Source organism: Pygocentrus nattereri, chromosome 19 (assembly GCF_015220715.1).
Source record: "Pygocentrus nattereri isolate fPygNat1 chromosome 19, fPygNat1.pri, whole genome shotgun sequence".
Lineage (NCBI taxonomy): Eukaryota > Metazoa > Chordata > Actinopteri > Characiformes > Serrasalmidae > Pygocentrus > Pygocentrus nattereri.
In genome coordinates, this window is record NC_051229.1 from 26,499,523 (window position 1) to 26,643,701 (window position 144,179).

At 40.4% G+C, this 144,179-nt stretch overlaps 5 protein-coding genes and 1 non-coding gene across 9 annotated transcripts; 3 read left to right on the forward strand and 3 right to left on the reverse strand.

The window, feature by feature from the left end:
- Positions 1-21,448: 21,448 nt before the first annotated feature.
- Positions 21,449-53,199, reverse strand: zufsp (zinc finger containing ubiquitin peptidase 1). 4 transcript variants are annotated; one of them, XR_001856721.2, is made up of 13 exons: positions 53,090-53,199; positions 48,294-48,895; positions 47,391-47,492; positions 46,771-46,830; positions 46,485-46,592; positions 42,230-42,339; positions 40,326-40,494; positions 39,135-39,329; positions 37,152-37,314; positions 36,090-36,253; positions 35,310-35,530; positions 23,004-23,165; positions 21,449-21,915 (listed from the first exon to the last, which is right to left on the reverse strand). XR_001856721.2 is itself a non-coding variant. In XM_017685340.2 (12 exons), the coding sequence occupies exons 2-12, from the start codon at positions 48,880-48,882 to the stop codon at positions 30,785-30,787; spliced, it is 1,833 nt and encodes a 610-aa protein (XP_017540829.1). In that variant the 5' UTR covers positions 48,883-48,895; positions 53,090-53,199; the 3' UTR covers positions 30,588-30,784. The 4 variants fall into 4 exon arrangements, 3 of the variants coding, with proteins under 3 accessions (XP_017540829.1, XP_017540825.1, XP_017540827.1); XM_017685340.2 differs by lacking the exons at positions 21,449-21,915; positions 23,004-23,165 and adding an exon at positions 30,588-30,832 and having other exon boundaries at positions 39,135-39,233; XM_017685336.2 differs by lacking the exons at positions 21,449-21,915; positions 23,004-23,165 and adding an exon at positions 30,588-30,832.
- Positions 39,908-39,980, forward strand: trnar-ccu. Its single transcript has one exon. It is a non-coding gene; the product is annotated as a tRNA-Arg (tRNA).
- Positions 53,199-73,831, forward strand: kpna5 (karyopherin alpha 5 (importin alpha 6)). Its single transcript, XM_017685341.2, has 14 exons — positions 53,199-53,333; positions 56,985-57,121; positions 57,795-57,896; positions 58,325-58,424; positions 58,518-58,612; positions 58,854-58,985; positions 59,390-59,478; positions 63,264-63,363; positions 64,589-64,752; positions 66,785-66,863; positions 67,425-67,550; positions 70,057-70,184; positions 71,282-71,460; positions 71,730-73,831. Exons 2-14 carry the CDS (start codon positions 56,993-56,995, stop codon positions 71,915-71,917), a joined length of 1,611 nt encoding a protein of 536 aa, XP_017540830.1. The 5' UTR covers positions 53,199-53,333; positions 56,985-56,992; the 3' UTR covers positions 71,918-73,831.
- Positions 73,832-96,393: 22,562 nt separating this feature from the next.
- On the reverse strand, positions 96,394-109,477 carry gprc6a (G protein-coupled receptor, class C, group 6, member A). The gene is made up of 8 exons (XM_037531216.1): positions 109,281-109,477; positions 108,405-108,705; positions 106,742-107,127; positions 104,208-104,488; positions 103,012-103,118; positions 102,143-102,334; positions 100,733-100,856; positions 96,394-98,431 (listed from the first exon to the last, which is right to left on the reverse strand). Exons 1-8 carry the CDS (start codon positions 109,475-109,477, stop codon positions 97,350-97,352), a joined length of 2,670 nt encoding a protein of 889 aa, XP_037387113.1. The 3' UTR covers positions 96,394-97,349.
- An 8,675-nt stretch (positions 109,478-118,152) lies between these two features.
- Positions 118,153-121,687, reverse strand: LOC119261634. The gene is made up of 4 exons (XM_037531253.1): positions 121,157-121,687; positions 120,605-120,706; positions 119,069-120,259; positions 118,153-118,164 (listed from the first exon to the last, which is right to left on the reverse strand). The coding sequence occupies exons 1-4, from the start codon at positions 121,685-121,687 to the stop codon at positions 118,153-118,155; spliced, it is 1,836 nt and encodes a 611-aa protein (XP_037387150.1).
- LOC119261585 lies at positions 121,484-126,869 on the forward strand. Its single transcript, XM_037530902.1, has 8 exons — positions 121,484-122,325; positions 122,821-122,945; positions 123,557-123,976; positions 124,414-124,642; positions 124,717-124,976; positions 125,075-125,222; positions 125,541-125,650; positions 126,016-126,869. The coding sequence occupies exons 1-8, from the start codon at positions 122,277-122,279 to the stop codon at positions 126,325-126,327; spliced, it is 1,653 nt and encodes a 550-aa protein (XP_037386799.1). The 5' UTR covers positions 121,484-122,276; the 3' UTR covers positions 126,328-126,869.
- Positions 126,870-144,179: the final 17,310 nt, after the last annotated feature.

Sequence of the window (144,179 nt, forward strand, 5' to 3'; positions counted from 1 at the left end):
GGTTATTTACCACAGTATCAGTTTAATCTCTTTTCACGACTGGGTTTGGGAGTCAGAGGCAGCTACTTACATTTAAAGATATCACCCTACTTTCTCTTAAATGGTTTTTGCCTTTCTGCATATTCACCACTAGGGGGAAGACTACAAAAAGGGCAGGTTTCCTCATCACTTTAGAGGAGAGAGGGTGATGAATAATTTTTTTATTTAATGGCTGTTACATCTGGAAATGAAATAAACAAATGGTGGTCTCTGAATGGTGTTATTGGTGAATGATCTAGGGCTGTTTTCCTTGCAAATGCCCTGGGAACCTTTTAGGATACATGGCATCATGGACACCATAAAGTCCCAGGAGACTTTGAATGAAAATCTGGGGGAAAACAGTTAAAACTTGGTTGGAGATGGATCTTTCAACAGGACAGTGGTCCAAAATATTATGTAAAGCCATACAAAGTCTCTCTCAATGCCAAGAAGACCATAAGGGGCTCATAGTGGACTTCAGGAAGCAAGAGAGAGTGCACACCCCCATCAACGGAGCCACGGTAGAGAGGGTCAGCAGCTTCAAGTTCCTCGGTGTTCACGTCGCAGAGGAACTGACATGGAGCGAAAACACCAGGTAGGTGGTTGAATCCCTGAATCCTCAGAACATTCTACACATGTACTGTGGCGAGCGTTCTAACAGCACCATCACCACCTGGTATGGGAACTGTGCTGCCATTGAACGGAAAGCTCTGCAGAGGGTGGTGCGGACAGCCCAGCACATCAACGGGGTCCAGCTCCCAAACCTTTTGGACTTATACACCAGCCGCTGCCTGAGGAAGACCAGGAGGATTCTGAAGGATTCCATCCACTCAAGCCACTGTCTGTTCTCACAGCTGCCAAGCAGGAGGAGGTACAGAAGCACAAAGTCCAGAAACAGCTGGTTCTGAGACAGTTTCTTCCCCTGGGCTGTCAGGCTGCTGAACAGCCAGTAGTGCTGGTGTGTTGGTCTGTAGGCCTGGCACTGCACCTCTTGAGTCATCATCTCCATGGACAATCTAAACCTCATCCACATCTGATCAGACTCATGATCCTCTGCACCTTCAATCTAGTATCTTGTACATCTTGTACGCCTTCTATCCATATCCTGTACAATGTGAAAGATTCTACATCGGTGTTCTGTCCCTGAGAACCTGCATCTTATTTATTATCTCCATCAGACTGACTGCATAAACGGAATGTGAACAGCAGCACATTTCATAGTTTTATTCCATAACTTATGACTACAACTGTACATTGGAATAGTGCAATATTAGCGTATATTGTGTATATGTGTATATTCAGAGTCAGTGTATATACACTCACCAGCCACTTTATTAGGTATTTATTTGCTAGTAAAATGTTGGACCCCCTTTTGCCTTCAGAACTGCCTTAATTCTTTGAGAATTAATTCATTGAACTTCTTTCAGGAAGTTGTTGGAAACATTCCTCAGACATTTTGGTTGGTTATTTGAGTTACTGTTGCCTTTCTATCATCTCAAACCACTCTACCCAATCTCCTCTGACCACTTACATCAACAAGGCATTGTTGTCCACACAACTGCCGCTCACTGGATATTTTCTCTTTTGCGGACCATTCTCTGTAAACCCTAGAGATGGTTATGCGTGAAAATCCCAGTAGATCAGCAGTTTCTGAAAAACTCAGACCAGCCTGCCTGGTGCCAACACCAATGCCACGTTTAAAGTCAGTTAAATCACCTTTCTTCCCCATTCTGATGCTCAGTTTGCACTTCAGCAAGCTGTGTTGACCACCTCTACATGCCTAAATGCATGGAGTTGTGGCCATGTGATTGGCTGATTTGCTATTTGTTTTAACAAGCAACTGAACACCTAATAAAGTGTCCAATGTGTGTATTTATTGCTTTTTCTTTATATATATATATGTATATATATATATATATATATATTGTATCTAAATTCTGTTAGGGGGCTACGCATCTAAGAATTTCACTCACTTTCCACCAGAGGAAATGTGATGTGACAATAAATGTGATTTGATTTGATTTGAAGGTCGTCAGTTCGATTCTCTGAGCCAACAGTCTACGAGCAAGGACTCACCCAGCTGCTCTCCGGGTGCTGTGGATAGAGCTGTCCACTGCTCTGGACAAGTGTGCTCACTCACCCCCTAGTGTGTGTGTGTTTGTGTGTGTGTGTGTGTGTGTGTGTGTGTGTGTGTGTGTGTGTGTGTGTGTGTGTGTGTGTGTGTGTGTGGTATTTCGCTGCACGAATGGATTAGATTGCGGAGGTGATATTTCCCTTTTGTGGGACTAATAAGGGTCTCTTAATCTAAACCTAGCTAAACCCAAAACCTGTGAGGAGTGCTAAGAGAAGACCCAGGACTCTAGAGGATCTGGAAAGATTCTGCATTGAGGAGAAGTCACAGGTTCTTTGCTTTGTAATCTCCAAATTCATTGTGCATCACTGGAGAAGACTTAATACTGTTGTGTTGGCATAGAACATCTGCACAAAGCACTGAAGGCAAGGGCAGTTGTAGAAAAGATCCAATGCTGTACATTCATGTTGGATCTAAGGAGTTTTCAAAAAGATAACAGCTGACATGTAATGGAAATATTTGTATTTCTCTAATAAATGTGGAATTAATTATGAAGTAGCATTGATATTTGTTGTATGTGTATATGTTATTCTCCTTTTGGAGTGGGAAAGCATGTCACCAAGGTTGTAGGGCTTACAAAGATGCTTAAAATATTAGCCACAGCTCCAAAAGTCAATACACTATTGACCTCAGAATAAATAATACTTTTCCCTTATGATTTCTCTTCTTTTTTGTTATTGTTTCATAGTCACTCTGCATATGTAAAACAGCTTATCACAAACCAATTTTCTATCCTAATATAAAATAATAATTTGAAGAGGTTTAACTTAGCTATTTGTATAAAACAGATTTATGTTTACTTTTTATATCCTTGATGTTATGCTACATTTAAACATTATGCATATATTTTAAAAATACACCATTTTAGATTTTGGTCAATGGTATTATCAGGACTCTTATATTACATTTTAACTTTAGTATTTTTAACTCTACCTGCTTCCTTGGGTCAAGGTGCATCAGAGGAGCAGCATTTCAGGTTATGAGAAGGTGAGTCCACACTTGCTCACTAAATTTAATTAATTTATTAATGATTTTGCTCATCAGACTGCACATACCTTCAATCTGTCACTGGTGTTATGTGCTTTAATGGCTGGCAATTAAAAGTTTGTCAAAATAATGCCATATATTACTTTTACTACAGTTTTAAACAGTTGCACAAGGTCACCAGACCACCAGTCAATTTACATGCTCACTTTTAACCAGAATGTCACCTGTGTTACACCATATTCATACAACACCAGTGACTGTAAAATATATTAACTTCTCCTTTTTACATATTTGATAATAGGAGATTTAATGGACATATTGAGATTATGGGATGGGATGAAAGAAATCAATTTTTATAAAGAATGTATCCATCTGAATTCCCACTCCAAATGGAGAGCGACCCATAGCAAAAAAATAAAAGTCTTTGTCTCTGGAACATTTAGATGGCCTGTGGAACAGGGATGGGCTTGTTACATTTCCTTCATATGAATTTCAATGGGTGCCAATAACTGTGACATGTAGTTTTATTAAAAATATCTTCTTCTTCTTCTTTCGGCTGCTCCCTTTAGGGGTCGCCACAGCAGATCATCTGCCTCCATCTTGCCCTATCCATTGCCTCCTCTACTTTCACACCAACCATCTCCATGTCCACCTTCACTACGTCCATAAACCTTCTCTGAGGTCTACCTCTTCTTCTGCCCGGCAGCTCCATCTTCAACATTCTTTGCCCAATATATCCACTATTCTTCCTCAACACATGTCCAAACCATCTCAACCTGGCCACTCTGGCTTTATCTCCAAACTGCTCCACCTTCACTGTCCCTCTGATTTGCTCATTTCTAATGTTGTCCAGCCTTGTCAATCTGCACAATCTGTTATGTGCCACTGGTGAAGAGTCAGCCTGTGACCACGCGGACAGTGAGTAGATGGTCTGAGGAGACTTATGAGGCACTGCATGATTGCTTTGAGGCTACTGATTGGCCGGCACTCTGTGAGCCACACAGAGAGGACATCGACGGGCTCACAGAGTGTATCACAGACTACGTTAACTTTTGTGTGGACTCCACTGTCCCAACCAGGACTGTTAAATGTTACCCAAACAACAAGCCATGGACATTAAGGCTCTCCTCAACAAGAAGATGAGGGCCTTCAGAGCTGAAGACAGAGGGGAGGTGAGAACGATCCAGAGGGAACTGAAGACAGCTTTCAAGGAGGCGAAGAACAAATATAGGAGGAAGCTGGAGTGGAAACTCCGGCAGAACAACATAAGGGAGGTCTGGAATGGAATGAGGACCATCACCAGCTTCAGGTCCAGTAGCAACAGAGGAGTAGAGGGCAGCGTGGATGGGGCCTTTAACAGATTTGACACTGCAGGCTCTGTCCCCACCCATCCTAACTCCTCTGCTGCCGGTCCTCAGCACCCCCTCCTCCTGATAGCCTGCCCCCCTCCTGTGACAGCCCATCTCACACCTCCACCCACTGCTGACCAGGTGAGAAGACAACTGAAGAGACTCCACACAAACAAGGCTGCAGGCCCTGATGGGGCTCCCCCGAGGGTGCTTAAAGCCTATGCCGCCCAGCTTTGTGGAGTACTTCAACATGTCTTCAACCTGAGCCTGAGTCTCCAGAGGGTCACTATGATGTGGAAGACATCCTGCATTGTTCCTGTTCCAAAGATGCCACGACCCAGTGACGCCAAGGACTACAGGCCAGTGGCACTGACATCTCATGTCATGAAGACTATGAAGAGGCTCATCTTGGATCAGCTCTGACCCTTAGTCCAGCTTTTTCTAGACCCCCTCCAGTTTGCCTATCAGCCCCACCTGGGAGTTGAAGATGCCATCATCTACCTGCTCAACTGAGTATATGCTCACCTGGATAAGCCAGCCAGCTCTGTGAGGGTCATGTTTTTTTACTTCTCCAGCGCATTTAATACCATCTGGCCTGCTCTTCTGGGTGATAAGCTCACAGTGATGCAAGTAGATGCCCCCCTTGTGTCCTGGATTGTTGACTACTTGACAGGCAGACCACAGTATGTACACCTGCAACACTGTGTGTCGGACAGAGTGGTCAGCAACACTGTTCCACAAGGAACTGTCCTCTCTCCCTTCCTCTTCACCCTCTACACTGCAGACTTCAGCTACTGCACAGAGACTTGCCACCTTCAGAAGTTTTCTGATGACTCTGCAATAGTTGGATGTATCAGCAAGGGTGATGAGGATGAGTACAGGGTGAGGATGAAGGACTTTGTTGCATGGTGCGAGTGGAACCACTTGCAGCTCAATGTGACAAAGACAAAGGAACTGGTGGTGGCCGTGAGGAGGGACAAGGCACCGGTGACCCCTGTGTCCATTAAGGGGGTCAGTGTGGACACTGTGGAGGGTTACAAATGTCTGGGTGTGTATATTAACAATAAACTTGACTGGGCTAAGAACACTGACGTCCTCTACAGGAAGGGACAAGGTCATCTCTATTTTCTGAGGTACCTGAGGTCGTTCTACATCTGCCGGACTATGCTTAGGATCTTCTATGAGTCTGTGGTGGCGAGTGCTATCCTCTATGCTGTTGCATGCTGGGGAAGCAGGCTGAGGGTGGCAGATGTCAACAGACTCAACAAACTGATCCGCAGGGCCGGTGATGTTGTGCATGTGGAGCTGGACTCGCTGACGGCAGTGTCAGAGAGGCGGACGCTGTCTAAGCTGCAGGCCATTATGGACAAAGAGAGAATGCAACAGAACAAACAGAACATCCAACACAGGTGAGAATAATCAGGGGAGGAGTCACCAAAACAAGGGGCCAGATTAGGAAACCAAAACAAGTCACCAAAACAAGGGGCCGGACTAGGAAACCAAAGCAAATGCACATGGAAGACAAAACACAACACGAACACATGGACAGGACTGGGAGGGGTCAATCGTGACAAAAAGCAAATCCTGGTTTGACCAATCAGTGCTTCAGTAAATTGTGCTCATGATGTAATTGATGATATTAACAAGTCTCTGTGAAGGCTGTGAAGGTGTCAAGGGAAAATATGGACCCAAGAAATTCTTGTTACTTTTAAAATTGTTTTTATGTTAATTTGAATTATGAATATGACTTTATTCTAATGTATACTGTGATAAATTCACTGCTGAGGTCAATTGTTTAAATATTTACTTAGATGCCTAAAACTTTTGCAACTGTTTGAAGTCTTTTTCCTCCCTTCTGACCTCTTCTTCCTTTCTCTTCTTCCTCCTGGAGCTGTTGGGCCAGCCTTATGTCTTCAGACAAATCCCCTGGAAAACAACCAACCAAACAAACAAACAAAAGCAGTAACTCTCATGTTGCATGAGAAGCTTTTATAAACATACAGGTTTAAGGCCTAAGCACAGACAAATGTTTGGTCATCCATAATATATTCATACTAAAGCCTCCCCCCCATATTTTATAGCGTATCCTAATAGAGAGGAGTATATTATGGTTGGATGTCACATTATCTATTATCTGGAACACTAGGAGGATGTACTTAGAATTATTTATACTGAAATGTCATGCTTTGAGGACAAATATCTCCTTACCTACTCTTTAACTATGAGAGATTTAATCTGAGATGAGATTTAGTTTTTCATACTGTGACCTCTGCTGTCAGGCATTTGTTTCTCGAAGAAAACAGGAGTGGAGACGCGAGGAGAAAAAAGTTTGATGAATGTGCATCTTCCCAACCAAGCAGGTCTAACTCAACTTACACAACCATGAACCTATATAGTAACCCACACCCTCTAGTTGTCTCTTTGTCTAAACGACCCCGAAGCCCCCCTACTTGATGGATGGCTGCCTCTACCTTTATAATTAACATAGAGGTGTTGAGGCCCACCTAGGAATTTACAGTCTCCCTCATGTAGAAGACAGGATGTCTCTAAAACATCCCTTCTACAAATGGCATTGCTGGATCTATTTGTTTGTGTAGTTTGTGTTTATTTGCTGTGAAAAGGGTTAATATTTGAGTAAACATGTATAAAATATTAATTAATGATATATATATATAATAACTAGTGAATTTCTGGACATTAGTGTGTTTGTTTAACCATTTGTAACGTGTGGACAGAACAGCAGATGCTCGCGGGTAAAAGTTTGAGGTTTAACGTCAGAGGTAATCAGGAAAATCCAAAAAGGGAGAAAACATAAATCGAAGTCAAAGTTCAGTCCAAAATCATAACACAAAACAGTCCAGGCAGGCAAAAGTACACTAGGGCAAAACAGTATTCGAAACCGATTCAGACTTGGCAAAAGGTCAAAACACAGGAAGCACAACGTAGAGAAAACACTCAGTAATTGCATCAAAACAATACCTCACAAAGAGTGAAACTAAAGTCCCAGCTTATATAAGTTGGAACTGGAGTTCATCAGGTGCAAGTGATCAGTACTCAGGCGACTGGGATCGCTGACAGGTGCGGGGGAAGATCACGTGATCCCCCTGAGCACTCTGGGAAGTGAAGTGCCATTCCCCTGTTGACTGTGTGACACCATTTCCAAACCTCTCCTCGAGGAAGCCCAGTGTAGTTATATGTAGTTAAAAAGCAACTCCTGGTTTGACCAATCAGTGCTTCAGTAAATTCTGTTCATGATGTAATTGATGATATTAACAAGTCTCTGTGGCGGCTGTGAAGGTGTCAAGGAAAAAATATGGACCCAAGAAATTCTTGTTACTTTTTAAATTGTTTTTATATTAATTTGAATTATGAATATGACTTTATTCTAATGTATACTGTGATAAATTGCCTTCTTATGTTGTGCACACCACATAGGTCATCATATAGGCTTCTACGCATAGACGCATGTCTAAATGTCTAAATGAAAGCCATTTGTATGCAGTCAAACCTGCACAACATTCTATCTAACAGTTAATGCACTATCTGAGTGTAGAAGACATAATTTAACGGCCTGTGGCGGGAACCATATGGGGAGAAATTGAGCTACTGACATGCTCTCATGCAAAACCAGAATAATAGTAACGTTGAACAGGTCTGTCCATAACCCTTTTATGTCACTATACTCTAATCGGAATGCTTTCACTCAAAGAAAAAAACATAATACTAAGTAGTTTTAAACTAGGAAATGAGACATGAAACTGCTTGGTTTCAGCTTTAAACCCAAGCTTATCTGCAAAAAAAGTTGTAGGAAGATGCATGCGGAGTGCGGATTGGGGAGCGTTGTGACTGTGATTCACATGCGTGGTGCAAACCAGTGAAAGGAATTCAGGTAGCAACACTCCTTCCTTTGTATTCTCAGGAATGACATTTAAACACAGCCATACTGTGCAGCTCTTTAACTCCACATACCAGAAAGAAACACCACCATCTTGTGGATTAAGAAGGAAGTGCTTTATGAAATCCTCTTAAAAAGGGTCACCAACCTTCTCCACTAAGATCCAGTGTGGCTGCAGGTTCTCATTCCAGCCAAACAGGAGCACACGTCATATGTGATGCATGCCAACAAATTCAGCCCTGTAAATACACAACACAATTCTAGGATCTTGAGAAAACAACAATGTTGAAAAACAAATTTGTGACAATTAAAGTGAAGAAGAAGTAAGTTCTGCACTAATTTTAGGTCACTGTTCAAACGGAATCTAGTTTGTGAAATTGACCGTGTTAAGGCCATTGTCTGAAAAGGTCTTATTCCTTCTGTTGGAACACATGTTCAGATCTGCTTATCAGAGGCTTTTGCACAAACTGAATATACTTGTAACAAGAGATGTGAATGTCCTTAATAACACATCTTGTATACTTGTTCGTATGAGAGTAGCTGTATTCATGCTCTTATCCTATGACTGTATATGTTTGACTATGTTTGCATTTGTATTTAAAAAGAAGCAGGTCATCTCTATCATTTTTGATTCTTGATATTTGTCAAAAATGAATAAGAAATTGTTTAAAAAAGTAATAAAACACTACTAACACTGTTGATGCTATTATTGTATTATCTTCCATCTATTTTTTCTCCCATGTCTATTACATAGTGCAGCAATTGTGATTCTGCTGTCTTGATTTGAGATGCTTTGTCAATACCACCCATTTCAAGTCCGTGTCAAGTCCACCTGCTTCTATTTATTCCCTTCTCTTTGACAGGAGATGTCCTACCATGCCTGTCTGTGACATCTGCTGTGAAGAGCTTGTGTCCGAATCGGACCTGAAAACTCATCTTCTCCTGAGCCACCTGGAAAATATGATGAGCTGTCCATTTTGTTCACTGTCAGGTGTCTCCTACGATGAGCTGAACTTCCACATAGGCACAGCACACCAAGAGAAAGAGCTGGACCTCCAGGACACACTTGCTGCAGATGACAGTGCTGCAGAAAGTGGGCAAAGAAGCTCAGCGGACTCTGTTCGAAATCAGACATATCCAAGCCCCTTTATAACCGATGCCCTTACGGTAAAATTGGAGAATTCATCAGCTATTCGTAACTCAGGGCTGAATCCAGCTTCCCCTCTGCCTGCTAGTCACATGTTCTGTCAGGATAACAGGATGGCTGCTCCCATTGCAGGAATTGCTCTTCTCTTACTCAGGATCAAGGAGGCACATCCAGCATCAAATCTTCACTCCCTGCTGTAGCCTTACCAATATATATATATATATATATCCATCCATCCATCCATCCATTTTCTAAGCCGCTTCTCCCTTGGGGTCGTGGGAAGGTGCTGTCATCGGGCGGAAGGCAAGATACTGAACAGGCGGTAACTGAACTGAGTGTGTGTGAGTGTGTGTGTGTGTGTGTGTGTGTGAGTGTGTATATATATATATATATATATATATATAGCTAATAGGGATGTGCACAGGTACTTAAGTACTTGGCTTGCTGTTTCAGGTGCCAGTTTTCATTCATTTCATATTTTTTACACAACAGGTCAGTGAAGCACTAACTTTTAATCAGTCAGGCACCTCTCCAAGACCCCCACTGAGACTGTTATATTAATGTTGCATTTAAATATGAACTGTGTACGTCAGAGTGGTTCAATATAAAAGGCTCTATTCTGGAGAACCTTACCAAGTGACAGTTGTTCACATCTGTGATTATGGGAACCAGACATCTGTTTGGTTACATTCAAGAATTCTTTTCAACAAGTTCAAAAAATAAATCTTGTGCATTAAAGGCAAAGCCAAAAATCAAAACTGAGTGATCGCGATTTTCAGCCCTTCAGACAGCACTGCATTAACCCTAATGTTGTGGGTCCTGTAGTGCATTCCTATGCATGCATTTTTTACATTCCTTCTGAGTATATTTATTGTGTATTTGTGTTGTTTTATTTATTTATTTATATTTAAGCAACTATTCCTGAAGCAGGGACATCGACACAAGTGTGTTCTTCAGCAAGAAATGAATCAGGTGAGTAAAAAAAAAATAAAAAATTATATATACAAAAAAAAAAAAAAAACTCGGACACATGGAGGATGATAATGCAGAAGTGCATCATATGGCTTGAGTCTAATTCTACCTGTCAGGTGTGAACTATGTGCAGGTGAACTTGAGTCCTTGATGTGAAATTGATAGGTTTACAGCTGTATGAATGTGTTCTGCGGCCTGTGTGTATAACAGCTCACTGCAGGAGCATGTGGAGCTGCATCTGGACTATGGTACAGCTGCTGCTGCAGGTATACACAAACACATGCAAACAAGCATATGCTAAAACTTTACTGGACACAGTTCTTACTTGTTTAAGCTATTTGCATGGTATTGCATATAGTTTGAGTGCTGTATGGGTGGCAGCAACAAAGCTGTACAAATCACATGCATAGAGGAAGAAGCTCAGTTGTCACATTTTCCAATCTGATTCTCTCCCAAACCAGCGAGTTAGAAGTAATGCAAACTCAGGGAATTCTGGCCAAAATGAGAAGAATATTATATAGTTATTTCATTAGTACGATGATGTATTATAATAGAATTAATAACCATTTCTCACTGTGTTTGCACACTTCCACATTTAACCCATCCATGCAGTGAAACACCCACATATATGCACACTAGTGAACACAAACACTAGGGGGCAGTGAGCACACTTGCCCAGAGTGGTGGGCAGCCCTAACCACGGTGCCCAGGGAGCAACTGCTGGTTAGTTGCTTGCTCAAGGGCACTTCAGTCATGTACTGTCAGCTGAGAGGATTGAACTGGCAACCTTCCGGTCAAAGGGCTGGTTCCCTAACCTCCAGCCCACAGCTTTCCCATATTATGTTTTGAATGTTATGCATTTATGGCAAACACCCCACATTTTGCAATTATTATATGTTAAACCTATAATAAATGGCTATCTGTGTTTATTCCTCATTTAAGAGCAACAACAATTAAAGAACATTTGATTTAAATGCATTCAAGATGAAATGCTCAATTTGAAAAAAATTGCTAAAATGCACATTTTCACTACTAGGCCAAAAGGTATGCTAATGACGTCATACTCAAGGAAAAGGCACAAATCAAGCATTAATAGTGCGCTTCTCTCTTTTTAATGATTGTTGATTATAGGGTGCATTTCCATCAGAGTGTGTGAGAGGTGTAGAGTCAGGGTGGAATTCTCAGTCACTCTGAAATCACTGTGATAGCACCTCATCCCATTTAATTCTGGCTTGTGATTGGACCGTCGTTTCAAGTAGAGCTCTGCGCAGGAACAGTTTTTTTAGTCCATAATTACACTAATGTGTTGTCCTGCTCCCGCCCGCACTGGGTTGGTCGATTGCTGCTCCCACTCGTGACACTGATTTGACCCCTGTCGCAAGATATTGCGGACCTACTACAAGTCTATGCCTACTAAAAAGGTCTGTGTTAATTAAGTAACGGCCATAAATAATATAATTGATGAATTGAAGAGTGTAATGCCTTGTCCACCCAGTCAAGATGTAGACTAAATATCATAAGAATGATTCCACTAACATGCTCTGATTTACATCTGCCTCATTAATAAGATAAAACATGAATGCAGAATTTTACTTTGTGGGATTGTTAAATATTATTATTTTTTAAATATTTTTTTTAATTAATGTTTTATTTTAATTTATATTGCTTTTATTAACTTTGTAATGTATTTTTCTCTTGCCTTTTGTGTTAATCTCATTTGCATGTTGTTGGTCTCTCTTGGGGGCTGTGGAGAGCAGTCCCTTTTCGTCGTGTAACGAGCCCCAATGTTTAGCCTATTTAACATCTGTTTATCTAAAGCTCCCCAATCTAGCAATGTCATTTGTTGAAGAGATGTTTTAGAGACATCCTGTCTTCTACATGAGGGAGACTGTAAATTCCAAGGTGGGCCTCAACACCACTATTTTATTTACAAAGATCAAATCAAATCAAATTTATTTGTATAGCGCTTTTTACAACGGATGTTGTCACAAAGCAGCTTTACAGAATTTCAGAAAAGAAAAAGTTTCAAGAGAACTGTAAGAATGTACAGAAACCCCCCCAGTGGGCAAGCCAGGGGCAAAAGTGGCAAGAAAAAACTCCCTCAGAACTGAGGAAGAAACCTTGGGAGGAACCAGGCTCACCAGGGGGGACCCATCCTCCTCTGGTCAAACTACCTACAAGTGATTATATTACTATTAACAGCAGTAATATTGGTATTAGGAATAACTAGGAGTCTATGAGAACATCAGCGTAGGGTGGGCAGCTCATCCAAGGTAGGTGGTTGGGGCGTGGGCAGCTGGTCTGAAGTGGGTAGCAGGAGGGCTCGGCAGTCAGTCGTCCTTCAGTGTCCAGCCGGACATATGGGTGATTGTATACTCGGAAAGAAAGCAGGGAGATGGAATTAGTTTTGTTCTATCCGTTTGTACATAAACAGGGAATGTAAACATTTACAGAGTGTGGCTAACGACTCCGGCAGATCTGACTATGACAGCTTAACTAAAAGGAGAGAACCAGAAGGACACACAGACACGGCAGCACTCTGAAACAGTTTGGCATCCCTCCGCTCCACCGTCCACAAACTTGAGTGACCGCGTGCGAGCAGCAGGATGACAGGACCAGCATCTCAGTTTACTATAATTCTCTGTGCCCATGGACCCCTGGATCTGCTGCCTTTATCTAAGGGGGAACATTAGCTACCAAAAGCTAAACTGAACAAGTGAGTTTTCAGCCTAGTCTTAAAGATTGAGACTGTGTCTGAGACTGTGTCCCGAACAGTTTCTGGAAGATCATTCCAGAGTTTGGGGCTTTATAAGAAAAAGCTCTTCCCCCAGCTGCAGCCTTATGAATTCTGGGGACTATTAATAAGCCAGCGCTCTGGGATCTGAGTAGTCGCGATGGCTCATAATGAGAAATAAGGTCTTGCAGGTATTCAGGAGCAAGACCATGTAGGGCTTTATAAGTCAATAAAAGGATTTTATAATTAATACGGAATTTAATAGGTAGCCAATGAAGTGATGATAGCACTGGACTAATATGCTCAAATTTTCTAGTTTTACTGAGGACCCTGGCTGCGGCGTTTTGGACTAGTTGGAGTTTGTTTAAATTCCTGCTCGTGCATCCCGACAATAGCGCATTACAGTAGTCTAGTCTAGAAGTAATAAAGGCATGTACTAGTGTTTCCGCATCACGCAGGGATAGGGCATTTCTGATCTTGGCAATGTTGTGAAGATGTAAAAAAGCTGTTCTAGTGATGCTGCCTATGTGTTGATCGAATGATAAATCTGAATCTATTATAACGCCAAGATTTTTTGCTGCTGATCCAGGTGTGGCTGGAAAGTCGGCGAGATTTCTTGCTAATTTTGGACCCAGAAGGAGAACCTCTGTTTTGTTACTGTTTAATAGGAGGAAGTTGTGTGACATCCAGCCTTTCACGTCTTTTACACAGTCCTCCATTTTCTTTAACCTGTATTGGTCATCAGGTTTGGCTGATATGTACAGTTGAGTATCGTCTGCATAACAATGAAAGTTTACGCCATGGTTACTTATAACTGTGCCTAACGGTAACATGTATAGTGTAAATAGTAATGGTCCTAATATAGACCCCTGCGGAATTCCAAATCTCACTTTTGAATAATTGGAAGATAAATTGTTTACCCTAACAAACTGATAACGTTCTGATAGGTAAGATCTGAACCATGATAGGGCCGTCCCTGTGACTCCAACCATGTTTTCTAACCTTTCTATGAGAATATTGTGGTCTATTGTATCAAAAGCCGTGCTAAGGTCAAGTAGCACTAAGAGAGATATGTAGCCTTGATCAGAGGCAAGAAGAAGATCATTAGCTATCTTAACTAGAGCCGTCTCAGTGCTGTGGTGTGGCCTGAATCCAGACTGGAATTTTTCATATATATGGTTCTTGTGTAGATATGAACTAAGTTGTTGGGCCACAGCTTTTTCTAAGATCTTTGATATAAACAGTAATTTAGAAACAGGCCTGTAATTAGACAAAAACGGCAACATCAAGATTTGGTTTCTTGATCAGGGGTTTGATAATTGCTAGTTTAATAGCTTTGGGTACATGGCCCAGACTAAGGGACGAGTTTACAATAGTTGAAATAGGGTTTATAATAACTGGCAGTACTTCTTTGAGTAATTTTGATGGAATTGCATTGAGTGTGCAGGTTGTGCAATTTGCAGAAGAGATAATCTTCTCTAGCTCTAGCTGTGGGAGGGGGTAAAAGGTTTCCAGATTCTTTTCTACAGCTGTGTTTTGTTCAGCCAAGTCAGATGACCGCCAAGCTGGATTTGAATTTGATACTGTGGGTTGAATTTGTTGTCTAATATTATCAATTTTATTATTAAAGAAGTCCATAAAAACTTCACTGGTGAGAGTTGCTGGGATTTCTGGTTCATTACCTGCCTGATTTTGTGTGATTTGGGAAATCACATTAAACAGAACTCTAGGATTATACTTATTATTCTCGATCAGCGAGGCCAGATATGCTGAGCGAGCTTCAGTGAGAGCATTTCTATACTCTATAAGGCTGTCCTTCCAGGCAGTGTGGAACACTTCTAGTTTGGTATGACGCCATTTCCGCTCTAATTTCCAAGCTGTTTGTTTTAAGGTCCGGGTTTTATCGTTGTACCACGGGGTGAGCTTTTTCTGTCTTATTCTTTTTATTTTAAGTGGGGCCACATTTTCTAAAGTGGATCATAAGGTATTTTCTAAATAATCGGTTAGTAAATCTAGTTCCATTGGATCTGATGGAGTGGAGACTAGGGTTGATAACTCTGGGAGATTTTCTATAAATTGTAGGGCAGTAGAAGGTTTTATTGTGCACTTTTTTGAATAACAAGGGAATGTATATATATTATGGCTAAATCGTAGCTCATATGAAATTAAGTAATGGTCGGAGATCGCTGTGGTTTGCGGTAGTATTCACTCAAAGTGAATATTAAAAACACCTACAATTATTACTTTATCGTTGCACACAGCCAGGTTTGCAGCGAATTATGGCCCTGGTAGTCTGTAAATGTTAAATAATGAGAATGCCTTCTTTTTTGTGACCGGATTTGTGACGTGAATAGAGAGGGCCTCAAAGGAAGTAAAAGTGTTGCATTGTTTCTGACTAATATCGAGAGTATTTTGGTATATTACACAGACTCCACCTCCCTTGCCTGTTAGTCTTGGCCTATGTGCATAATTATAGCCTACAGGCGTGGCTTCATTTAAAGCTAAATATTCATCTGGTCTAACCCACGTTTCAGTAAGACAAAAAAAGTCAAATTTATGATCGCTTATAATTTCATTTACGACGACTGCTTTAGAGTTTAATGATCTTATATTAAGTAGTCCAAGTTTTAGATCTAAGGTGTTAGTGCTATCATCAGAACATGGATATATGTTGATAAGGTTATTTAAGCGGACTGATTGAGTTTTTCTGTGATTAAATTTAGTTTGAATTCAGGGCAAAGACACAGTCTCAATAAGGTTAATCTTGGGTGACGCCTCAAGGCGGATCGCAGATGGTCGGTTTAGCCTGTCTGTCTGCGGCCTGGTCCCGGCTCTGGATTGTCAGCAGCGGTTTACACTACTCTGCCGACTAACTGAAAGACTATGAGCTATGCTGCACGAAAGTAAGGCAGCACCCTCCCGCGTGGGGTGGACACCATCCCTACCTATAAGACCAGGCTTGCCCTCAAATCGTAACCAATTATCTATAAAGCCCACTTGATTTTCGGAACACCACTTGGACATCCAGCAGTTTAATGCCGTAAGCCTGCTGTAGGCCTCAGCGCCGCGCCGCATTGGGATGGGACCAGAGCAGATTACGCCATCGGACATCGTCTGGGCCTGTTTAATCACCTCTCTAATATTAGCCTTAGTTATCTCTGACTGCCGCAGACGGATATCATTGGCCCCTACATGAATAACTATCCTCGAATATCTCTTATCAGCTAATCTAAGGTTGCCACTAATGTCCAGCACTCTGGCACCCGATAAACATCTAACTGTAACCGCTGGCGCACCTAACGGAGTAGCTAACTTCACGTGTCGAACAATCGAGTCTCCTATGACCAGAGTGCTTTTAACAGGCTTCACAGTGGGTGCTTCACTGAGCGGGGCAAACCTGTTTGACACGCGAATGGGAGGAGCGTGGTGTTCCGGTGGGCTAGCTTTGGCCTCAGCGTTAGCATTAGCCTTAGCTTTCCGGCTAGACCGCCGAGTCGTCACCCCACACGCCGAAGAAGCAACCAGCAGAAGCCATGATATTTAGCCACTTACCGCTTCTTGTTGATTTATATGCTGATAGCACAAAAAAACTTTACCGCAGTGACGCGCTCTCAGTCGCTCGCAGTGACGCGCTCTCAGTCGGCACAAGCTTGTTCAATTTAATAAACCAAAGATAACACAACACCATAGCTCACACCCAAGCAATAGAGTTTCAAAGAGGTAGTCTCACAAAACTGCCAAAAAGATGGGAAGTTATAATTACTCAAAGCTAATGTTAAAGAAATGACTGTCACCAAAACACAATAGCTCATGTCCAAATCGAAAATTTAAGTGAGGTAACCTAGTTACCCAAAGTCAGAGGAGGAAGGTGGTGCTATGGTTACTCGAAGCTAATATTAAGATGAAAAAAAAGGGGCCTCGGCTGCACTAGCAGCAGGCGAAGCTAACAAGGGCCTTCAGTTTAGCTAACCCGGGCTTCGGCTGTGTTAGCGGCAGGCAAAACTAACAAAGGGCCTTTGGCTAAGCTAACAACAGTATTAGATGTAATCAAGCAGCTGCAAAGCCGAAGCTAACGTTGCGTTACTATTGTAGGAACAATGTCGGTGCAGCTTACAATGGAACAATGGAGCTAGTCACAATAGTGAAAACACACCAGGAGCCGCTTGCCTAAGGCTAATGCTGTGTGGCTAACACGATAACACAAGGTCCCAGCTGGAGAATTTGAATGCAGAGCAAGGAGGAATTAGACTTCTCACTTATAATGTCCTGTAAAATAATCAAAAATCACCAGGGCCCGCATTGGGCGCCATTAAATGTAGCAGTTTTTGCAATATTAATCAGAATCAGAATACTTTATTGATCCCAGAGGGGAATTGCAGCTATTACAGTTGCAACTATTTATTTAAAAGAATAAACACTTTAATAATCCTCTCCATGGATCACCACCTTATCGTAGTGGGGAGGTTTGTGTGCTTGAAGGACCCTAGGAGCTATGTTGTCTGGAGCAAAAGCTCCTGGTAGGGTCTCCCACGGCAAACTGGTCCTAGGTGACAGGCCAGACAAAGTGTGATCCATAACCACCCCTATGAGGACAAGAACAAGAAAGCAGGACTTGTGTACCCTGCCCGGATCAGGGTTACCGGGGTCCTACCCTGGAGCCAGGCCTGGGGGAGGGGCTCGCCAGCGAGCGTCTGGTGGTCGGGCATTCACTCATGGTGCCCGGCCGGGCCCAGCCCGAAGGAGCTACATGAGTCCCCCCTCCCATCGACCCACCACCGATGGGAGGGGCAGTAGTAGGGGTGCGGTGCATTGTGGATCGGGTAGTGTCCGAAGGCGTGGGCCTTGGCGTTCTGATCCTTCGTTGCTGAAAGTGGCTTTTGGAACTTGGAACGTTACCTCACTGGTGGGAAAGGAGCCTGAGTTGGTGCGTGAGGTTGAGAGATACCGGCTAGATATAGTCGGGCTCACCTCAACACACAGCTTGGGCTCTGGGTCCAATCTCCTTGAGAGGGGCTGGACTTTTTTCTTTTTTGGAGTTGCCCATGGTGAGAGGCGGCGGGCAGGTGTGGGCTTTCTCATAGCCCCTCGACTCGGCGCCTGTATGTTGGGGTTTTTCCCCGGTGGACGAGAGGGTAGCTTCCCTACGCCTTCGGGTTGGGGAACGGGTCCTGACTGTTGTCTGTGCTTATGCACCGAACAGCAGTTCAGAGTACCCAGCCTTCCTAGAGTCCTTGGGAGGGGTACTTGAAAGTGCTCCTCCTGGAGACTTGATTATCCTACTGGGGGACTTCAACACTCACGTGGGCAACGACAGTAAGACCTGGAGGGGTGTGACTGGGAGGAATGGCCTCTCTGATCTGAACCCGAGTGGTGTTCAGTTTTTGGACTTTTGTGCAAACCACAGTTTGTCCATAACGGACACCATGTTTGAACACAAGGATGTCCATAAGTGCACATGGCACCAGGACACCCTAGGCCGCAGTTCAATGATTGACTTTGTAGTCGTGTCATCGGACTTGCGGCCATGTGTATTGGACACTCGGGTAAAGAGAGGAGCTGAGCTGTCAACTGATCACCACCTGGTGATGAGTTGGATCCTGTGGTGGGGGAAGATGCCGGTCAGACCAGGCAAACCCAAACGTATAGGGAGGGTTTGCTGGGAACGTCTGGCAGAAGAACCTATCAGATTGATCTTCAACTCACACCTCCGTCAGAACTTTGACCAGATATCAGGGGAGGTGAGGGACATTGACTCAGAATGGGCCATGTTCCGCTCCTCCATTGTTGAAGCGGCTGACTGTAGCTGTGGTCGCAAGGTAGTTGGTGCCTGCCGGGGCGGTAATCCTCGAACCGGGTGTTGGACACCTCAGGTGAGAGATGCCGTCAAGCTGAAGAAGGAGTCCTACCGGGCATGGTTGGCCTGTAGGACATCAGAGGCAGCTGGCAGGTATCGACAGGCCAAGTGATCTGCGGCTTCAGTTGTTGCCAAGGCAAAAAACCCGGGTGTGGGAAGAGTTCGGTGAGGCCTTAGAAAGTGACTTTAAGTCAGCTCCGTAAAGATTCTGGCAAACCGTCAGGCATCTCAGAAGGGGAAAGCAGTGTGCCACTAGTACTGTATATAGTGGAGATGGTGTGCTACCGACTTCGACTGAAGACGTCATTGGGCGGTGGAAGGAATACTTTGAGAATATAAGGACCTTCTCAATCCCAACGACACGTTCTCCAGTGAGGAGGCAGAGTCTGGAGATACGGGAATAGACTCGTCCATTACTGAGGCCGAAGTCATTAAGGTAGTTAAAAAGCTCCTTGGCGGCAGGGCTCCAGGGGTGGATGAGATCCGTCCCGAGTTCCTCAAGGCTCTGGATGTTGTGGGGCTGTCTTGGCTGACACGCCTTTTCAGCATTGCGTGGACATCGGGGGTGGTGCCACTGGATTGGCAGACTGGGGTGGTGGTGCCTCTATTTAAAAAAGGGGACTGGAGGGTGTGTTCCAACTACAGGGGAATCACACTCCTCAGCCTCCCTGGTAAGGTCTATGCAGGGGTACTGGAGAAGAGAGTCCGGCTTATAGTCAAACCTCGGATTCAGGAAGAGCAGTGCGGGTTCTGCCCTGGTCGTGGAACACTGGACCAACTCTTTACCCTCTCCAGGATTCTGGAGGGTTCATGGGAGTTTGCCCAACCAGTCCACATGTGCTTTGTGGATTTGGAGAAGGCATTCGACTGATTCCCCGGGGTATTCTGTGGGAGGTGCTTCGGGAGTACGGGGTACATGGCTCTTTGCTACGAGCCATTCAGGCCCTGTACAAACAAAGCAAGAGTTTGGTTCGCATGGCCGGCAGTAAGTCAGACTTTTTCCCAGTGAGAGTTGGACTCTGTCAGGGCTGCCCTTTGTCACCGATTCTATTCATTATTTTTATGGATAGAATTTCTAGGTGCAGTCAGGGGATGGAGGGTGTCCAGTTTGGTCACCTCAAGGTCACATTGCTGTTTGCAGATGATGTGGTCCTATTGGGGACATCAGGCCGTGAACTTCAGCTTTCGCTGGATCGGTTTGCAGCCAAGTGTGAAGCGGCCGGGATGAGGATCAGTACCTCCAAATCCGAGGCCCTGGTTGAGGGTGGAGAGCGCTCTCTGGGTCGGGGATAAGCTCTTGCCTCAAGTGGAGGGTTTAAGTATCTTGGGGTCTTGTTCACAATTGATGGTAAAAGGGAGCGGGAGATTGACAGGCGGATTGGTGCATGGTCAGCAGTGATGCGGGCTCTTTACCTGTCTGTTGTGGTAAAGAGCTGAGCCATAAGGCAAGGGCGATCTCTGTTCCCACCCTCACCTATGTTTATGAGCTTTGGGTAATGACTGAAAGAATGAGATTGCGAATACAAGCGGCCGAAATGAGTTTCCTCTGCAGGGTGTCTGGACTCTCCCTTAGAGATAGGGTGAGAAGTTCGGTCATCCGGGAGGGACTCGGAGTAGAGCCGCTGCTTCTTCACGTCGAGAGGAGCCAGTTGAGGTGGTTCGGGCATCTTGTTAGGATGCCTCCTGGACGCCTCCCTTGGGAGGTGTCACAGGCAAGTCCACCGGGGAGGAGACCCCGGGGAAGACCCAGGACACGCTGGCGCGACTATATCGCCCAGCTGGCCTGGGAGCGCCTCAAAATCCCTCCCAGGGAGCTAGTGGAAGTGGCTGGGGAAAGGGAGGTCTGGGCCTCATTGCTCAGGATGCTGCCCCCGCGACCCGAACCCTGGAGAAGCGGAAAATGATGGATGGATGGATGGATGGATGGATGAAAGGGTTTTACAATGTTCCTAGGGTTAAACTGCTTCTGTCCCAGATTTTGGAGCATGGTACAGCCATCAATTTCAGAATGAGCGTATATTTATAAAAAACAAAGAAGTTTAGACAAAACATTAAACATCTTTTCTTTGTACTGTTTACACTTAAACACAAAGTAGATTTACAAAATCACCATTTTCTTTATTTTCAATTTTTATTTCACACACTGTTACACCTTCTTTTATAACTTTAGCCTATATTTTAGAAACTTTTAAAAATATCATTGCTTTCTTTTAAAACTGTTGCCACTTGCATTAAACATCTTATGTATTTATCTTAAGTTACATTAAATGATACATTTAATGCTGCAAAGTGATTAAAAATGAAGGATTTTTCACACTTTCTATTTAAGGATAAGAGTTTTATGCAGCTCTTTTAAGGTATGTGTAATAGAAGACTTGAAGACTTGCCAGTTGTGCAAGAAAACTATATATACAAGCATAAATGTAAAAACAATCACAAAAAAATCTACACCTTGCAATTTCAGCAGCTGTACGTAACATTCCATAAGTAAAAGAATGATGTACTTATTTGCACAACATCACTATTCATCACAAGTCATAAATAGAGCAGGCTGCTGAAGCAGTGTTGAGCTGTTCTGCACTATTATGGCTTGAAGAAGATGAGTGGAGTCTTCCTTACCTTGCCTGTCCCCTGTCTGAGGCTGATGGGGAGGAATCTGTGCTGCAGGGGTGTGACACGGATTCTGGGTGGAGTGGCTGAAATAAACTTCTCCTCATTCCCGATTAGCTTGATCCATGGTAGATGCTCAGAGGTTAGCTGATCTTTAGTGGCCTCAATGTCTCTTCTGGCCTCAATCAGACTGAGGATTTGCTGGAGTCAGATAGTTCCTGCAGGTCAGAGGTAAGGGGTCGGCAGCTGGTTTAACAGATAGCCCAAAGCCATTTACAATGGTAGATGAATGTTATGCTAGGCCAAAGGACTTCTACCCCCAGATGGGGAAAAAAACAAACAAACAAAAAAAAAAAAAAACAGTACAGACAAGCCATAGTTGGTCTAAGATGGTTTATGCTGGTTTGGTGCCGGTTTAGTGCTGGTTTAGCTTGTCACCCAATATAATCATGTTGGTTGACCAGCATACCAGCATCCAAAACAACATATCGCTGCTGTCAGAAGAAAACCTCGTATCTTCATATCTTCATCTGTCGTTTTCCAGTTTTTTACATAATTTGAAAATGGCTGTTGGCATTTACATTGTGCGTAAATTTCATGAAGAATGGACCAAAATAAACAACCCAAACGACTTGGAAAAAATTCTGGTTCCATTGACTTAAATTAAAAGTAAAGTATGTTTTTTCCTTCTCCTCTAAAGTTACAATTTTGGAGATACAAGGTTTTCGTCCGACAACAGCGATATGCTGGTTTTGTTGGTGACTAGCGTAGCTAACAGTTTTCTTTTCTATCAGGGCCTGTATAACAGTGTTCCTAACTAATCAAAAATCTTTAAATATTTTTGGATTCCCTGTGTCTACTTTGCTATACAACAGCATTAGCTTTAGACGCTGTAGGTATGCTCCACAAGTACTGTCTTGCTCCAAGACTGACAGGTTGCTGCAAGGATGTTGTTATGCATATAAAGATCAGCCTATAGATCAGTGGCTAGCAGTCAGGATATGTAGAGCAAAATAAGGAGTTCCACTTAGGAATTCTCAAGCTGGATAAGCTGGTTCAGCTTGTAGACCAGCATAGGGTATCTTTTGTTTGAGTTTGATGGTTTAGCTGGTCAGCCAGTATGAAGAACTTGACCAAGCTGATCAACTAACAAACTGCCAAACAAATGTACACTATGTTGGACAAGCTGATCCATTAGCTTAACCACCTGTTTCACATGCACAAGGAATGTTTTCTCCAGTGTATTAACCACCTTGACCAGCTACATGGTGTATTTTAAATGTCAGAATACTTTTTTCCCTGATACCTGATTTGGGGTAAGTGACAACAAAAACATCAGAGTCCTGAATCTCCCAGTTTTGGATTTGGTCAACCTCTTCTGGAGAAAGGATGCCAGAGATGAGGTGAAAGCCACGGTGGGTTATCAGTCTATACTTAAAATCTTCAACAGTGTCATTTCCCGGACAATCTGTTAAAAAATATACATGTAGTTTTAAGCTATAGAATACTTGTTGTGGTGTATTCTGGTGAACAACATCATTGCTGTTGGGTCAGCATATATCACAACTGGAATTATATTCAATATAGCATGCCTTGGCTTTTATGTAACCATTTACCAAGTACAGAAAGAAGAGAAGCCTTAAACTTCAAAAATATTTTTTTAAATGTTGGGAATATTTTCTGCTAAAAAAGTTTTAAAGCGACTATTGTTTACTTGACAGTAGATCGTACTGGATGCACGATCCCAAATCTATTCAGGTACATAGTCCATTACAACAATATTAAAATTAACACATTACTGTCAAAAACAAAACAAAAACAAACAACCCCCCAAAAACAAACAAACAAACAAACAAATCTCCAGATGATAATGTTGTAGGAGAAGGCAAAAGGTGATTTTACTGCATTTTTTATTGGTCCGTTCTTCATAAAGCTTTTGCAGAATGTAAAGGATAGCTGCCACGTTTATGTGTTGTAAAAAAAAAGGACAAAAATAAACAAGGACAGAAACAATATTCATATTAAGATATATATTTAGAATATATTTAGAAGACGGATTAGGCCTGGGGGAGGGGCACGCCAGTGAGCGTCTGGTGGCCAGGCATTTACTCATGGTGCCCGGTCGCATCCAGACTGAAGGAGCTACATGAGTCCCCCCTCCCATCGAGCCCACCACCGATGGGAGGGGTAGTAGTAGGGGTTCGGAACTTTGTGGATCAGGCAGTGGCTGAAGGCATGGGCCTTGGCGTTCTGATCCTCGGTTGCAGAAACTGGCTTTTGGAACTTAGAATGTTACCTCACTGGCGGGAAGGAGCCTGAGTTGGTACGCAACGTTGAGAGATACCGGCTAGATATAGTTGGGCTCCCCTCAACACACAGCTTGGGCTCTGGGTCCAATCTCCTTGAGAGGGGCTGGACTTTATTCTTTTCTGGAGTTGCCCATGGTGAGAGGCGGCGGGCAGGTGTGGGCTTTCTCATAGCCCCTTGACTCGGTGCCTGTATGTTGGGGTTTTCTCCGGTGGACGAGAGGGTAGCTTCCCTACGCCTTCGGGTTGGGGAACGGGTCCTGACTGCTGTCTGTGCTTATGTACCCAGTCTTCTTAGAGTCCTTGGGAAGGGTGCTTGAAAGTGCTCCTCCTGGAGACTCTATTGTCCTACTGGGGGACTTCAACGCTCACGTGGGCAATGACAGTGAGACCTGGAGGGGTGTGATTGGGAGGAATGGCCTCTCTGATCTGAACCCGAGTGGTGTTCAGTTTTTGGAGTTCTGTGCAAACCACAGTTTGTCCATCACGAACACCATGTTTGAACACAAGGATGTCCATAAGTGCACATGGCACCAGGACACCCTAGGCCGCAGTTCAATGATTGACTTTGTAGTCATGTCATTGGACTTGCGGCCATGTGTTTTGGACACTCGGGTAAAGAGAGGAGCTGAGCTGTCAACTGATCACCACCTGGTAGTGAGTTGGATCAGGTGGTGGGGGAAGATGCCGGTCAGACCAGGGAAGCCCAAACGTATAGGGAGGGTTTGCTGGGAACGTCTGGCAGAAGAACGTATCAGATTGATCTTGAACTCACACCTCCGTCAGAACTTTGACCAGATATCAGGGGAGGTGAGGGACATTGACTCAGAATTGGCCATGTTCCGCTCCTCCATTGTTGAAGCGGCCGACTGTAGCTGTGGTCGCAAGGTAGTTGGTGCCTGTCGGGGCGGTAATCCCCGAACTCTTTGGTGGACACCCCAGGTGAGCGATGCCGTCAAGCTGAAGAACGAGTCCTACCAGGCATGGTTGGTCTGTGGGACACCAGAGGCAGCTGGCAGGTATCGACAGACCAAGCAATCTGTGGCTTCAGTCGTCGCCAAGACAAAAACCCGGGTGTGGGAAGAGTTTGGTGAGACCTTGGAAAGTGATTTTAAGTTGGCTCTGAAAAGATTCTGGCAAAACATCAGGCGACTCAGAAGGGGAAAGCAGTGTGCCACTAGCACTGTATATAGTGGAGATGATGTGCTGTTGAATTTGACTGGAGATGTCATTGGGCGGTGGAAGGAATACTTTGAAGACCTTCTCAATCCCACCAACATGTTCTCCAGTGAGGAGGCAAAGTCTGGGGACACGGGAATAGGCTTGTCCATTACTGAGGCCGAAGTCGCTAAGGTAGTTAAAAAGCTCTTTGGTGGCAAGGTGCCAGTAAAATTTCCCCATTGTGGGACTAATAAGGATCACTTAATCTTAACCTTAACTACCATATAGTAGAGTCAGTACCTAGTATTTAATTGGTAAATGCAATGCTAGATAGGGTAACTAGAAAAGTCAGAATTATTCCTGTTGGTCTGTTGAGGTTTTGGAATGATTACTGTGCGCTAAGCTACACTAATTAGAACCCCTTAAGGTTCCTTGAGTGTTCAACTAATACTAGCTGAACGCTATACAGTGGGGAGAACAAGTATTTGATACACTGCTGATTTTTCAGGTTTTCCCACTTGCAAAGCATTTAGAAGACTGTAATTTTTATCATAGGTACTCTTCAACTGTGAGTGATGGAATCTAAAACAAAAATCCAGAAAAATACATTGTATGATTTTTAAATAATTAATTTCCATTTTATTGTGTGAAATAAGTATTTGATCATCTATCAACCAGTAAGAATTTTGGCTCTCACAGACATGTTACTTCTTCTTTAAGAAGCCCTCCTGTTCTCCACTCATTACCTGTATTAACTGCACCTGTTTGAACTCGTTACCTGTATAAAAGACACCTGTCCACACACTCAATCAGTCAGACTCCAGCATCTCCACAATGCCCAAGACCAGAGAGCTGTGTAAGGACATCAGGGATAAAATTGTAGACCTGCACAAGGCTGGGATGGGCTACAGGACAATAGGCAAGCAGCTTGGTGAGAAGGCAACAACTGTTGGTGCAATTATTAGAAAATGGAAGAAATGCAAAATAACAGAAAATCTCCCTCGGTCTGGGGCGCCATGCAAGATCTCACCTCGTGGAGCATCAATGATCTTGAGGAAGGTGAGGAATGAGCCCAGAACTACACGGCAGGACCTGGTCAATGACCTGAATAGAGCTGGGACCACAGTCTCAAAGAAAACAATCAGTAACACTCTACGCCGTCAAGGATTAAAATCCTGCAGTGCACGCAAGGTGGCCTTCCTCAAGCCAACACATGTCAAAGCCCGTCTGAAGTTTGCAAATGACCATCTGAATGATCCAGAGGAGGAATGGGAGAAGGTCATGTGGTCTGATGAGACAAAAATAGAACTTTTTCGTTTAAACTCCACTCGTCATATTTGGAGGAAGAAGAATGATGAGTACAACCCCAAGAACACCATCCCAACCCTGAAGCATGGCGGTGGAAACATCATTCTTTGGGGATGCTTTTCTGCAAAGGGGACAGGACGACTGCACCGTATTGTGGGAAGGATGGATGGGGCCATGTATCGTGAGATTTTGGCCAACAACCTCCTTCCCTCAGTAAGAGCACTGAAGATGGGTCGTGGCTGAGTCTTCCAGCATGATAACGACCCAAAACACACAGCCAGGGCAACTAAAGAGTGGCTCCGTAGGAAACATCTTAAGGTCCTGGAGTGGCCTAGCCAGTCTCCAGACCTGAATCCAATAGAAAATCTTTGGAGGGAGCTTAAAGTCCGTGTGGCCCAGCGACAGCCACGAAACCTGAAGGCTCTGGAGGAGATCTGTATGGAGGAGTGGGCCAAAATCCCTGCTGCAGTGTGTGCAAACCTTGTCAAGAACTACAGGAAACGTCTCATCTCTGTAATTGCAAACAAAGGTTTCTGTACCAAATATTAAGTTTCTTTATCTGGTGTATCAAATACTTATTTCACACAATAAAATGGAAATTAATTATTTAAAAATCATACAATGTATTTTTCTGGATTTTTGTTTTAGATTCCATCACTCACAGTTGAAGAGTACCTATGATAAAATTACAGTCTTCTACATGCTTTGCAAGTGGGAAAACCTGAAAAATCAGCAGTGTATCAAATACTTGTTCTCCCCACTGTATATGGTTCTATATAGAACCATGTTCTTGCCTAAAGAGCCCTTGAAGAATAATCTTTTTTAAAATATTGTATAAACTCACCACATATAGGCATAAGAGCAATCAGACTGACTATAAACGTCACATTTAAGTGTATATCAGTGGGTTATATATAAAAGGGTCCTAGTCAGTAGATTATTTCAATTTACTAAAATACCCAAAATATTACAGACAAGCAATACACTGTAATGCTGAGATTTTGTTTATAATTGAACTACAGCAAGTCTAATGCACTATGTAATAGAAATAAAATTGCTAATGTCACTTCAGTAGACAACAGCGGAAAGAGAGTGCAGGAGAATTATGGATTAATCAACTAACATCAAAATCTTTTTGAAACAAGAAGTAATCTACTGGTATGAGAGCGAGAGGATACAGCGAGAGGACACAATCACAGAAGAATTGGAACCATTTACTTTATCTGACAAATAGTCACATGCAAAAGTCAACGACTCCAGCTGAATTGAATGCTTTGCAGTTTTGTAAGTGAAAATAAGTTTACGCACATATACGGGCAGTCATGGGCGGGAGGTTAGGGACCCAGCCTTGTGACTGGAAGGGTGTCGGTCTGATCCCCTGAGCTGACGGAACCCCCTACTGCTCCCTTCACTCTGGATAGGGCTGCCCACCACTTAGGGAAAGTGTACTCACTGTCCCCTAGTGTGCGTGTGTGTTCGCTAGTGTGTATGTGATGCTTCACAAGGATAAGGTAGAATGCGTAACCAATATGTTGAATGCAGCAAATAAACAGTAACTGTTTGCTACCTGACTGATGCCTTATATTATGTGTGTGCATACAGAATAATTATGTGATAAGGTCATGGTCATGATGCTTGGCCACCTACTCTCCAGGAGCCAGGAGAACAACCTCTCTCTCAATGCCAACAAGACCAAGGAGCTAGTGGACTTCAGGAAGCAAGAGAAAGTACACACCACCATCACCATCAACAGAGCAACGGTAGAGAGGGTCAGCAGCTTCAAGTTCCTCTGTGTTCACATCTCAGAGGAACTGACATGGAGTGAATACACCACATGGGAGTAAAGAAGGCACAACAGCACCTCTTCCATCTCAGGCAGCTGAAGAGGTTTAGCATGAACACCCGCATCCTCAGGCCGTTCTACACATGTACTGTGGACAGCGTTCTAACAGCTCCATCACCACCTGGTATGGGAACTGTACCAATGCAATACTATGTGCTATACTAGTGTATATTGTGTGTATGTGTATATTCAGAGTCAGTGTGTGTGTGTGTGTAATATATACATATATACATTATATATATATATATATATAAATACAATTTAAGGGGGCTATACACCTAAGATTTTCACTCACTTTCCACCTATGTAAATGTGACGTGACAATAAACGTGATTTGATTTGAAGGTCGCCGGTTCGATTTTCTGAGCCATGTCTGAGTCTATGAGCAAGGACTCACCCAACTGCTCTCCAGGCACTGCAGACAGGGCTGTCCACTGCTCTGGAAAAGTGTGCTCAGTCACCTCCTAGTGTGTGGTGTTTCACTGCACTAATGGGTTAGTTTGCGGAGGTGATATTTCCATGGTGTGGGTCTAATAAGTGTCTCTTAATCTAAACCTAATTAAACCCAAAACTTGTGAGGAGTGCTAAGAAAAGACCCAATTCCAAGTTGGCACATTGTATAACACAAATAAAAACAGAATACGATGATTTGCAAATCCTTTTCAACCTATATTCAATTGAATACACTACAAAGACAAGATATTTAATGTTCAAACGGATAAACTTTTGTTTTTTGCAAATATTAAATTATTTTGAATTTGATGCCTGCAAAACATTCCAAAGAAGTTGGGACAGGGGCAACAAAAGACTTGGAAAGTTGAGCTCAAAAGCTCAAAAAACAGCTGTTTGGAACATTTCACAGATGAACAGGTTAATTGGAAACAAGTGAGTGTCATGACTGGGTATAAAGGGAGCATCCCTGTAAGGCTCAGTCGTTCACAAGCAAGATTGGGGCAAGGTTCACCACTTTGTGAACAACTGCGTGAGTAAAACAACATTTTAAGAACAACATTTCTCAACTTGCAATTGCAAGGAATTTAGGGATTTCATCATCTATGGTCCATAAGATCATCAAAAGATTAAAAGAATTTGGAGAAATCTCTGCAAGTAAGCAGCAAGGCAGAAAACCAACATTGAATGCCTATGACTTTCGAACCCTCAGGCGGCACTGCATTAAAAACCCACATCATTCTGCAACGGATATTACCACATGGGCTCAGGAACACTTCAGAAAACCATTGTCAGTGAACACAGTTCTACGCTCCATCTACAAGTGCAAGTTAAAACTCTGCCATGCAAAGCGAAAGCCATATATCAACAACACCCAGAAACGCCACCATTAATGCTGAAAGGTACATACAGGTTTTAGAGCAACATATGCTGCCATCCAAGCAGCGTCTTTTTCAGGGATGTCCCTGCCTATCTCAGCAAGACAATGCCAAGCCACATTCTGCACGTTACAACAGCATGGCTTTGTAGTAAAAGAGTGCAGGTACTAGACTGGCCTGCCTGCAGTCCAGTCTTACATTGAACATTATGAAGCGCAAAATATGACAACGGAGAGCCTGGACTGCTAAGCAACTGAAGTTGTATATCAAGCAAGAATGGGAAAGAATTCCACCTACAAAGCTTCAATGCCTCAGTTCCCAAACACGTATTGAATGTTCTTAAAAGGAAAGGTGATATAACACAGTGGTAAACATGCCCCTGTCCCAACTTCTTTGGAATGTGTTGCAGGCATCAAATTCAAAATGAGTGACTATTTACAAAAAAACAATAAAAGTTTATCCGTTTGAACATTAAATATCTTGTCTTTGTAGTGTATTCAATTGAATATCGGTTGAAAAGGATTTGCAAATCATCATATTCTGTTTTTATTTGTTTTACATGTCCCAACTTCTTTGGAAGTGGGGTTGTAGATTCTTTGCTTTGCAATCTCCAAATTCATTGTGCATCACTGGAGAAGACTTAATGCTGTTGTGTTGATATAGAACGTCTGCACAAAGCACTGAAGGTAGTGGAAGTTATAGAAAAGATCCATTCTAAGATCCATTCACTTTCGTCAAACGACAACATACACACTGTATTCTTTAATCGCTCTGCAAAATAATAATATACGCTGCAAATTCAGAATACACTTTAATTAAAATGACCACACTAGTGCTTTTTGAATTTGCAGTGCGTTTAAGTCTTCTATTGTACTGTGCACGGGGTCTTTTCAGTCACTGCAGAACTGCATATAACTGTTTTAAAAAAACATATGGGACAATAATTTAAAAATTGTATTTATTATCTTTGCAAAAAAAAAACAAAAAAAAAACAAATTGAAAATACACATAAAATCACATCATAACTCTGTCCAAAGCAGGAGAAATCACAGTTCATATACAACGTGCTGATGTAGTAAACCAACTCTCCAAACCAACAGCCTTCTAATTCTAATAAAGAATTTGCTAATAGAGCAAAACATCAGGGAATTCTCTCAGCACGCAACATCCTGGAGTGAAGAACACGGTCCTGGAAAAGACAAACAAAGGCACCAAAGTTCACTACTGTGGTAAACAAGTCAGTCCATCCATCCATCCATCCATCCATCCATCCATCCATCCATCCATCCATCCATCCATCCATCATCTTCCGCTTCTCCGGGGTTTGGGTCCAGCATCCTAAGCAATGAGGCCCAGACCTCCCTTTCCCCAGCCACTTCCACTAGCTCCCCCGGGGGGATTTTGAGGCGCTCCCAGGTCAGCTGGGCGATATAGTCACGCCATTGTGTCCTGAGTCTGCCCTGGGGTCTCCTCCCGGTTGGACTTGCCTGTGACACCTCCCGAGGGAGGCGTCCAGGAGGCATCTTAACCAGATGCCTGAACCACCTCAGCTGGCTCCTCTCGACGTGGAGAAGCAGCGGCTCTACTTTGAGTCCCTCCCGGATGACCGAACTTCTCACCCTATCTCTAAGGGAGAGTCCAGACACCCTGCAGAGGAAACTCATTTCGGCCGCTTGTATTCGCAATCTCATTCTTTCAGTCATTACCCAAAGCTCATAAACATAGGTGAGGGTGGGAACAGAGATCGCCCTTGCCTTATGGCTCAGCTCTTTACCACAACAGACAGGTAAAGAGCCCGCATCACTGCTGACCCAGCACCAATCCGCCTGTCAATCTCCCGCTCCCTTTTACCATCAATTGTGAACAAGACCCCAAGATACTTAAACCCTCCACTTGAGGCAAGAGCTTATCCCCGACCCAGAGAGCGCTCTCCACCCTCAACCAGGGCCTCGGATTTGGAGGTACTGATCCTCATCCCGGCCGCTTCACACTTGGCTGCAAACCGATCCAGCGAAAGCTGAAGTTCACGGCCTGATGTCCCCAATAGGACCACATCATCTGCAAACAGCAATGTGACCTTGAGGTGACCAAACTGGACACCCTCCATCCCCTGACTGCACCTGGAAATTCTATCCATAAAAATTATGAATAGAATTGGTGACAAAAGGCAGCCCTGACAGAGTCCAACTCTCACTGGGAACGAGTCTGACTTACTGCCGGCCATGTGAACCAAACTCCTGCTCTGTGTGTACAGAGCCTGAATGGCTTGTAGCAAAGAGCCATGTACCCTGTACTCCTGAAGCACCTCCCACAGAATACCCCGGGGAACACAGTCAAATGCCTTCTCCAAATCCACAAAGCACATGTGGACTGGTTGGGCCAACTCCCATGAACCCTCCAGAATCCTAGAGAGGGTAAAGAGTTGGTCCAGTGTTCCACGACCAGGGCGGAACCTGCACTGCTCCTCCTGAATCTGAGGTTCGACTATAAGCCGGACTCTCTTCTCCAGTACCCCTGCATAGACCTTACCAGGGAGGCTGAGGAGTGTGATTCCCCTGTAGTTGGAACACACACTTCAGTCACCTTTTTTAAAAAGAGGAACCACTACCCCAGTCTGCCAATCCAGTAGCACCGCCCTCGATGTCCACGCAATGTTGAAAAGGCGTGTCTCATCCAAGACAGCCCCACAACATCCAGAGCTTTGAGGACCTCCGGACGGATCTCATCCACCCCTGGAGCCTTGCCACCAAGGAGCTTTTTAACAAACTTAGCGACTTCGGCATCAGTAATGGACAAGCCTATTCCCGTGTCCCCAGACTCTGCCTTCTCACTGGAGAATGTGTCGGTGGGATTGAGAATGTCCTCAAAGTATTCCTTCCACCTCCCAATGACGTCTTCAGTCGAAGTCAACAGCACACCATCTCCACTATATACAGTGCTAGTGGCACACAATGCTTTCCCCTTCTGAGTCGCCTGACGGTTTGCCAGAATCTTTTCGGAGCCGACTTAAATTCACTTTCCAAGGCCTCGCCAAACTCCTCCCACAGCCGGGTTTTTGCCTTGGCAACGACTGAAGCCGCAAATTGCTTGGCCTGTCGATACCTGCCAGCTGCCTCGGGTGTCCCACAAGCTAACCATGCCCGGTAGGACTCCTTCTTCAGCTTGACAGCGTCTCTCACCTGGGGTGTCCACCACCGGGTTTGAGGATTACCGCCCCAACAGGCACCAACTACCTTGTGACCACAGCTACAGTCAGCCGCTTCAACAATGCAGGAGCAGAACATGGCCCATTCTGAGTCAATGTCCCTCACCTCCCCTGATCTCTGGTCAAAGTTCTGATGGAGCTGTGAGTTGAAGATCAATCTGACAGGTTCTTCTGCCAGACGTTCCCAGCAAACCCTCACTATTCGTTTGGGTTTGCCTGGTCTGACTGGCATCTTACCTGGCATCTAAAGTGAACACCACTCGGGTTCAGATCAGAGAGGCCATTCCTCCCAATCACACCCCTCCAGGACTCACTGTCATTGCCCACGTGAGCGTTGAAGTCCCCCAGTAGGACAACAGAGTCTACAGGACGAGCACTTTCAAGCACCCTTCCTAAGAACTCTAAGAAGGCTGGGTACTCTGAACTGCTGTTCGGTGGATAAGTACAGACAACAGTCAGGACTCGCGTAGTAAAGTTACCCTCTCGTCCACTGGATAAAACCCAAACATACAGGCGCCGAGTTGAGGGGCTATGAGAAAGCCCACATCTGCCTGCCGCTCCAGACAACATAGCTCCTAGGATCATTCAAGCAAGCAAACCCCTCCACCACAATGAGGTGGTGATCCTCGGAGAGGGGTAAACAAGTCAAGCAGTGTAATTTCATTCGGAAGGATGGAAGACAGACAGACAAACAGACAGACAGACAGACAGACAGACAGACAGAAATTTATTGATCCTGGAGGGAAAATGGAATGTTTCAGCAGTGAGACATAATTACACATAAACTCACATAAACTATGCAGAAAAATACAAAATAGAAATAAATCTAGACAGAAGTTAAAGTACAAGAAAAATTAAATAAATTATAAAGTATCTATTTACATGTTTATATGGCGTATGAGACATATTGGCTGTATATACAGACAGCAGACACAGTGTGAGTTGCATCAGTACTGTAGTGTAAAGTGCAAAGAAGAAAGTGTCATTACAGTAATAGTTGTGATATACTGCAGTGTGTATTAAATTATGATAACCAGCAATAGCTAAAGACTTACATTTCTAACTATATTTACATGCACTCCAATGTACAGGCACTAGTGTAGTCAGTGGCACATATATACAGGTATTTGGCCAGTACCCTCCTCTGAGGACCCTTATTTACCTTATACTCACCTAAATGTGAAATATGTCTGTGGTTTGAGTGCTGGACTTTGACCCTCCCCAAAGAGAGCAAAGACTTCTCATCTGCTGATTTAAATAACTAATAATACGAACACTATATAGTCGTATGTAAAGGGCATCCCTGGTCAAATTACATGCTTTGTTGATTTTACAAGTGAAAATAAATTATTTATATTTTTTACTTTATTTATGGACTAAGTGGGGAAATGTTCACAGTCAGTGTTTAGATAAATGCACACATGTTGGGGTGAGGGTCCACGAAAAAGGGACAGTATATTCTGGGACTTGCGTTTATTTAGATTTATTATATGCATAATTTTTCCACTTTTAGAGCAGTACAGGTGTGTGTGTGAGGTGTGTGTGTGAGGCAGATTGTTTCTTGGCTAATCAAGGTTGTGAGGGAGTGCTCTGTATAGGGAGCTGTCTGGCGCTTGGCTGACTGCACTGGAGGAAGGATGGATACTGACGGATAATGAGTAAGACCTTGCTAACAGTGTGACAACACAGGGCCTGTTAGTACCGTGCGAGACTTGTTATCAGATATATTCATACAGCAAAAGAATGATGAGATGATCATTTTAAGACAATCATGAAGGGTTTCTTGGTGCAACACTGACCAATTATTAGGGACTACACCTGTGTATTAACAGTATGTAATCCTAAATGTTTTGTTATTATGTTCAATAAGTTCCCCAGCCATATACATTAACACTTTACTGGGTTTTGTGTGTCTTGTTTGATCATTGGCTAAAGGCTTTTCAATATCCATCACAACACCCACCAAGCTCTCACTACACCATTGCACGTAGGTCAGTATGTGTGTTTACCACTGACCACCACACCTATATGAGCCTGTTGGACATCCTATTCCAAAAATCATAGGCATCATCTTTGCAGCCATAATAGCCTCCACTCTTCTGGGAAGGCTTTCCATGTTTTTATGTGCTGTGCACTGTTGTTGCTCCTAGATGCTTCCGTTTCTTAATAACAGCACTTACAGGGCAGATCTAGCAGGAAAAACTTCACATACTGACCATAATTTTGGCCATATAGTGTATGTGCATGCAGCAAGCTGAACATCATATCTATAGGTAGCCATGTGGGCCATTATTAAAAAATGCCAAAAACACCTAAAAAAAACTTTGCCCTGACAACATACCACATTATGGTACGTACATATCCGTACATCATAAACAAACTCTGGACATGTCTTGAAGGGCCCCCTAAAGTGTGATTTGAAGCCTGATTAATTGTAAAAATAATAATGATAATGGTTTACCTGTTTCTCCTCTGGAGTTAACACTCCCTCTACCACCACCACCTGATACTGCGCATGTTTGAGGTGACCAGGGAATTTGCGCATGCGGCTAAGAAAAGCTGCAGTGGTGTTTGAGTTAAGCAGCTTCTTCATGTCTCCTGAAGAACAGCCTGGATCCAACAGCAGTGCACACACACTCCCGTTCTTCCGCTCCTCTATGCCCACGATGGTTCGACTGTGGCCTGTGTGCAAGGACATAGTGTTGGTTTCAGAAATAGGAGCATACCATGAAGCTGGATTTGGTTCATGTTGAAACATATTTGTAGCATCTTCACTGTTTCAGCACGGAGTCAGTAATGGGGTGTGTCATGTGTATCATGCAGGTACATGATTCATTCATTAAGGTACAAACAATCCAAGTGTACCTTCAAAGGTGCAACAGTGGATTTAAGGTCCAGTTGCATACCTTAAATAAGTTTTTCCCAGTGGAAAAGTAAATATTTGTATCTTTTTATAAACTAATGTTTTAGAACAGAGCAGTAGAATAAAAGCCTGGAGGTGAGGTGGGGTGTCTGGAGTCAGTACAACTTAGAAAATATAATTTCAGTGGATTATGGTTCAGTTATGTTCCCTGACTAAACGTACTGGGACAGACCCCTGAGGGTACCACCTTAGTGACAAGAGGATACTGCCCCAGTAACAGTGTCGTACTTTTTTTTCTGAAAGTGTATTGTGTAATTGTATAAATTAAGTGTTTTTTCCCCCCAAAGCTACTCTTTTAAATCTCCCTTGCTACTGTACCGTGGTGTTGAAGGTAGATGGGTGGTAGATTGGTCTTCACCAATCTGGGTGGTAGTCTAGAGCCCCTGCTACAGTGCAGAGAGAAGTAATTTTTCACCCACTCAAACAGTCTAGGATGCGTGTTTCTTGGGCCAGTGGGCTGGTGGAAATCCACAATACGAGCCCTGAGGAAGAGACCAAACTTGAAACACAAATACATATACACAACTGTTTGTTGATCAAATTAGCCTATCATAGCAAGATGTCCTAATTATTAAATGCAGTATCATCAGACTCTTGCAACTGACTGGTAACTATCCTGTTGGCAGATTTTCACCCTAAACTGTAATTGATGCTGTATTTATTTATGGCTTACTGTCTCACTTTCCTGTATCATCACACCACCCACCCCTACTATGAGCTAACTCTTGATATTCTGAGTGTGTATGAACAGGAGTGCTCACAGGCACATCATGTACGTAACTATGTAATCAACAAGGGTGTGACAATTTCAGTAAAAAAGAAAAAAAAAATAATGATTAGAATCTTTCACAGAAACTACAGTCATCAATCAAAACAAGAGAAATGTGTGAGTGTGTGTGGGGGGGGGCGCTTATGCTATACACACATTCACACTTAAATTAGGGGCTTTTATTTTGAAGTTGCTTATATATTCTTCGTAATTTTCTTCTTTAGTTTCTCTATACAGTGATATTGGAATTGTATTGGTAAAAATTAGCAGTATCAGTGAGATGTTGACTGATACTTCGAAAAACTATATTTCATGATATATTTTTTGAACTCTGGAAGAACAGAATGTTTAGGCAAACTAGGCTACCACACCAAAATATCAGCATTATATTCATTTTACTGCATCTGTAAGTTTTCTAAAGTGTATATCTGATTCCTCTTCATTATGATAAGGTGGATTCAGTCCTAATTTGTACATTTTATAAATGTTTATGTATTGGCATCTGCAGATACATACATGAAAAATATCGAAGATCAAACTGAAGAACTGTATCAAACCTAAAAAGATATGTACTGTTACATCTGTAGTAATGAATTATGTAAATTGCACACCTGACTCTGTGGGCAGTGAGAACGGCGTAGATTTCTGTGGCTCCGATCCAGGCCCGGGTTCCCTGAAGGTTCTTGTTGAAGTGGGACGCCCCCTGAGGGTCAATGCCCTCCGCCCAGGCTGCCTCAATCAGAGCCTGCACCCGGGGAATGCTGGGAAGGGAGTCTAAAACATAAAGATGAAAACACAATGAGAAACAGAGATGCACAAATTATAGAAATAAAAAGAAGAGATTACATGTGGCATATTTGCTTTCATTAAACAAGAACAAAATTCATTGTTAATATTAATTGCAAGAAACACATTTTTCCACCAACGTTTGCAGTTTTTAACAGCAGTGGTCAAAGATTATCCCATAAACACTGCTTTTTAATAACTTGCTGAGTTAATACAGAATTCAACTTAAGCGTGTGTTCATGTGGTATTTACAATGGCAAGAGCACAGTTTTGAAATCTGAATGAGATTTTTTTTTCCAGCTTTTTTACCCAATTTACCCTTCAGTTTAATTATGGACAGTTCCATTTGTTTATTTAGATCTCCCCTGCTACATAATGCTTGGAGGGTGAAGGGTGATGTCCAGCACATGCTTTCCTTGAGGCACATGAAGCTTGACCCAGCATTTTTTAATCTTTTTAATGCAACGTCATTTGTCAGCTGAACCAGGGGCATAGCCATAGATAGGTCCAAACCAATAAATTAAACCCAAATTTTTAACGATAATGGAATCGTTTTGTTTTTGTAAGAAATATGATTGTATTCTGGCCAGTAAAATCATTGTGCTCCCTGCCAGGCGTCGCCTTCTTTTCTTAGCCCTCCAATCACTGCACAGCAACTGCTGCTATCCAACCGTGCCTCAAGCCAGTCTGTGTTTGACTTTGAAGCTCCAGTTACTGTAAACATAACCGGGGAGGTTTAAAAGTGAGATTCGATCTCGTAGAGTCATTTTTAATCCATGTCAAGTCGAGAAAAAAAAAGAAAAAAAAAAGACTGCCAGTATTAGTTTCTCAGTCATGTTGTCGTCTTTGGGCCCCTCCCGTTGCGCCAGTAAGCTGATTAATTTTAGGCTTTTAAATTTAACTGTGTTGTTCTTCCTCGTCTTTGAACCTCTTGGCTGTCTCTTTTTCAACTTAGTTAAGTCATCTTCATTTGGCAAACGTGCCGGTGGCATGATTTACAGGTACGCTGCAGTGTTGTATTTATGTGAACTCAGTGTTCTGGTTGATTGCTATTGTTTTGTATCACCATGATGGTGAAAAGGAAGTGCTGAAATAGGCTACGCTTACTGCTGAAGGAACAATAAGCGATTGTATACTTTGCTTTATGAAACAATCAGCATGATAACGGTCTTGGAGCTGTATACTGACAGCTATCGCCATAGGTGATAGGGTGTGTTTCTACTGCCACCCAGTGTTGTTCTGGTTCTTTCCTAATTCTGCTCTCTTTTTTTCTATGTTTTCCTGTTGTTTTACTTTACTTGGTGACTCCCTCTTGTTTCTGCTTGTAAAGAGAAGAGATGATACTCCTTGATCATTTTTTCCATTTAATATGCAGCAAACCGCACCGGTCAGAAACTGCACTGAATAAGAGAATATGCTTGACTGTTGTCACATGATCTAAATGTGACAGTACCCATGTAAGGACCTGTGATGATAAATAACTCATACAACTCTACAAAGTATTTTGAGTCTTCATAGGACAGTCTACATCATGAAAGAAACTTAAGTGCGCAGACAAATCACAGTTTTGTCCCCCTTACATCACTTGTTGCTCTTTTAACTATATTTTCTGCTAATCAGCATGACATGGCTTTGCTGCTGTAGAAAACTGACCTAAAATATGCATAATAGCATTGAAGAAGCAGTCATGGAAAAACAGACAGTTTATTAATGAAGCATCTACATACAATTTATTTTTCCAGTATTCTACTGCTCTCTGTTTGTCCAAAGAACGAGCACAACAGTGATTAAAATGTGTCTGTTTGTACCTGGTAGTGTGTTTGGTGCAGTGTACTGCTCCATCCTCTTCAGCGCAGACAGAAGCATTTGGAAGTTTCTGTAGCCGCAACCCCAGCCCTTGTCTCCACCTGAGGTGGAATAGTGGTCAGTTTCAGCGCACAGCCACACGTGGGCAATATCACGAGCCTCGCGCTGATAAAACTCATACAGTGCCTCCAGAACACCTGCCACACAGCAAACACAATTATAAAAACACTACAGCCAAAGGTTTGGTGTTAATAATAATAATAATAATAATAATAATAATAATATCATCATCATCATCAGTTATCAAAATTAAGAACATTAAATGGGATGGGCCATAGCACACACATTTACGCTCAAATGAGCCTTTTATTGTAACTATAGTAAATGTTATATATCAAATTTTGAAAGTATTGTAAAAATAGTAACTTTACAGTAGAAGGGAAAAACATAAATTACTTTCAAAATAAGTCAATGGAACCAGAATTTTTTCAAAGTAATTTTTGGCTATTTATTTCAGTTCATCCTTCATTAAATTCACCCACAATATAAAGCACAATATGCTATAATATGCTATAATATAATATATAATATAATATAATATATAATATTATATATATATATATATATATATATATATATATATATATATATATATATAGAGAGAGAGAGAGAGAGAGAGACAGTATAATGTCATGTATACCAAAATGGTCAGATATTTTTCAGAACACAGTTGTAACTTGCATTTGCTGAATTTAACATGTGGACAATTTAACAAGCCACAGTGGCCTAATGGATAAGGCACTGGCCTCCTAAGCCAGAGATTGTGGGTTCGAGTCCCATCTGGGGTGGAACGTTTCTGCAATTTCCCCCTGGGATCAATAAAGGAATCTGAATTTTGCATCTTTTATGTTTTTCCAATGTGTTAAACTCAAAGCAAACAAATAAAAAATTGCACTAAAATTTGTGTAAAAATGTCATATTAAAGTTTGTTCACTGTAGAGGACGTGTTCACTTATCTTCATTTAGAAAATCTACAAAATGTAATTCAGCTGAGTGATCAAACTTTTGCATACGACTGTATACAAGCATGTTTTGGCTGATGGATGACATTTAGGGCAAGTGGGACATTGTACAAATTAGATTTTTGACCAAATTCTCATTTAAGGCACTCCAGGACTCTATAATATACTGACCCATGGTTCTGGTGCGGCTGTCATCCACTCCTGAGGCCAGAGATTCCATCATTTCTGCTCGTTTCCGGTGAAATTCAGCAGGGGCCATCTGACCTCGGCTCACAGCTCGCTCCATATTCCGCTCCATCTGCCTGCGGTAGCCGCCGCTGTTATCCATCCCAAAAACCTTCTGCACATATCAAGAGTCAATCTGAGGTCAGCATCAGAACAGAGAGGAGCTATGCTTTAGACCAGTTATTTTACATTAAAGGAAGTGTTTTTCAACCTGAACACTCTCTGTAATATCACTGATTACAGTAATTTCAAAGTGTTTCTCAGCACTTCAGCAACTGGCTTCTACTTTAAATGTGCTTGTTCTTTTCTCAGTACAAAGAAAGTATTGCCTGTGGAAATCAGCAATATGCTACAAATGCAGCAGAACACAGCACATGGCCCCAAATCAAGTTATATTTATCTACCACAGGTATGATGGGTAGCCTTCAGTAAAAGTATGGCTTCTTTGGTGAAATAACAACACAGACAAAAGTATCTCTTCATAAAGCAACTTGAGTATAACAGTACTACATCAAAAAACACTTAAATATTGAGTTCCTTATAGCACTCCCTTAAAGAACCGTGGAACATCTTAGTATGACCAGCATCGATCATTATAAGAACTGAAGTTTGTTATAGGGCTGTATAATATTGATATAAAATGCAATGTTTGATATCACTATGGCTATATTAGACTAAATAGATTATTATTAAAATAGTCTGACTGAATGTCGAGCAAGCCCAATTTTTTGATGTGCAAACAGAAATCTAATCACTTGTTTAAGCAAAAAGCAAATTATGAAATTACAAACACACCATTCACGGATCTGCCTGATACAAAAGAAAGAGAAATCCCAACAGCTACTTACAGCAGAACTGCAAGCACACATTTTGTGCACTGAAAGACTAAGAAACAGTTGGCTTTAACTCAGCAGCTTTTTCTATAGACTACAAACAAATAAAAGTAATAGAAAAACAAATAAAGAATGTCAAAAATAATCACATACTTTGTCAATAAGTAAAATCTCATTTTATGACTTGAAACAGGCATTCACATATAAAAGGCCACGAGCCAAATGTTGGTTAAATTGCTCTGGTTATATGCAAATTGTAAAATTTTATTTGCATGGAAGTTCTTAATACATAACCCGCTAAATCGTCCTATCCTACCTGTGCAAAGTGTCAGTTATTAGCACCTCTGTTTGTAAATCTGCCACCAAATTTTCTTGATTAAAATGTAGTAAAAAGCTGATTACTTGAGCACACGTAAAAGCATTAGGAAAATGTAAAAATACCAGGAAATAAGGATGTTCAAATCAATAAATCTAGCATGAGGTACAAATACACAGAAATGCTACTACAGTACTGTGCGAAAGTCTTAGGCACCCAAGACACATTTTCAAAATATATTTATTGATATAGTTTGTATTTATTTGCTGAGAAAAGTGTTAATATTTGAATAAACAAAATGTATAGAATATTAATTAATGATGATTTTATATATATTATATGTAGTTAAAAAGCAACTCCTGGTTTGACTTTGAATTATGAATATGACTTTATTCTAATGTATATTATGATACACTCACTGCTGAGGTCAATTATTTACAGATTTGCTTAGATGCCTAAAACTTTCACACAGTACTGTATATCTATCTAAAGTGTTCTTTTGCATGATTTTAAATCATCAAAAATTCACCTATGGTGAAATAAGTGGCGATGAATATGGTAACACAACAAGCAGACGACACAGGCCTGCATCCCTCACCATGAGACAGATACTACACACCTCACCTCAATGTACTAGTAAAACCTGGACCTAGTCTGCATAGTCCTCCAGCATGATCTATGTTTTGTGCTGTAAAGCTGACCTGCAACTGTTTGAAGTCTTTTTCCTCCCTCTTGGCCTCTTCTTCCTTTCTCTTCTTCTCCTCTTCCTCCTGGAGCTGTTGGACCAGCTTTATGTCTTCAGGCAAATCCCCTGGAAAACAACCAACCAACCAACCAACCAACCAACCAACCAACCAACCAACCAACCAACCAACAAACCAACAAACCAACCAACCAATCAACCAACCAATCAACCAACCAACCAACCAACCAAACCAACCAAAAGCAGTAACTCTGTTACATTTGTCTGTTCTTAGGCCTTATGTAATCCATAGTATATTCATACTAAGCCCCCCCCTCTTTTATAGCGTCTCCACTAACATGCTCTGTTTATGATATTTAGTTTACATCTTGACTGGGTAGACAAGGCATTACACTCTTCAATTCATCAATTATATTATTTATGACTGTTATTAAATTAACACAGACCTTTTTAGTAGGCATAGACTTGTAGTAGGTCCACAATATCTTGTGACAGGGGTCAAATCAGTGTCACGAGCGAGAGCAGCGATTGACCAACCCAGTGCGGGCGGGAGCAGGACAACACATTAGTGTAACTATGGACTTAAAAAAACTGTTCCTGCACAGAGCTCTACTTGAAACGACAGGTCAATCACAAGCCAGAATTAAACGGGATGAGGTGCTATCAGAGTGATTTCAGAGTGACTGAGAATTCCACCCTGACACCTCTCACACACTCTGACGGGAAAGCACCCTATAATCAACATAGTCATTAAAAAGAGAGAAGCGCACTATTAACACTTGATTTGTGCCTTTTCCTTGAGTATGACATCATTAGCACACCTTTTGGCCTAGTAGCCACTGTGGGCACTCTGACATTAGACTCATTTTTAGAGCAGTTTCAGAAGTTTTCAGTGCACTTAAACATATTTTTGATGCAAAAATGTGCATTTTAGCAAGTTTTCTATGATTTTTTAAATTGTGCCTCCATTTTTTTTTATCTTGAATGCATTTAAATGAAATGTTCTTTAATTGTTGTTGCTCTTAAATGAGGGATAAACACTGGCAGCCATTTATTATAGGTTTAACATATAATAATTGCAATCTATGGGGTAGTTGCCATTAATGCACAACATTCAAAACCTAATATGGGGAAGCTGTCTGGAAGGTTGCCGGTTCAAACTCCTTGGCTGACAGTACGTGATTGAAGTGCCCTTGAGCAAGACACCTAACCCCCAACTGCTCCCCGGGCGCCGTGGATAAGGCTGCCCACCACTGGGCAAGTGTGCTCACTAGTGTGCATGTATGTGGGTGTTTCACTGCATGGATGGGTTAAATGCAGAGGTCTAATTCTACTGTGTGCAAACACAGTGACAAATGGTTCTAAATTCTATTCTATTCTATTCTATTCTATTCTATTCTTATATCTCATCATACTAATGAAATAACTACATAATGTTCTGCTCATTTTGGCCAGAACACCCTTGCATTACTTCTAACTTGCTGGCTTGGGAGAGAAGAATGCAAGTAGAATCAGAGTGGAAAACGTGACAACTGAGCCTCTTCCTCTATGGATGTGATTTGTATAGCTTTGTTGCTTCTGCCCATCTTCTTCTTCTTTCGGCTGCTCCCTTTAGGGGTCGCCACAGCGGATCATCTGCCTCCATCTTGCCCTATCCATTGCCTCCTCTACTTTCACACCAACCATCTCCATGTGCACCTTCACGACATCCATAAACCTTCTCTGAGGTCTACCTCTTCTCCTTCTACCCGGCATCTCCATCTCCAACATTCTTTGCACAATATATCCACTATTCCTGCTCAACACATGTCCAAACCATCTCAACCTGGCCTCTCTGGCTTTATCTCCAAACTGCTCCACCTTCACTGTCCCTCTGATCTGCTCATTTCTAATCTTGTCCAGCCTTGTCACTCCCAACGAAAATCTCAGCATCTTCATCTCCGCCACCTCCAGCTCAGCCTCCTGTCTTTTAGACAGAGCCACAGTCTCCAAACCATACATCATAGCAGGACGCACTTCTTGTAAACCTTCCCTTTCACTCTTGCTGCTATCCTTCTGTCACACATCAGCCCTGACATCTGTCTCCACCCACTCCACACACCCATCCTGCCTGCACCCTATTCTTCACCTCTTTTCTACACTGTCCATTGCTCTGGATGGTTGACCCAAGATATTTGAAGTCAACCACCTTTACGACCTCTACTCCTTGCATCTTCACCTTTCCACCTGCCTCCCTCTCATTCACACACATGTATTCCGTCTTGTCTCTACTGACCTTCATTCCTCTCCTCTCCAGTGCAAACCTCCACCTCTCCAGATTCTCTTCCACCTGCTCTCTACTCTCACCACAGATTACAATGTCATCTGCAAACATCATGGTCCATGGAGCCTCCTGCCTGACCTCATCTGTCAACCTGTCCACTACCACTGCAAGAAGGGGCTCAAAGCTGATCCCTGATGTAACCCTAACTTCACCTTTTGTCACTCCACCTGCACACCTCACCACTGTCTCACTATCCTCATACATGTCCTGCACCACCCTAACATACTTTCCAGCCACACCAGACTTCCTCATACAGTATCACTGTTCCTCTCTTGGCAACCTATCATATGCCTTCTCTAGATCCGCAAAGACACAATGTAGCTCCTTCTGACCTTCTCTGTACTTCTCTACCAACACTCTCAATGCAAAAATTGCGTCTGTGGTACTCTTTCTGGGCATGAAACCAAACTGCTGCCCACTGATCTGGACCTCTTGCCTTAGCCTTGCTTGTGGCTCATCAACTTTATACCTCTGTAGTTACTGCAGCTCTGCACATCACCCTTGTTCTTAAAAATGGGGACCAATACACTGCTTCTCCACTCATCAGGCATCCTCTCACTCTCCAGGATTTTGTTAAACAACCTGGTTAAAAAGTCCACTGCCTTCTCTCCTAAACATCTCCATACCTCCACAGGTATGTCATCTGGACCAACTGCCTTTCCATTCTTCATCATTTTTAAAGCTGCCGTCACTTCCACCTTACTAATTCTCTGCACTTCCTGATCCACTATGTCTCCCCCCGTTGTCCTCCTCTCTCTCTCTCGTTTTCCTCATTCATTAGTTCTTCAAAGTACTCCTTCCATCTACTCAACACTCTCTGTTCACACACTAGTACATTTGCCTCTCTATCCTTTATCAGCCTGACCTGCTGTACATCCTTTCCAGCTCTATCTCTCTGTTTAGCCAAGCGATACAAGTGCTTTACTCCTTCTTTACTGTCCAGCCTCTCATACAGCTCATCAAAGGCCACCATTCTTTTCGCTATGCGATTAGCCTCACAGTACTCCTGCCTACTTCCTTCATCTCTCTGGTTATCCCACTTTTTCTTTGCCTTCTTCTTCTGAATACTCTCCTGGACTTCCTCATTCCACCACTAACTTTCCTTGTCTTCTTTCCTCTGACCAGACGAAACACCCAACACATTTTTGCAAGTTTCTCTCACCACCTTCCCAGTCCTCAGGTAGCTCCTCACTGCCCCCAAGGGCTTGTTGAAATTTTTCCCTGAACTGCCTGCAACCATCCTCCTCCTTCAGCTTCCACCATCTAATCTTTGGCTCTGTCTTCACTCTCTTCCTCATCTTTGTTTCTAATCTCATTCTACAGACAACCACCCTATGCTGCCTTGCTACACTTTCCCCTGGCACCACCTCCAATGTTCCTGGGCTTGCTTTCCATCTGGTCTCCTGGACACACAGAATATCTACATTCCTTCTCTCCATCATGTCTGCAAGCTTTCTGCCTTTACCAGTCATTGTCCCTATGTTCAGAGTCCCTACTCTAACCTCCACACTCCTGCCTTTCCTTCTCTCTCGCTGCCTTCTAACCCACCTTCCACCTCTCCTCTTTGATGGTCTTCCACCTAGCAGTAGTGCAATTTCCACCGGCACCCTGCTGGTCAACAGCACCGGAGACGGTCGTTGTTAATCCAGGCCTCGACCGATCCGGTATGGCAATCATATTTGTGAGCCGCATGATAGTTTTGGCACAAGTTTTACGCCGGATGCCCTTCCTGACACAACCCTCACCATTTATCCGGGCTTGGGACCCGGCACCAGATGTACACAAAGTACACCCCTAATGGCTGGTTTTGTGTTGCTTCTGCCCATACAGCACTCAAATTATATGCAATACCATGCAAATAGCTTAAACAAGTAAGTACTGTGTCCAGTAATGTTTTAGCATATGCTTGTTTGCATGTGTTTGTGTATACCTGCAGCAGCGGCTGTACCATAGTCCAGATGCAGCTCCACATGCTCCTGCAGTGAGCTGTTATCCACAAAGGCCGCAGAACACATCGGGCATTCATACAGCTGTAAACCTGCCAATTTCACATCAAGGACTCAAGTTAACCTGCACACAGTTCACACCTGACAGGTAGAATTCTACTCAAGCCATATGATGCACTTCTGCATTATCATCCTCCACGTGTCCAAGTTTTTTTTTTTTTGTATATATAATTTTTATTAATTTTTTTATTTTTTATTTTTTTTACTCACCTGATTCATTTCTTGCTGAAGAACACACTTGCGCTGACGTGCCTGCTTCAGGAATAGTTGCTTAAAAATAAAGCAATGCAAATACACAATAAATATACTCAAAAAAATGCATGCATAGTAATGCACTACAGGACCCACAACATTAGGGTTAATGCAGTGCTGTCTGAAGGGCTGAAAATCGCGATGATTCAGTTTTGATTTTTGGCTTTGCCTTTAATGCACAAGATTTCTTTTTTGAAAGTTTTTGAAAAGAATTGGGGGAATTCTTGAATGTAACCAAACAGATGTCTGGTTCCCATAACACAGAACCCTCACAGATGTGAACAACTGTCACTTGGTAAGGTTCTCCAGAATAGAGCCTTTTATATTAAACCACTCTGAAGGACTCTGTTCACATTTAAATGCAACGTTTATATAACAATCTCGGCGGGGGTCTTGGAGAGGTGCCTGACTGATTAAAGTTTAGTGCTTCGCTGACCTGTTTGCCATATATTTTGATTCTTGACCGTTGGAGTGTGTAACAAATATCAAATGAATGAAAACTGGCACCTGAAACAGCAAGCCAAGTACTTAAGTACCTGTGCACATCCCTATTAGCTACATGAAATGAAGGCTGATACCTTCAGATGTGGCCTGGTGTTGAAGGTGCAGCTCCACGTGTTCCTGAAGAATGAAACAGTCGCCGCAGACCAGACTACAGAAGGGACAGGAAAACAGCTTCTCTGGAAGATATATAGATGATTTCATTTTATTTATTTTATATATATATATATATATATATATATATATATATATATATATATATATATATATGTATATATATATTTTTTTTACACATGCACACACACATACATACACACATGCCACTTTATTAAGTACACCTATTCAGTTGCTTGTTAACACTAATAGTTAAATCAGCCAATCACTCAATACATTAATGCATTTAGGCATGCAGAGTTGGTCAAGACAGCTTGCTGAAGTGCAGACCGAGCATCAGAATGGGGAAGAAAGGTGATTTAAGTGACTTTGAACATGGCATGGTTGTTGGTGGCAGACGGGTTGGGCTCAGAATTTCAGGAACTGCTGATCTACTGGGATTTTCATGCACAACCATCTCTAGGGTTTACAGAGAATGGTCCGAAAAAGAGAAAATATCTGGTGAGTGGCAGTTGTGTGGACGAAAATGCCTTGTTCATGTGCGAGGTCAGTGGAGAATGGGCAGACTGGTTCGAGATGATAGAAAGGCAACAGTGACTCAAACAACCAACCAAAATCTCTGAGGAATGTTTCCAACACCTTGTTGAAAGTATGCCACGAAGGATTAAGGCAGTTCTGAAGGCAAAAGGAGGTCCAACCTTTTACTAGCATAAACCTAATAAAGTGGCTGGTGAGTGTAATTATATTATATATATATATATATATATATATATATATATATATATATATATATGATAGATAGATGGATGAAAGTTCAAATATCCAAGATATCTGTTTGCAACACTGATCTGTTATGTGAATAGCACCTTTATTGGGGGAAGACAGGCGTTTCTGTTTTGATTTGCGATGCTCTGTTGTGTTGTCCTTTTCATTGTTCATGCTGGGTGCTGGTGGAGGTCCAACCAATTTTTTAATCCCTTTTGGTGTGGCTGTAGCACGGGGTGAAGATTTGATGCTGGATGTGGCTCCTTGATCCTGAGTAAGAGCAATTCCTGCATTGGGAGCAGCCATCCTGTTATCCTGACAGAACATGTGACTAGCAGGCAGAGGGGAAGCTGGATTCAGCCCTGAGTTACAAGTAGCTGATGAATTCTCCAATTTTACCGTAAGGGCATCAGTTATAAAGGGGCTTGGATATGTCTGATTTTGAACAGAGTCCGCTGAGCTTCTTTGCCCACTTTCTGCAGCACTGTCATCTGCAGCAAGTGTGTCCTGGAGGTCCAGCTCTTTCTCTTCGTGTGCTGTGCCTATGTGGAAGTTCAGCTCATCGTAGGAGACACCTGACAGTGAACAAAATGGACAGCTCATCACATTTTCCAAGTGGCTCAGGAGAAGATGAGTTTTCAGGTCCGATTCGGACACGAGCTCTTCACAGCAGATGTCACAGACAGGCATGGTAGGACATGTCCTGTCAAAGAGAAGGGAATAAACAGAAGCAGGTGGACTCACAAAGCATCTTAAATTAAGACAGCAGAAACACAATTGCTGCTGAGAAAATAGATGGAAGATAATACAATAATAGCATCAACAGTGTTAGTAGTGTTTTATTACTTTTTTTAAACAATTTGTATTCTTTTTTGACAAATATCAAGAATCAAAAATGATAGAGATGACCTGCTTCTTTTTAAATACAAACGCAAACATAGTCAAACATATACAGTCATAGGATAAGAGCATGAATACAGCTACTCTCATACGAACAAGTATACAAGATGTGTTATTAAGGACATTCACATCTCTTGTTACAAGTATATTCAGTTTGTGCAAAAGCCTCTGATAAGCAGATCTGAACATGTGTTCCAACAGAAGGAATAAGACCTTTTCAGACAATGGCCTTAACACGGTCAATTTCACAAACTAGATTCCGTTTGAACAGTGACCTAAAATTAGTGCAGAACTTACTTCATCTTCACTTTAATTGTCATAAATTTGTTTTTCAACATTGTTGTTTTCTCAAGATCCTAGAACTGTGTTGTGTATTTACAGGGCTGAATTTGTTGGCATGCATCACATATGACGTGTGCTCCTGTTTGTCTGCAATGAGAACTTGCAGCCACACTGGATCTTAGTGGAGAAGGTTGGTGACCCTTTTTAAGAGGATTACAAAAAGCACTTCCTTCTTAATCCACAAGATGGTGGTGTTTCTTTCTGGTATGTGGAGTTAAAGAGCTGCACAGTATGGCTGTGTTTAAATGTAATTCCTGAGAATTCCTAGGAAGGAGCATTGCTACCTGAATTCCTTCCACTGGTTTGCACCACGCATGTGAATCAGTCACAACGCTCCCCGATTCGCACTCTGCATGCATCTTCCTACAACTTTTTTTGCAGATAAGCTTGGGTTTAAAGCTGAAACCAAGCAGTTTCATGTCTCATTTCCTAGTTTAAAACTACTTAGTATTATGTTTCTTTCTTTGAGTGAAAACATTCAGATTAGAGCACAGCGAGATAGGAGGGGTATGGACAATGTTACTATTATTCTGGTTTAGCATGAGAGCATGTCAGTAGCTCAATTTCTCCCCATATGGTTCCCGCCACAGGCCATTAAATTATGTCTTCTACACTCAGATAGTGCATTAACTGTTAGATAGAATGTTGTGCAGGTTTGACTGCATACAAATGGCTTTCATTTAGACATATGATGCACTACTTATGCGTAGAAGCCTATATGATGACCTATATGGTGTGCACAACATAAGAAGGCTGTTTGAGATTGAGCCCAGATTTGTTCATGCTATTGTTAATATGGTGCTTACAAACTAAAAATGCCATTTACACAAGGCCATGTAGATAATTAACCTTAAAGCTCTGTGTAGAATAGCACAGAGCAGGGAAGAGTGGAAAATACACATGTAATTACTACTGAAGAACATGGCTGTTTTGTTAGGGCTCAACTATGATTTTTATACAGTACTGTGCGAAAGTTTTAGGCATCTAAGCAAATTTTTAAACAATTGACCTCAGCAGTGAGTTTATCACAATATACATTAGAACAAAGTCATATTCATAATTCAAATAAACATAAAAACAATAAAAAGTAACAAGAATTTCTTGGGTTCATATTTTTCCTTGACACCTTCACAGCCGCCACAGAGACTTGTTAATATCATCAATTACATCATGAGCACAATTTACTGAAGCACTGATTGGTCAAACCAGGAATTGTTTTTTAACTACATATAATACTGGGCTTCCGCCAGGAAAGGTTTGGAAATGGTTAAACAAACACGCTAACATGTGTCTTGGGTGCCTAAGACTTTCGCACAGTACTGTATATCATAAAATGTGCACACACATGCAGGTATTGCTGGCTGGTGCTGGTAAAAGTTATATCCTCTATGACAGTGACAGTGGTCTGCATGCACAATTATGGCAGGCTGGATAGCAACCAGTGACAGTATATAGGAAGTGGACCGACTTATCCTGCTATTTTCAAAGGGGACCAAGTCAGGTCAATAGTATCACTTGCTGATCAACTTCTCTGGCATTAGAAGGTGGGAACATGTGAGATTGCACCTAATGATGGTGCCTGATGATGCAAATCTCCAGCATGCCACGCAAATAACCACACCTTTTGCTCGGGCTATCTCTCTGGAAGTGGACAGGTTCATACGGTAATTTAAAACGGCTATGGCAGGGTCGTCAAACACAACCACCAAAAGGGCCACATTAACAAATCTCAGTAAACTCATGAGCCTGCTGTGTTGTCATTTTATTTTTCCTTAACATTTTGCCACGCCCCCTACTGGCCATTGTTTGTTCAGAAAAAACTACGACAGCAAACAATAGTCACTGAATATTGAATACGATTCAAAACTAATTTAAAAAAAAAAAAAATAATAAAAAAAAAAATATATATATATATATATATATTTTTCTTTTTGGTGCGGTCCTGTAAAATGCTTTACATTGCAGTGCGTTCTCATGGTGAAATAGGCTGATATTTATAGAAAAGTTTAATAATTTTGTGGGCTGGATTGTACTACAGGCCTGACTTGGCTGGAGGGCCTTGTGTTTGACACATGGAGGCTAAGGTGTGGCTTTATTCTTGGACTGAAGATAGTCTGAAATGACTGGAATAGAAAGGCTCTCTCATACCGAAGTAGCTCACTTCTGGTGGACACAAATTAGAAAGCAAAATCTGGGAGCCTGGTAGCAACAGGGGAACTGTTGTCTAAAATGCCTTGTGAGTCAGTTGGATGCTAGCGGGCGCTGTGGAGAAAGTCCAAAATGAATTAATTCATGTGGAGCTTTTGAGCAAAATTGTTATTTGGTACTGTTTTCTTAGCACCGAGCAGTTTAAAATATCCCAACTCTGCTGTCTTTTAAGTGTCTTTTAATTCTATGTATAGGACGTTCCAACAGTGCCTTGTGTACATGAATGTGTACTCATTTCATCTTCATGGACGACAATGCTCCAGCTCACTGAGGTTGCATCATTAGGGAACGGCTGCTGGAGACTGGGGTACCTCAAATGGAGCAGCCTGCACTTTCTCCAGACCTGAATCCCATAAAAAAGCCTATGGGATCAGCTGAATGCCATGTAGAGGCTTGTAACTCTATACCCCAGAACCTCAATGACCTGAGAGCCTCCCTTCAAGAAGAGTGGGATGCCCTGCCTCAGCAGACAACGAGTCGACTGGTGAACAGCATGAGACATCGTTGTCAAGCTGAAATTTATGCTCAAGGGCACATGATGATTATTGAGACATTGAGATTTTTCGTTCGTGTTTTACCCATCACTGCTGTTGGCTTTTGTTTCAGTACATTGAGATGGATAAATCACCATCGCATGCTTCTACTTAAATGCCCTATTTTCATGATATCACTTTAGCGTGCACTTTTCACGTTTTCCTTTAATTTCACCAGGAAGCCAAATATCCAAGACTTTTTGTAAGTAGTGTATTTACCGAATGTAATTTGCAGTCAAAACCAATAAAGCAATACCATTAAGATTCTCATCATATCGCAATTCTTTAAATATCTCAGCATAACCGCATCATGTCGCGTCTACCGGTATCCTAATAACATCGTATCGTGGAGACCGTAGCGATTCCCTACTTTAGAGTACAGGGTGTGTCAAAAGTCACAGGACAGACATCCATCCATCCATCCATCCATTTATTTATTTATTGCTGCCACAAGCCTCCAATGAGGGCGTCGTTTGTTGCGGATTTTCTCAGTTTGTTTGAGATTATAAAAGTCCATAGTAAAATAAAAAATTAAATTAAATTAAACCTGTCCTGTGACTTCTGACTCACCCTTTAGATTATTTAGCTATAGTATGGGGTCCAGACCGCTGGTCCAGAAACAGCAGCCCTGAATTCAGGTGCTTTGTTTTGAGGAGTACACAGCATTTCAGCTCCTCAACGCAACGATCAGCCCAATACACACGTACACCTGTGGGCCGAATACTGAGCGCCACAAACACGTGTCTCTTACTTTTACTGCATAAACAAGACCAGAATATCCAAACCAAGCCTTCTGGGTTTGGATCATCTGCCCACAGCGCTCAGAGAAAGAGCTCCCGCGTTAATACGCCAATGATCCAGAAATGTCACCAAAAGCCTCCTGCATGTCTGAAATATGAAAATAAAGCCCTTACCTGGTAACACTCTGGAGGGAGAGGGTTTTAGTTGCGGTTTATTTCACGAAAACAAAAACTCTTATTTTCGTTTTCCATTCCTGCCTCCCCGCGCAGGAAGTGACGCACCGCCCGCCCGTAGCCTGTGGACGCCATATTGCCCTCCTCAGCCGGAGCGGAGCGGGAAGGCGGCGAGAGGAAAAACAGCGAATAAAACGCGGAAAACGCGGCGGAACGCGCCCGAGTGCCAGCCTGAAGCGAACGGGTGAGACTGGACGGGTGTTTGCGGTTGCTTTGGGGTCGGTGAGCGGGGGATGTAGACTCTTATTCGCGCTGTGAGTGGAGGTGAGAGATGAAGTGACGTAGTGAGCGAAGTGGACGCGCTCGGGTTACGAAACCGGAGAAAAGCGGACAGATTTAACGCTTTAACGCACACGACCCGCCCTGCTCACCTGCTCTCCGGTGCCCTGCTCACCTGCCCTCCTTACCCCAACACTGGGGGGTTGGGGGCTGTTGGTGGAGCCTGGTTGCCCCACCTACTGAGCAGCCAGCTGGTGGCTAGGCTAGGCTAGCTGGGCTTCATCGGTTTATCGGGGGATATGAAACCCTTGAGTTCCGATGACCAGATCCAGCCTGGGCTTAAACCTTCTGACTGGGCTTAAACCTTCTGACTGGGCTTAAACCTTTCTGTACAATTCAATGGTTTCGATGTAAACAAAGTCATTCAGATTGGCGTGATATGAAATAGTTCATTTGCACAAATACTTACATACTCGGATATCTTTATAGTGGCGATATAGATAGATAGAAAAATGTATTGATCCCGGAGGGAAATTGCAGTGTTTCAGTAACGAGACATATAATTACACATAAACTCACAAACTATGCAGAAAAACACAAAATAGAAATAAATATCGACAGACGTTAAAGTATAAGAGAAATAAAATAAAGTATGAAGGTATCTGTTTACATATTTACATGTCATGTGAGACAGATTGGCTGTATTTACATACAGCAGGCACTGAGTGGTGTGAGGAAGTCTTAACAGCACATATTATAGACATCACTAACTCTGAGCTGCATCAGTATTGTAGTGAAAAGTGTCTTTACAGTAATAGCTGTGATATATTGTACAGTGTGTACAACATCCAAAGAGTCCAGCTTCAGTCCAACAACAGCCAGCCTTCCTAATAAGTTTGTTGATTTTGTTCAGAGCACTGTTGTTAATATGCATATGTAAGTTTTTGTATGTAATGTTTATGATGGTAAAACACTGGGCAAACTGAAAACATGAGTTTCCAATTGGTGCTGTTTTGCCTTAGAGCACCGCCCTTTATGTACCCCTGAACTATACATAAAATAAATTGATTAAAGTAAGATTTAGTTAGAAACTTTATCACAGAACTACTGTAAAAGTTTCTCAGACATCAGCCAGTGTTTTCATAACCATTCCATGTAATGCTTATTGTTGTTGCTTATACATGATTGTTAGACAAGGTTTTGGTCTGAAGCTTATTTTAAATAAATTGTCAAAGCGTGAACACAGGGATTTAGAGCGATATGTGAAATGCTTCTTTTAGAGAAACCTATCGAGTCAGTGTTGTTCATAGTGGTGGTGATAGGAACCAGATGTCTGAAGAGTTTAACGTCTTTAAAAACTCACGCACAGAAAATTATTGCATTAAAAATGGTTATTGATGTGGTGCCTGATGCCTGAGACGTTGTTTATGGAAGTTGAGGTGAGGAAAGAAAGTTGGTTTTTCAGATGTACCACTTTACTAATTTCAACATTACATTAAAAAAAATTGCAAGATGCATTTTGATTTAGGAATCGTGCTAAAATGATAATTGCATTGTAGATGTTGCAACCTCTTGTTCCAGTCGCCACCGTTTGTCAGCAAGATTTTCCACAGTGCAGCATTTCTTATGAAACCTTTCTCAATGTTTTAAGTACATCATTGAACATTAGTGAGCTGTGTGACAGTGTGTTTGCAGCTTTTGCCTCATTCAGATAAAGTCCATTGGAGTTTCAGCTTGTTTTTAATGCAATGTAAACTCACCAGTTGATGATCACTACATTTGTGAAAGGGCATCAAGAGCAAACAAACACTGTGGTGCTGTGACCCTCCAGGGCACAATTTGAATAATAAGACCTTATTACATGGAGTTTTGCACAGTTCAAGTCTGTGCTGAAACCCTCAACATTTAATGATTAGGGCTGAATAGATGTATCTATGTAAATGTATTGGATATCAGTAGGAGTACATGTTTTTTGGTAGTTGCTGATACCAAAACCATAATGACCATTTACATTTACAGCATTTGGCAGACGCTCTTATCCTGAGTGACTTACAGTTTGGTCGTTTTACACAGGTAGGCGAAGGTGGTGTTAGGAGTCTTGCCCAAGGACTCTTATTGGTGTAATGTAGGACGCTTACCTAGGTGGGGATTGAATCCTAGTCTACAGCGTAGAAGGCCCAGGTGTTGCCCACTACACTATCCCAACCAATTAATGAGTAACCTGCTTAGAATTAAGTAGTTGTCAGTGTAAAACAGTTGTTATTTTATAGCCGAGTTAAAATGACATGTGTCAGCTAGCTCTGTTAAGTTACTGTTGATTGAGTAGCGTTGCTAATGGCTGTAAATAAAGTATGTTTCATAGATTTGATCCAGTGCTCCTCATCTGTCTCTCAGTGGCTCTGTAGCACAGTCTCTGAAACGAATGCATCAGAGTTGGAGTTTTTTATTTGGCTAGTTGAGCTGTAGTTGAATGTCTTCTAAATCCAAGCATGCGCTGTGCTATTTAAGAAAACTTGTCTTTGGTGGCATGTCACACTATGTATGAATAGACCATTGTGTACATACAAATGGGTATGTTTTTTTTTATGCTCACGCTATATGAAAATGTCCAGTTGCAAGCTACAATTTGGTTTCTCACACTGCATGTGAAATGCAACCCATACAGAGAGCTCTGTCTAACAGCAATTTCCGATAAAGAACATGCTGCGCCAGAGAAGACCTGGGTGATGGTGCGATTTAATCGGTTATTGTTGTTGATGGAAAAGTGTAAAAGGTGATACTCATCGTTTTCGTAAAAGATCTGTGAAAGAATTCAAGAGGGCTGATTTACCTTAAGACAGTCCGTCAAATACGTTGGGAAATTGGGGTTCACTTTTAAGTGCTACCCGCTGTAGGTGCTAGCTTTACTGCACAGATTCCCCTTAATTTCCTTTACAGGAATGGAATTAAATATGAATGCCGACGTGCCTTGGGACTTCAGCTTGCCTCAGACTGACTTGCTGCAATAAAAGACGAGCTAAAATGACTGAGAGTTAGCAGATAAAGTTCCCCGATCCTCGTCCACAGCCGGTGTTCTCAGAAAAAGGTTATAAAACAATATAAATAAAAGTTTTTTACTTTTACTCTTAAAACACAGGGTAATAAAGAGGCCTTTAAAAGCTCCAGTGTAGTAAACTCCCCACTGTCTCTGCTGTGTGGGGATCGCAGTATTATTGATAGTCATGATTTTTTAACTAGAAAATAGTAATTATTTTTTAGATATTGCCCAGGGCTAGTACGGAGCAAAAACTGGTGTTGTGCTTGTTATGGTTGTAATTGTGCTTGTGTGTGCTTTAAAATGGGCCGAAGGATATCACAAAGTAAATGCTTGGATGGGGACATACCGAGGAGGAATGTTTAAAGCAAACACTATGAGCTCCATAGTGTCAGCAACACGTCTGTACAAGCAGATTCTCTCTTACTGCCTGCTTGAGTCGTTGGTTTATTTGTGTGACAGTGTACGCCAAGCTTATGTCACATGGTATCAGGTAGGATCGGATGCTGGATTTTTGCGAGTATGCGAAAGGGAACCAGAAGGTCAGATGTATCATGAGTGCCTTTTTCTTTGTCATCGCAGACGACAGAATGGCGAGCCCAGGAAAAGAGAACTATCGAATGAAAAGCTACAAGAACAAGGCCCTGAACCCGCAGGAGATGAGGAGACGGAGGGAGGAAGAGGGGATCCAGCTGCGGAAACAGAAGAGAGAAGAACAGGTAAGTCATTTAACGTCCTGCACCCAACGTCTAGGACCAGTTTCCCTGGAGGTTAGATTCGAAAAAAGTATTGGATGATGTGCACATATTGTACCCGTCCAAATGCAAAAACGAGCAAATAGTTGAGTATATTTTTAAATCAAGCAGTTCCTTCCTTCAAATTACAGTTCCTTAATGAGCAGCTTGTTGCTACGTCAGAGTAACGAGCTCTGCTCACTCGCTCCATCAGTTCGTTCTCCAGCTCCTTACACAGACCAGCTGACAGTTTAGGAATTTAGTGTCATCTTCAAAGTCTGACCAAATTGACTGTAGGTCAGAGGTAATTTTAAAAGTATCTGCTTTCAGTTTGTGCGCAAAGTAAGAAGTAAAAACGTTCAAATGGCTTGAACTGCAGCTGTCAAAGTCGTTGCTTAGCAACGGTGTCTTAGATGAGTGAAAACACTGATGTTATGGCGAAATAACAGCAAGGTTAAAACACTTCTCAACCAGTCAGCTTGTGTGGCTGGAATTAACTGATGTATAAATAATGATACCTCAGTGTGTTTTCATACCCTTAAGAATTTCCAATTATGAAACCTAAAGTCGATGGTTTAGCTTATTCTTATCTCTTACCTTATTTCTGTGGCCACTACTAGTGTTCATTGTTAACTTTTGCATATTTGGAACACTCCAGCTGTTCAAGAAGAGGAATGTGTGTGTGCCGTCGGGCGATGAGTCCATGCTCGAGTGCCCCATTCAGGATCCTGACGTCAGCTCCACTGTCCCTTTATCTGGAGTAAGTATGTTCTTAGAGGTCTGCTTGTTGTGTTAGAGGTAGTTTTAACATGTAGTTATTTTTTGAACTGAACTCAATTCCATTGTTTTCACATGTTGATGAATTAAAAAAAAAAAACTGAACTCCCTTAAATACACTTTTTGTGTTATACACAGAATACAATATAAGCACACTTCAAAGTGGACTCAAGTTTTCTTTCTTTATTTTACTACCAGCATTAAAAAAAAAATCCAGTTTTTGAGCTGATTGGTCAAGTAATATAAAATAATCATTAGTAGCAGCCCTACTGGGCTCTCTTTGGACAAGAAGTCAAATGCAGTGAGCAGGTTTTTCAAAATAATGGGATGTTTGTTGTATTCAACCATGTAGTCTTGTTAAATGGTCTCAAGACGGTGACTGTGTTAACAGTGTTGTGTTTATTATTACAGGAAGGAGTTATAACTCAAGACATGGTACAGATGATCTTCTCAGAAGACCCAGACCAGCAGCTAATAGCGACCCAGAAATTCAGAAAATTACTCTCCAAAGGTTCAGGCTTATATTGTAGTGTTAATATTAAGATTAATGTCTATGGTGTGTCAAATTGATTGGTATAAATTTATCTTATGAACTCTTTCACAGAGCCCAATCCTCCTATCGATGAGGTTATCCTCACTCCAGGTGTCGTAAGCAGGTTTGTGGAGTTCTTGAAGAGGAGTGACAACTGCACCCTCCAGGTGAGTGCTCTGGGAAGGATCTAGTTTGCATAGCGCTAATTAAAGCAGATTAAAGATGAAATGTAATTTACTTTCTACCTGTGGTGTCATTATATTTGTTCGGGATCACCTTTAATGTGTACTTTCCAATTATTTAGTGAAATACATGTATTTCTTATTCTTATGTATTTAATTAGAATGTTATTAAATGTGTGGAAAATGGTAATTCTAATGGTTAATCGTTTGTTTTTACTTTGGACAGTTTGAAGCTGCCTGGGCCCTGACCAACATCGCTTCCGGGACATTCCTGCACACTAAAGTGGTGATTGAGACAGGAGCTGTGCCCATTTTCATTGAGCTGCTTAACTCAGAGTACGAAGACGTGCAGGAGCAGGTGACCTTTTTAGCAATGCCTTATTTGACAGATTATAATCAGCATTTTTGCATGTTTTTAATGTTTTTTTGAGATGCTTTTAAAAAAAGTGATGTATATGTCTGTCTATGTAAAATAGGATGCATCTCAAAAGTGACTTATTATAGATTTCTGTGCAACATAGAACGAAAGGGCACACATTATACTGCTAATGTATTCTGCTGCTTTGAATGTTATGGGTAGTGATACAGTGATATAGATCTCAGTACATCATTGCTTTACACTTTTAGACAGAGAAACACAGGAAAGAGGACTAGTATGGTCAGAATGTTGGCAATGCAAGCAAATAGCAACAACAAACAGTTGTATACCTGCTTTATATTTACTGTGTTAGTGAGTTTGCTGAATTCTGTCTGGTTTTGCAGGCTGTGTGGGCACTAGGTAACATCGCGGGAGACAATGCAGAGTGTAGAGATTTCGTCCTGAACTGTGGTATTTTACCATCCCTGCAACAGTGAGTAGTACATGCACTTGCATAAGGAGTGTAAATCTCTGACCTCACAGCAATGTATTATTATTTTTTTTGCTTATTTAGGAAAGGATTCAGCACCTCATGAAAACTCAAATTTGATCATTGTTATTATTTTTTTATTATTTTGGTACAAGTTGAATATAGGCAGTAACAAAAAAGAAGGTATTCTTTTTCCAAGCTTCAATTTTTGACCAAAAAATGAGTGCATACTAGTGGAAATTTTTATTCACTTTATCATTTCCTGTGCAGTTTAATCACCACCTTCAAATCATTGCATCACAAAGCATCCGTGTCTTTTTAAACTCCTTTAAGTGTCTTTTTATACAACCCCACTTCCCAGAAAGCTGCATTGCTGTTCAGAATGTAGACAATATATCAAACATTGAAACTGTTATTGATTTTTTTTTTTTTTTAATTTAATACCAACAACAAAAAACAAAGTCGGGACGGGGGCAACAAAAGGCTGGTAAAGTTGTGTAATGCAACACCAGGTGATTAATTGGCAACAGGTAGTTAACATGAGTGGGTATAAAAATGCATCTTTCAGAAGTAAAGATGTTGAGGGATTCAGTGAACGACTGCATAAGCAAACGAATGTGCAACAAATCAAGAAGAACATTTCTCAACGTAAAACAGCCAAGAACTTAATAACATTAAAAGATTCAGAGTATCTGGAGAAATCTCTGTATGCAAGGGGCAAAGCCAAAAACCAGTATTTGCTGACTGTGATCAGGTGGCACTTCATTTAAAACCATCAGAATCAGAATCCTTTATTGATCCCAGAGGGAAATTGCAGTTGTTACAGTTGCAACCATTTATGTAAAAGAATCAACACTTTAATAATTTAAAACAAAGAGAAATTTGTAATATGTACATGAGATTAAGTTCTTATGAATATAGTAAAGTGGCGGTGACTGATAATAAATATTAAGCATCTAATATAAGGCAGTTCAGTTTTTGCACACAATTATTATTATTACACATAAGAACAGTTTGGTGTTGAGTTTTGCACAGATGAACCACACTTTCTTAATCACACACTGAGGGAGGAGTTATAGAGTTTGATGGTCACAGGTAAGAATGATGTCCTGTGGTGCTCTGTGGTGCACTTCGGTAGAATGAGTCTTGCTCTGAATGAACTCCCCTGTCTCATCACTGTGTCGTAGAGTGGGTGGGAGCCATTGTCCATAATGGCCTGCGGCTTAGACAGCGTCCTCCTCTCTGACACTGCTGTCAGCGAGTCCAGCTCCACACTCACATTCACACCCAAGTTTTGAATGAATCGCGAGTACTGGTGTTTCAGTCTCCTTCGGATAAACGGCAAATTTCAGTGTGATGTACCATTATTGTTATAGTCTGGAGATAAAGCAGGAAAACACGTCCTGATTATTTTTTCCAGTTTATTTTAAATATGATTCACGTGTCCTGTCGTGACACATAAGTGAAATCACAGCTGGAGGTGGCATATTGGAAATGGCCAGAAAACCTTGTCTCGTCTGTTTATGTAAAAGTCACTGACGACAACTAATGACGTATCTGGTTCTTGAAGGTTTGTCTGATTTCAACCACTACCCCTTGTAATTCAGTTTCAAGGGGGAGTGTTACACTCAAAAACAAGGGGTAGGAGTAAAAATAAGAAATGGGATTGGGCCTTTCTGTAGGGAGTTTGTCCATATTTGCAGTCTCCTGCTGCAGTAACAGCCTCTGCTCTACAGGGAAGGCTTTATAATAGATGTTGGACCATGGCTGTGAGGATGGTTTTGGGTGATTAGTTCTGTATCGCAAATGCCCCTCCCGCTTAACCCAATGCTATAGGATGGAGCTCCTTCATTCGAGTTGCAGCAGATCTGCTTCTCAACAGTCCACTGCTGGGGGGCTTTGTACACCTCTAGCTGATACCTGGCATTGCGCATGGTAACCTGAGGCTCCTGCTCCAGAGTGTCCCATTCTAGTAACAGTGCTTTTCTATATAAATTATGAAGTCTTTGTGTGGACAGTTAAATGCCTGAGTCAACAATGGGTGCATCCTAGTGGTTGTATTCACTAAATAGATGGTCTCCACAGACTTTTGGAAAGGGTTGCATTCACATACACTGATTAAACCAAGGCTTAAAATTGCAGACTAAAAGAAATTTCCATTGGTAATTCTCCTGTGGCAGTGACATTTTGTCTAAATTAAGGCTTAATCCATATTAAGGATTTCGGCTGCTCCCTTTAGGGGTCGCCACAGCGGATCATCTGCCTCCATCTTGCCCTATCCATTGCCTCCTCTACTTTCACACCAGCCATCTCCATGCATACTTAATGGTCTAAATTAGATATACAGTGGTTGGTATAGAGTAGTGGTTAACACCTCTGCCTTCTACACTGTATACTGGGGTTCAATCTCCGCCTGGGTAACCACCCTACACTATACAAATAAGAGTCCTTGGGCAAGACTCTTAACACCACCTTTACCTACCTGTGTAAAATAATCACATTGTAAGTCGCTCTGGATAAGAGCGTCTGCCAAATGCTGTAAATGTAAATAAATGTAAATGTAATACACTAGAACTTAATTGAGCATAAATAGCTGCAGTGCTAGTGTTCAGTGTGCTGGTGATTGAGTTCTTAGACAGTGCTACATTCCTTCCTGTTTACCTAAAGAACATGTTCATATGACACACCCAGAAGAACATGCAGCTCATTAACTCAGCCTGCTCTTTAGTTTCAGGCTTAGTCCAACACAAAAATATAGGCAGTTGTCATTTAAAAAAAAAAATGCAGTGATCCTAGATTTCTACCAAAATTCAATGATTTCTACCACTTGTTGCATAATTCAGTCAATGAGACATGCTTTTTAGACCAGAGCTTTATTTAAAACTAGTACATCATCATCTCTGGTACAAGGTAGTGTCTTCATAACCCATTTATGTAGTACTTTTGTGAGGTAGCTTTTAGGTATGACGCTCTTCAGATGTCTGGTCCCTTTTACCACCACTGTGAACAGTTCTGTCTCAGCAAGTCTCTTTAGGACGGAGTATTTCACATCAAACCACTCTGGTTCACTTTGCTTGCATTTTAATAACTGAATTTTGCAAACATTTTGAGAAAATGGTACTTCTCTGTTAATGTGCTACATTCTGCACATTTTATGTGCATTTTTAGTGACTGACTTGTTACTCAGACATGTGATTATTAAACATCACTAACAAAAATCTCAAGCAATGTGATTTGTGAAGTGGCCAGAAAGCACAGTGGATAACATGAAAGACTGCATTCTTCTACCATGTTACTATGATCTGCTAAGATGAAATAAAAAGATTCTGTATCCCCCTAGGAATGATTTGTTTACTTCCAATTCTCATTATATTTAATAATTTAATGCATATTATGGATTTTCCTTTTGAAAATCACCATTTAACCCCTTATAATGGAGTGAAAGGAGTGATGATGGAGTATAATGGAGTGATAAAGGAGCATATTCTGGCCATTGAATGGGATAAGACATTTCAGAGAGAGTTCATGAATATTTTCATTTATTGCAAAAAATTGAGCATTTACAAAAACAGTGGCTGCTGATGTGCATTTAATTTTAAATGTGAAATTAAGCTTATTTGTTCATTAGACCATGTATGTTAAGAGATCAAAAAATATATATTTTTTTTTTGATGAAAATGTGCAGTAATTTGTTCTGTGTAGAAACCACAGACTTTATGTGGAGTTTTCAAAGGTATCTGAGTGCACTTGGTCTTGAACTCTGTACGTGTGTGTGTATATGTTTATAGGTTGCTTGCAAAATCGAACCGTCTCACGACGACCCGTAATGCCGTTTGGGCACTGTCTAATCTGTGCAGAGGCAAAAACCCTCCTCCAGATTTTGCAAAGGTAGGTAAAATGAGTTATATATGGAATGACATGTGTATGTTTCTGCAGGTCAAACTATACCACCTCCATTTCCTTAGAGTTTGTAGTCCAACTGTGTTTAGATCAGTGATCAGAACAGTTTCAGCTCAAAAAGGCCTTGTAAGATTAGCTGATTAGTTGGAATGGAATGTCTTGCTTTTCATTTCAAGATAATCTCATCAATTCCTGGTCTTTATTAACCTAAATACTAAAGAGACATTTCACAAGACCTGTAGGCTTGAAATATTGACCAGTTACAATTCAGAAAACTGACAAGGGTAAGCAAGTCCTCATTTCATCTCACACGGAGGAGGTATGTGTGTAACAGGTCTTAGTGCTGTAAACACACTAGAGTTTGGGTGTGTTGCATCTTTCACTTCGTTTCACAGTGCAACAGCTTAAGAGCAACAAATTAGACATAGACATATAGGTAGACATAGATTGTTGTTGCTTGATCAGAAAAGCTTACCTTTTCCAGTGGTTTCAAAGTTTTTTCTGAATATTTTTTTAATCATTTTCACTAACCTATCAATGTATAAAATCCATATCTACATATATTCCTGATATAAGTGTATTAATCTACCTAATACATTGCATGAAAGAGATGTTGGACTTCTGTGTCGATCACAATCAAGCCAGTACAAATACATTTTAGGATGAAATACATGATGTGCAGTGGGTGGCCATCATCCTCCATAATGGAGAGCAGTTTCTGTAATGTCCTTCTCTCGGCCACCTTGACCACAGAGTCCAGTTCTGCACCGACCACTAACTCCACTCGCCTGACCAGCTTGTCCAGTTGCATCTCGTCTTTCCTTTTTATGCTTCCTCTCTAGCACACCGCAGCATTAAAAAAAATGCAGCGCTGACATCTTCCTAGAAGAACAGTAAAGCATGCTCTGATGATGTAACAGACTGAACCAGACTTCGCTTGGAATCGCACTGGCAATTTTTGGTAGTCTACGGTTTATTTGTATAATGCGCACATCTGTCATAATGAACTAAACGTTTGAAAGTTTGAAGTTTGGACCATTTTAATGCTGGAGTCTTTTAAGCCCTGAAATACTGCAATATTGAAAATGGTCTAAAACTAGCTGGAATATGTATGTTAAAGCTAAAAATGGGAAAATTTTCCTTTTGTGTTCTTTGTAATCCAGAAAAAAAGGTTTTGCAAGGTTTGGTCTTACCACAGTGTGTTCTTTTGCAGGTTTCTCCATGTCTGAGTGTTCTGTCCAGGCTGCTGTTCAGCAGTGATCCGGATGTGCTGGCAGATGCTTGCTGGGCGCTCTCTTATTTGTCCGATGGTCCAAATGACAAAATACAGGCTGTTATCGACTCAGGAGTGTGCAGGAGACTGGTGGAGCTGCTTATGTGAGATGCTTACACACTCATAGACACTGATTGCACAGTATATTTTGTTTGTTAGTGTTTATTCCAGTGTTAGTCTTCTCAATACATATACCCTGTTTGCCAAAAGTATTCGGTCATCTCGTTTCACACGCATATGAACTTGAGTGACATCCCATTCTTAATCCATAGGGTTTCATATGATGTCAACCCACCCTTTGCAGCTATAACAGCTTCATCTCTTCTGGGAAGGCTTTCCACAAAGTCTAGGAGTGTGTTTATGGGAATTTTCATCCGGAAGCACTTTTGTGAGGTCAGACACTGATGTTGGACGAGAAGGCCTGGCTCACGGTCTCCGTTCTAATTCATCCCAAAAGTGTTCTATCAGGTTGAGGTCAGGACTCTGTGCAGGCCAGTCAAGTTCTTCCACACTATTCTTGAGCTGATCTAAAGGCCACATGAAGTTTGGAGGTCTGTAGTGATTGACTCTGTAGAAAGTTGGTGACCTCTGCGCACTATGCCCTTCAGCATCCGCTGACCCCACTCTGTCATTTTACGTGGCCAACCACTTCGTGGCTGAGTTGCTGTCGTTCCCAATCGCTTCCACATTGTTATAATACCACTGACAGTTGACTGTGGAATATTTAGTAGTGAGGAAATTTCACGACTGGACTTGTTGCACAGGTGGCGTCCGATCACGGTACCATGCTGGAATTCACTGAGCTCCTGAGAGCGACCCATTCTTTCACTAATGTTTGTAGAAGCAGTCTGCAGGCCTAGGGGCTTGGTTTTATATACATGTGGCCATTGAAGTGATTGGAACATCTAAATTAAGTGACTTGGATGGGTGAGGGAACACTTGGCAATATAATGTATATAGCAGATACAGCAGAAGGCTGCAATATGCAAATGAGACGAGTTAGTGTTTTTCCATGTGCTATGATGATCCTGACCAGTCACAGTTCCAGATAAGTTTTTGTGATGGTTTTTATAAGAGTCAAAGTATTCATGTAATCCAACAAAAAGTATAAATCTAAACCTCAATTCCAAAAAAAGTTGGAACAGTATGTGAAATGTTGATAAAACAGAAAGCAGTAATAAGTTCTGTTTGACCCGTTTTAAACTGAAAACACTATCATATAATAACATATGCATGCCAAAGCTATATTGGATGGATGGTTCAGTACCGTATGAACTTTTTTGTAAGAATACAGAGATTCCAAATTTGATGCCTGCAATGCATTCCAAAATAGTTGGGACAGGAAAATTTTTTACTAGTGTATTACATCAACACCAGTTGATTCAGTGTTGAAACCAGATAATTTTGCCATTGCTCAGCTGTACAAGTGTGCATGTCACGGTGAAATAAGCATGACATTAAGCAAAATATGCATATATCTTTAAGTGCTGATGTTGCCCTCACAGGTGTTTGTTGCACATGCCAAGGGCACTAATTATCCCACTCCACCATGACAGACCCTTTTTGAACTTTTTTGCTGGTAACAATCTGGATGGTTCTTTTCTTTTTGGTCTGATCAGCATGACATCTGTTATTTACAATAATAATCTGAAAGGTTGACGTGTCAGACCACAACGCAAGTTTCCACTGTGCATGAGTTCATTTCAGATGATCTCCAGTCCAGAGTCGTCGACAGCAGTGCAGGAACATGTATCGTTCTTTGACAGACATTTGTATTTTTCAGCCCATGTGAAGATGCCCGCTTTTAATGTAGTGCTGTCTGAGGGATCGAAGGTCACAGACATTCAGTTGTGGTTTTCAGCCTTGCCGTTTGTGTAGAGAATTCTCAGGATTCCCTTAAACTTTGATGATATCATGCACCAGAGAGTGTGACGTCTATAATTTCTAGCAACTGCACACTGCAATGTTGAACATTTTTTTTCGGTCTGTTGGATTATGTACTAACTTGTTCTGTGGCCCATTGTTGTTTTCTGGATTTTTTTTTTTTTTTTTTTTTTTTGTTACAGGGATCAGTTTCATGTGTCATGTCTGTCTTTTAGCTCAAAGCATCGTCTTCTGTGTGCTGTTATCTTTCAGGCACAGTGATTATAAGGTGGTGTCTCCTGCTCTGAGGGCAGTGGGTAATATTGTAACTGGAGATGATATTCAGACCCAGGTATGAAAAAAAACTTTTCTCTTTTTGTGTTTTGCTTTTGAAGGGCTTACTGAATGTCTGAGTGCTTTATATTACCTGTTGATGTCCTTTTTTTCTGTGCCTGTAACAACTTTAAAAATCTTTATTAAAAATAAAAAAAGAAGCTTTAAAAAATAAAAAGAAGCATAGATGCTTTTAACAGTACCTACACTTTCAGAAACTGCATAAGCAAGTCTGTTTAAGATTACTTCACAACTCTGCAAAGGTTGAGGCAACTGTGTGAAGTCCCATAGCTTGTTAGCTGCATTAGCCTCATAACCCCAGTGCAAAACTAAGCCCAAAGGCACCAAATGCATCTTGGCTTGGCTATATCTAGGGATAAGTGGAAGATTTTGTGAAAATTGTATGAAAAGGTTTTTTGTCACACTATAGTAAGCATAAAATGAGTTATTAGTTATATCTGAGCTGAAATCTTCAAATAAAGTTATCACTTGTTAGTGTTTAGAATGAATTTAAATGGGCTTTTATATTGTTTTCACAAGTAAATTTATACTGTGTCATGCCTGTGCACTCATGCTGTAGATAATCTTGAACTGCTCAGCGCTGCCCTGCCTGCTTCATCTGCTCAGCAGCCCTAAGGAGTCCATTAAAAAGGAGGCGTGCTGGACGGTGTCCAACATCACTGCTGGAAACAGAGCACAGATACAGGTACACATGGACATGGCATACACAGGTCGAGGCCTCAAAATGATCCTGAACAAACGTGTCTCAGTGACTGCTGTGGGAAAACGATTTTAAAAGAAGTACCGTAAAGTTGAAGTGCTCAAGTCTGATAAATTGTCATTCTGTCTCAACCTCATTTGGACTGTGTCTTGGTGTAAGGTGGACTCAGAAACTGTTCTCAGTGCCAGCTGAGTTCAGATGTAGGCACTGCAATTATTGAATGTGGAGCTTTTTTCCTGTCATTTATGCACAACACCCAAACTTTCAAAACAAACAAAACAGTAATTTCTCTACAGGTTCTATAAATAAAATCTGTTCACTGCTGAAGGAATAGGGAATAACCTAAACATTATTTGCTTTCAAAATACTATAATATGGTGATAAATATTTTATATTACAGGCTATAACATACAACCCCAATTCCAGTGAAGTTGGGACGTTGTGTAAAACATAGATAAAAACAGAATACGATTTGCAAATCCTTTTCAACCAATATTTAGTTGAATACACTACAAAAACAAGGTACTTAATGTTCAAACAGATAAACTTTATTGCTTTTTGCAAATATTCACTCATTTTGAATTTGATTCCTGCAACACGTTCCAAAGAAGTTAGGACAGGGGCGTGTTTACCGCTGTGTTACATCACCTTTCCTTTTAACAACACTCAATAAGTGTTTGGGAACTAAGGACACTAATCGTTGAAGCTTTGTAGGTGGAATTCTTTCCCATTCTTGCTTGATGTACAACTTCAGTTGCTCAACAGTCCGGGGTCTCCGTTGTCGTATTTTGTGCTTCATAATGCACCACACATTTTCAATGGGAGACAGGTCTGGACTGCAGGCAGGCCAGTCTAGTACCCGCACTCTTTTACTACGAAGCCACGCTGTAGTAGTAGGCATTGTCTTGCTGAAATAAGCAGGACGTCCCTGAAAAAGACGTTGCTTGGATGGCAGCATATGTTGCTCCAAAACCTGTATGTACATTTCAGCATTAATGGTGTCTTCACAGATATGCAAGTTACCCATGCCATGGGCACTAACACACCCCCACACCATCATAGATGCTGGCTTTTGAACTTTGCACTGATAACAATCCGGACAGTCCTTTTCCTCTTTGGCCTGGAGGACACGACGTCCCATTTCAAATTGTTTTTGGAAATCATGGGACTCGTCAGACCACAGGACACTTTTCCACTTTGCGTCAGTCCATCTCAGATGAGCTCGGGCCCAGAGAAGCCGGTGGCGTTTCTGGGTGTTGTTGATATATGGCTTCAGCTTTGCATGGCAGTTTTAACTTGCACTTGTAAATGGAGCGACGATCTGTGTTCACTGACGATGGTTTTCTGAAGTGTTCCTGAGCCCATGTGGTAATATCCGTTACAGAATGATGTCGGTTTTTAACGCAGTGCCGCCTGAGGGATCGAAGGTCATGGGCATTCATTGTTGGTTTTCTGCCTTGCTGCTTAATCGCAGAGATTTCTCCAGGTTCTCTGAATCTTTTGATGATATTATGGACTGTAGATTATGAAATCCCGAAATTCCTTGAAATTGCACGTTCAGAAATGTTGTTCTTGGACTATTTGCTCATGCAGTTGTTCACAAAGTGGTGAACCTCGCCCCATCCTTGTGTGTGAATGACTGAGCCTTTCAGGGATTCTCCCTTTATACCCAATCATGACACTCACCTGTTTCCAATTAACCTGTTCACTGGTTGAATGTTCCAAACAGGTGTTTTTTGAGCATTCCTCAACTTTCCCCATCTTTTGTTGCCCCTGTCCCAACTTCTTTGGAACGTGTTGCAGGCATCAAATTCAAAATGAGTATATATTTGCAAAAAACAATAAAGTTTATCGATTTGAACATTAAATATCTTGTCTTTGTAGTGTATTCAATTGAATATAGGTTGAAAAGGATTTGCAAATCGTATTCTGTTTTTATTTGTTTTACACAACGTCCCAACTTTATTGGACTACAAAGTCTCAGTTTTGACTCGATCTGTTCAGGTCTCGGTCGACTCGGCCTCGCTTGTAGTGGTCCTTATTACAACACTACCATAGAGTAAAAAAGTATTTACTAACTAACATACATACATACATACATACATACATACATACATACATGTATACATACGTGTATACATACGTGTATATATTTTTGCAATTGTAAGGTTAACGGTTTATTCAAAAATCAGTTCTTTCATTTTCATCCTTAGTAAGCAAATTTCAGATTTCATGCAGTAATCTGAAATGATTTGAGTTGACATTTAGAGCCAAATTCAAGCTATTTTATGTAGTAATGTATGATATGAAAATGTATTTTATAGTGGTGGACTAGTGGTGGTATGCACACATCTCTTGGTATGTATATTGTTTGGAAGTTCACGTTCTTTCAGGTTATCTTTGTATCTTGTATCTTTGCATATCTTCCACAGCGTGACCTGTGTGGTTATAAATTGTAAAGACTTTTTTATTTATATTTATTTATTTGCAGGCGGTTATTGATGCCAACATTTTTCCTGTGCTGATCGAGATCCTGCAGAAGGCAGAGTTCCGCACCAGAAAGGAGGCTGCATGGGCAATAACAAATGCCACCAGCGGGGGCACTCCAGAGCAGATGAGGTTCAGTCACATTGCTGTTGTTCTGCATAGCAAAGCTCCAGTCACTATTGTCTGGTTGCTTCTATTGAAAATATTGATAACCTATTACACACGAGTGTGTAATTGAGTTTTCAATCAAACTCATGTCAGTATAATATATACTCACCGGCCACTTTATTAGGTACATTAAATGCTATTAAATGTTTGGACCCCCTTTTGCCTTCAGAGCTGCCCTAATTCTTTGTGTCATACTTTCAACAAGGTGTTGGAAACATTCCTCAGATTTTGGTTGGTTATTTGAGTTCTTGCTGCCTTTCTATCATCTCGAACCAGTCTGCCCGTTCTCCTCTGACCTCTCACATCAACAAGGCATTTTCGTCCACCCAACTGCCGCTCACTGGATATTTTCTCTTTTTCGGACCGTTCTCTGTAAACCCTAGAGATGGTTGTGCGTGAAAATCCCAGTCGATCAGCAGTTTCTGAAATACTCAGACCAGCCCGTCTGGCACCAACAACCACGCCACGTTCAAAGTCAGTTAAATCACCTTTCCTCCCCATTCTGATGCTCGGTCTGCACTTCAGCAAGCTGTCTTGACCACCTCTACATGTCTAAAAGCATTGAGTTGTGGCCATGTGATTGGCTGATTAGCTATTTGTGTTAACAAGCAACTGAACACCTGAGTACCTAATAAAGTGGTTGTGAGTGTATATTATGCAATAATCTGGTAGATTGGTCTGCTTTTGATTAGGGAACAAAAAATGTGTCCTTAGTAGAACAAAGCTTTTGCCTTTTAAAGGTTTGTGGTTATTGTTTTGATATATATTCAGTTTACTTTAGATAATTCTGTCAACGTTATTTCTTGCAACGTCACAAAATTTAGACAATTTTTTTTCTGCTGAATAAGACTTTTTACATGACAATATCATAAAATATCTTATGCTTGCAAGCACTAATGTTGCATGGGATTGAAAGTTTAGAATCTGTTAAGTGAGCTATGATAATAGATGCAGCATGCTTTTGTCATCAGCAATAATTATGACTTCTGAGGATTATTGTTAATTTTTTTTAGCCTTTATTCTACTGCGGGGCTAATTGTTCTTTTTTTCTTTTTTAACAGGTATCTGGTGTCACTGAATTGCATTAAACCAATGTGTGACCTGCTGACGGTGATGGACTCCAAGATAGTGCAGGTTGCTCTAAATGGCCTGGAAAACATCCTCAGACTTGGAGAACAGGAGTCTAAACAGAACGGCACTGGCATTAACCCTTACTGTGCACTCATCGAAGAGGCTTATGGTACAACATTCACTCAGTATTAGTTTAAATGTTTGAGAAATTTCATAATTAATATGAAAATGCACTTCCAAGAGGAAACAAGCACTTGTTTATTAAGACAAATACCAGTAACACAGTTTCCAGCAAAATAAACACAAGTTTATATTACATAGAAAGTAATAAAGTGTGTATAAATTCTGTCACCGCTGTTTTCCATCACTCCACTAGATGGCAGCAGCATTCAGAATTCCACATGTGATTTGATTGTATTTTTACTTTTTTTTTTTCAGGTCTTGATAAGATTGAGTTTCTCCAGAGTCACGAGAACCAGGAGATTTACCAGAAGGCCTTTGACCTGATTGAGCATTATTTTGGCGTGGAAGAGGAAGATGCCAGCATCGCTCCTCAAGTGGATCAGAACCAGGGCCAGTACATCTTCCAGCAGCCTGAGGGGCCAATGGAAGGCTTCCAGCTCTAACCCAGCCTTGCCCTGTTTAACCCTGCTCCAAACTACCCTAGCTAAGCTTCAGGTGCTGCTTCCATCCTACCTGAAGCCACAACACACTCTCTATCCCTCTGTTTCTCTCTCTGGATTGGAGAAAAGGACTGCTGAAACATCTCCAAAGCCCCAGAGTCCTTCTTCTCCTCGTCAACTTTTCCCAAAAAGTGCGATAAGAGAGTGGATGAATGAGGAAACCTCTTGAATCCTGTAGGATCTTACAGGAATGATCCTGTTGTGAACTCTACCGTGTCTCACATAGACTTATAGTATTTGTTTTTCTTTATGTTAACCTCGATATATTTACAATAAGGCAAGAACTGTCCTTCCTTCTTCGTTTTCAAATTATTATTATTATTATTATTATTATTATTTTTAGATATTGGCACTGGTGTCCCAAAAGAATAAAACTCCATATCCCTTTCGAAATGTGAAACTACCTCTGTAATCATCAGCGAAAAAAAGTGTTTGGAAACATTGAAAGCGCTGACGGTAGAGTTTTATCCTGCTTTTCTCAAATGCACACTGGTGTTTTCACTGTGTAGCCTGTGGCACATTCACAGCCACTCCTGATTAGTTACAAACTGTAATGGTTGATTTTTGAATTTGCATGGTCAAAGTTTATTTAAAGTGAAAGATATTCCCTGCCTGTGTGACCACACACATACACCTGTCTAATGCTGTGTTTTGTTAACAAGCAAATGAACGTCTATCATGATATCAGATCCAGTGCGAGACCTTGAAACTGCTGCCATCTAGTGGTTGTCCTGAACTAAAATATTGGCACTGACTCTTGTGCTGATGGATATTATCAGAGAAGAGGAGTTTCTGGAGGTGTATTTATTGTGACTGAAATGTGTGTGTGTGTGTGTGTGTGTGTGTGTGTGTGTGTGTGTGTGTGTGTGTGTGTGTGTGTGTGGAGAAGCTGGACAGCCGGACTTTCACACACTTATCCTGCAGCGTGTATCCTGGAGATTGTTGAACGCTACAGTGCGTCTTATTTATATATCGGTCACATGGCCATTCTAATGCAGTCTGTGTCTCCATCCACCTTCATGTTTTGTGAGGAACTGTATGGGAGCTTGCATTACTTTTTTCTTTTTTTTTTTTCCCCTATCTGGGGTTTGTTGTGTTGATTTGATTTGTTTCTGAAGAAAAAAAAAATTCATTTGTTGGCTGTTGGCTTTAAGGTAGAAAATGCTCAGTTTGATTTCAACGCTTGGACTGGAATTTACATATTCAATGAATAATAAAAATGAAGTTGCTCCAGGACGACTAATGCTGGACTTAAATGCTAACGGAGGGGCGTAGCTTTTCTGTTTTGGTGTTGAATTGTATTTAATCCAACCACCCTCCTGCCTCTAAATGCCATAAACACCTGATGCGCACCTGCCATTTCCATTAAATGCTGGTTTGAAAACCTGTGTTATAACCCTGTATCTCAGGCTTTATTTTGTTTGTCCTCGTTTACTGAAATGTCTGCAGACTGCCCACTGTTTTCAGCATGCTCTGTATTGAAAAAATGAAATCTATTTCATTTTTATTTTAGCATTGCAGTTTAGTTTCGAGTCAGTATGTCATATTTACACAACATTTCAGATTGTAAAACAAGCACATTCAGTGGTGTATAGTTTTCTAATATTTCTCATGTTTGTACAATGTTTTTCAGGTTTGGGTTGCTATTTTTCCTTTTCCCCCTTCTCATCGGGGAAAGTGTTTTTTTTTTTTTTTTTTTTTTTTTTTTTTTTCCCCTCTCCTTTTCTTATTATTGGTGTTTCAAAGTCGACGTGGGTACCACTCTGCAGTGTAGAGGACATCAGTTTTCTCCTCAAGAATGTTGAAATTGTGTAAAATGATGTAGAACAAATAAAATGTTCTGTTACACATGGAAAACGAGGAGTGTGTTAGACTGGCTTTGCTGAAGGGTTGAGACTGAAGTGAAATGGAGCCCTTAAGCGTTTTGATTGGTTCTGGTTACAATTTTGGACTGGCCTAAGTCACTTCTGACTGTAGATGAACATCTTAGAATGTTTAAAATATGAATATTGCTACATGTGAGCTAGAGCTACTGCCTACTGACGTCACGTCATTTGACTGGCAGCCTCCTTAAGCGGGTTGCAGTGGCAGAGCACATTTCCAAGTTCAGACTGAGGTCAGCTGGAAAAAGTTCAGAACAAAGTCAGCAGTTTTCCCTGTGGCGCTCTGTTCATCACTTCATAGTGACATCAAATTGATGTGCAGTAGCTTTAGCTCACATTTAGCAATATTATTATTATAGCTCTTTACGACCTCAGAAATTAAAGGGATCCAGTGGAATTCGGGAGAAAAAATGTACACAGGACAAAATGTATCGGGTGCGATAGAAGCGATTTTTTTGAAAACCCTATTCATTATGGCCATAAAGAAATGGGGCTTCGACCCGGAGTTCCTAATATGGGCATAACAAGGACTACAGAATGACCCACGACTACAGGGCTCTATATTGACTGATGCAAAGCGAAAAAACAAAAAGTAGAGAGGTGGTTCTTTTAGGCTACGTTTACACAGCAAGTAAAAGTGGCCAGAATTTGATTTTCTCACCACATCTGATTTTTTGTTTGCCTATTCACATTGTCTTTTAAATATGATCTGTATGCAACATCAGTCTGAACAGATCAGCTCCTAAACTGACCTGCATGCACGAAAGAACAGAGCTTCACGAGGTGTGAAATTATGACATGTCGAGTTGGATGAAAGTTGGATTGATTTCCGATCTGGCTGTTCAGACTGAGTCACATTCCCGCAGATCGGATCCGGCTTGGATTTCAGTACCACATATGAAAGCGTCTCAAATCGGAATTGAAGATGTCAGATTCAGTGCGTTTTTTGCTGTTCACACTGACACACAGACACACATCTGTGTCACGTATGAGGAAAAAGATCAATCATGTTGATTTTACGTCATACACTGAGCTCAAAGTATAAATTCCTGGTTGGGAGAATTTTCCTTAGATTTTTTCCAGTTAGCTCCCACCCCCCAAAATAAAAGTCCCAAGGATAACTGCTGGAGAGTTACAGAAAAATGGTCACCAAGGTTACGTTTACATTACCAGGATGAAGTGGCACAAATCCGGATAATTTCAAATCGGATAATTTCAAATCCGACCTGAGTCACTTTCATATATGGTCCTAGATTGGATACGTATCCGATTCGGAGACCTTAATGTAAACGTTCAGAATTGATATGGTTTTTTTTCACTGTACGTGTGTTGTCATTCAGGGTTACCATGGCAGCAGCGCCAAACAGAAGTTAAAGCGTGTAAACAGTGGAAAAGCAACACCTCACCTTTTTCGCCTTCTTCTCGCTCTAATAATGAGCTGGTCAGAGTTAAACATCTTAGCAGTGAAGGCTTGTTAGTCTGTTTGCTGACGATGCACGTGACATTACTGAATAGGATGTGCACATGTGGGTCATTTCAGGACGCTGGTCCATTCACATTAATGACAGATTTGAATCACTTTCCTAAACCAACGTGTGAACCATCCTGTCTGTATGGAGCCCCGCTGGTGACATCCTGTAGAAATAAAAATAATACGTGGCCTCGACTTAGTAAGGTGTTGGAACGAGATCCTAATGCGTGGCTGTGACATAGTAAGCCATGATCTCCTTCCCATGCCTTACTAAGTCATGGCCATGACTTAATCATCTCACTTCCACACCTTATTAAGTTGTGGCCATGCATTAGGATCTCGTTCCCACGCGTTAATCAGGCGTGGCCATGCATTATTTTTATTTCTACAGGGTGTCACATGCGGGGCGCTGTATGTCAGAGAGATCGGATGTGAGCAAAAATCAGATTTGAGAAATGAGGTTTGTAATGTGAACGTAGCTCGTTTCCAAAACTACGGACAGACGCCTTCTCTGTAACAAGCCACAAGAGGCTATCGGTTGTGCCTAAGAACAAGAACGTGCCCTTCCCTGTGATACAACCGCAATAACGTACAGCCTAAAGTGGCTTATTGCTTCATTTTACAAGCACGTTTTGGCCACCAAATTACCACCACCAGTCTAATTTAGCACCAATCCAGCGGCACCCCTCTTCTCATGCAGGGGCTCCCTACACAGTGCACTACATAAAAATGTAAACACTGTCTTCTGCTTCCCAACAGTGGCTAACAATAGTCATTTGGGATTCAGCCACATCCAAACTCGACAAATAGTGCACTAGTTGACTCCGGAGGCTGGAATTTCTAAACTTACATACCTAGCACGCTATTTAGGGAGTATGGAGCCATTTGGGATTCAGCCTGTGAGTGTGTAATCCATTCAAGTGACAATTTATACTGCAGTTTTACAGTAAATCACATTGTAAGTACTTTAATTCACACCTGTGATATTAATGATGGAGTTTTAGACTTAGCTACCTGACCAGCCTAGAGAATAAGTTGTCGGCTCCTCAGTTTGAACAAAAAATGGTTTGTTATTTCATCAGTACAGTTATTCCAAGTAAAGTCAGTGGCTGAAGCCTTTGATGAAAACAGACATCCTCGTGCTGTAAGCCATACTAATGGGTGGAAAACAATTTTTGAGAGTTTCCTGTTACCTAAAGACAGCCTTACACATGCTTTGTTTTTGTGAATACGTATATGCAACCATTGTTCTAAAGACGTCACTGTCAGTGCAGTTTCTATGTTTTTAACTTTAGCGTGTAACCGCTCTGAGGTCAGACAGTGAGTAAGCTTCATTATCAGTCCAGGAATGTGTCTGACATTAGTGTCTGATAGAGTATGTCACACAAAACATGCTAAACACAGATGAATCATTAACATGTCTGACAAGATTTAGACATCAGAAGAAAGAAAAGTTCATAGACGGTGTTAATCCTGTACCTTCTGGAGCTCGTGAAGATTACAGTGTTGTATAATTCAGTCTACAGAAGATGCAGCATCTCAGGAAGTAAATGTGAAATTCATTCTAAGCATTGGATACTCTACTGATGTATTGGTTACCCAGTCACTGTGTTCATTTATGCATTTGCTCAGAGAAACTTAAAAATCATTAAGTATTAAAAATCAAAGTCAACATGTACAAAAATGTACACAATTTTCTAAAAAAAAAACAGACTAAAGTATGGGCTTCAAATCCAGGTGTCAAAGCTATGTGAACTTTCAGAAACAGCATAAGTAGGACTTGTGAGGTTACTAAACAATTGATCACAGTTTGTGGCGAGCATGTTATGATTTAGGTGTGCAGTTTAACACCATGCTGTTTTATAAGGTGTGATCCTGTATTTGCCTAAAGCTTATTACCTCCAACAGGAAAAAAAAATAGAAAATGCCCTCTTAACTAGGATTTCCTACTCGGAAAGTAGTAATGGTGATCTCATCTCCAAGTTGGGGCAGTTGTGGGCTGGAGGTTAGGGAACTGGCCCTGTGACGGAAGGTTACCAATTCAATCCCCAGGTCTGACAGTATATGACTGAGGTGTCTTTGAGCAAGACACCTAACCCCCAACTGCTGTGGATAGGGCTGCCCACTGCCCGTGTGTGTGTGTGTGTGTGTGTGTGTGTGTGTGTGTGTGTGTTCACTAGTGTGTATGTGGTGTTTCACTGCATGGATGGGATAAATGTGGAGGTGAGATTTCTCCATTGTGGGACTAATAAGTATCACTTAACTGTGTCATATCAACCTGGCCACTTCTCTACTTTTAAATTATATTTACCGTAGATCAGTCAACTTAAAGACACAACAAATGGATCGATCTATAGCATGACCATTAAAGAACCTCTATCTGTGCTTTCTTTCTTATTAGGTTAATCTTGTTCTTGCAGGCAATCAGGAAACATGTACTCTTTGAATGGTGTTCCAATGACCAATAAAAACAATGTATTTCACCATATTTCTCTCCTCTCAATGCAAACTGGGTGATCCGAATCTCAGGTAACTATTCCTGAAGCATTCCCTTTACCAATCACGCGGCGGGCATCTCTTGACCCACCCACCCAACACAGTTTCAGAGCGAGTTAAAGCTAACCCAACATAACCAAAAGCTAGCGAGCTAGAAAACCTGTCCGTAGCTGCTCGTTCAGTTGTTTATCAATACATGAACACTGTTCGTTCATTTGTTCTTTCATTTAGGCGCGGTGGTGGACAAAGTACACAAACCAAGTACTTGAGTTAAAGTTAAAATATTACTCCAGTAAAAGCAGAAGTCCTTCCTTTGTACCTCCACTTGAGTAAAAGTACTAAAGTATTTACCTTCAAATGTATTTAAGTATCAAAAGTAAAAATACTAAAATAGTAATTATGTTATCATTTTTATAACAGGACTCGCTTCATGAACTTATTTTAGGTGAAAATCCTCCAGCGTCTCTCTTGGTAAACCAGTCTTTTAATAGAACGTCATTAATTAGTGATACTGACGTCTATTAAAATGATCATAAGCACAAAACACTGAAGGTAAACAGTTTCCATCAGGCAGAAGAGAATGGCTCTGAAATCACTTTTTACAAATAAGCAAAGTTTCAGTTTAAGATTTATTTACAACTTAGTTCCAAGTTTAAGTTTAATAAAAACTGGCTTTAAAGTCAGGATCACAAATGAGTTTCCTTTACTATATTGATCTGTAGGTCTCTGTTCATAAACATAAACCAAACTAATTGACTATAAAATGAAATGGTGTTTGTAGAAATTCAGAAAAAAGCCGCGTCAGTCATGACTGCATATGTGGACATATTTCTATATTGTGCTCTATTTACACAAAGTTAGGTTAGTTCATCATTTATGTTGAATAGACTCTCAGAATTTTATGCTGCTGCGCTGACGTTGAACCATGTGCTGCACTGGGTCAGTATGACCAACAGGTCTAAACAAGCTCTAAACAAAGTGACGCCTGTGCCCTGATTGGTGCTCTTGCTTTGCGTTTCTTTCGTTTTGACATGTTACGTTTTTATACACACAGAAACCAAAAGGAACGACAGATTTCTCAAAATGTAGCAGAGGAAAAAGTCAGATATTTGACTTTGAAATGTAGTGGAGTGAAAGTAAAAAGTCGCCCAGAATGGAAAAACTTCAATACAGATACATGAAAAAACTACTTAGGTACAGAAACTAATTACATTTACTCAGTTACTGTCTACCACTGTTTAGGCATTGCTTCATCAATCGCTTCATTGATTTGTTTGTCTCTCCATCATATATTTTTCATTTAAGCTTTGTTTTGCACAATATGATATGCAAGTTTAGTATCATACAAACATTTTGAATATGTTGTGTTTTTCTCAGGACTTTCACGGTTTTGATAAAGTTAATACATCAAGAACATTAAACTTATCACTGATATTATCTGGCTGTCTTGTTGCTTACAGTACTAGTACTAGTCTTTCTTATACAATTCTTATACAAACTTATACAATATACAATCTTTTTCTTAAAAAAAAAAAAAAAAAAAAAAAAAAAAAAAAAAAATATATATATATATATATATATATATATATATATATATATATATATATATATATATATATATATATGTATATACCATTTCCAAACCTCAGCCCAATATTATATGTAGTTTAAAAGCAACTCCTTGTTTGACCAATCAGTGCTTCAGTAAATTGTGCTCATGATGTAATTGATGATATTAACAAGTTTCTGTGGCGGCTGTGAAGGTGTCTAGAAAAAATATGGACCCAAAAATCCTTGTTACTTTTTCTTGTTTTTATGTTTATTTGAATTATGAATATAACTTTATTCTAATGTATATTGTGATAAACTCACTGTTGAGGTAAACTGTTCACACAGTACTGTAGGCATTTGGGTTTTTCCACCTATGGAGCTTCAACACACATAGCTTGAATATGAAGCCTAATCCAAGCTCCAGCTTCCCACATTAGAATGATCTTCCAATGCATGTTAGTTACAATAGCGTGATATTTCCAGGGGAAAACTAAAGCAGCAAACTTGAGACAACAGTCATCTTGGATGGTTCACAAAATTATAATGGTTAAAAGGGGAATCTAGTAACTTTGGTTTACACCTGGCTATTAATTTAGAGGACTGACCACCAAAGTGAATTCAAAAAGAAACTTTAATTTACAAAGTGTGGCCAACTTGAACAAACTAAATTACAACCCCGATTCCAATGAAGGTGGGACGTTGTGTAAAACATAAATAAAAACAGAATACGATGATTTGTAAATCATCCTTTTCAACCTGTATTCAATTAATTACACTACAAAGACAAATATTTAATGTTCAAACGGATAAACTTTATTGTTTTTTGCAAATATTCACTCATTTTAAATTTGATGCCTGCAACACGTTCCAAAGAAGTTGGGACAGGGACAGGTATACCACTGTGTAACATCACCTTTCCTTTTAACAACACTCAATAAGCGTTTGGGAACTGAGGACACTAATTGTTGAAGCTTTGTAGGTGGAATTCTTTCCCATTCCTGCTTGATGTACAACTTCAGTTGCTCAACAGTCCGGGGTCTCCATTGTCGTATTGTGCTTCATAATGCACCACACATTTTCAATGGGAGACAGGTCTGGACTGCAGGCAGGCCAGTCTAGTACCCGCACTCTTTTACTACGAAGCCACGCTGTAGTAACATGTGCAGAATGTGGCTTGACATTGTCTTGCTGAAATAAGCAGGACGTCCCTGAAAAAGATGTTGTTTGGATGGCAGCATATGTTGCTCCAAAACCTGTATGTACCTTTCAGGAATGTGCCATGTGCACTAACACACCCCCGCACCATCATAGATGCTGGCTTTTGAACTTTCCACTGATAACAATCCGGACAGTCCTTTTCCTCTTTGGCCTGGAGGACACGGCATCCATGATTTCCAAAAACAATTTGAAATGTGGACTCATCAGACCACAGGACCCAGAGAAGCATGGCAGAGTTTTAACTTACACTTGTAGATGGAGCGACGAACTGTGTTCATTGACGATGGTTTTCTGAAGTGTTCCTGAACCCATGTGGTAATATCCGTTACAGAATGATGTCGGTTTTTAATGCAGTGCCGTCTGAGGGATCGAAGGTCACGTGCATTCAATGTTGGTTTTCTGCCTTGCCGCTTACTTGCAGAGACTTCTCCAGATTCTCTGAATCTTTTGATGATATTATGGACTGTAGATGATGAAATCCCTAAATTTCTTGCAATTGCATGTTGAGGAACGTTGTTCTTAAACTTTTGAACTATTTGCTCATGCAGTTGTTCACAAAGTGGTGATCCTTGCTTGTGAAAGACAGCCTTTCAGGGATTCTCCCTTTATACCCAATCATGACACTCACCTATTTCACCTGCGGAATATTCCAAACAGGTGTTTTTTGAGCATTCCTAAACTTTCCCAGTCTTTTGTTTGCCCCTGTCCCAACTTCTTTGGAATGTGTTGCAGGCATCAAATTCAAAATGAGTGAATATTTGCAAAAAACTATAAAGTTTATCCGTTTTGAACATTAAATATCTCATCTTTGTAGTGTATTCAGTTGAATATAAGTTGAAAAGGATTTTCAAATCATCGTATTCTGTTTTTAATTATGTTTTACATAACATCCCAACTTCATTGGAATTGCGGTTGTAGCTCATCTGATGTTTTATGACTTCACCTCAGTCTCTTTCACTTCAAATGTCAGCACCATTGTTCAGTATATGAAACAATTTGCAGTAGCAGTTCCTGCTGGGTGTGATTTCCTGCTGGGCTGCTTCTTCCTTCTCATGTAATCAGAAGCTTCACCTTGTTACGTTCTTTAGTTAGAACTGGAGCGAGTCTTGTAACTTAAAAATAGGTCAGCTCATCTTTAGTACTTTGTTTTGGATTGTGTCAGCTTCTTTAACCCTATGTGGTCATTCACTGTGCCAGCGCAAAGAGAAAGACATGTCTTACATTTATTTGAACAAGCTTGGTGTTCACAATTCTTTTAATTTTATTCTTTAATCTTTTTGACACTTCATCTGCAACTAAATGTTATTATGTTACATTAAACTGAACAAATTTGCAGCCCTTTAAATGCTAAGCACCTGCAAGGAGCTTCAGTTTCTCACTCTACTCATTTCATACAAGAACATTACGCTGCTGTCAGAACAAAACCTTGTTTCTTCATTTTCGTTGTTTTTCAGTTTTTGAAATAATTTGAAAATGCCTGTTTCACTTCACATTGTGTGTAAATTTCATGATAAATGGACCAAAAGAAATGGCCCACAATCACTTTGAAAAAATTCTGGTTCCACTGAATTACATTAACAGTAAAGTATGTTTTTTCCTTCTCCTGTTTTGGAGATACAAGGTCTTCTTCCGACAGCAATGATTAGTACTGAATAATGCAGTAGTTCATATTTGGTAGTAGTGACAGAGTAATAAGTCTAACTAATCACTGAATAATAAGCCTTAGTTTAAGGGGATAAACTAGTGTCAGTCCTGTATATTTGAAGTATGGTAGCTTGGGGGGAGAACGTTAGCATAGTACCAAACTTATTACATGTACCCTGCTCTTATTTTCTCTCCTGATCACGTGATGGGGCCAAACTTAATCTCAGCACTTTACTGAATAGCTGTGAGGTAATTAGACATTTAGACTGGCATTCCTGAGATTTATGCCTCCAGAAATGCTTTGGTTATGGAAAGAGCAATACTTTTTTTTTCTTTAAAAGTTCTTTGGAAGTGAAAATGCAAAGTTAGATCCTTAGGACAGATAGTTCCTCCATGCATGAGTCAGTATTTACTGTGCCCTTTCCCTAAATCATCAGACACTTAGATTTTCACTAGAAAGACACAGTGCTCTTCACTGGAGTTTCACTAGAGTTTCACTGGAGTTTCAATGGACAGCTATAGCAAATGTTAGAATTAAACAGCATTTTTATCCATTTTTCCTGGAATGACTTTGTGTGTGAGCTCAGCTCAGCAGACGTCTGTTCTGTCAAGTGCAGTAATCATGTGTAGTTATTAAATATCATTATTATTATTAAATACCAATTAAATTTAATTTTTTGTTTGAATTTGAATTGTTTTTTATTCATTTGTATTATATATATTTTTATCATTTATTGCTATTAGCTATTTTTTCTGTTTCACTGTCATTATTGTGTTGCCTCACAGCAAGGAGGGCCTGGGTTCGAGTCCCCGGGTGACCAGGGTCTTCTCTGTGTGGAGTTTGCATGTTCTCCCCGTGTCTGCGTGGGTTTCCTCCAGGTGCTCTGGTTTTCTCCCACAGTTCAAAGACATGCAGTCAGGCCATTTGGACAGGCTATAGACTGGCGACCTGTCCAGGGTGTGTGTGTGTGTGTGTGTGTGTGTGTGTGTGAGTATTGCTTTTGTTGTAGCTTCTTCCCCAAATAGATGTTTGCATTAGTAGCAAAATTGTCAGTAACAATTTATAATAAAAGGTCCTAAAAACACTAACTTAATAATTGTCATGTAAATGTAAAGAGTTTGTTAATGACTGTTTATAATTATATAATAGTTATACATATGCTTTATTAAATGGTATGGATTGTTAACCATTAGAGATACAAATAATCACTAATTAAATTCAGAGAAGCTAGTCATTTATCAGGGTTTGTTATCAATAATTTGATACTCATAAGTAAAAAAAAAGGCAAAATATATCTTAATATATTAAATATTAGTTGCATAAAAACATTTCATACTAGTTATGAACTTTTTCTCAGTGATTAGTTATCCATAATTAAGTGGTTAATATATGGTTTTAATCTTGTTTATAAAGTTACAACTTTACAGTGTATTTAGAAAGATATAACATTTATGACCCTTAATTCTAAAACCATTTACAGTGCTTTCATTATTTGTTGGTTTAGAAAGAGGTTAGTAATGTAAATGTTAGCTTACTTGTTAGTGCATAAGTAATGATGATTACTACACATCTTTAACAGTCTATTAGATAATCATAAGATTGCTATTTTATAGCAATCTATTTTAATATATATCCTATTATAAACTGTTTACAAATTGCTAAATGTCTCTTAAGAATTTATGATTCAGTTCTTAAAGGGGGGCACTTCCCACCCATTTTCCCCATATATTCAATTTCAGATTGGTCATTTGCTTGGGGTTATGAAAATTCCTTTCGTATCTGGTTTCTGCAAAATTGCTTTGGCTCGGCTGTGCTTCCTAAGGCAGGTTTCGATGAGATCCTGTCCATTAGAGTCCATTTATGCCATGCTACCAGTGTTAGATCGTATTTACTATTACCTACACCAATGAATCCAATTTCACATGAACAGGTAAAATTGAGTTTGGGCACCCCTGGTCAAATTCCATGCTTTGTTGATGGTGAAAATAATAAGCACACCATCTACAAAGATCATAAATATGTGCACAGTTTACTACGGTTTCTATTTTATTTGTTTAAAATAGTGGGGAAAAATAAAACATCAAATATAAAATGTAATAACTTATGCACAGGCCAAATTTTGCTTTCCTTAGTTAAATTTGGTAACTAAACAGTAACTGTGCATTGGGAAGTGAATCTTATTTTCACTTACACAGTCAACAAACCGGGGCACCCAAACTTTTGCACACAACTGTAAATAAACATATACTCAAATTACCAGTCAGTCAGTGTTGTTTTTCTAGTTCATTTACATAACACAAATAAACAAACAGGACAGGCACCATGCTTTTCTAAGTCCACTTGGATTGACTACAGCAGTGGGAACCCTCAGGGATTCTAGGTCTTCAGAAAAGGCCTTTTAATCTCTGTGAAAAAATAAAAACAAGTCAATATGATGTCACTGTCATATATTTACTTTGTCATGTGTCTTCAAAATAGCAGCTTTATAGGTAAAAATTGTTCTTATCTTATCTTTCTTGTTCTTATCTTTAAATGTAAGCTAATGTGAAGAGGTTTTGTTTTAACTTTTTTTTGGTCCAGTCAGCACAAAATTTTCAATATAAAGGACAGCTGCCATTTTCAAATGATGTACAAAAGTAAAAATCAACAAAAAAGTAGATGCATTTTTTGGATATATTTGTTAAACTCTGAAAGTACTGTAGTAATGTTCTTCTTTTATTATTAAGTTTACAAAGTAAACATTCTTAAAACAGAAAAAAATCCAATCAGGATTTTTTCTCTATTCTGAAATTCTTCTGGAAGTCCGACATATATCAGTGACCTGACCAGGAAAACAGTAGCTCCATGCCAGAGCTCTGTACTGAAGATGTCACTGTAAAACTGCTACAAGATAAAACTGCAAGATAAAATACACATCAACAAGGAACGGTCCCACTTTATATTAAGCGTCTCTAATTACTGTGTAGTTACACATCAATAACACATGTAACAACACTGTAACTACCAATGACTTTAGCAATGTTACAGATGGATTACAGAAGTACAGCCTGTGTAATTACGTATGTATTAGCCTCAGATTTTGCCTCTTGTAATTATGCAAGTGTGTCTTTTTGGTGAAGTATTTTTTTTCATATTTGTTTTACATTATTACTGTGGAATACCTGTGTTGTAACAAGGTACACTAATCATGTCACATTAATTACCATTCTATAATTACCACTCTGTAATTGCACTGTACCTATATAGTAACTGAAGTTGATACACATGTGTAATTCCGTAAGGAGTACTGCTGTAACAATGACTAAATCATTAGTAGTTACATTGTTGTTGCACATGTTGTTCACATGTAACTACACAGTTATTAGAGACACTTAATCTAAAGCGGGACCAGATACTGTTATGATAGTTTGTAAAAGGTGGCCTACTGTATTCATTAAGTACATATGTGGCAGAGAAGTACATGCAGGGTGTTGTAAGGCAAAATAGTACGTTATTTTTTTTTTCACATTTACCCCAATTTTACTATTATTAACATAACATATAAAACTCTGAAGACACATGTAAGTTCATTGGTGGTTTTGGATAGTAAATAAAATGGCTATAGACACTGCGATGCCTGGTTACTATCATTACCACTGTAAAAAGTTGGTATGTTTCTCTACATTAAACCATTTCACATTAAACCACTCTGATTTAAAGGCTTCAAACAAACATAACATTTTTTTACAAGCCTCAAATGTCCATGCTTAAACAAGTCCAGCCAAAAATAATATTGTGGATTGTTGTTTGCTTAGTGCTAACATACTAGAGTACTCTGCAGAGGCGCTAGCAGAAATTAGGATGACTGTAGAGTTTTTTTTTAGTCCATGTTTTGACATTTACAACCCAAACTGAATGCCTAGCTCTAATAGTGACAGCTCATGACTGCTCTACAGTTTGTGCATAAGCTTGAATGTCTTTATGGTATTTGAGTTTTTCATATGATAATAAAATTACACTTTTCCATGGTGCTCTTTGATTTTTCTACTTTGTACACTGTAAGATAGTGTTGTATTGTGATCCTGTAGTCCATTATTGGTTTTCACATATTGATAAATCTACAAAAAGCCATGCTCAGCCTCTTTATCTGTTTTCCTAACACTGCACATGCAGTTATAACAAATATTTGCATTTGCCACGTTCTAGCTTTCAGGGTTATTTTATGATCCATGAACAATCTGGCCTTTTACAGTTTAAAACAAGCTGTTTGCCCACAGCGACAGACGTTATGCACATTTCCAGCACTTCAGCTCTTTTAGCTGAAGGCAAAACAATGCTTTGACCATTTTAACTGAAATAAAACTGGATGTACAGGTTTCACAGCTGAGATAATAATCTCTTTTCCGTCTGTGTCATGACTGATGTCATGGCGATACCTTCTAATCATTTCTCATGAAGGGCATGTTCAGTGTATGGCGACAGATACTCATCGCTGTATTTCGCTTTTCACAGTGCTTTTCTCATGGAGGCTGAGACCTGAAACCTCTGCTGTCCTAAGGGCGCACATTACACCATGCTTTCACTCATGTCCACTAGGTTAGGGGCACAGAATGCTGAATTTCCTCTGAAAAGAGCCCAAATGCCATTTTGTGGCCAGAATAACAGAAACATGTTTTGTGTATATCCTGCCTGAACTGGTTCAGATCAAATCAAATAAAATCAAATTTATTTGTATAGCGCTTTTTACAACAGATGTTGTCACAAAGCAGCTTTACAGAATTCCAGAAAAGACAGAGTTTTAACAAGAATGTAAACCCCCCCCGGTGAGCAAGCCAGGGGCGACAGTGGCAAGGAAAAACTCCCTCAGAGCTGAGGAAGAAACCTTGGGAGGAACCAGGCTCACCAGGGGGGACCCATCCTCCTTTGTCAGACTACCTACAAGTGATTATACTACTAATATTAATAGCAGTAGTATTAGTAGTAGTAATAGCTAGGAGTCTATGAAAGCATCAGTGTAGGGTGGGCAGCTAGTCCAAGGTAGGTGACGGTGGCTGGGGCGGGGGCAGCTTGTCTGAAATGGATAGCAGGAGGGCTCGACAGCCAGTTGTCCTTCAGTGTCCGGCCGGACATGTGGGTGGTCTTATACTCGGAAAAAAGGCAGGGAGAGGGAAATAATTTTATTCTGTCAGGGGATGTAAACATTTACAGAGTGTGGCTAATGACTCCGGCAGATCTGACTATGACAGCTTAACTAAAAGGAGAGAACCAGAAGGACACACAGACACGGCAGCACTCTGAAACAGTTTGGCATCCCTCCGCTCCACCGTCCACAAACCTGAGTGACCGCGTGCGAGCAGCAGGATGACAGGACCAGCATCTCAGTTTACTATAATTCCCTGTGTCCATGGACCCCTGGATCTGCTGCCTTTATCTAAGGGTGGACATTACCTACCAAAAGCTAAACTAAACAAGTGAGTTTTCAGCCTAGTTTTAAAGATTGAGACTGTGTCTGAGTCCTGAACATTTTCTGGAAGATAATTCCAGAGTTTGGGGGCTTTATAAGAAAAAGCTCTGCAGCCTTATGAATTCAAGGAACTATTAATAAGCCAGCGCTCTGGGATCCGAGTAGTTGTGATGGCTCGTAATAGGAAATAAGGTTTTGCAGGTTCTCAGGAGAGACCCATGATAAATCTAAACATTGCAAGAACTGTGTTTGTTTTGCTGTTGAGTTTTCCAGAATTGCTTAATGCACATTTCCATGTGGCATCCAGGCCTGCATCGGCCAATCACGCTGAAAGATGCTCGTTCATTATCGACTCCAAAAACATTGTTCAGTCCATTTCTAGTAAAAACATAATAATGGCTTTGTCTTTGAATACATTCACTTTATCAATGGTCAGGTCCTCCTTTTGGTGTGTTCCACTGTTAATAATCTCACCACTAGCTGTGCTTGTGACCCAATTGGTTGTGGGGGCATGTGTCTCAGTTATATGAGTATATTGTCATCTTGTGCCATATTATAGCACATCATGACATTGTTTGATGTAAATTATCAAAAAAATTATAAAACAAATGTCACAATTTATATCATGTAAATGATGTCTGAAATTTTAGCACCCCCAATTTAAAACACCTGTCCAACTGAAAGCACCCTATAAAGGATTTCAGATATTGTCACTGTTTAAAGAAAAGCAAGGATCTCCAAAGGAGTAACTTTCTAGAAGAGGGTAAAAACATTCTTTGCTTTCAATGTAAGGAATTTTGCTTTATTCTAAGCAATTTTGAAGCATTTCTGTTGGTCCATTGATCATGAAATGCTCACTTTTTTCACAATTTCCACAAACTTCAAATTTTTAATGTAAAGGACAGCTGCCATGCTCAAATTATGCAGGAAGTAAAAGAATTGATAAACATTTGTCTTTGGACAGCAATGATACATTTACATCACATGTAAATCCTTGTAAATATCTAAGATTTGAATACTACATTGTTTTTTAGTTTTCTCCATTGACAACCTGTTGGCACAACACCAACTTATTTATCAGTTGCTAGTAAGAGGTCAGACCCCCTTTTGCCTTCACATTTGCCTTAATTCTTCATGGCATACTTTCAACAAGGTGTTGGAAACATTCCTGAGATTTTGGTTAGTTATTTTAGTTAGTGTTGCCTTTCTATCATCTCAAACCAGTCTGCCCATTCTCCTCTGACCTCTCACATCAACAAGGCATTTTCGTCCGCACAGCTGCCGCTCACTGGATGTTTTCTTGATCAGCAGTTTCTGAAATACTCAGACCAGCCCATCTGGCACCAACAACCACGCCACGTTCAAAGTTACTTAAATCACCTTTCTTCCCCATTCTGATGCTCGGTCTACACTTCAGCAAGTTGTCTTGACCACCTCTATATGCCTAAATGCATTGAGTTGCAGCCATGTGACTCACCAGCTACCAAATAAAGTAGCTGGTGAGTGTATTTCATAATATGATATTAGCAAACTTTAGTCGATTAAGTAGCATCTATAACACCAGAAGAACCAACTCAACTACAGGTACCACTACAGAGATCAAATCACTATGTTAACTATTACTACTTGGTGGCCAAAGGCTATGCATCTATAATTGGTCAATGCACATGATTTGTTCACCAGGCAATAAGCAATATCCACCCCATCCAGTGGTAAAATACCTGGTAAGATCATAACCACTGTTTGGTTTGAGCAAACCAAAGACAAGTAGCGCACACAAGCAGCATATTAATGTTTGATTTTCACTGTTAATTTTCAATGAAGCAAGATAAAACCCTGCAGCGCTTCTGTTACTATAAAACAGATTATTTTGTTATCCATTGCTTATATTTAGCTCAGCTTCATGTTCATCAAAGTGTTTTTCATGCCTTGAAGAGTAGATTTTGACCATACAATGTGACAGTATGGCTTTCTAAATTACTTTTCAAAGAATGTACATTGGCCCCAGAAACATTTGACATACATTTTATACAAATATCGTTTGTTTTATTTTATTTTGGCAAAATAGTCTTTTAAAAGGTCACTCTGACATCACTGTAAGAAAAAATAGCCCTAGACCTTTTTTCTCTGGTTTTAGTGCAGTCTGGTTAGTATGCTTCTCCAGGCTGTCTACACACAAATAGTCTATATCTGTTTGATGTTCTGCCAAAAGTGTCTTTCTCTGATACAAATATCAGTATATTAAACATTTTATAAAGTAACCTAAAAACCTCATTACAGTGCAAAAAATGGGTGAAGGGTTGAAATGTCCAAATACATTTTGGGGCCACTGCATAGGAACTCTGGTAGCACATTAATTTACAGTAGGGTACATAATTAGTATTTAAGTAAATATGTGTACTTATCAGTACTTTTTTTGTACATACTTGATTTTTTTCCACATATATGATTTACATTAAAACTACCAGGTATGTGCAGCTACACATACTCAGAATTTAATACGAGTAATTTTTGGTACATACTTTGTACATACTTAATAACTATTTGACAAATGGCAGATATGTACAACAATATCTTTATGTTAATATGTAGTAATTATAATTTAATAGTACACATGTAGTACCAGCAATATTTACTGCATAATTTGCAAGCTTTATATGTAAGCAAAGAATAACTAATGTGGGATATACTAGCTATGTGTTAGCTTTTATTTATGACAGAGAATTACAGAGTAAGCTAGAGCAAGTACTTTTGTTCCAGTACAGTAATCATTCCATATTACTTGGTACATTACTTGGTACATTTAAGTTCTCTGTAATACTGCAGTAACAGTGCTGTAAAATAAAGTATACTTAGTATTTACAGAGTAACTACCTATTATTTTATTATACAAGGTACATACTGGTAAAAGTCCTGTAATATGATGGGAACAGGACTGTAAAATACAATGTATGTAAGCAAGTACATAGGAATTATACAATAATTATTATTTTTCTTGTCTTTGTGGCATGCAGAGCATAACCATACACAGTATTCATAAACACATATAGTTTCCATGACCATAAACAGTGTTCATAACAATACGCAGTGTTCATAACCATATGTAATGTTATGGGTCTGATATGGGTGAAAGCACAGCAATGGTGAGCTGTGTCTGTGTTGTGTGAACTATGAATGAATGAAGACTAAAGCAAGACTAAAGCAAAAATGGAAATGTATTGTACTAATCAGTCAATTACAACTACACAACTAACTAGATTTTAGAGTTCAGGTTTGACCCACAACAGAAACAACATTCCAGAATATAACACTAGGAGTATAACAATGGCTAACTTAGTTACACCCAAAGACAACAAATAGACACAGAAACTTCCATCTCACACACATACACACACACACACACACACACACACACAAACACACACACACACACACACACACACACACACACCCCTACAGCCACAGTCACACCCAGAGAAACAGACCATGACAGACTTACTATACAGAATATTTACAGTTAAGAATACAATACGAGAGAAGCAAACCCCCTGACATAGACTAAATGTAGACTAACGAGTCCAGCTGCAGCAGCTAACTGGGCAGTGATGCACAGTGATGAGACATGGGGAAATCCAAATGCATAAACTAGAACTAACATACATTTTTGAGCATGCTACATTACCCCACCCTTACAAAAGTCCTTGGGCCCAAGGACCACAAAGTCTTCAAATCCAGCTAGGCTAGGCAAAGCCCCCTCTTCCTCAGGCATGTTGTGGTATACCTGTCCACCGTCTCAGCATGTACAAATGCTGCGGAGTGCAGCAGGTGCCCCAGTCCTCTCTTGTTTTTTGACCTTCATGCAGCAGCTCCTTGCTACCCCTCTCCAGTTATACTGTCCTCGTCTGACCCTGGTGGGAAGCCAAAAATCAGGTCAGCGGCGTGTTCTCCATCAGTGTGCTGGTGTGGGGCATGTGGCCGCTGCAGCTGTCCCTTCTTTGCCGTGCACTGTTCACAGCAATACACATACAGCTCTGCATCCTCCTAGTAGTAGACCACTTCTACTTTCTCCAATGTCCTCTGCATCATCAATGCTGATGAGGGTGCTTATGTGCACTGCCCACAACTCTCAGTGATCCAGCCACTGGCATGAGTGCTGTGTTCAGCTCTTCTATTTCTGGTGGCTTCACCCATGAAAACAATTTTACTCTGAACCTGGCAGTGCACCTAGTCCCTGGAGATCCTTCAACCCATTCTGATGCTATGTGTGTATGGGACATTGAGTGGTTTCATCACCACATGGCCACCTGTGAAACTCAATGTGGCAAACTTTAGCTCCACTTGGCACTCTATAAAAGTCTGTTTTGTCCCCGACTGTCAGCATAAACCATCGCCTCCCTCTCATCAGTATTAGCTCACTGGTTACTGTGTGCAGTGAGAAGATGGACTGCTGTGTCTTCCAGTTTGAACCGTGCAGGTATTACTTCTGGCTCAGCCACTGTGAGGAGACAGCGCCATGATGAAGTGATCTGTCTCACTCTGTACAGAAGGAAGCATGTGAGTACAAGCCTGTCTAGTCAAAGCTTCAATATCATTAGCCAGGGATCTTAAAGGTTCCTCTGCCTGCCTTCAGTGGTTACACAGTTCAAACCTAAGGAGCTTGGGCAGGAAACACTGCCCAAAACACCTCTGGAGCCCCCCAACCACTACGGTTGGTCAGACCACTCACACATCTTGCTTATCAGTTGAGATTGTGTATGGCATGCCTCCCAGTCTGCTTTACCGGAATATTTTAGTCTTAGTGCGTACCACAAAATGTGATTCCTGGTGCCACCACTTGGTGCCATTCATTTACATCTGAACCTGGAATTCCAGCTGATGTCATGTACACTGTAGAAGGTGTGCAATGGCTTTGAACTAGCCAATGCTTTAGCTCTTTCTTTACCCATTTGTTGGCCACAGCTGTATATTGCACATTGCACATAAGCGAAGCTTCTTTGTAACAGTTCACTCTAAAACTGTAGTAATACTTAGCCCTGGCCTCTACAATAAGAATCCTTAGTAAACAGATGTATTGGCATGTGCTTGCAAAATACAGTACTGTGCAATATTTTTAGGCACCTAAGCAAATGTTTTAACAGTTTACCTCAGCAGTGAGTTTATTACACTATACATTAGAATAAAGTCATATTCATAATTCAAATAAACATAAAAACAATAAAAAGTAAAGAATTTCTTGGGTCCATATTTTTCCTTGACACCTTCTCAGCCGCCACAGAGACTTGTTAATATCATCAATTACATCATGAACACAATTTACTGAAATTGTGAAAGCACTGATTGGTCAAACCAGGAGTTGCTTTTTAACTACATATAATACTGGGCTTCCTTGAGGAGAGGTTTGGAAACGGGTAAACACACTGACATCCAGAAAATCCCTACATATATATATATATATATATATATATATATATATATATATGTATATACAATACAATAAAGCACTACTGAATCTCTTTTGGCTCAAGGTAGTTCAAACAGCTCAAAGAGAACTTTTGAATGCTGACATCACAATAAGCAGTTAAAATGTATACATGCATCTTTCACATTATTCACAAGGCACAGTCAATATTACTGGCACATGCCATTATTTTCCTTTAAATAAACCTACTTAGACTTTAACATGATAACATGATTTACCATAAATAACATGCTCATTTGTATCCAAACAGTCTTAAAAAGTTTGACAACATACAAAACTCAATTGTTACGTGTTACTACAGCATGGCTGCCAAATCCAAGAGTGAGGGTGCTAGACTGACCTGCCTGCAGTGCAGACTGGTCCAGACCTGTCTCCCATTAAAAATGTGGCACTTTATGAAGAGAAAAATAGGACAGTGAAGGTCTCGTGTGGTTGCACAGTTGTCTTCTGTCTCCAAACAATTATTACATGGTTGTTAAAAGTAAAGGAGATGTACCACAAGGCTAAAGATACTCCTACCTCAACATTTTTTAGAATGTTTTGAGTTGGTGTGTGAAGTGTGTAAAGAAGGCAGCTAAGAAAAAGTGGGATAACCAGAGAGATGAAGGAAGTAGGCAGGAGTACTGTGAGGCTAGTTGCATAGCGAAAATAATGGTGGCAAAGGCAAAGGCTCAGGCCTGTGATGAGCTGTATGAGAGGCTGGACAGTAAAGAAGGAGTAAAGGACTTGTATCGTTTGGCTAAACAGAGAGATAGAGCTGGAAAGGATGTACAGCAGGTTAGGCTGATAAAGGATAGAGAGGGAAATGTTCTAGTGAGTGAACAGAGAGTGTTGAGTAGATGGAAGGAGTACTTTGAAGAACTAATGAATGAGGAAAAGGAGAGAGAGAGGAGGACAATGGGGGGGAGATAGTGGATCAGGAAGTGCAGAGAATTAGTAAGGTGGTAGTGAGGTGAGGGCAGCTTTAAAAAGGATGAAGAATGGAAAGGCGGTTGGTCCAGATGACATACAGTGACAGGCAGTGGACATTTTAACCAGGTTGTTTAACAAAATAGTGGAGAGTGAGAGGATGCCTGATGAGTGGAGAAGCAGTGTACTGGTCCCCATTTTTATGAACAAGGGTGATGTCCAGAGCTGCAGTAACTACAGAGGTATAAAGTTGATGAGCCACACCCTGAAGGTATGGGAAAGAGTTGTTGAAGCAAGGCTAAGGCGAGAGGTTCAGATCAGTGAGCAGCAGTTTGGTTTCATGCCCAGAAAGAGTACCACAGATGCAATTTTTGCGTTGAGAGTGTTGGTAGAGAAGTACAGAGAAGGTCAGAAGGAGCTACACTGTGTCTTTGTGGATCTAGAGAAGGCATATGATAGGGTGCCAAGAGAGGAACTGTGGTACTGTATGAGGAAGTCAGGTGTAGCTGAAAAGTACTAAAAGACAGGAGGCTGAGCTGGAGGTGGCGGAGATGAAGATGCTGAGATTTTCGTTGGGAGTGACAAGGATGGACAAGATTTGGAGATAAAGCCAGAGAGGCCAGGTTGAGATGGTTTGGACATGTGTTGAGGAGGAATAGTGGATATATTGGTCAAAGAATGTTGGAGATGGAGCTGCCGGGCAGAAGGAGAAGAGGTAGACCTCAGAGAAGGTTTATGGATGTAGTGAAGGTGGACATGGAGATGGTTGGTGTAAAAGTAGAGGAGGCAGTGGATAGGGCAAGATGGAGGCAGATGATCCACTGTGGCGACCCCTAAAGGGAGCAGCCGAAATAAGAAGAAGAAGAGTTGATGTGTGAAATTTCGGCCTTCTAGGTCTGACCTGCTCAACTGTAAGTGCTGTTTTTATGAACTGGAAGCATTTAGGAGCAACAACTGTTTAGTCACAAAGCAATAGACTACCAAACTCTCTTTTACATTACATTACATTACATTACATTTAGCAGACGCTTTTATCCAAAGCGACTTACTCTTCTGCTGCATCACTCACAGCAGAGTTACAAACGACTCTGGAAGCAACATCAGCGCAAAAACTGTGTATCAGAAGCTTCATGAAATGGGTTTCCTAGGGCAAGCAGCTGCACACAAGCCTAAGATAAGTACAAACAACACCTTTGGGATAAATTAGAATATTGATTGCGAGCCATTGTTCTTTTGATTGAAGGGGCACTAATTCCCAGACACACTCCACAATCTTGCGGAAAGCCTTGCCAGAAGAGTGGAGGTTGTTATGGCTGCAAATATAGGGCCAACTTCATAGTAATGCCTATTGCGAAGTCTGTTTTAAAATCCTGACTGATTTTGAGCAAAGAAAACAGTCTATGGACAGTCTCTCTGTCCTCCTTGTAGACAGAGAGCACACAATGGCCTTCAATGTGCATGTCTATTTGTGTCATTGTATAGAGGAACCCTGCTGGCAGTGTGTGTGTGTGTGTGTGTGTGTGTGTGTGTGTGTCTTTATTCTTCTGTCTCAAATAGGTTTGGCCTAAAGCCAAGAGAATGTATCACTATCTGTGTAATTCATATATTATAAATGACAGAGAGAAACAAAAAGACAAAGAAAGCTAAGCTACATACACCATAAATACAATGAATCTCCACTTTATTAGAGACTCTTATATTGTAATTCTATTTACTGGTCATTTTATGAGCTTTGACGTCATCATTTAAAATTAAGAAAATTTTCAATAATATAAAACTAATTTGTTTGAAGATATAAGCAATGATTATAAGAGAATGCTCTGCTTTACATAACAGTTTTCAGCTGAAACTTCAGCTACAGTGACTTATGAATTAAGGTCTATACCAATGTAATAACATCATTAATGGGCGCTTCTGCAGCTACAGAGACTTTTAGGTCCCACGGTAGATTTTAATATATATGTTGAAGATGTATAGAAAGCATACAAAATGTTTTATTGGTGTCATAACACACGTTCACAAACAAAATTGTTGCTACATGTAAAGAGCTCATGTAACTTGTGAAGCATATTTCAAGTCAAAACCAGTTTTGTTCATGTCTCACACCTGTGATGTCAATCTTCAAATGCATGAAAAGAACTTCGATTTCAAAATGCAATCAAACCTTGTATCTCCAAAATTAGAAATTTACAGGAAAAGAAAAAAATTAACTACTTTACTTTCAATGTCAATGGAACCAGAATTTTTTCCAAGTAATTCTGGGTGATTTCTTTTGGTCCATTCATCATGACAATTTAGATAGCAAGTAAAGGACAACAGGCTTTTTGAATTCATGTCAAAAACTGAAAAAACGTCAATAATGGATATACGATGTTTTCTCCTGGCAACAGCGATATGCAAAGTTTTTAGTTTTAACTTTTACTTTTTAACTGGATCATGGGTCAGATGAATGATCAGAATTTCAATATGAAAAGTACAATATATGATGCAGTACACAATAATAACCTAATAATGTTTAGACATTAAAAACAGTACACTGCATTTTTGAGTATTGTTAACTTTCTGTTCATCAGTGTCTTTCCACTCATTTACACATTTTTCCATTTCCGTCGTATTTAGTCAGTCAACCAAGACATTTTTGGTGTCTAAATTTTGCTGCTTTGGTTTAGCACTGGAGCTATGAGGCTTACTTTGCCAACAAGCATTAAAATTCAATAGTCACCCAAATCTTTTCCATACAAACATCCCCAAAACTTCTCTCAAACTGCTTAAACTTCACCCAGGCCTTTGTTAAGGTTGTGTTGATTTATTAATAAGATTTTGGACACAGTATGACTTACTGTGAGAAATATAAATAAGCAAAACTTCAAAGTGTAGCCGAAAGCAGTGGTCAGCCAATTTAGACAATTCTAAATTCTAACTCATGTTCTTGAACATCACACATGGATATAGACTATAGAATGCATTTGTAATTTCTGTTGTTTTATCATTTTATACATGTCTTCAGTTAAAAAATTCAGTATTTAGAGTCATTTATAAAAAGAATGAAGGCCGAGAAAAGATTTGGGTGACTATACTATGGACTATATTCATTGCAGTGATTGTTAGCAATATTGGCCTCACAGCTTCAGTACTACACTAAAAAAAAGCAACATTTGATCACCAAACATGCGTTGATCAGCCACATCAAGTGCAAAACTATGTAAATCTCATTCAAAAACAAGGTAGGTATTTCAAAACTTTTGATGGACAGTGTATGATGACTAAGTCTCTGAGGTTTTCAAATACTTAATGTTCTTTTGAGACTGAGCCTGGGCTTTTCTTGAGTTATGGCAGGTGGGGCTGTAGGTTGCTGTCTCTGTTTAAACTCTGTTTTTCCAGGAAAAAGGTGGGGCAGTTTTGATATCGTGTAGAGGTTTTCTGCACTCTTATATACTTCAGGTAGAATCAAGTCTCCCAAGCTACCAGCACCCTTTGTTGAATACTCATACACATTCCTCATGAAATCGGCCCTGGTGTTATACATCCTCCTAAAGATGATGGCGTAGCACTTTGGGAAGAAATGGCAGCACAGGATAGCATAATTGGAGATAAGTATGACCACCATCTCCACGGCTGGGAGATATTTTCCAGCAGTTGTGACATAGATTGGTATGAAGATGACCCAGGCCATGAGGTAGACAAGCATGCCGAAAGTGATGAACTTCGCCTCGTTGTATTTCTCCGGAAGCTTTCGGCCTTTGAAGGCAAAGATGAAGCAGACTAATGCCAACAGAGCTATGTAACCAAAAACTGCGCCAAACGCCACATAAGAGCCTTCACGACACTCTTCAAGGATGCTACTGGTGTTGATTACTGAGGTTTTGTGAGGACTGAACAGAATTAGCCACCAAGTACAGTTAGCTCCTTGCACCAAAACACAGAAACAGACAATAATGTATGGTTTGTAAAGTCGGCTAAGCGGCTTCATCTGGAAAGCTAGTAGGATCTTCAGAGACTTCACCAGGATGCAGGACACACACAGAGTGAAGCTCAAGCTGTAAAGCACCTGCCTCACTTTGCACTGGATGTCCATCGGCTTCCCTACGAAGAAAACAGAGCTTACGAAGCTTCCCACTAGAGAGAAAAGGATGAGCTGGCAGAGTGGCCCACCAGCTGCCTTCACTACAGGAGAGTCGCGGTGCCACAGGAAGAGAAACGACACCAGGAAAACCACAAGGACACCCAGAGCGGCCAGAGACAACAGAAACATGGCAAAGCCGTCATTCCAGGCGAAAAACTCCGGAGTCTTTGGCTTACAGGTTGAACTTCCAGGCTCTGCCCACTCCAAAATATTGTCGCAGCTATAGCACTGATCCATGTCTGAAAAAAAATGCATTGGTTAAATAAGCAAGCAATGAATAAGTAAAGTAATAAAATAAAAACAAAGGAGGGAAAAAAAAAAAATAACAGATATAACATCCTAAAAAATAACAAAAATAACATCCTAATTTACATAAATAGGCTAAAAAATCTCAGTTGTGGGTGTAGTTTGTTAAAGGGTAACTTTCTAGAGAAACTTACCAAATTAAAATGATTCACAATGAGAGTGATAGGAACCAGATGTCAAACGATATTTAATGCTTTTATGTTGTGTTATATTAATTTTCTGAAATGGTTACAGATATTCTGCCTTGAGACATTGTTTTACTGTATTTGTAAAATGTATTTGTTAAAAACACATTCATGGTGGAGAGATACCTGCAGTGTCTTGTCAGGCAAAATAGTGCACAAAGACAATTTAATATTTTTGCAGATTTACCATATTTTTAAAATTATTTACAATGCATATTAAATTGTAATGTTGTTGGCCCATTTTGGATGGTAAAAACATGCTGTTTGGTCATTTTGAATGGTAAATAAACTATAACTCCAAGTAAATCAAACCTCTGTGAAATCAAACTGTCCACTTAGGAAGCAACACTGATTGACAACATGCTGTTGTGCAAATGAAACAGACAACAGGTGGAAATTATTGGCAATTAGCAAGACACACTCAATAAAGGAATGGTTCTGCAGGTGGGGACCACAGACCACTTCTCAGTACCTATGCTTTCTGGCTGATGTTTTGGTCACTTTTGAATGTTGGTGGTGCTTTCACACTCGTGGTAGCATGAGATGGACTCTACAACCCACACAAGTGGCTCAGTACGCCAGTACACCAGGAGACGTGGAGGAGGCCGTAGGAGGGCAACAACCCAGCAGCAGGACCACTACCTCCGCCTTTGTGCAAGGAAGAACAGGAGGAGCACTGCCAGAGCCCTGCAAAATGACCTCCAGCAGGCCACAAATGTGCATGTGTCTGCACAAATGGTTAGAAACCGACTCGACGAGGATGGTATGAGGGCCTGACGTCCACAGATGGGGGTTGTGCTCATAGCCCAACACCGTGCAGGATGCTTGGCATTTGCCAGAGAACACCAGGATTGGCAAATTCGCACAGCCCTCCATGTGCTCGCCAGAGGTAGCCTGACTGCCAGTAGGTACCGAGATGAGATCCTCAGACCCCTTGTGAGACCATATGCTGATGCGGTTGGCCCTGGGTTCCTCCTAATGCAGGACAATGCTAGACCTCATGTGGCTGGATTGTGTCAGCAGTTCCTGCAAGATGAAGGCATTGAAGCTATGGACTGGCCTGCCCGTTCCCCAGACCTGAATCCGATTGAGCACATCTGGGACATCATGTCTCGCTCCATCCACCACATTGCACCACAGACTTTCCAGGAGTTGGCAGATGCTTTAGTCCAGGTCTGGCAGGAGATCCCTCAGGAGACCATCCGCCACCTCATCAGGAGCATCCCCAGGCGTTGTAGGGAGGTCATACAGGCACGTGGAGGCCACGCACAATACTGAGCCTCATTTTGACTTGTTTTAAGGACATTACATCAAAGTTGGATCAGCCTGTAGTGTGTTTTTCCACTTTAATTTTGTGTGTGACTCCAAATCCAGGCCTCCATTGATTAATAAATGTAATTTTCCATTGATGATTTTTGTGTGATTTTGTTGTCAGCACATTCAACTTTGTACAGAACAAAGTATTCAATGAGAATATTTCATTCATTCAGATCTAGGATGTGTTATTTGAGTGTTCCCTTTATTTTTTTGAGCAGTGTATATAAACAAAAGTCATTATGTTTCTCTATAATGCATCATATCATATATTAATCTATTTTGAATTGAATGAATGTGAATTTTGTATTAATATCAATATAAAATCAAATTGAACTAGATTTTTTTCTTAATGACTGTATAAACAATACACATATACCCTTAGTGGTTTAAAGTTCCAACAGTGTGCCTTAAATAAGTTTTTCGATGAGTAAATGTACATATTTGTACTTTTTCATAACCTGATGTTTTTAAAGAGAACAATACAATAAAAGGCCCAGAGGTAGCACCCTAAAAGACAGGGTGTGTGGAGTCAATGCAATTTAAAAATATCAAATATGGTACAATTACGTTTCCTAAATAAATGTGTGGAACATGTGCGCTTGAGGGCTCCACCCCAGGGCCAAGAGGGGTACTGCTCAGGAACAGTTTAGTACCTTTCTTTCTGAAAGTGTAGTGTGTTTTTGTTGCTGAAGAAGTGACTGTGCTTCAGACGTTTTGCAGGTGTGGACTTACCTGTGCTGTTGGAGTACTGATTCTCAGCACATTCAATGCAGTCATAGCAGCAGGTGTGCTGACCTTCAGCACTTTTCTTAAACTGCCCTGGGTTGCAGCTGTTTGAGCACTTTGATGTCACGCTCTGAGTCAAAACAAATTTAAAGTCAGAGATGATGATGAGCTTTTTACTTTACTTACTTTAGACTGTGAGATGAATAACTACAAAATAATACCACTTTCTATCAGATTTATCAGCTTCTTTTCCTCACTCCTGCAACTTAAGAATTCAGTCAGTTTTGTTTATTGCAGTGTAGTTGCTGTTCGGTAGTTATGGGAGTGAGGATTTTAAGTTTAGACCCACATACACACCCTTATGGGCATATTTACTACACTTTGCAGTAGCGCTAATGAATTTTGTGTAAACAGCTGATTAACAGACTCACAGCCTGTCACTCTCATTCAGAACTGCTATTAAAAGCAAGCTTCTCTTTTTGTGTCTTACAAAATTCTTAGTTTCCTCTAGTGACCTCAGTTATTTTATTGTTTTCCTTGTTTTTAGCTCTTTCCATATGAAAAAGAGTATGTGAGCATATGCAAACTTTAAACAAATCTGCTCAATTTACATGACTTTTTTGAAGTGACAATACAATGACTCTATAGAGAACACACTGACATAGTATTTTTCTGCGAATTCCAGGGCTCAATTTAAATATATTTGTTGAGTTTAACGTATTGGAAAAAACAAAAACAAAAACAAACAAACAAAAAAACCCATAAAATATCAATGCACCATAACTTTTGCACAAGTTTTTTTCCCCCAATGTATTAAATTCAGAAAATACAAATCAATTTGGTATTAAAATGTGCAGATTTTCCCTGTAGAGGATGTAATAACTTATTTTCACTTAGAAAATCAACAAAACATGTAATTTCAACAAAGGTGCCCACACTTTGGCATATAAAAATGACCAATATTGATTGATTGATTTATTTATTTAAAATGTACTTTAGTTTTTGAAATGTATTTTTAAAAATTATTAACTGATACACGTCCTTGTACATTTTTCAGTTTTTACTTTCATTTTATTCATTCATTTTTTTATCAATACGATTTATTTATTTGTTTATTTATTTACCAATTCTTGCTGTAGTTAGTTTACATGATCTGGTAGGTTAAGTGATCATGTTTCAATCTAAAAAAAAACTAATATGCAGGTTTTGTGACTGTCTGCATTCCCTGAATTTTTGCACTTGCTGCAGCTTTTCCACACGCCTTAGCGTATCTGGTCTTTAAGGGAATGAATTCTACAAATTCCACTCTATCAACCTTCACCATCATCGTCATAGTGTTATGGTTTCATACTACATACTTAATTATAGACTTCCTTTGCAAAACTGCGACAGACAGTGGACGGTGGTAATACTTACTAGTTTTAGGTTGGTGGAGGTCAAGCTGGAGTTTTGCTGATGATACATAGACACTACGTTTAACGTCTGAACACTTTGTCCAATCGTGCTCCACAGAGAAATCTGATAACCCAGATTGACATCTCCGTTTTCATCAAATGTGTATGATGTACCATTCATCTCATAAGTACTATTCCTCAGTTCAGGCAGTAGCTGGAACACAGACAGACATTGTCATCAATCAGCATGAGTGAAGAGAGAATTTTATAGTTTGCATGGTGTCGTACTGTGAGGATAAGTATGTTTAGAATAGATTTGGATAGCTATGGATTGCTTACAGTTGATATGAAGCAGGACACTAAAACATTATTACACAAATTGGTTCTGAAAATGCTGTTGATTGTTTTGAGAAAAGGTTGTAAGGCAAAGTAATACCCAAAAATCATTTATTTCACCATTCACAACTGGTAGATGTGTGTAGGTTCACTAGTGGTATTGGATAGTAAATAAAATGTCTATATTTGTGTTGTCAACAGCACAATTCTGGTTAATATCACTACCACTGTATAAATCAGTAGGTATCTCTACAATGACCCATTTCACATCAAACTATGTTTACATTTCAACGCCACAAACATACTAAATATTCCTTTAAATTTTTTTTATTAATTTTTCAGCTCCAAATGTGTACCATTTTTTTAAATGCAATTAATCAGATGCTTTGTCCCCTCCTCAGTTAAGCATCTTAGACAAAATAATAGTATGATAAAAACCCAGAAGTTGTTAGGGGGCTTAAAGCATCTGCTTATGTTGCTTATTAGGTAGAGCCAGCACTTAGCACATGAGAACTAAAGGGAGAAGCTATATGTTCATGCAAATAATAAGTTTACCTCCCATGGTTGGATGGCCCCTGGAGTAGTACAGTTCCTGTTGCTGCATAATTTAGCCACAGCTTGAGCAATCGCATTCACAGCCATCTGAATGCTGAAGACATTACCTGCATGGCAGAGTGGGCATGTGACATTTTATTGTTATAGGAGAAATCAGTGTTATGTCACAGCAGCAAAGAACTCACTTCTCAGTGTTTAATGCAGATGTGCTGCACTGGTACAATAGGACTTTGTAATAATCATGGGACATTTGGAAAAACAAACTAACTGGAAAGCTTTTTAAAACTTCCAGCTTCTATAAATCTTCCCAGGTCAATAAGAACACTGTTGAATAAATTAATGTCATGTGGTTATTTTTTCCCATATATTCATGAACCTGCATCAGCCACATAACTGTATGGTTTAAGAAATAAATATTCATCTTATAAGGTTGTTGTCCCACTGCACATTCAAATTTAAGGACTCAAACATGAACCAACTGAACTTATGGTTCTAGTTCTAGTTCATTGTCCACCTGCTCAAAGGGGCAGCTGGAACCACTATAAGAAGCACGATTAACGATTTAACAGACGTTTTAGAAAGTTTGGAAATTTCATGCTACAGGAATTTAATAGACTTTTAAATTTTTTTGTCATATTACAGCATCTGATTATGTTAATTAGCTAGCTACCTTACTTGCCAGTAAGCTTATTGACTGAAATGAATCAATGTACTGAGCTATACCGATATCCTGAGAGCAAGGCTAATTATACCTCTTGAACTCCCGCTGAAGGATGGGTGGCATCGCTGGGGGTCAGACTTAGAGCCAATGCTTAGCCACTCCTGCAGTCTTTTATATTGGGTGCCCACTACCTACATATTTTCACTTATTTTATTTTTGCTGCATGACACTGTTAAATCCTGTATAATGACCCACTGACCCACTGATCACCTATTGAGCTTCACATATTTTTATTGGCCTCTATCTAGGGGTTCAACACCACATTTCAATAAATCCACCCAAACTAATATTTCTGTATGCAGAAAGAAAACCTGTTTTTTATGGACTGAGAAAGCCAGTGATTAAAGCCTACTGTGACTACATGCTAGAATGCCCAGCTTATATAATGGTAGCCTTTTTAAAGGTGGCATTAAATGCCATGATACCCTGCATCGTTAAAAAAATGCCTTCAAGTATCATTTTCCATTATCACCACACTTACCTGCATCTGTGCTGGTTATCAGATTTTCCATCATGAAAACCTGCTCGTTGTTGTTGTTCATAAAAGTGGAGTAAAACTCTTTGAGCAAGCTGTTGTTCTTCTGAGCCACACTGTCAAACTCTAAATTCTTCAGAAACTCCTTAAAAGGTGTGATGTCTCTGCTCTCAAAGGAAAATCCTACAACCCAGCCAATGAGGTTAAGTTCCTCATGAGTGACCACTTTTGGAGAAGTCGACCAATTGTCACTGGCCACCCACAGCCTCCGGTTAGTATCACTGTCAATGATGGGTAGTAATTAGTCACATTCACTCAATTACATTTAAAAAATCTTCAAAAATTGAACTGTTCAAGGACAGCATAGTATAAATATGAAAAGAAGATTTGATTCCTTCACCCCATTGGATCAAAATCAGAGTGGAAAATCCATTTGGGACTTTTGCTGACTTTTAATTTAGAATAAAAGCCTTTTGCTTTGAATGATCCTTTACCTTAATTATGTTTATTTATTGAAACATTCCAGTTTTCAATGCCAATAAAATAATAGCTCTACCAAATGTTTCAGTAGTGACTGTTTCAATATTCATGTTTTTTCCCTCAATTTTAAACATAACTCAAAAATTCTAGCCTGTACATGACCAGCAAACACAGCTTTTTGCAGTTGTACACACACAAAATCATAATATCAAGATTAAATGCATAAAGCTTACTTAAAACGAGTTCTGCAGTTCTTAATGTTAAAGACTGACTTTAAATTTATTCGGTTTTGTTTGTTTCAGTTGCTTTTATGTTTCTCACTTGCTTTACTGTTGGGATTTCAAATGTCCACAGAAAGAGAAGAACGGAGCCTAACAAACTTCAGTTCCTGTGCTGACAGAAGCTGGAATACTAAAAAATTCCAGTGCACTTGTGTAGTGAATCAGAGAGGTTATAAAGGAGGAGATTAAGGAGGTCATTAGTTGAAATATAGTGATCAGCTTGTTGTTGGAGTGACAAGCAGGAACAGCTCCTCTGTGCATGTATAGCCAGAACAAGCTAGAAAACTGTTATTTGGGCAACACACAACAAACAATTCATGCTGTTTTTGTCAGATTTGATCAGTTTTAGTTTGGCTTTATTAGGTCTCTCTCTATTCAAAGAGATAGAAGCCTGTAAATAGCTGCCAATCAACATTGCCAAGATGATTGTTGAGTGGACAGACTTTCCTATAATGACTGTAAGTGAACTAGAGAGATTTTGGTTCAGTCTGCTATCATAGTTCCAGTAAATAAACACATAATTTAGAAGAACTCAAGCATGAACATGTCAAAGAGGCTGAGAACTGGAGTGACTGCTCATTAGCAAGCTTAGTCTCCTTAATTATTTCCTTTCTTCGCATCTTCTGTAAGTAAGTTTCTGCTTTTAATCACACACTCCCTTTCCTTTTATGCGTCTTGAAGTTTTTCTCTCCACCTCTCTGTAACGTCCTATCAGGAATTGGCCAGCCCGCCCCCTGTTGGCGGCTCTATGTACTTTTTCACGATTTTTCAACAATATAATATACATATAACATTTTGCGTGCAACATATTTAATAGCTACTGACAGATTTTCATTGATGTTCATGTCAGGGGACTATGAGGGCCATTCTAGATGCTTCAACTTACATTCCGCGAAGTGGAATGGTGTGTTTTGAGGTATGTTTTGGATCATTGTTATGATGTTATGATAAACCATCCTTTCTTCAACATCAGTTTTTCTAGGACTATGTTATACTTGCTAGTAGAATTTCCTGATATTTAAGATTGATCATCCATCCTGGACCATGCTCAGACATTTTAGGAACAGGGGCTCAAGGGGCAAAAAGGGATTAAACTTACATTTAATTTAAGGTATATTAATTTTGCATTATATTGCAATCATTCTGATCAAGACAGTCTAATCATACTTCAGATAAATCCAAGAGTTTAAGTGTTTTTCCCAAAGGCCTCCAAATCCACTAACGTTACAGCCTATGCAGAGATTTGAACCTCAGTCACAGTTTCCTGAGCTTCTGTAATTTTATGTATTCTGTAATTTTAACTTAGGTCCCAGGTTTAGTTTTAAGTTTTAACTTAACAGTTAAATGACAACTTAACATTTAACAATCTCTAAGAAGTTCTCTGATCTTGGAGTTCCATTTTACTTCATCAGTCCACAGCACTTCTTTCCAAAGTACCTCTGGCTTATTTAAATGTTTTATTAGGTGTTTTATTATTTAGAGTCAGGATTTAATAAACTGTAGAGCTGTCATAAGCTCCTAATAACAGTCTTTAGCCTGCCTAACTAGTCCAATTAGGCAATCAATTAAGGCCTAGCCTAAAGTTTATTAAATTCAAAGCTTTGCACAATTGCTATATTTTTAATATAAAATTTTGATCAAATTTAAAGCAACATTTGCAGGGAAATATTTTGAAATAGATTGCTGCATTCAAAAATCAATATAAAAAGACAAAACATGTCATTTATGACTTAATTTTGGACCCTCCAACACTGGTGGCCCTGATGTACCCACCTCTGGTCCAGCAGTCCTCTGAAGAGGCGACTCATGTGCTCTGGTTTGGCGAACGAAACCACCACCCTGACCTTAGTGTTGGTGTGTAAAGTCTGAATTATCCGGCTGACTGCAAATTGAAGTTTCTTGGTGTTGGTCACAGAATCAGGGAAGATTTCTTTGAAGGCCACACAGATTCCAGCCTGAAAAGCCTGAGACAAAAAGCTGTCCAAAGCTGACCGGCCATAATCTCCGTCTGTGGTGACCACTCCAACCCATGTCCATTTATTTTCTTGGAGAAGCTTGACCATAGCACTGGTCTGATGCATGTCACTAGGGACAGTCCGAGAGAAGGCTGGGAAACGACTCTTATCACTCAGAATATCAGCTGTGGATGCATAACTGACCTGTGTGGTGGACAGGCAAACAAGTGTGTAACTAATGTATTTCAATTTGGAGAAATCTGCTAATAAGCACTTCTTTATTAAAGAAGTGTCATTAGTCACACAATCACAGTGTCATCTCATCAGGTACAACACATCCATGTGTAAAATCATTAATCAGAAAATGTCCTGTGGAGTCCCACAAGGTTTGATTTTAGGGTCATTGATTTTCTACTTGTATGTTACCACTAGGTAATATCATCAGAAAAGAGGAGATAAATAAATAAACTTTGCTGATGGTACATGATTATACATTTTCTTCTTTAAGTCAAGAGTCTGACAGGCTTACCAACTGTGTGTCACATATTTCTCAATTGATGTCTCAAAATGGTCTATAACTAAATTAACAAAAAAAAAATATAGATCCTAAAATTCAGGGAAGGCTGCTTTGAAAAAAAAATAGGCATCCTTTCTCAATATACCAAACCTGAAGTACATAACCTGGGTATTATTTTAGATTCTAAGCCTTTGTTTTATTCCGCATGTAAACCTAGGCTTAAACTTAAAGAACTGCACTTACTGCCTGAATCTTTTAGGATTGATTTTAACCCCTTAATATCCCAGGCTAATTACATACTAAGGCTGATTATTCAGTGACTACACAGGGACTTTAATGCCAAGTGGCTGTGCTTTTCTGAGGTTATAGAGGTGTAATAAAACTTTAAGCCCTCCAGCAGTCTCTGGCCATATAAAGGATTAAAGATCTTTTATTGGTTTTAAAGCTCTAAATGGTCTAGTGCCCATGTACCTCACTGAATATAAATCTGTTTACTTTCCAACATGTGATTTTAGACCTGCGATTACACTTATAAGTGATAAGAAATGTGGAGAGGCCTCTTTCTGTTCTTCTAAACTCTTCTAAACACCTTTTATTCAGCACTGAAGCCTCGTATGCATTTTTAAGAAAATATTGAAAATGTATTTGTATTTAATTTAGCTTTTAATAAAACTTGAAAAATGTTTGCCAATGTTATGTAATTTTGTTAAATTGTGTGTTTGTTTGAATTAATACACTTTCATTTATTCAGTAAATTACATTTTCTTACTTTTGAAGTGAATAGAATTTTAGTACATTATTATTATTGTTATTCACTTGTACATTTTTACAGTCTCATGTACTACTGTACATTTCTCTCCATCGATCTCCAGTTTTGTATAGCCTCAAGTGTCATCATTTGCATTAAAATCAGATTTTTCTTTGTTTAGCAGACAGGAGGCTTTGTCCTGTGTCAATGAAGTACCTGTGGAATTAGCTCCAAGTTTAGCTCTCTGGCCACTGCGATGGACATTTCGGAGTGATATGCACCGATTACAGCTGTGCTGCGCTGTGAACATTTATCCATGTTGGTAAAGTCCATTGTGGAAGAGCAGTCATCCTGTGTGAAGTCTTCAGTGGCTCTCAGAGCAGTCGTAACATCTGAACATGTGTCATGGATCTTGTAGCCCAGGGTAACCCCTAGACGGGCCAGTAACGGAGAGTTATTCACCGTCTCTACAGCGTGGATCATGGCCAGTGACTGGCTCACACCAGCCGTGCTGAAACTGCAGCCAGTCAGAGACAAATGCGAAGATAAGTGAATAACAGGCCACAACACTCATCAAGCAATCTAACACAACATGTCTGCTCCAAATCTTTTTTATGGATCAGTATTTCAAATATTTTTGGAACTTTATCATATTTTAAGAATTACAGTGTTGATTTAAGATGGCTTTAAAGGCATTTTGCTTGTTGTTATTTTTCTTCTTTTTTGGTCTTTTTTTTTTGGAGTGTATAAATGGAAAAACGTACATCACCTAAAAAGAATAGAAATGATAATAATAGAGACCTTTTTTATAGATAACTGTATGGCATAGCATCTGAAACCACATAAAGTAGTCTATAAGTAAACTAGCCGACTTATCAATGTGACACAGATTGAAGAACATATGATGATTTGCATGATGCTAATTGTTGAGTTAAAATCAATCACTTGTGTGCTACATTAGCCTCACAACTCCAGCACTACACTGAAGAAGGACTCTTTGAACTCCAAATATGTCTAACGTTTGGAGTGAGAGAGAATGTCACAACCAACTATCACCTGAATAAGTTTCAGGCGTGAATCTGTGGTACTCACCCAATACAGGTGGAATCTTGTGGTTGATTCAGGTGGGTGGGTTTCTCCACACCTTTGTGGATGGGGAAAAGCCCTCCAATGATGAAGTTTCCAGGGACTGAAAATCCAGCTGGTCTGGTCTCTTTCGGGAGAACATCACTGGTCTGCTCTGTCACAGGCAGGAGCCTCAGAAGGATCAAAATCAATAGGTAACTCATAGCACCTTCTCACACCTGCGCTCTTCCCTCACTGTGCTCTATACAGTTTCACCTGCCTGACTCACCTGCCAGAATGACTACTTCTGTCCATGCAGCTTCACTTAACGCCTCCTGCTTCTTCCTCTACACATGCCCTGAGGAGGCGTGAGGGCACACAAAAACACACACACCAACACTCTGCTCATTCTGCTCCCTTCATGTGATGCGTGTACACACTCCTCCTCTTCACCACTGACAAATAGATGAATAGTATTTGTTTATTTGGGATGCCTTTAAGCTACAGCATTGCACTTGTATCATAAATCTATTTTGGTATTTTTCTGCAGAAACATTATCCATCCATCCATCCATTTTCTAAGCTGCTTCTCCCTCAGGGTCACTCTAGACCAAAAAACTCTTCTGCAGTGCGAATCAAACCACATCAACTGCTAGAACCAACCTCTTTTAGCAATCAACCAAATAACAAAATATTTTCAAAGACATCTAAATGTCACGATTGGCCCTGCAGTTACCCCTCCTGCCCACAGGAGGTCACTCTCGCCCCAGTTCTAGCACTCACTCACCTGCATCTAATCTGTAATTAGCTCAGTATTTAAGCACGCTGCTCTGAACTCACCTTGCGACGTCTTGTCTTCCCATAGCCATTTCGAAGCGTTTTGTCCTTTCTCTGTGTTTTTTGTGTATGACCTTGCTCTGTTTGAACTTGACCACGATTTAGGATTTCCCTTTGTTTGTATGCCTCTGGATGATCTTTCTTCTGTGTACCCCGACTACGATGATTGGATTCCCCTCTGTTTGTACGTTTTTTGGATTGGTTTAACCTTATCCTCAATAAACCTGCGATTGGATTCTACCCTGGTCTCGCGTTACATAAGACGTCGCCTAAAATGGATCCAGCAGGTTTGGAACAACGGCTGACTTCCCAGGACCAGAAACTGGACGAGTTGGCACAGCTAGTCCAGGGTTTGTTGCAGCGAATTTCCACGCCGGCAGCCCCACATGGCCAGGATTCGGATCAAGCTGCGAGTCCCGAACCACGAGGCCATCCTTCGCACTCCTCTGCATTTATAGCTGTACCTGAACGTTATGACGGCTCTCCGGGTATGTGCAATAGTTTTCTAATGCAATGCACTCTCTATATTACTCACAATCCCTCACAGTTTCGCCTTGAGACAGATAAAGTGCATTTTGTTATCTCGTTGCTCACTGGCAGGGCTAAAGAATGGGCCACTGCTCTATGGACAGTAAATAGTGCGATATTACAGTCCGAGAGCCGGTTTCTTTCTCAGTTTAAGGCTGTGTTCGACCATTCTCCCACCAGAAAAGAGGTGGGATCTCAAATATGTGACTTAAAACAAGGCACCCGCTCTGCGGCTGACTATGCTCTGGACTTCCGCACGCTCGCGGCGGGCAGTGGCTGGGGTGAACCTGCGCTAAAGACCATGTTCATGAGAGGGTTAAGAGAGGATGTTCAGGCTGAACTGGTGTTTCGTGGTCCTGAGCTGACTCTTAATCAGGCTATTGAGGCAGCCATATCTCTCGATACATTACTCCGTGGAAGAAGGAGGCTTTTGAGGGAGTCCCTTCCTCCTGTTTTTTTGGGAGAACCTTCTCCACGTGAAGCTGAGCCTATGCAATTGGGGAGGACACGGTTAACTCCGGAGGAGAAACAACGCAGGCGCAGAGAGGGCCTGTGTCTGTACTGTGGTCAAGCTGGCCACTTATGCTCATCATGCCCGACTCGTCCTGGTCAAACCAGGACGGCAGAGGTAAGCGTGTCATTCACTGATATGTTGCTGAATCACATGTCTATAGATGTTACGTGCATACTGGCCGCTGAGACATTTTCTGTATCAGCCCTTGTAGATTCGGGAGCAGCTGGGAATTTCATGGACATTGCTTTGGCGGAACAACTCAATCCCCCTCCAACCCATGAACAACCAGCTGAGGATAAAAGCTCTGGATGGTCGTCCCCTGGGCACAGGGACAGTTACCAAACAAACACCTGACATCGACCTCCAGGTTGGACTCTTTCATCGAGAAAAAATATCCTTTTTTCTCGTTGACTCTCCCGATCACCCCATTATCTTGGGATATACTTGGTTGGCTAAACATGATCCTGTCATCTCATGGAAACATGGGGAGATTCTCAAATGGAGTAATTATTGCCAGGACCATTGTCTCGACCTGCCATGTCGTGCTACGACTATTGAAAGCCCAGAGGAACCGGATTTTTCGGTCATTCCGGACTGTTATCACGACATAATGGAGGTATTTAGCAAGGAACGCGCCACCCAACTCCCCCCACACCGTCCCGGCGACTGTTCCATTGATCTGTTACCTAATACTACTCCCCCCCGGGGTCGAGTGTATCCTTTGTCAGAACCAGAATCTCAAGCACTTGAGACATATATAGATGAAGCTCTTGCGATGGGCCACATCAGACCCTCCAAGTCTCCATTTGCTGCTGGGTTCTTTTTTGTCCAGAAGAAGGACGGTGGTCTCCGTCCTTGTGTGGATTATAGGGGTCTCAATGCTATTTCTGTTAAGAACCCATATCCGTTGCCCTTAGTCCCCTCAGCCCTGGAGAAGTTGAGAGACGCTCAATGGTTCACTAAATTGGACCTCCGGAGCGCCTACAACCTCATACGTATAAAGGAGGGAGACGAATGGAAAACGGCATTTGTCACCACCAGAGGGCACTACGAGTACCTGGTCATGCCCTTTGGTTTATCCGGATCTCCTTCCGTTTTCCAGGCGTTTGTTAATGATGTCCTAAGGGACATGATAGACAGGTGGGTCATAGTTTTTATGGATGATATCCTAGTATACTCGTCCTCCCACTCGGAGCACATCAGACATGTGAGGTCCGTGTTACAGAGACTGCTTCGCCACAGATTGTTCGTGAAGGCCGAGAAATGCAAGTTCCATGTGCAGGAACTCTCTTTTTTGGGATACGACATTAGACCAGGAGGTGTCAGCATGAGTACTGACAAGGTCAAGGCGGTAGTCAATTGGCCACAGCCGAAAACTGTTAAGGATATGCAACGCTTCCTCGGATTTGCCAATTTCTACCGTCGCTTCATCAGAGGCTTCAGTATGGTAGCTGCTCCTCTCACCGCCTTGCTCAAGGGTCAGAAGAAACACCTGCTGTGGACACCTACTGCTGATCTTGCGTTCAAGGCTTTGAAAGAGAGATTCACCACTGCGCCTATTCTGACGCACCCTAACCCAGATCTGCCTTTTGAAGTAGAGGTGGATGCGTCTGATACTGGGGTAGGGGCTGTGTTATCCCAGAGAACCGGAGTGCCACCCAAACTGCACCCGTGTGCGTACTTCTCTCGTAAATTGAATTCTGCCGAAAGAAACTATGACGTGGGAAACCGGGAGCTCCTGGCCATGAAGTACGCTTTGGAGGAGTGGAGACATTGGCTGGAGGGTGCAAGACATCCTTTCTTGATTTTCACGGATCACCGCAATCTGGAATACATAAGGTCGGCTAAGAGACTCAATGCCCGTCAGGCTCGCTGGTCTTTGTTTTTTAATAGGTTTGATTTTTCTGTCACCTACAGGCCTGGCTCCAAGAACGGAAAGGCAGATGCTCTTTCACGCATGTTTTCCGTCACCGAGGATGCCAACCACTGTGAACCTGAGGCTATACTCCCTCACTCTTGTGTCTTAGCACCTGTCAGTTGGGATCTGGAGGGAGAGCTACAATTGGAATATGCCACAGATCCGGTCCCCGCTGAATGTCCCGAAGGTAAAATGTATGTACCCAAGACCATGCGCACTCGTGTACTGACAATTGTTCATGCTTCCCCTAGCGCTGGACACCCTGGCATGAGACGCACCGTGGAGTTGCTTCAACGCAAGTTTTGGTGGCCTACCTCTGAAGAGGATACTCATCACTTTGTTAAAGACTGTGAGGAATGTGCCAAGAGCAAGACTCCTCGCTCCCCTCCGTCGGGGTTGTTAGTCCCTTTAGAAATCCCTAGACGTCCATGGTCTCATTTGGGGGTAGACTTCATCACTGACCTACCCTCCTCCAATGGTAACACTACTATACTCGTGGTTATAGACCGGTTCTCGAAGTCCTGTCGTTTGCTACCCCTTAAGAAACTACCCACAACCTGGGAGATGGCTGAAACCTTATTCGAAAAGGTATTCAGGTTTTATGGTCTACCCGAGGATATAGTATCCGACAGGGGCACCCAATTTACTTCACATGTATGGCGGGCCTTCTGTAAAGTCCTGGGCATCAACATCAGCCTCAGTTCAGGATACCATCCCCAATCCAACGGGCAAGTGGAACGTTTAAACCAGGAGATTGGACGTTTTCTTCGCTCATACTGCTCACGCAATCAACATGACTGGAGCTCGTTTCTCCCTTGGGCGGAATATGCACAGAACTCCCTGATCAGCTCTGCCACAGGTATCACACCTTTTCAATGCGTCCTAGGATACCAGCCTCCCTTCCTCCCTTTGGATTCTGAGCCTAGTCAGGTACCAGCAGTAGATGAATGGAAGAATAGGAGCCAACAAACATGGGAGGAGGCTCACGTACGATTACGAAGAGCCGTCCGCCGCATGGAAGTACAGGCTAACCGGAGGAGAGGTCCTACTCCAGCCTTCCAGGTTGGACAGAGGGTTTGGCTGTCAACACGTGATCTGAGACTACGACTTCCTTCTAAGAAGTTAAGTCCACGTTTTATAGGTCCCTTCCGTATTATCAAAAGGGTTTCTCCAGTATCTTATCGTTTAGAGTTGCCTTCACACTATAGGATAGCCCCCACTTTTCATGTTTCCCTTCTCAAACCTGTTTCTGCCTCTGCTACTCAGATTTCTGTGCCGGTGGCTGACCCTCCCCCACCTCTGGACATCGACGGAGCCCCAGCCTACTCAGTGCGTACCTTGCTGGACTCTAAACGTTGTAGGGGACGACTGCTCTATCTTGTGGACTGGGAGGGCTACGGGCCAGAGGAGAGGTCATGGGTTCCGGCTGTGGACATTCTGGACCAATCCCTTATCGATGACTTCCACAGGGCTCGCCCTGATCGTCCTGCCCCCCGTCCTCGTGGTCGTCCTCGTAGAGCAGTTAGGTCGGCTGGGGCCGACCGTCAGGGGGGGGGGTTCTGTCACGATTGGCCCTGCAGTTACCCCTCCTGCCCACAGGAGGTCACTCTCGCCCCAGTTCTAGCACTCACTCACCTGCATCTAATCTGTAATTAGCTCAGTATTTAAGCACGCTGCTCTGAACTCACCTTGCGACGTCTTGTCTTCCCATAGCCATTTCGAAGCGTTTTGTCCTTTCTCTGTGTTTTTTGTGTATGACCTTGCTCTGTTTGAACTTGACCACGATTTAGGATTTCCCTTTGTTTGTATGCCTCTGGATGATCTTTCTTCTGTGTACCCCGACTACGATGATTGGATTCCCCTCTGTTTGTACGTTTTTTGGATTGGTTTAACCTTATCCTCAATAAACCTGCGATTGGATTCTACCCTGGTCTCGCGTTACACTAAAATACACTTTTGACATGGGAATAATGACTAGTTGATTATTTTTTGCTTTGTAAAAATTAATATTCAAGCAACGCCTACTTTGTACCACACACATATTCAGTTAACATGTAGAGCCTGTTTTTAGTTGGTAATTATGAAACTAAAAGTCAATCATTTATTTTAATAAAATGTACATAATTAAGGTTTAGAGTCACTCAAAGCAAAAGGATTTTAGTCCAAATTAATGAAAAGCCCAGAATGTGTTTTCGAATCTTATTATCTTATTAATTTGAAATAAAGTTGTTCATGTTTAAATCCCGGCACGGTGGCGTGGTGGGTAGCGCTGTCGCCTCACAGCTAGGAGGGCCTGGGTTTGATTCCCCGGCCGGGCGACTGGGATCCTCTCTGGGTTCTCCGGTTTCTTCCCACAGTCCAAAGACATGCAGTCAGGCCAATTGGATGTGCTAAATTGCCCCTAGGTGTGAGTGTGTGAGTGACTGTCTGTGTCTGTCTGTCTGCCCTGCGATGGACTGGCGACCCATCCGGGGTGTATCCTACTTTCCCCCCAAAGACTGCTGGGATAGGCTCCAGCACCGCGACCCTGACGGAGAAGCGGCTTAGAATATGGATGGATGGATGGATGTTTACATCCAGATATTGTCTACAGAGCTTTCGTCTCCCCACCTACACAACTGAGAATAAACAACAGTATGCAGCGAAAATAAATATGCAGTTATATTATTATCCATTCTATGTTTCTGGTGAAGAAAGAGATGGAGTCGTGAAAGAGTTTAGCAGGTTGCTGGCAGTTGGGTGGGGCTGTAGTCGGGGTACAGAAAAAAAAAAAAAAATAATAAAATGAATTTTAAAAGAAATTAAATTTAAAAAGGTGGGTTTTAAGACTAGCTTTGAACATAACCAGGGTCAAACAAGCACGCAGCTCAGAGGGGAGACTGTTCCACAGCCTCGGGCCAGCAACACTGAATGCCCTGTCACCAACAGTGCGCAGCTTAGTGGGAGGAACTTGGAGCAAATGTGAATCAGAGGAGCGAAGGGTACGAGCTGGAGAGCATAACCAAGGTGGGAGGAAGCAAGGCCATTCAAAGACTTACCAGTCCAAGCATTTTGTACTGAACATGATGCTGTACTGGGAGCCAGTGAAGCTGTTTCAGAGTTGGTGCACTGATGTGCTCCCAGGATCTTGTGTGGTTTTAAACCCTAGCAGCTGAATTCTGCACATACTGCAGGCTGTTTAGAACCCGAGCAGGGAGTCCATGTAGCACAGCATTGTGGTAGACAATTCTAGATGTTACAAAAGCATGGATAACAGTCTCAGCAGCAGAAAAGGAGAGAAAAAGGTGGATCCTAGCAATGCTCTTCAGGTGGAAAAAGGTTGCCTTACAAGTGTTCTTGATATGGAATTTAAAAGACAGAGTGGAGTCAAAGATCACTCCCAGGTTTCTGATCCGGGTTGAAGAAGAGACAATATAACCAGGAATAGAGACAGCAATGTTGCTTATCTGTTTAACTGTAGCTGGAGAGGCAAATAATTAATAGATGACATGGATTACACACAGCAGAACACAACACAAGCTGTTCAGATTGATTAGGGTATGTGTGGACTGTTCTTATAGCTGATCCAGTATCTAAAGCTGCTATCCCCACTGTGATCTCTGTAAACTGTTATTTCATTTAACCCCTAAACAGCAGGCTGACCTTGCTGTGAGGATCAGATTGCATTCAGACACAAGATCATTCATGAGTCAGATACCGATTTCGGATGACTAGTTCTGGATCACAAAGTTTGCTCCAGCTCGTCCCAAAGGTACTGAATGGAGCTCCATCACTCCAGAGAACACAGTTCCACTACTCCCAAAGCTGGGGTTTATATTCTTTTATAACATTCAGAACTTGAATCGCCACCTCTAGAGTCATGCATTTAGGTTAACGCATCCTGATACACTGACGTGTTTTTTACACTGTTAATAATAAGTCAATGAGTCAGGGGACAGACACATAATGAAGCACCAGTCTTTACACTGCAAAAAATGAAATCTTAACAAGACAAAAAATCTTGAAAATCAATAATAAGTCTTGTTTTTTTCATTTAAGAATAATTTACTTGACTAGATTTGTATGTATAAGATACATTTTCTAGTTTTTAGAAACCTTGTCTATGATTATCTTATTAAGATTGTTTTTCTAGTTATAAGGACTTCCTAAAATGAAATAAGAAATTCTACTGATATTGCTGAAAGTGTTTGAGGCTCTCAGCTATAAAATAAGAATTTCAAGACAACTTTACTTAATTTAAGAATACAATGTTCTTAAAACTTGTACAAGACTAAAAATACTTAAGACTTAAAAAGATTTAGCATATTTTCCAATAAAACTGATGACACTTTATGTGACTGAAAAGTAATTTATTATTTTGTTTTCAATTGTGGCAGAATGCATTGCTTCTATAACAAACAGAGCAAATGACATTAGTACAGTGTAAAACAATTCTGTATAAACATATGTATTATCTTCAGAACATTTTTTACAAACATTGACCAGCCACTTCATTAAAAACCACCTCCTATACACACTTTATATCTTTTCAGCTCTACTGAGCATACAGAAGTACTTTGTAGATCAATAATTCCAGACTGTAGTCTGGATCAGCACTGCAGTGACACTGACAGGGTGATATAGTATACAGAGCTGAAAATATAAACAATGAATGTAGAAATGAAATTTCATGTAAATTGGCCAGTCATTGTATTAAGGCTGTGTATTTGCAAGAACTTGTCGATACAAAACATCACATTACAGGGGCTACAATTCAATAAACTGCCATAGTATAAAAACACATCATATGTATAAAGTAAGGTTTTTATGCTGTCCTAGCAGTGGGATCTAACACGAGTACAACACTGCTATACAGTGGTCTGGGATTAAACACAACACTAAATAAACCACTGTCTGACACCAATCTTCACGTGTAAACAATAAATTAAAAATGTAAACTGTATTTTTGGGCCCGACAACCCTACATTGTATCCCTTTATACAAAAGCACATACATACATTCTTTATGTAATGAAAAACTGGATGAAATAAATAATGCAACAGAACAGAATAGTTATTTTTTTTCAAAAACTCACTTGTTTTTTTCTCATAACTTACTTGCATTCAGTAGTGTATCTGTGTATGCCAATCACATCACAGAGATAATATTTCAGAGGAATGTAAGTGTGGTTCTTAAAGCCAATGGCGTAATAAGATGTGTAGTCAACAATCTTATCAGCATCAACAAACTCAGTAGCTTGAGCAAGATTTGGTACTTCAATTTCATAGCAAAGAAAATCACGGTTGAAAGCTACAGTGTCATACACTTGACATTCAAAGCAATACAATAAAGAATCTGCAATGAATATGTTTTTTATAAGTCCAAATACAGGGGAACCTTCTACTTCATTAATAATAATCACTGACTTCTGGCAGACAAACTTATTGCCGTTCAGCTCGAGCCATTTTACAGACACAATATGGTGCACCTTTTCTACACCCAAAAAATCCTTCAGTTTACCCTGTACATATTGTGCATCTGTCACACCAGACACTGGACCCATTACCGCCTCTTTTGAAAAAATTGGGTGTTCCATGCTGCTGACATTTTGACAGCTTTCATACATCTGGTTGTGCTTTACCAGAGACTTGCATACGTTCTTGAAATTTAATTTTGATGACCACTGTTTGAAAAAGCAGTGTTTGGACCTAAAGCTTTAATCTGTGCTGGAATGTGCACCAGATAATGCTGTTTTGGCGTTATATTGTTCTCAGGAAACAATTGCTTCATGTTAACTAAGTGCTGCTTGATAAGTGTTTTGAGGTTTGATATGGTTGCAAGAGAAATTACTGGTGCGAACAAAATTTGTACTATCTGTATTAATTCAGTAAGGGCTTGAATGTATGCACTTCTTTCACAATTGTCCAATACAAATGGTAAAATCTTGAGGAGGACAAGCATTTGACCAGAAGATTGCTTCAATTTGTTGTCATTTGATGACAGTGTTGTAACATTTATAGGAGATGGTTTGTCTCTGACATCAAAAGAGTACGGGTATCCTAGTACAGCGCTATTGAATGTGTCTAGGTCAAGCTGTCCTAACAGGACCAGATGTTTCAACACACTTTTTATTTCAAGTGGTGCTACTCCCTCAAGTATTACATGCATGATATCTTGCGGAGTTTGCTTAATTAGATCAAATGATGGAAAATCTACTAATTTGCTTTTCCTGTTAATTCCATATGTGGTTTTCAAACTGTTTCTTAAAAAATCAGTAGGGGCCCTCTCAATTTCATTACATTGTCTGATGTGCCAACCTAATGTCCGTTGAACAAAGCTGTCCTCATCAAAGTAAAGCTGCATGTCTTCAAAACTGCACTCGCAGTGTCTGCATTTACAGAATGAAAATCCAACTCCCTCTTTAAACCCTGTAACCTCATGCTGAGCCAAGGTGTCACCGCAAAATGAGACTAATGCTCCATATACAACTCTCTCATCCGCCACTGTTTTGATTCTCACACCATTGTACAGCAAAATCAGATCTTCCAGTATTCTATTCAGTATCACATCAACGCTACACTGAGCAATATCCGTTGCTTTTGCAATAGCAAGTAGACGGATAGCAGCCAGCTTAGACCTATATTTAGGATGTATATTCCCTAAAGTATAGTACACCATTAGAAGTTTGTTTTTTGAGGCATGTGACCCCAGAGGATTACACAGTTCTATTTCGTCAGTATACAGTATCAGCTGTAGGGCATTGGGTCTAACAGAGAACAATGGATGTGATTTCAAAATATCACCATCAATGATGTCCTTTAAAAATCCAGCCCTACATGTCTCTACACCTTTGTCAAACATTGATAGAACCACAGGATGTGAAAGTAATTGTTCCAAACTTTTGATCAAAGGTATGTAGTAAATGCACTCAGATCTAATAGCAAGAGCACGAGAGGGTCCTTGTCCTTTATAGCATGCAGACCGGGCAATCTCAATTTCTTGTGCTTCCACTACTCCAAACAGCTCCTTGACGGTTGAGTCCTGCATATATGTAGTGGAAACTCTGGCAAATGGGTCTTCAAAACTATCAAAAATGTCCATTGACTCACTAAGCAGCTGATCTGTAACTTCTGAATGTCTCTGGAATACCCGTGCCATCTGATTTTTCAAACTGTCCAGCAGTGAAGCTTGGTAGTTCTGCACTCCAGCTACAATATCATTGACTGCACTCTGGGGGAAAAACAAAAATGCCTTATTCATTATCAGCATCTGAAATTATTCAAATTGTGCAGTATCTGTATCAGTCAGTCCATAATTTAACTGTATGGTTGCTTCATTATGTATATGTAATGCTTGACATTAAATACACAACATAATTTAGTTGGTTCAAAAAATACCAAATTTGGTTGGTAACTTTCAATATAATAGCAATCATTAATTCAGTGAACCTAATAGCTTAAACACACATCTTTTCACACTTATTACTGCATAATTATATCACATTAACAGTAACGGACTGACAAGAGCCAGTTGCAGTGTTTATGTACAGTATATAGTTACAACACATTAACTTACCTGTGATAAACGGTGTTTCTCTTTAGCAGAGAGCACAAAGGCAGTGGCATGTTTCTTCAGTAGATCCACATTAGTCTCTTCATGTATAGCACTTTCTCCTAGCTAGAGATAAAAAGAGACATCTCATCTTTAATATTTAATCAATATTATGATATCAACATATTAACCATTTCACGAGTATATATGCTGAATACGGCAGTTAAATCCACTTCACTTGAACAACGAAAAAATATTAAATGATATAGCAGTGATTAAACTCTGTTGCGCGCATCCCACGCACCGTCAGATAAGCACCTGAGTGAACTTATCTGAAAGAACAACGAGTCGATTCCACGTCAACATGCAGTCATTGGTCGAATCGACACCGACTCATTTGAAGAATCGATTCAATATTAATCGACTCATTAGTAAAAGAGGACAGACTGGTACAGACAGCTGAAACTTACGGGCGAAGGTTGTTTTTTTGTTTGTTTTTTTTTTTTTACTTGGACAGAATTAACAGATAAGCTGCACAGATACTCTGCTAGCTGAAACACTTTATAGGTAACTTACTTGTGTAGATTCGGGTAGTACTTCATCCTGTTCCGCCTGGGCTGTAAGCGCTGTGTCTTCAGTAGAAGCTGGCGGAGCGCCATCCGGAGCTGGAGCGGCGTGACCTCGGGCATTTTCGGTGGTGGAGCAGCCAACATCACTAACAACACCTGTTGGTGTGCTTGCTGTAGTGGGTTCGTGTGCCTCTAGTGCTGACTGAATGCTAGGTACATCAAAATTCTCCAAACATCTTTCTCTCGGTTGCATTGGAACATATCTGGCTGTACACGGCCCTGCACTGTCCTCCGCGGCTTTACCCGCCGTTCGGTCTCCACTGGGCCTCATACACTTGCGGCTGAGGAGATGCGAGGCATGGCTCCGTTTGACGTGGTAGTAAAAAGAGTTGTACACTCTGTATTCCTGAGTGCAGCCGTCAATGCCGCAGATGACACGGAAATTCGGACTACGGCTGTGTACCGTATTGATGTGGTTCAGCAATGCTCTTAATGTCACTGCCACAAAAAGGCAGCAGATGAAACAACGCCAAATCATTTTACTGTGTAAAGACACCCTCATAACAGCCCTAACCGAGGCCTCGACCCCACAGCAGACCGCGAAAAGGATCGTTGTAGTGGCGGAAGGTTACATCAATAGGAAAGGGTGGTACGCTGTAAATCATTTGAAGTTGGTAATGCTTTAAATATATACAACTCAAAATAAGGTGTTTAGGATGTAAGACTATTGTAATTGTCTTAAATTTCAAAGTTTGTTAGTAATTTTTAATAAATTTTATAGCCCATTATTTGAACAGCGGATGTAGACACTACAGACGTAGTACTGCGGTTCGAGTAGCGCCCTTCTTCCTCCGAGAAAAGCGGGAACGGCTGTTAACAGACTGGAGAATGGAGCTGCACTGTTAGCTCACCGCTAGCTATCTGGATTGGCTAGCAGTTAGCTAACTAAAGTTTTTTTCTGTGTACCGTTAGCCTGAAGATGAACCTTGCTCACTAATATCAAATCTCCTTGTAAGCCCTGCTGCCTTTGTGAGCTAGCTAAAAGTAAGATATCTGACTTTTGCTGGGACACCCTTGGAGACCTTAGCTAGCTAACTAAGCTACATATCTGGAACCCACTCCCTCAGATGTCCGTTATGGAAAAACTGGACGCAGTATCAGCGGCTACCTTACAAGGTAAAATATCATTTAAGTTAAGCATGTGCTGCTGCCCCTTCGTGTAAATTGTGGTGAAAAATAACTGTTTCATATTCAGAGTTGAGCAGGTGTGTAGGTTATATCATATGTTTCTTACTGATTCTTACAGTAAGCTTATTTTTGCATGATTATTGTTTTCCTGTCTCACAATTATTATGAATTAAACACTGATGCATTTATATAGTATAATTTATAGAATGTGTCAAAAATAATTATATTAAGACCACAAAAGAGAAAACATGGGAATTAGGCTTATACATGACCCCTGGACAGTGTAAGCCTTTGTTAGTTGATTTATTATTTTTTTTATCTGTTGACATGCTTTGTGTAGCACTGCAAGTACTAGAAATGTACAAATAATGTTCAGGGAAAGTGAATGATAAGTTAAAAGTATTTGCATATATATATATATATATATATATATATATATATATATATATATATATATATTTTTTTTTTTTTTTTTTTTTTTAGCTGCAAACATCAGTGAAGCCTTGTTACCAACCCTGTCCCGTGAAGACATACGTGATCTTTTTCCTGGACCTGAACATTTTCTTAGGAGAAAAGCCATATGGAACCTGTTTCACACAGATCAAGAGGTACAGAGTAATTTAAGTCACAAGTCACTCACGTTTGAATGCACATTCACGATCCGCATTCAGTCAGTTTTAACAACTAATTTAAATAAATTTTAATAAATAATCTTCTTTTAATTGATTCATCACTATATACAGATCTATATGTGTGTATATATATATATACATATATACATATATATATATATATATATATATATATATATATATATATATATATATATATATATATGGGTGTGTCTCAAAACCTAGTGAGCTGTGTAAGTAGGCACTGACTACGTAGGCAGCTGCTTAAGTAGCAGCGTTCTATCTGACATCTCTCCTCATAAATCACATTATTGAGACGCTTTAGCTAGAGAGCAACTGCGTCACGGCTTGTTACCGCCCACTGCAGCACGCCACCAGTGTTTTAGCTGGTTGCTAAGTTACCAGCCAGCATCCAAAACAATAGCCCAAGGCTTAAAAATCCGCTAGCATAAATGCTAATGGCTTCAGTATAAAACTGCAAAATGATCAATATGAAAACTGTTGTAGTTAAAATTGCATGTTAAATTTGTGATTACCAGCCAAGTGTTTCAGTTTATGAATTGTAATATTAGCTTAATGTTCTTCAGCAGGGGCAGCAGGCAGCATCCCCCAATCAAGAGAATGGTTCGAATGGCAGAGGGCTGGCCACTGTACAAGTCAACCCTTGTGTTTCAGAAACTCCTCGGTCTCCTGATGTGCAAGAGACTCCGAGAACCTGGCAGCTACCCAACCCTGAGTATGTTGTGTATACTGACAGTGAGCTGGAACATATTAGAAAGCAGTATTTTGAAATGCAGCTTGTTGGCCAAGAAGGTGGATGCACTCTTTCAAAAGAACTTCGCTGCCGATTAGTGAGGAACACGGTGACCAACATGGTGTCCATCATCAGAGCAACTACTACTGAATTTATGTATCCATCCAAAAATGATTTCCAGGCTATGGCAAAGCGGCTTGTGGAGTATTATCCAATGCTTCGTGATAACTCTGTGAACTGCAGACACCCTTGGGTAAGTGTTTGTTCCATTTGTGAACCAACTTTTCATTAATATCACACTGTAAAGTTTCACTGATGAAAAACACAGTACACCATCCATGATAGATCATGAAAACTGAACTTATATTTTTGTAAATATAGTATAATGTATAAATGTCTGCATACTTTCCGGCAGGTAAAATATTTCATATTTTGATTTAGTGCTGGGCAGTACTGTAAAAATATGTGTAATTTAATCTCATTTAATTCTGTTTTCATGAAATCAGCCTCATGCTGGCTAAATTATTTATTAATTGTAGAGTTTTTTTTTACACAATTTGCACTAGTTAGGATCTAGAATACATGGTTTACAAAAATGACCCCATAGTAAAACAAAATGTGCAGTCTAAATATTTAGTTGTAAATTGTGAAATTAAATGAGTGCATTACTTTAATGTCTTTCACATACAGGAATTGCTTTTTAAGCAATTACTGAAAAGACTCCACAACATAAAGACACCAAAAAAGCGTCAGGGACCTACACCACAAAGACAGAGGAAACGAAGACGACTGAATTTGGAGTGTTCAGATGATTCAAGCACATCAGTCTCCGAGTCACCAGGAAGCACGGCATCAACTGTACTCTTAGACAGAACAAGAAGCAGCGCATCATCTTTGGATGGCATGAATTCACCTGCTGGTAAGTGTGATTTATTGTGATTCTTTTATTATAGATTATATTTGTAAAAAACTGACTGCTTTGTTTTTAAACAGAAATTGTTGACCAGAGAGGAGAAGCTACTGAAGATCTAGGAGTCCATTCTGGCACTGAAAGTCAGCAAAGTCAAGCAAGACATTACCATACCCTGCAAGAGATGTATAAAAGGCCGAAACCTAACAAGGAGGCAGTTGCTCAGCTGCTTGACCTTGAGTTTGATGCTCGTAGAGCCTTTATCAACTCTGACACCTTGAGAGACCAGGACAGGCCAGCTAACATACTACAAGCATACCCCTGTTTCAGAGAAGTAGATCATGTAAGCAAATGTATTTATTTCTTGTACGCCCCTAACTAGAACTTGAACATGTGTTAAATCTTTTTGTATGGTTGTGTGTTCTCGTTTATTTGCACCAGGTTATGGACGAACTTCGCCGTATTCTTGACAGATCTAACCCTGACTTTATTTCTGACCTGAAGACCCGCTGGGAGAGCTTTAATAGCAAAGCTCAGTTCTATGGGGTATTTAAAAAGGTTCTGGGACCGCCAACAACACAGGACAAAGGTTAGAAACTTTTCAGGATTTTTTTAAACAGCTGCTTATACACTTAAGCTTAGACATCAGGGGCTGCAGATCTTCATATTGGGTGCTGTGAATTGAAACAGATCCAGAATGGTGTTGTGCTACTCCAGAACATATTGGAGGTCCTCTAGCTAGACCTGAGCTTGATGTTTAAAACAAAATGTGTGAACATTAATTTGTAAATTCATTAATACAGACTACACACTACCCTATCACACTGATTTAAACACAAATAATGGTAATCAAATGGTCAACACAAAAAAGTATATTAAATAATTAATCTATTTATGTCTGGAACAGTGACACGCTCTGTAGCCATGATGAAGGCTCTGCCTGAGATGTTCCCTTCACCTGTGGCCCTACCCAAGAAGTTGGGACATGCAAGTGAGGCGATGGTGCATGTTCTTGAGGTAAGAAATGCCTTGTATGTGAAATTTATCTAAGACAAAATTAGGAGATTGTGAATGCCTTTTGGAATACTTTTGTTTGTGGTCTGCAAATGATATAATAAAACTTGCCTTGCATGAGTAGTGCAATGAACCCTTGTGTGGAGGGCCAAGGTTGTGTGCTCTATCCTGTGTAACGGTGAATTCACCATTCCATTTCAATTTTTATTTTCATCATCAGGTTCCAGATTTCTCCTTGAAAGTAGTTTGATTGCAGTTTGTATTCTAAACTTCATAATCATTAGAAACCAAATTTAGATTATAACTTTGATTTAAATGAATGTTTCAGACAGCATATTCTATACTCATATTGATTTTCTTTGTTACAGCCCACAGAAAACCCAACCACCTACCTTCAGAGAAGACCAGTCTTCAGTCCAGTTCTGATCGTTTGTGATAACAACTGCATGCTGGCCATTGGGTCTACACCTGTGACAACTTTTCCAAAAGAAAACATAGACACAGGTGTGCTCTATCTTTTAGCGTACTACTACGCATTTCATCTGACTTATCCAAAGTGCATTGCAACACTCCTGTCAATACTTCAGACAGAAGTTCTGCAGGATGCCATTCATGATCGGGATGCAACTTCATCCTACAAAAAAACTTTGTCAGAGTGGAAAAAGTTCATTGGGGAGTAGAGAAAGTACCCTATGGCCATGCAGCAGTTGCTATCATTACGGGTATTTGTTACACCCCTACTGATAATGTGATTTGATTTGTATTACATACATCATTATTTGGTCAGTCAAACAATTGAGATGAAAAAATGTAATTGGGTTTATCCATATTTTTGCTATTAGTGGTGGTATGTGGTGCATGGCAGACTTTGGTTGAGGAAAAATCAGTTCTGATTGTTTAAGATGTTTGATGTGTAAATAATAGAGCTGGTTGTTTACTACGTTTGTGTTTAAATAACAAAGCTGCGTTAGGTATCTTAGTTCATAAAAATGCTCTTTCTCAGAGAAGTTTAATTGTTAAAAATAAAACACCATAACAAACATGGTGTTCTTTTGTTTATCTAAGCCAAAAGAGACATGTGTCTTTTGTTGTAAGTTTTAAAATGAGGTTGAGTTACCACCACCATACTGCACACTTGTTAAATTCTATGTAGCCTCATTGGAACTATTTTTGTAAGTACATATTTCATGTCTCTGGAATTAATAAAAAAAGATTGACCATACTGGATGTGGTTGTTTTTACTGTTCTTCATTTAGAGTACAATATTACTGCATGTGTCTTATTATAAGAATTACAGTCTTAAATTAGAAAAAAATAAATTAATAAAGGATTCTAATTTTAAGATTTTTGTGACCAAATGAGGTTTTGTGAAAATTCTCAAAACAAGATTAATATGCTAGTTTTGGCATTTTATAGATCATTTTTATGATGTTTGATCAAGCGGGTCTTGCTTAAATCTAGTCATAATGTCTTATATTAGTTAATTTTTACTGTTTTTTGAGATTACAAGATAATTTACACTGCAAGATTTTTTTTCTTGTTTCAAGAATTCTTAACAAGCTAAATTTTCTCACTATACTGGCAGATAATTTTGCTTGATTCAAGATTTTTTTTCTTATTTTGTTTTTATTTTTCTTATTTTTTGACACTGATTTTTTGCAGTGTAGTGCCCCTGTGTGGCTGTGTAGGTGTAGTGCAGTGGCAGTAGGTCGCAGAAGGGAGTAAGCAGGAAATAAGTTCAGTAGGGAAGGTGAGAAGGTGTAGATAATAAAAGTGCCTACTTTCTTTTTTTTTGCTTCACATTCAGTTTAGACTCCACGTACACACGGTTAGTAGTCCTTTGCCTTTAATGTGTTTTTTCCTGCACCTCTTCTTAGTCCCTTTATCTGTAAGGGTCTGTATATTGGTCAGTACTTCAGATCTACAGACCTTATAGACATCTACAGACAGAAATTTGCTTCGTAGACCTTCATACTACATCATTTAAAATAGTTATTGAATAATCGACAATAGTTACTGAAAAATTCATTTCAGTTACTAATTAATTGATAGTAATTATTGAATAAGTCAGCCAGTCTTAGTATAAAAGAGGCACTACACTATGGTTTTTCATTGTTCTTTCTTGTGATCTTTTGTCTGCATATACAGTATATATAAGCTCATGTCTTAGCAAAGGTAATGCACTTACACTTACAATAATTTCTTAATAAATAACCGAATAATCAAGTCTTAAACATACTGGCTGTTTGAGCATGTGTTGGTGAGCAAAACAAAACGATTGATGTTTATTTGTTTGTTTCTTCCTAACACATCATTTCTTAAACTTTGTTTATATTAGTCAGACTACGTTCAGATCCAAGCCCAGTTTATTTGTTCTGTCTGTTAAAAGCCTGGTGTTTCCTTGCCAGATATAGGCTCCATTTCAGCCTGGAGTTTATGGCCCAGATAAGAAAAGGTGAAATATTTTATTGATTTAAAATCAAATCAAATCAAATCAAATTTATTTATATAGCGCTTTTTACAACTGATGTTGTCACAAAGCAGCTTTACAAAAATGGGACCAAAGGCAGGAAACGAAGCAAAGAAAGCACAGTAATTGCTTACAGACCACACTTATGTTAGTGTGTGTGTGTGTGTGTGTGTGTGTGTGTGTATGTGTGTAGGTGTGTGTGTGTGTGTGTGTGTGTGTATGTGTGTGTGTGTAGGTGTGTGGGTGTGTGTATGAGAGAGAGAGAGACAGACAGAAAGAATTAGTGGCATGTGTGTCGGAGCTGCTCTGCAGAAAGCAGGGGAGTAGCTAAAGCTTTTAGAATGGGATGGCCAGGCTAGACCCTGATATCATATTGTGACGGCACACTGTTAGGAAAAAAATAATAATAAAATGTAAAATGACATAAAATGTGGTACATTAGTTTTTCCCTGTACATAACTAATCCTATCCATCACTATCACATGAATTAAATATTACATCAACACACTTATTGTTAAACTAAAAGACTAAATTTGATGCAATGCCACTTTTTTTTCAGTGCATGGTGTTAACTTAAAAAAAAATGTAATATAGACAGGAAGGTATTCATAGGGCAAAGATGCCTCATATCAAATGTGTTTTATATGTTGGCAAATCCATCCAGCAATCAAGTAGTATCCTTTTGTGTTACCAAAGTCATAATGGGTCATAAAACTAGCAATATCAAGTTCAGCTCAGTTTTTTCAATATTTACCACACAGTTTTGTTTTAGTCAGTGCTGTGTTTACTTGTTGCTTTTAGGTGGTTGACTAGGCGGTTGTTCTGATTGGACCAGTGATGGAAAATTCTGGGACTGCTATGCACTACTACAAGGGTTCAATTTTCCCAACTTCCCAATCATAATGGTGGGAAAAACTGGATGTAGATATTTTTGGAAGCATTAATTGTGTCATTGTTCACTTTGTTTCTTCCAACAGGAATAATTATGGAATGGAATCAGGGTGGATTATTTTGAATTTGGGAACCAGAATGTGCAACCAAGTTCTAAGACTGAACTTTGGAGGTTTGAAAAATATCTGTGTAAATGTCTATGAAAAACTGAAAGCAAGCCTCCTGAAAAGAATAAGAACTGTGATAAAAGCAAAGAGTGGACAAAGTACATACTAAAAAATATGATATTATACTTAATTGTTGAGGCATCTGTGCAGTGGCGTCTCTGTGACAAACAGTATGATGTTAACAGTATGGTTAAATTGTAGGGGCAGCAGCCGACTCATCAACGAAACTACACACAAACACAAATGCACTCCAATGAAATCACAAATATCACAAATTAATGTAACATGGTGCAGGAGTTAGTGGAAGTAGAGACAAGAATATGAGTGATATGATAACGATATTAGATCCCACAAAACATTATACAGCATCATCAAGCAGTATACAGTCATTGTGGTCTGCAATTGCAAATCCAAGCAACATATCAGAGCAGGGACATTCTTCACTTTCCGGGCATTAGGAATAACACGCCTTGTAATAACTCTTCAATTTCTGGGCATTAGGAATAACACGCCTTGTAATAACTCTTCAATTTCTGGGCATTAGGAATAACATGCCTTGTAAAAACTCTTCACTTTCTGGGCATTAGGAATAACACGCCTTGTAAAAACTCTTCACTTTCCGGGCATTAGGAATAACACGCCTTGTAAAAACTCTTCACTTTCCGGGCATTAGGAATAACCCGCCTTGTAATAACTCCTCACTTTCCGGGGATTAAGAATAACCCACCTTGCAATAACTCCTCACTTTCCGGGCATTAGGAATAACACGCCTTGTAATAACTCTTCACTTTCTGGGCATTAGGGATAACACACCTAACAACAATCATGCTGCTTTTTTAACCCTTTGTTGGAATATGAAGGCTAAAAGCAGAGCACTAACATTCAGATTTTGGGTAGTGTTCCAAACCAGATGAATCACTGATGTTGACATGACAGCTCAGTGATATCACACCGGCTAGTGAGGGCAGGGTCTGCTGACTGTTCTAATGTCTGGACCATGTCTGCAGCTGTTCTGAAGACATGAAGGCTGGAAGGCATCTATATGCGGACTTCGAGTGCAAGGAATTAATTGCCACAGTAAATAAATGAAGATCAGTCTTCTGAAATTTTCATGACATTGTAGATACATTTCCATTATTGCAGGATGCATTAGCCTTGTAGGTCTACAGCAAATCTAAAGAAGCAACGTTACACCAGAGAAACAACTGGTTACACCAAAAACATACTGCTTGGTTGACTGCATTAGGGGCAAATTGTGTAAATTTGATTTTTAAAGTATCCCTTTAACTCACTTGTCTGGCTGAGTTAACAGCCTTTTTTAAGTGCTGAGCAGAGATGGAGCTGGCTCACCACAGTTTAAGTATTGTGTGTGTGTGTGTGTGTGTGTGTGTAAAGGTATAAAGCTAGTCTCAGCCTGTGAGGCACCTGTGGAGAAAAGCCCCCGAGTGTGAGGAGTCACCGCACACAGATGGTGAGAAAAAGGCACAGAGCTATCTGATTGGTTGGGACTGGGTGAACCCACTATATGGCCACCTCCGGAAGCTCCACCCCCTGCGCTGTGTTCAGGTCACGGCGCTGCGCCACCAACACACCGATTGTTCAGTAATGTGGTGTGAAAGCGGATTATCAGCGCTGAATACAGACAGTGCAGGCATAGTGTGTGCACTGTAAGAGTGAAAAGAACAGACAGAATTACTGTTCTACACACACTGTAGAGGGTCAATGGGGTCAAAGAGTAAAGCTGAATGATAATGTGGGTGTGTGTGTGTTTGGAGTGGAGGGTTTATGTGCTATATTAAAATGGATTATAAAACTATATTGTGTATATGTGTGTGTGTGTGTGTGTGTGTGTGTGTGTGTTATTGAAGTGGAAATAAATCCATAATAATTGCTTGTTTGTCTGAGGTAAATGCTTAAACTTTTGGGTGAACTCTTTCTCTCTCCCCTTCTCTCCCTCTCTCCCTCTCTCTCTCTCTCTCTCTCTTCCTCTCTACCTCCCTCCCTCCCCCATCCCTGCCTCCCTTCCCTCCTTTCATCTCCCTCTCACTCTTTTTTTTGGTTATCTCTTTCTCTCTTTCTCCACCCCAACTAAATCTCTGTCCCTCTCTGCCTTTTTACCTTTTCTCCCTTCCTCTCTCTCACTCCTCCCCTCTCTTTTCTCTCTTTTATTGCCTTTTTTCATTTCATTCATTCTCTCATTCTCTTTTTTTACCCCCCCCCCCTCTGTGTTTATCGCTGTCTTTTTGTCTTCTCTCCCTCTCTTGCTTCCTCTTACTTTCTCTCTTCTTTTTCTCCCTGTCTCTCTGTCTCTTTCTTTCCTTCCCTTTTCTCTTTTATCTTTTTGCCTTCTCTCCCTCTAATTCTGTTGGCTCTTTTGTGGAGGGAGGCCTTTCTATGGCCTACTGGTGCAGATATGGGTGCTGAATACTGATTAATGACGAGCGGGAGTTCATATGCAGTTCCAGCTCCTTTGCACACACATACACACACGCTTGCATTCACACAGACACTGACACATCACTTTTCACTTTCACTCTGCTGACATACCAGCCTGACTTCCAGGCATGAATGGCGAATTCACTATTTCAGATTAATATGCAGGCAGTATGAGCCCTGAGGATAAAGACAATGGACTGAAAATTTTCCATTAGTTGCGGTGATGCAATTCACCACTTGCTCACTAGGGGGGGCTATTAGTCTTGCTGAATGGTCTATGGTGGTAAATGTAATAGCATTACATCATGCCATGTGCACCGCATGGCATCCGCTGCAGCTGAGACATCTGAGGATATTTATTGCATGTAGACCAGCTTCTCTCACGTTACCTGCACATTTTCTTCTGTGTGAGGTGCTGGAGAGTATTTAATGAAGCTGTAAAGGCAGGCACACAAAATGATGTTATCATAGTCAAAAGTCACAAATGGTAAAGTCAATGGTCTCAGAACAATTACAGTGATAGTTCAGCCAAAAAACTGAAGGACATAATTTTCCCTTCAAAGCCATGAATGTAGTTGGATGTGAGCAAACAAAGCCAATTCTCTTCATTGGCAAAGGGCGGTCTGGTCTCACTGCTGCTTATGATTGTCCTGAGGTTGTTTCTTAGTTTTGCACTAGAGATAATAAAATAAATAAACATATGTGGCATAGCTAAAATTAGAAGTAACAGTCATCTAGAAGTCTGTGAATTTGTGCATTTTAGGACATTTTAGGAAGTGGTGATGACACACCCCAGATTTCAGGATGTTTAACTGCACCTACTAAATACAATAACAAAATATTTCAAAATAACAAAAGTAAAAAAATTAAATATTTTGAGCACAGCAAAGACCCATGTGCGCTGTTTGTAGGGTGAAGTTTTGTATTTTTTATTTTGTATTATTTATGGTTAGTATGGGGCGAGGTGGGTAGTGTTGTCGCCTCACAGCAAGAAGGGCCTGGGTTCGATTCCCCAGTCTGGGTGACCAGTATCCTTTCTGTGTGGAGTTTGTATGTTCTCTGCATGGGTTTCCTCCCACAGTCCAAAGATGCGCACTTGGGCCGATTGGACATGATAAATTGCCCCTAGGTGTGAATGTGTCAGTCTGTCTGTCAGCCCTGCAATGGACTGGTGACCTGTCCAGGGTATATCCTGCCTTCTGCCTGTTGACCACAGGGACTCTGGTGACCCTGAGGGAGAAGCAGCTTAGAAAGTGTGTGTGTGTGTATTTAAATAAAAAAAAAAAAAAAAAAAAAAAAAAAGTAACAAGAATTTCTTATGAAGTTTTTTGGAAGAAGTCAACATCTTGATTTGGTTCCATATTACTTCTCATTGCCCGCAGCCAGTATGATTCAGCATAATGATGCAAGTGTTGATTAGCCAAACCAGGTACTGAATCATGAGTATAATCAACTCTGGGCTTCCATGGAAAGGAAAGGTTTGGACATGGTTAACTGAACACACTGATAAAAAAAAAAAAATCAAATATATGATCAAAATCATTACATATTGTATTGATATTATTAGTATTTGTACTATTTGTGTTTCTCTGAACAAATAAATGCATTTTTATTCTCAATTTCTCATGCAAGGCTGAAGTGATTCGCTTTTCTCGTCTCACTTTGGGGGCATGTCACTAAAACACAAACAGGTGATTACTGACTATTTCAGTGCTCTGAAGGGGCCTAATATTGTTTTTAAAAACCAAAAGTGCTTCAGCTACTGTTGTTATCCTGCACACCCATCTGTTTTTTTCAAGCATTATAAAAACCTCTCACTAGATATATGTGTGTGTGTGTGTGTGTGTGTGTGTGTGTGTGTGTCTGTGTGTACTTGACTACAGGCATGATTTTAAAGTTTCACACCTTATATTATCTGATTGGTCAATACTCAGCTAGTTGTATGTGCACATCTGTACTGTTTACTCTTTGGCGCAGTGATTTTCAACCTGTTGACCATCTTGTTCAACCACACAAATTAGTTTCTGTTGATTTTTATAGTTGATTATTTGCAAAAATAAAACATTAATTGTTCTGACAAAATGCTAGTTAGTAACATTTACATTTATAGTACAATTTACAAGTCAGTGTAAAAAACAAGTGTGATGTCCACTGTGTCTCAGACTAAAAAAGAAAACAGATGTGCAGCTTGTGCAGGAGACTCTTCAAAAAGAAGCTTTGAAACTCAACAATTTACACCATCATTCGGAGACTAAACATCGCAAATATGTATCCAAACCTGTTAAATTGAGCCAGAACTCAGTTTGCAACTCTCTTCTCTTAAGGCTGCCAAACAAGATCAGCTCTCATTAAGCGAGTCAGAAACAAGCAGTTTGATGGACTAAATTTTGTGAGCTTCTGAAGCTTTGGAGGTCATTTGTGGGGGCCATGAGTTGCAAAAGGGATCCTCTGTTCTAGCATGCTATAAAATATTCTGTTTCATGTAAATTATTAAAACAAATACTTCAAACAACAAAACATGGTGTATGTCAACTATATGCTAAAATTTCAGCACACCGCCTGAAAACATCTTCCTGCCACCCTGAAATACAGTGTGAAAAACACATAAGTAAGTTGATTTGAGATTACTTAGCACACATTGAGGCAAGTCTGTGATGCACTTTGCCCAATATTAACTGTTCAGTTTAGGCTTCTATTACTTTACCCTCGTAGCTCCAGTGCATAACTAAAAAAACAGACACCAAACATGTCCTGGCAGAGGTGGAAATTGTGGAAATTATATTCATTTTAAGATATAACGTCTCAGCAAGAGATCCTCACTTTGGGCTAAGTTAGCCTGCTGATGTGAGGAATCCAGCCTTGCGAAATACGATAATGTTAAGGGAACCCACAGATGCAGCACTTTTCTGTGAATTTGCTTCAGTACATCTGGCAACATAGCCCATTTCGCAGCTGTGCATATTGTAAGGTTTAAATCCAACTCAGCAGAAATGTCTCACTCCTTTCAACATGTGGGTCAAATTTTTCTCCAGTGCTCCATACGAGCTTAATGGGCTTTCAACTCTAGCTGCTTTTTATTGGAGCGAGCGTCATAGAGCCAAATGTTTTCAATAAACACTGTTTAACTCTATTACATTTGCTCAGTCAGTTAACATTTGGCTTAATGAGCGTGTTCGTTTATCTTGTTGCCAGGTCTTGCACTCACTGCCATTTATGAGACGTATATGGCCATCTCTGTAAAGCCAAACATGACACAGCAGCATGGAGATGTCAATGATGTGTTCAAATGTCTCGCCTTAAAAAAACAACAACAAAACTTTTCCAGTTTTTGGATTTGTTTTCTGCGTCACGGGATTGCGTGTGTGTCTTTATTTGCTCGTCGGGGGGTGTAATCTGCAGGAGGCCAGTGATTGGACTGTCTGTCTGTTGTGACCGCTGGGTAGATGAGGGCTTGCACAATGGGCTTGGCTTAACTTTGAAACAATAAACGCATGTAATGATGTAAAAGAGAGAAGATTGAGTAACTGCCTCTTTATAAATCTACAGCAACCACCCTCATTCAAAGCTACGTACAGAACCGGGACTCTGTACTCCACCAAACCACAGTCCAGCACATCCCTGCAGTACATTAACCCTTTCACAAGTAAGTTCTGACTCCAGTAGTCTCCAGTGATCTGGCAGGAGTGCATTCTTTTAGCACATGCAGTGCTTCAGTTCTATAATGTGCTTGTTCTATATCAATGTCTAGATGTCACCAGAAGAAAGTTAAGTTGATTTTACATGGTGAAACTTTCACGAAACTAAAGCGCATTTGATGAAAACTTGCAACTCATCACGTTATGCAATATCGTGGACCCAGTATTGTGAATTGACTCAGAGTGCATAATTAAGCCCCTAATAAATATAATACATAGAGTATCAATAAATATGATACAAATGGTATCAAAAATATAGATGACCACCCCCCTTTTTTAATGTTATTTTAACTATTTATTTAATTTATTATTTTTTTTCTTTCATGCGATTTTATTTGTATTCAAGATTATAGGGTCGGATTTTGTAGTTGTTGTTTTAGTACTTTTGCCTGTAAATGTTTTACTTGTTTACTGTGTTGTAAGACCTCTGAAAAGCAACAAAAATAAATAAAATAAATATAGATGTCCTTAGTGTGTAAATGTAATGTACAGGGCATTTACAACAGGTTAGATTAGGAGGGCTATGAATGCAGCAGGTGCAGATGTGCTGAGTCCTATTAAGGCTGCTTTCATTGGGTTCAAACACGCATTTTTGCAGAATATGCCCCACCATCGGAACACGTCCTAAAGAATAGATCAATACTGATACCCTCACCATACTAGCAATATGAGTGAAATCGAATTTGACAACTGTGCTATGCAAAACTGCAGAATGCGTAGATATGAAAGAAATGTCCTGTGTGAAGCTGGTAATTGTGTGTTGATGCATGAAATAACTCAAACAGCTGAGCGAATTGATGTTTGCTTGCCTGTTCTTATAATCTGCTAATGAGCTGGTTGAAACAGACTCCTGCCTCCACCCTCACTCACACCCCTCAATCTCCCCCTTATTTTAAATGAGCAATGAAAATATGGTTAGCTTTAATACTGAGGCAATGTGGTCTCTGTGGGGTGGTGAGGGTGGTGGTGTAAAAATCAGCTCGGCCAAAAACTGGATCAGAGGAATGTCAAAAGACAAATGAGACGATGCCCATTTGCTCTCAGAGTCATTAATCATTTACAAAGGTGTGTGACAGGGCCACACGAGTTCACAGGCACAGTGTGGCCAAATGCAGTGCAGTGCAGGCAAAATGTGCCCAAAATGAATTTTTTAAAAATAAATATATAGATATTTTAAATGAGCGAATTACATCTTTTACTTAATAATAACTTAAAAATTTGAACACAAATAATAACAATGGCATGTGCGAAAGTTTAGACAACCTTCTAGTTGTAAAGTCTCCGAACTTAATTAATGCTTTAGGCCTTAATTGACTCACTAGGCAAGTTAAAAAAATAATCAATAGAAGTTGTCAGCTGATTACAATTCCAGACAATAACACTTAACCATGGCCTCATCTAAACAGCTGTCTGAGGATCTGAAAATAAAGCTTATTTTTATCTATAAAACAGGCAAAGGCCCTAAAAAGATGCTTGAAATGTCCACTGCCTGAAACAGCAGTTAAGGGGACTATGGAAGCCAAGGCAAAATCTAGAAGATCAAGAAATTGAGACTGCATGTATGCAAGCCAAGAAGGCAAAGCAAAACCTCCATATGATAGTGAACCACCTGCAGAAATGTTTTGCTTACAGTAGTGGTGGTGCAGCATTCCTCTGTCCGGCTTTTCTTGCACACACATAAGCATCATAGAGAAACCTGGCTTTCATGAACCCTGATGAAACATAAACAAATTCTGGTTGCAACTGTGACACACTCAAGAATTGGTAACTAGCAAAGATACTTTCTCTAGATAGACAAAGCACTTCTTGTAAGTCGCTCTGGATAAGAGCGTCTGCTAAATGCTGTAAAGGTAAATGTAAATGTAAATGTAAGAAACCAGAACTGAAAAGAGTCTGGCTTCTACAACAGGACAAGGATCCGAAAAAGACCTCAAAATCCACCATTAAGTACTTCATGAAATGCAAACTGAAGGATTCCAAGAATACTGCAGATCTAGAGGCGTTCCTCAAGAAACAGTTTGTTTTTTCTATGTTTTATGTTAATAAAATATTAAATAATTGTACATTAACATTGGAAAACAAATGTTCTTTTTTTCTAATATTTTCTTGCACAGGTTGTGTTTACTTCTTTGCATTTCAAAATATGTAATTTGGCCAAACTTTGCATACAGCCCTCAATTACACTTTATATTCATATCATAACATAATGAAACGTGCACATTCAGTGAGGTGGGTCCAATGTTTTGATTGGTACTGTACAAATTGTCCAGTCACAGCTCTGGTGGCTGAGCCCTGTGACTAAAATCATTACCTTATGTGTCTCATCCCTTGTAGCATAATAAAAGTGGGTGGGCATATGTTTTCACATGTGCAGAAGCATGCAGGTTTACATGTCATCCTGCATGTGCTGTAATGTTCTCTGTAGTGACGTAAAGCGCTTGGATCTTCTCCCACACTCCTCCTCTGAGCTGATAAACATCAGTGTGTGTAATCGATGGCTCTCTGCGGCTCACATCCGCACCTAGCCCGATCTGTCAGAGCCCTCAGAGGGACGTAGTGTGTTCCTGGAATACAATGTGGGGGTTTGACCTGGAGAAGGGGAAACACATTAGCTTTTCTCCAGAGATCAATGCAAGGGGTTTGACCAGGCTGGACTTTGTCTGATAGAGAGCTGTCATGACTGACCTTCACATCAATGTCCAATTTCCCACATTATCTTCAGTGCAACCAGTGCACTCTCCGTCTGTTTTCAATAACAAAGAATTAAAACAACAGAAAGGCCGGAAATCAAATTTACCAGTGTCCCCTCGTACCCCAAAAAAGCCAAATAATTCAGAATTTGTTTAGTTTTGCACTGGGGCTCTGACGCTAATGTAGAAAACAAGCTTAAAGCTTATACCCCACCAATTAACACTCTGAAAGCAGCATGCTTAAATCATCACGCTTACTTCTAGTTGTGTGGAGGTTTTAAGTTACCTCAATATTACTATTATCTATAAAAATGGACAGTCAAAATTCTGTTTTTAAAGGGAAATTAAGTTATTGCATAATCTGAGATGTAAAAGTCACTCACAGCGATTTAATGTACACAACTTACTGACTTGGATTTTTTTTACAGTGGAGGTAATACGAACCGGGGGTTGCGATGTCTTCAACACAAATATAAAAGCCATTTATTCACTATCCAAAACCACCAGTACAGTTACATGTGTCATCTGTTTTAAATATAATATTAACAATGGAAAAAAGTGATAAATCTGAAAAACATTAGTTTTCTTTGGGGACTATTTCATTTCATTACACCCTACATGTGCCTCTCCATCAATGAGTTTAAAAATAGATTATTTAGGCCAAAATCTTATCTCAAAACCTTTGTAAAACAGTGGCACAGGAAATTGGAAAAAGTTTCATGACCATTTCATCTAACAGCGTTTTGTGAGGGAGCTTTCAGAAGCATTAAACATTTCAGGTGTCCGGTTCCCAGCCAGCACTATGAACAATTACTCGGTAAGCTTATCTAGAATGGAGAATTTCACATCAATCCATGCATAATGACTTGGTTTATGCAATGAACTTGTGTTCATTTTGGTTTGAGTCAAGTTTGTGATGACTTAGGTAATCAATTTGCACTATGCTAATTGGTGTAGTATAAGCTTACACTACTTATTACCTAAATTAGCCTTGTAACTTGTAAGTAGATGAATGAAGGAAACGTCAAACATCAAACATGTGTTGGCTGATCAATTACATTTGGGGCAAGCACACAATTTTTGGCTGAAGCACCACAATAAATTTTGTTATTGGCTTTGCACTTTAGCACCATTGAGGGATCAGAGATGGAAGGCTTGCCAGAGAGAGTGCTGAGGACACAACTTGCAATTAAGCACACTCTGTCCACATAAAACGTGTCTTTTATGCAGCAAAAATGTCATTTAATTATCTTGCTGATTGTATATGTGAGATCTGAGGTAGTAAAATGTTGCACATTAAATACACATGAGAGAATCCCAGTTAGCAAAATTTGTCTGGACCACATACTTAGCTTTATTCTTGCCCAATATATGGCCAAACTACATTGTCGGCCCACAACATTCATGCTAGAATTGGCCCACAAATGTAGACATGAAGCAGAACCAGATGAAGCTGTCTGGCATCTGAGCATATTCATACCCACATGCCTAACATCTGCCCCACTTTCAATCAAAACTCATGTAGGAAAGACAGGGATTAGCCCAAAACTCTGTTATCTGGGAATAGGGACAATTGGAAAGATGACAAGTAAGACTGGGGCCTTGGGGCCGGAGACTTTTCATACAGAAGAACATTTATTATTTGTGTCAAAACATAATGACCACACAAGCAGCTGGCACAACCATTTTGGAGTGTTTCTGTTTGAAGCATTTCTAGAGAATTCACTGAAACTGGTGTACTTGGCTGTAAAAGCCAGTGCACATTTTAAGCATGTTATATTTTATCCATCAGCTTGGCTGCAGCAAAGAGGTTTTGGGTCAAACAAGATTGCAAGGAAAACTGCACAGGGGGTTACATATACTTTTGCACCTCTATGGTAAAACTGAACATTTTCACCTTGTTTTCTTGTTACTGATGTTGATTTGAGGCTAACTAACTGAAACTGTGTCAGCATGTGTTACTACTAGCTAATGGCAGCCAGTTAGCAACAGGCTAGATACCAAGTTAAAAAAACTAAGAATGTTGGATTGGAAAAAGAAAGGAAATCACAGTCGAAATAAATATGATTACTTTGCAATATACTGTATATTTAATTGTGTTGTGTTTGTATTTGATATTTGTCAAGTAGAGATTTGACCTATATTTGTTCTGTGTTATGTGTAATAGGTTTTGTCTTGAATAAGAACTGTTCAAACTGGTTAGCTGTGAGATACTAAGCTGCTTTATTAATCACTATGTTACGCTGGAGAGTGATGATGAGGCGGACACATATGCGAAGAGAAGAGATTTATTAGGGGCAAATCCAGATTCATGGTCTAAACAGTCCAGGGTAACAGAGCCAACACAGAGAGAACGATGTACAGACATGATGAAAAGGAAAACAGACTAAACACAAAAAAAGAGACTAGGAAATATAACGGAGGCCAGAAGATACGACACCAAACAGCACAAATACAAAGATCAGCAAACTAATAGGGGAAAACACAGGGCTTAAATACAGGAACAGATAACAAGACACAGGTGATTAACAAGAGGGTTAACAAGACACAGGTGAGAACAATCAAGGGTGGAGTCTAGAAACAAGGTGGCAGAACAGGGAAGAATCAAAAAAAGGAAGTACATGGACAAGTCCAAAAGGTAAACACAAGCACATGGAGCACTGGGAGGAGCCAATCATGACACAGGACTTTTTCAGTTTTTTAAGGAAATGTCTGTGGAACTCTTCAAAGTTCTTTGACTTACAGATTACTTAGATATTATCACATACATAGACATTTACGCAATTCTATATTTTATTAATATGTTTTTTTTTTTATGTTATTTATTTGTCCTGTATTTTGATCAGAATGGTAACACATCTAGAAGCCCATGATGACTTCAGTAAGAGGCCTTTTCATGATGAGTGTAGAGTCTAGGGAGGAAGCCGTGTGTTGTGCTTTGTTCTGAGAGTATGTGTTGTAAGTTGAAGTTGTGAGTTATATTATCTGAGTCTCGGCCCGCATCACTCTGGAAAGCATAGATAAGCTTCAAAGAGCTGCTATCAACCAGGAGACTGCAGCAAAATACAAAACAGCCCGCAGTACACACAGACACACACTGAGGTGCTTCGGATACAGTCACACGCCAACACACACATGAAACACTTTGCTGTTCAACCTGAAAGGAAACAGATCAGGTTAAAGAGATAGTTTGGCCCAAAAATGAACTTACACCATTTACCTTCATTCTTCAAATAATCAACTCAATCATGTCTGGTGTCTGATGTTTGCTTCTTTAGTTTTCCACTGGAGTTATAAAGCTAATGCAACTAACATTTAATGGAAATGATCACCCCACCAATTAGAATCTAACTGTGTGCCTAAATCATTACTTATCATTAATAATTGGATCAAACTCTTAAGTAATCAGCTACACACAGAGATAATGTTATTTATTGGTGACAACGCTGATTTTATTTACGAAACAATAAGAGGCTACATAAAAAGAAATTGCTTAATAACTAAATTACATATTTTCTTTAAATAGAAACACACACATCTTCTAAGTCGCTTCTCCTTCTGGGTTGCCGGGGTGCCGAAGCCTATCCCAGCTGTCATTAGGAGAAAGGCAGGATACACCCTGGACAGGCCACCAGTCCATCAGAGGGCAGACAGACACATTCACACCTAGGGGCAATTTAGCATGTCCAAATGGCCTAACTGCATGTCTTTGGACTGTGGGAGGAAACCGGAGAACCCGGAGGAAACCCACGCAGACATGGGGAGAACATGCAAACTCCACACAGAGAGGACCCTGGCCGCCCGGCCGGGGAATCGAACCCAGGCCCTCCTCGCTGTGAGGCGACAGCGCTAACCACCACACCACCGTGCCGCCCTAATTGGAAACATATTTACATAATTATTGTTGTTGATCAGTCTCATATTTATGTTCTTACCAAATCACAAATGAAAATGTTTTTTTCAAAGCCAAACAAACACACTTTTAACCAGAACCATAAGCTTGTGAAACAGCAAAAGGAAAAAAATGTGGGAAACCTAATCCAGGTGTCCATCTGGATTCACAGAAAAGCAAAGTAAATATCTTTTGATGTTCAGTATTTTCTGCGTGTCCTTACTTTAGCGCTCATAACTAATATATTTTGAATTACGCTTTTAAAAACATTTCATGTCTAAATTATGTTATATTAGCTGTTGTCTGTCAAAATAATAGATAATTGCAGAGATTCCCAATCTCAAATAGGGCTGCTTATGTGGTGGTGGCTCCTATCTTGAAACAGTAGTAACAGCCTGATGTTTGTTTATTTTTATAGATAAATGTGTCAGCTTGGGATTTGAAGCATAATACAATTATCCACTACAATCGCAAAGAAAGTCTATGTCACTGAATAGCTGTGGTAGAACTCAGGTATGGATGTCTATGTCACTGAATAAGTGTGGTAGAACTCAGGTATGGATGTCTATGTCACTGAATAAGTGTGTAGAGCTCAGGTATGGATGGTTATCTCACTGTATAGCTGTGGTAGAACTCAGGTATGGATGTCTATGTCACTGTATAGCTGTAGAACTCAGGCATGGATGTCTATGTCACTGAATAAGTGTGTAGAACTCAGGTATGGATGTCTATGTCACTGAATAGGTGCAGTAGAAGTCAGGTATGAATGTCTTTGTTAGTGATTCCATTTTTGTTGTAATAAAATAATCAGAATTAAGGTTTGGGGTCACTCAAAGTAAAGTCTAAACTCTAAGTCAGTTTAATATATTCACTAAGCCCATTTCAAATATTTACATAGCTTCTGAAGTATCTGACTTGCACTGCCACGGAAGTGCAGAAGGTGTGGCCATGCTTGTGGCAGGAGACACATTTCTTGAAAGTAAATCATTGTTGTTAGCTTGCTGAGGTGTAGAACTGTTGCTCATGTTTTACCCTGCCAGAAAGTTAAGATGTTTGGTTAGAAGTGACTTGCCTGCTTCCTGGCCTTATCAGCTAGCACTGACCGGTGATTCTCCTTTGCTGCATGTTCAATAAAAGAGCATTTGCCTTTAAAGTGCAACCTGTTCTACAAAGAGCAATACAGAATGTTTTTCTGCATGTTTGCGTGCAACTACACATTTCCACCAGAGTGGTCTCCAAATCCCCCAAACTTACAGAGTAGCTTTAACTGAAAAGTAAGGAAATCAAACATTACTTGGAATATTTCAGAAGAGGGCAATGTGTCCTCAAAACTTTGATGGCTATTAATTGTGGAGCATGTAATTCTTTATTGCTCTTCTTTATTGTCATTGATCTTTCTTGCAATGTTTTCCGCATCTTACTCTAATCAAACAGCACAATATTTCATATATCTGGAACCTTAGATTCTAAATATGTCTTGGCTGATTAACTACGTTTGGCTTAAATGGGAAACCATGTTTAAATCTGCTTTTTTGACCAAACTATCGCCTTAAAAGCTGGGAGACTAAGCTAATGCATTTACAAAAAGGTGTGCTTTTGTGTGTTTGGCTGGGATTCTCTCAGTAAAAGCGGGTCATCTCTGCTTTAAACTGATCCGTGACCCTTTACCGGCTCGGTGTGAACAGGGGACCACTGACAATCAGCTCTAATGCTGTGTTTGAGGCTAATGAACAAAGATAATAAAAACAAAATCAGGCTCCATTGAGGGGAGAGAGGGAGAGATAAACGGAGAGTGATCGCTTGGATCTCACACACCTCTGGGAACATGCGGGTGTATTGAACTCAAACGCACACCCCCCGCTGCTGCAGCAAGCATGTCTGCAGTGGGCCTCTCAACTCAAGCGGGTTTCTGTCCCAACACATCACATCAAGTGAACTCTTCACAGACAGGGGGAATGGAAAAGTAAGGAAAACCATAAAACTGAGCATGGTCCTTCAGTACATCACTGAGAACTCAGCGAATTGAAACTTATTAAAGATTAAGGCTGTTAATTGTCAAGAAAACAACATCACACGTAGATATTTGTAGTAATAGGTGACTGTAGGCAGGCTTCTATCCAGCTGTTGACAAAAATCAAGCAAATAAGTGAAATGTTGCAAAAACTTTATGTAAATTAGCCTCCAACTCTCTACATCATGTTTAAAAAAACCCTTCTGGGTTTACAGGTGAATCTTTAATGCTGCTTTAATTCTCTTTGCTGTTTTGTTTGCCTTTATTTGACATCATAGTG

Coding starts and splice junctions, on each gene's coding strand:
- zufsp (XM_017685336.2), bottom strand. CDS start 48,882: ATGCCTGTCTGTGACATCTGCTGTGAAGAGCTCGTGTCCGAATCGGAC. Junction 47,493..48,293: donor CCTGTCTTCCCCCAATAAAG/GTGCTATTCACA, acceptor TATATCTTCCAG/AGAAGCTGTTTTCCTGTCCC. Junction 37,315..39,134: donor TGCACCAAACACACTACCAG/GTACAAACAGAC, acceptor TTTATGTTTTAG/ACTCCCTTCCCAGCATTCCC.
- kpna5 (XM_017685341.2), top strand. CDS start 56,993: ATGGCGAGCCCAGGAAAAGAGAACTATCGAATGAAAAGCTACAAGAAC. Junction 57,897..58,324: donor CCACTGTCCCTTTATCTGGA/GTAAGTATGTTC, acceptor TTATTATTACAG/GAAGGAGTTATAACTCAAGA. Junction 67,551..70,056: donor GAAACAGAGCACAGATACAG/GTACACATGGAC, acceptor ATTTATTTGCAG/GCGGTTATTGATGCCAACAT.
- gprc6a (XM_037531216.1), bottom strand. CDS start 109,477: ATGAGTTACCTATTGATTTTGATCCTTCTGAGGCTCCTGCCTGTGACA. Junction 107,128..108,404: donor ACTTGGAGCTAATTCCACAG/GTACTTCATTGA, acceptor TCCACCACACAG/GTCAGTTATGCATCCACAGC. Junction 98,432..100,732: donor TCAGTACTCCAACAGCACAG/GTAAGTCCACAC, acceptor ATTTTTTTTCAG/ACATGGATCAGTGCTATAGC.
- LOC119261634 (XM_037531253.1), bottom strand. CDS start 121,687: ATGATTTGGCGTTGTTTCATCTGCTGCCTTTTTGTGGCAGTGACATTA. Junction 120,707..121,156: donor TACTACCCGAATCTACACAA/GTAAGTTACCTA, acceptor TTTTATCTCTAG/CTAGGAGAAAGTGCTATACA. Junction 120,260..120,604: donor AGAAACACCGTTTATCACAG/GTAAGTTAATGT, acceptor TTTTTCCCCCAG/AGTGCAGTCAATGATATTGT.
- LOC119261585 (XM_037530902.1), top strand. CDS start 122,277: ATGTCCGTTATGGAAAAACTGGACGCAGTATCAGCGGCTACCTTACAA. Junction 122,326..122,820: donor ATCAGCGGCTACCTTACAAG/GTAAAATATCAT, acceptor TTTTTTTTTTAG/CTGCAAACATCAGTGAAGCC. Junction 125,651..126,015: donor CGATGGTGCATGTTCTTGAG/GTAAGAAATGCC, acceptor TCTTTGTTACAG/CCCACAGAAAACCCAACCAC.